The sequence below is a fragment of the Rhipicephalus sanguineus genome, chromosome 2 (genome assembly GCF_013339695.2).
Source record: "Rhipicephalus sanguineus isolate Rsan-2018 chromosome 2, BIME_Rsan_1.4, whole genome shotgun sequence".
NCBI classification, from domain to species: Eukaryota; Metazoa; Arthropoda; class Arachnida; order Ixodida; family Ixodidae; genus Rhipicephalus; species Rhipicephalus sanguineus.
In genome coordinates this window covers 92,615,481-92,759,659 of record NC_051177.1, presented here as the reverse complement: position 1 = coordinate 92,759,659, position 144,179 = coordinate 92,615,481, and the positions used below count along the sequence as shown (strand labels likewise).

General features: G+C 47.5%; 4 protein-coding genes across 4 annotated transcripts; 2 read left to right on the top strand and 2 right to left on the bottom strand.

The window, feature by feature from the left end:
• Positions 1-6,019: 6,019 nt before the first annotated feature.
• On the top strand, positions 6,020-13,934 carry LOC119383392 (uncharacterized). Its single transcript, XM_037651492.2, has 7 exons — positions 6,020-6,060; positions 7,653-7,738; positions 9,402-9,461; positions 10,229-10,357; positions 12,314-12,373; positions 13,531-13,584; positions 13,773-13,934. Exons 2-7 carry the CDS (start codon positions 7,658-7,660, stop codon positions 13,932-13,934), a joined length of 546 nt encoding a protein of 181 aa, XP_037507420.1. The 5' UTR covers positions 6,020-6,060; positions 7,653-7,657.
• Positions 13,935-29,418: 15,484 nt separating this feature from the next.
• Positions 29,419-31,332, top strand: LOC119381747 (proteoglycan 4-like). The gene has a single exon (XM_037649513.1). The coding sequence runs from the start codon at positions 29,419-29,421 to the stop codon at positions 31,330-31,332; it is 1,914 nt and encodes a 637-aa protein (XP_037505441.1).
• A 2,093-nt stretch (positions 31,333-33,425) lies between these two features.
• LOC119381223 (solute carrier organic anion transporter family member 4A1) lies at positions 33,426-51,246 on the bottom strand. Its single transcript, XM_049412885.1, has 11 exons — positions 51,005-51,246; positions 48,151-48,435; positions 46,566-46,774; positions 43,514-43,613; positions 42,809-42,930; positions 41,971-42,132; positions 41,255-41,348; positions 38,491-38,842; positions 36,151-36,347; positions 35,128-35,192; positions 33,426-33,881 (listed from the first exon to the last, which is right to left on the bottom strand). Exons 1-11 carry the CDS (start codon positions 51,244-51,246, stop codon positions 33,547-33,549), a joined length of 2,163 nt encoding a protein of 720 aa, XP_049268842.1. The 3' UTR covers positions 33,426-33,546.
• Positions 51,247-55,129: 3,883 nt separating this feature from the next.
• Positions 55,130-141,302, bottom strand: LOC119383388 (solute carrier organic anion transporter family member 4A1-like). Its single transcript, XM_037651488.2, is given in 12 exon segments — positions 55,130-57,856; positions 57,858-58,066; positions 58,335-58,399; positions 59,312-59,505; positions 60,894-61,050; positions 61,487-61,679; positions 65,057-65,146; positions 65,661-65,831; positions 68,161-68,282; positions 68,923-69,022; positions 69,151-70,145; positions 140,595-141,302. Coding segments are annotated over 11 exon segments (2,256 nt in total). The 5' UTR covers positions 69,926-70,145; positions 140,595-141,302; the 3' UTR covers positions 55,130-57,676.
• Positions 141,303-144,179: the final 2,877 nt, after the last annotated feature.

Genomic DNA, 144,179 nt, shown 5'->3' with positions numbered 1-144,179 from the left:
ATTTAATAGAGCGATCGTGACAGTGGATTAAAAGATAACGACGACGCACGAGTATTTAAGCAATATTATTGAGATTTCAAAGAAACACAATAGAACGACTTTAATGCCGTTGCTATTTATCCGCGATTGGAATAAGAATAATTGTCAGATTATAGCGGCAGTCTCCGTTCGATTTACGTGCCGATAAGAGAAAGAAGAAGAAGACGTTGAGGTAAGATGTAGGCGTTTGCCAGTCTGTCGTTTTGAAGCGTCAGGACCAGGGCTGGGCAAAGATACTTTGAAATTGTATCGCGATACGATACAAGATACTCAGGCAAAACGTATTGGAGATACAGATACAAGATACTGCCGCACTAATTGTATCCGATACGATACTTGGCAATTGTATCTTAAGATACTTCGATACATTTTCAAATTTGTTATTATAGATCCATACAATGTAGCAGCAAACGCCTATACACAAAGATGTCTCCTTGAAAATTTCTGAACTGTGACCTATTTAGTTTCACTTGCATGAAATGTCTGTTAGTATCTCAAAAGTTTTGCCCTTCTTGCTCAAAGTACATTAGTTTCCTTCCAAAACAACTTATTGGGGCTTGTTTTAGCTCGTTCACAAGACAATTCTTTATACACTTCGCTGACAGCGGTTCTTGCTTGTCATTTTTGTAATTGATGGGAGTCGCTGCTCAGCTTGCCGACCAGCTAGCGGGTTGCTATGTAATCACAATAACGTCAATATAAGAAGCCTTCGCACGACGGCGCAAATACCGGTGTGGACTTTTACCTTGTCCGTAAAAGACAGTTTGCACAATACCGTATATCCGGACAGGTGTACAGCAGCAACAACGCTAATAGCGACTTTTTTTCTTCCTGGGGCGGGGGGGGGGGGGGCAGGGGGGAGTGGCGCGGGGAACGCATGGTGTATACGGGGCTTGAGACCGTTCGCTAGCGGCCCGGCCGGCACACATGACCGTCTCCGTTCCAAGTGCTTTTGTTTTCTAAATAAGTATGTTAGTGAGCTACACAGACATGACTGCTCTCAAGCGTTTCTTTCGTGAGGAACACGTGGTCACCATGTGCTGAAACATAACCGTGGAACAAAAACTCAATATTTCGATCCGCGTCCAGATTTCAGTCGTTATGTACATCCGTATCGTTGTTTCTGGAATCCGGACTCAAAATCCTCTTCAGAAATGACCCATATATGAGATATGTCAAAGGCCTCCTTTCAAATGGCAACGTCATTTTGTTCAAGCTCTCTCCGACCCCACCATCTTCACTGTTCCCGGGCCTTTGGAGCTAAATTTCGTGACTGCGGCCCGCCGGCTAGCTGAGTTTGAGACCCCTGTTGTATATGTAGATGACGTAAACCTGCAATGAATTTCCATGTTCTACTTAGCTGCTGGCGTAAGGGATTCTTTGTTGATATACTCACTAACGTGCAATCTTTTAGCAATTTTTCTTGAACGACAGAACATGTGCAACACAGAAATGTCTCAGACGTATTACGTAGCTACACGAAGCATCGCAGGACACCGCCGCTATTCGCGCTATTGCCGCTTATAGCTCCCTTTACGTAGCGATTAGTAATAAGAAAAATATTTAAGAAGGCCTAAAACCGGAAAACAAATATAAGTAAAATAGAGAGGTGGTTGTTTATCACACATTCACATTGAATGAGTACAGAAACACGATACAGACGGCGCCCTTAACAGCTATGATCACGAAGTATCGTCAACTAACCTGTTGAGACCAGGCCCGTAGCCAAAAATTTTTTCGGGGGGGGGGGGGCACTTGCTGAAAACCTTGACTATTTAAGAAAAACACCTATTTTCATTATTTATTTTTGGTATAACCACCTACTTCGCCAAAATTTCGGGGGGGGGGGGGGGGGGAAGTGGCCCGAGCCACTCCCCCCCGCAGGCAGCCAAGCCGCTAGCCGCCCAGCCCCCCCGGCTAAGGGCTTGGTTGAGACAATGTGAAATTCAGTGCCTATGGAAAATTGCCTGAAACCGCTCGTTGGGACGCTCATGAGTAAAACGGAGCATTCATTAAAACAACGTTTCTCTAATACCCTTCCTAACATCTTTAAGATGGCTCTTCCATTTTTATAATGCAAACTCACTTTCGCTATTTTCTTAAGCGGTAAGTAGAATATTTTGTACTGTATACTAAAGGCACGCCCGCATAATAATATATTTGTTTTCAAAATCGCCTTGGCAACGTGTAAATGTGTAAACAGTAGTAGAACTAAAGCAGACAGTTAGAAGAATAAAGCAGCAATCTTTTTCTGGGAGCGCGTTACAAAAGACATACTGCAGTGACCAGACCGTAAAAAACAGTGCAGAGACCTAGGTAATGTATGTGACGCAAAATTACAGCTAAGAAAGCACTTGTGCCTTGTGCTAATAATCAAATTATGATTTCATAAATTCTTTGAATAAATGCAGATGGAAGTGAAAAATACCGTACGCCAAGATATTTTCTGTTAGGTAAACGCTTGCTCTATTAGATCTAGCATCAGTACCTGTGGTGCTAAAGTTGTTAGAATCTTATTTGCATATAAGTTAATTCATTGCATGCAAGTCAAACTTATATCCTCGAGATCTTTTAAATCGCTAATATGTAAAATCCACGCGACGCAAAGCAACCCCATTCTTGCACGCATCACATTTCGTTACGGATCAAGACGCAAAAGAATCTGCAATAACGACACTGTAACAACGTCAGAATTTGCGCGAGACGCCGCACGCAGTGTAGTACGCGGCGTAGGACAGTGGCTATGAGCAAGTGTAGCGGCATTGGAGCAACTAAAAAGAAAAGAAATCGAGAAAACAAAAGGTACGTGGGCTGGGCGTAGACGTCCGCGTGCTTGTCTTCCTGACCTACCCTCACTGGACGACTCTGGCGTAAAAATAACGTCTCTGCCCTTAGACTTATTCAGATCGCTTAGTGGCACCACCAGCTTGAGAAGCGGAGTTTGGCCAGCGATTAATGTTTCGCACGGCTGTGTTGCGATAGAAGTATCTTGTATCTTAAAATACACGATACATTATCGAATGTATCGGAAATACAGATACAGATACTCGTCTTTCGAGACGTATCGCGATACAGATACAAGATACCCTAAGTGTATCTAAGATAGTATCTAAGATACATGTATCTTCGATACTGCCCAGCACTGGTCAGGACCTATATCGTGAATTGTGTTTCTCACGACTAGACTTCATCTACTCCGGCATCGAAGGAAGCAGAGCCCAGACCATGTCCGGTAAGGAGGCAGAGACTTTCACTTTTAATGTTATGATCTTGGCATTGCGGATCGGTCACTTTCGGCAGGAAAATCGCTCCTTGCAGACGAGAAATGGCAGTCTTAACAAAAAACAAAGAAGATATACGTAGGTGTGTCTAGAAAAAGTTCAAGGCAGTTAAACGCTCGTAAAGCTGTAGCACCGGGAAAGGTATAACTTCATAGTCTTTTAGCACGATTTCTTTCACTCATACCCTCAATCTTGGTATTTGCGGCATTAGTACGGTAAATTATATGAAATATTGATCTGATTGTTTGTTAGAACACCGTTGATATTGTGTATACGGCTTCTTTCTTCTCTCCAAGGGCCGCATTCAGAAAGTAACGTGTATTTTTCGCGATGCACAATTCGTATACCTGACAGCAGTATCCGCGTTAAACTGGTTAACAGGCGCTTGTTACAGAAATAGTGTACTTGCATTTTTCAGCGAGTCGGGACATTAACTCTTTCATAATGTTCGAAGTTCTCGATACATATTCAAAGAATCTCGCGTAATATGCAAAGCGGTACCAAATAAAAGTGTTTCTTCGCATAACATGCGCATATTTTTGCAGATAAGTAAGAAACGATTCGTTGCTAAAGTCTCACTTTGATCGTCATGCCGATACATGCATAATATCACGTTTCGTTTCAGAATACACCGCCAGGGTAGTTGTGGGTGCGGCATCGATGATCTTCATTTTTCTCGTAAGAGTTTTTTTTTTCTTTTTCTCATTGGATTACACATCGGCAGCATTTGCCGAACAAGCTATATGCTCCAGCTCTTCTCTCTCTCTCTCTCTCTCTCTCTCCCTGTGTTTATAGCTTATCCACTGCTTCACATTGCACTACACTTTTCGTAGCGTTCTAATCTGCTTCGACAAGTACGGTAAGCATCTCAACCATCTCAGCATCGCTTGTAAATAACAGTCAAAGCTCGCCATTCCCAGGATTTGGGGACATCTGTACATGGCGCCATCTCTCGGCGGCAGCAACGGCGTTCTGCCATAACTGAATGGGAAATAGGAGGAAGAAAAAACATATCTCTTCAAGAAAGCTAGTTATCAAAAACCACGCCAGGTTCTATACAGCAGAAACCTACCGGAACATTTTGGTAAAATTGCAGTATCGCACTACAAAGCGTGTGGCTTCCCAAGACAATGGAACAAAGCCCATTAGAAACGCATGGGGCCCCATTGTAAAATATTAAGCACTCTGGGAAGCCACGCGGTTTGCAGTGCGACAGTGCAATTGTAACAATGGTTAAAGAAGTCTCTGCTGTATAGAACCAGGAGTCGTTTTTGATAACTAGCTTTTTTTTGTCAGATATGATTTTTTTTTTCGCCTATTTCCCATTCAGTTACGGCATGCCATCGCTTTCACCGACGAGAGGTGGCGCTAAGTGCACATGTCCCCAAGTCCTGGTCATTTATAACGAAGTAGCAGAGGGACCATCAATTAGTTCGTTATAGCCGATATTCGTTGTAACAGTATAGATAACAATCGGCTCTAACTAATCGGCAATCTGGTTCGCGCAAAATTCATTTCACTAATCCTTTCACCTTACCTAAATTATTTCACTTTAAATCCTTTCTATTTTAATCCTTTCACTTTAAATCATTTCACTTTACTTCCGTTTCAAACAAAAAGCAATGTTTTCAAGTACTCTTTTTATCCTCGCTCGGTAGTCGAGTGGAACGAGCTTGATAGTACACGTGTTGAAGTGGACGACGTAGATCAATTTCAGGCGTTCACTGAAAATAGTATGTGACGTATTTTTATTGCTATGTTTATTTCTTTGAACTTTGTACATTGTTTTTTTGTTCGTGCTGCAATTATTATTTCACGAATCATGTCTTTGTCAAACTTTGTTTCCTTTTACTGCACTGTTATTTTGGTGTGTACGGGTGTCAATACCACCCTGTCATGATCCCTAACTCGGGGTTAGCAGTACTGTAAATAAAATAAAATAAAATAAAATAAAATAAAATAAAATAAAATAAAATAAAATAAAATAAAATAAATGCAAAACGCATTATTTTAGGCTTGAAACGCACTACAAACGAGGTAATCCCTATCTCTCTCTGCGTGGCATTTCGCACTAAGGAGACCGGTACATGACAAGGTAAGATTACAACTGAAAAAAGTCAGTTCGACAAAACAAGCCTGCGTTCACATTTATTTGAAGAAGGATGTGATCTTCGACTTCATCTGGTGGCTTTTAACACAAATCCACATAAAAAAAGAATGTTCTGAATTGTCTTTCAAGGTTTATTTTGCTTTTTATGCTACCTACCGGCTTTCGAGCTTCACGCGAATCAAATATTTATTGGTTACAGCCGATACCACGGGTGATCTCTCGTTTTAGATTTCGTTATATGAAGAATAAACATCACTGTAATGAAGCGTGTCCATGAAACACTCGTACTTAGTTCGCTATAACCGATAATTCGTTATACCAGTGTTCGTTATAACGAGGCTCAACTTCTTACCTCTTATAAACATATATTAACAGTTACTTACACCGTCGAACATATGTGACAAGCATTCATCAGTCAGTAGTTAGTAACTACGACGACCTTTCTTTGAAAGTGCCTTCGTCAGAGAAAAAGTGATGAATTCGCTGTTCAATTCTTGGGCGTAGAACAAAATGAGTTTAGAAAACTTTCGAAACAACCTGGCGAGGCGTCTCTCTCCTTAACGGACTGTCCGGTATTCCATGCAGGTTTGAACAGACACAGCAACACGCAAGCAGCAGACGTCTACCGCGGTAAGTACGTGGGTCAGAAGTCATGCCTGGAGGAATATAACGAGGCGGATTACTTCGAGCCACTCCGCTATACAGCCTACACTGAATACTTGTGGGACAAGAGAGGGTTATATATATATATATATATATATATATATATATATATATATATATATATATATATTCTATTGCCGCAGGTATGCACGCGGGAATGTGAATTTACGAAGGAAAAAAGGTCCCGAAGTCAGTGAGTGTTATGAGACCTCCTCTAGAAGTGCATACATATGTAAGAGTGTAAATAGCAGTTGTGATGCAAGGAAGGTAAAATATAACCAAACGGTTTTATTACTTGAAGATTTGATGCAATGGGAAAAATGTCTGCGAGCTAAAAACATCTTAAGCAGGAACCTCGAGCACGTATAAATATACAAAACGAAAGAGAAAATACAACATCATACCGGAAACACGCAAGCACACAAAAGTAGAATTACACAAACTATGTACAAGCAGTTATACTAGCGGCAATTCAAGGGGCTTACGCATGTTTACAGGTGTACCAACATGCATATGAACAAATTTGAAGCCACCGCTGTGGCGCAGTGGTTACGGAGCTCAGCTGCCGACTCGAAACACTTGGGTTCAATCCCGGCCGTGGCAGTCGCATGTCGACGGAAGCGAGTGCTAGATGCCTATGTACTTATGTTTAGGTGCACGTTAAAAAACCTCAGGTGGCCGAAATTTCCGGAGCTTTACTCTACGGCGTCCCTCACAATAGGCAGTTTTAGAATAGGGTACGCAAAGATAGCGTTCTTTGGGCGCGTATGCTATTTCCGCCACTTAACGTGAGTACGCAAGATGATGGTGTACGATGCATGCGCAGTAGCCAGTTTTACAATAGGATACGCAAAGATAGCGTTTGTTGCATACGTAGCGTACAACACATGCGCAGTGGCGACGAACGTTAACGCAAGGCTTTGCGCACCCACTTCTAAAACTGCATAATAATATCGCGTTGTTGGCACTAAGAACTCAGAAATTACTATTAATAAAGTTTAGAAAAGCCCGTACGAGTGGGTATAAGTGGACTAAAGGGCACATTAATCCGGTAAAATATTAATTTGATTCTCCTCCTTTTCTTGAATGACACCATAAAGAATTGTCAGCTAAACAGCACTAAAAATGTTCATGTTTACCATATTTACACGATTGTAACGCGCGGGTGACTTTTCATTGCGTCCAGGAAGATAATAGTTATATTTCGGTATTCGATTGTAACGCGAAGGTAGACTTTAGGTAGTAAAAATATGGAAAAAAAAACTCACGTTACATTCGAGTAAATACGGTACTTGATCCAATATATGCAAACCATAACTTGGAATGATGATTAAGGTGATGATGATCTGTGAACGAAGAATGTTGGAACACTAGCGTTTCTTGCATTTGTCACACATTAAGAGGTCCCAGCCAGATGGTCACGATTAAGTCCCAAACTCTGGCGTGCCTCAAACAAATCGTGGTTTTGGCACGTAAAACCTCGTAAATAATTTAATCAACTTAAGCACTTCCTTCGTTACGACATCCGTCACAGAAGCTGCGCTTTTTGCCCTGTACAGCCAGCATGACCTTCTATACCATTCGATGCCTGCTCAACGTTCTGGACGTGTTTGCCGATGTCAACGCCCTCACCGCCCTCCTAATGGTGAGTTCACTTAATTACCTTCGCAAAAGTGAACAAAGAAAGAAACAACCATGCTAAGCAGGATACAGTTTTATATATTCGAGCTCGTGGTAGCTGCAATCGTAACGCTTGCAAGAGCAGATTATTTTTACTGCTACGCAAGCTTGCTAGGCTGTTTGCTGATAATATTACGACGATTTATGCCATAAGGAGAATAGCATAGCCACATTCGTCCATTTTCTCCTGAGGTAATCGTGATCGAAGCTGATCAGCAGAGGATGTCTTGTGTCTCGTGGTTGCATGCAGGAGAGCAGCATTCCTACAGAAGCCTGTTAGAAATCACTACTGTCGATAACCTTTTACAAGTACAATATTATGCACTTTTATTTGCTCACTTGTATACAATGCATTAATGAATATCTTGCGCCGTAAAAGTAGTACCCGCTGCTGATGTTAATGCGTGCTGGACTTGTGTTGGTGTACACTACTTTGCGTGGACTGCAAGTAAAATTTTTTTTGTTCGCTCTATGCGAGCAGACTTCATCACTTGCACTTCGACGAAAATATGGACCGAAACACTGAAGATATATAGAAAGCATGACCGCCTACGCCACATTAGGACGTCTGCTTTCTCTGCTGGTACAGTGCTGGTTTAGCAATTCAAATCAAATTGTGCTGGTACATCAATGCAGTGAAAAAATAAAGAACAGTGCCACCGACTCGCGGTTTCACTTTCGCACACATAATATTGCACAGTGTGGAGGCGAGTCAAGAGAAACGTTGGAAGCCTGGCAATTTTGCACAATGTGTTTCTCATTGTTGCCGCCCTCACTAAGAATTAAACAGCTCTGTCACTTATTACTAAATTTCGATTGTTACGACCTTTCACCTACGTAGTTACTATGACACACTAGCTTCGCAGTTTGTAAGTACGAATGGTAAGCTAGAGTTAAGGCGACTACACTTCGTCTCGGCCGGCAGGCTATTCAAGTGAAGCTCGTTACGACTCACAGATTGAGGTTGCGGCGCTGGCGGCGCACTACGCGAAAAACCTGGCGCCGACGAGCGCACAGAAATGCGGCCCTCGAAGGTGTGCCGGTCATGTGCGTATCTGTATGCGCCGTTTTCCAATTATTGATGCTCTCTCGATCGTGGGTTTGTCGGGGACAAGCCGTTTCTGATACGGCAATCTGATCTTTTATCGAGGTGACTTGTGATTTCACGTTGCCACATTTCATTGCTGCCTGGATACGAACGCGTGACCGTCGTTGTTGCCTGTAGCAACTAAAGTGTCGCGCTGCTAAGCAGGCGGATAAAGGCCGCATTCCCGGCATGGAGGAAGGAAACCGTTAGAAGGGAGCATTGCGCAATGCGAAAGAAGAAAGAAAGAAAGAAAGAAAGAAAGAAAGAAGAAAGAAAGAAAGAAAGAAAGAAAGAAAGAAAGAAAGAAAGAAGTCAGGCTCGCACACGCCAAGCTTCACTTGCCCCCCTTTTCCCGATAGGGTTAGGACTCCTGATTATTTTATGTTTACACTAAGGCTATCGTCGCACATTAAAGGTGAAGTGATGTTTGTCTCAATATGTCGCAATTATATGTTCCGTGTCGCTCTGTGGAGCGCACACGAGTAAACAGTGGGCTTCAGCCGCATGTCTCTGATTACGACTTTTGTTTATCTCTGCTCAGACATTCGTCAACGGTGTCATAAGATCCCGGAGCCGGTGCCTCCTTGTTAGGTGCTGTTGCGTAAGTATGAAACACCTGCTCCAACACAAGAATGCCCATTCAGAGAAAACATTTGGTTACAGTTAGGCTTACGCATTGTTGCTGTCCTCTTGTATAGGCTCGTAGAGAACAAATGCAGAAACTATTTGATGGAAAGAGCTTAGTACACACTACAGCAAGCACGACGCAGTGAGCCATGGAAATAAATATGATAGGTGTAACCTTAAGGGACAAAAATGGAGTAGAGTAGGTCAGGGGCCAAACCCGCGTTATGGACGTGTTAGTCGAGATCAAGGAGAAGAAATGGGCATGGGCAGAACGTGCAGCGAGAAGACAATGTAACCGCTGGTCATTAATAATAACAGACTGCATTCCAAGAGGAGGCATGCGCCCGAGGAGGAGGCAGAGAGTTAGGTGGACAGATGAGATTAAAAACGTTTGCAGGGATAACGTTAACAGAATTAAAGTGTATCTTCAAATAGAGTTATATACGTGACAAGTCAGGACTCACCAATAAGAGTAACAGGTACTCCTTTCTTGCCTCACAGGTGAATCTGTATGTAAATGGTGTTTCAACGTTTTACACCCCTGATGAGATACTTATAGCGCTGCTTTTTCCCGGTACAGGATGCTGAATCAAAAAGAGTTACGTTCCCAACAACCGTGATAGGTGTAAAAAAAGGTGTAAATAAGTGAATAGGGCTGTGGAAAACGTAAAATGTGACGTGAGTAGCGAGAATATTGTGCTGGAACAGTGTCTTTCAGAAACTCGTGCACCCCACTCGCAGGACGTGCGCGACTCGATGGCCATGTACCTAGGCGGCTCGGTCGTGCTGACGATCCTCTCCTGCATCTGCCGCAAGGTGGAGATATTCGTGCTCACCATGACTCCCTACGACACGATCGAGTGCTGCGGGGTGAGTGGAGGTCTGCACTGCGTGCCGTTGCAATATACCAGCAATGCGTAGGTTGAGGGTTCGACTCCCACCAGCGCAGAACAGTTTCTTCACCCGCTTTAGTTTCCTTTCACCTCTTAATTTTTCACACCCAAATAAAAAATTCATGAGCCATTCCACTCCGAAGGGGGGTGACCAGCGACGCTGTTTAGCATGCCACACAAAGACGACACAGAATTTCGAACCATAGCCGATCACACACCCTGAAACTAAATCCTATGTGTCTGTCAAGAAAGCCCCTTTAGAATTTGGCTTATGCTCCTTTGAAGTTTTCCATTTGATCTGCATGCGTCCTCTAGCCACGTTCTCCGTTTCGTGACTTGCCTCGTCTTACCTGGTTTGCCGCATGTCATAGACGTGCGCAAAAGGGGGCAGGGGGGAGGGGGGCGCTGCCGCTCCCCCTAATCACCTTTAAAGAGGGGGCGCAAAATCTGTCCCGTACATTGACCCTTCTAGTCACCTAAGAGGGGGGGGGGCGCAAAATTGGCATTTTCCGCCCGTGGGTTCCCTTCGTTTTTAGTGGACGAGTGGTGAATATAGCGTTTCGGCCAGTTTGTGTGGCACGCACGTTTTTGCTCGCGGACTACACATTTGCCCTAGCCATTTGTAGCTTCGCTGTAAAATCTATAAATAACGCTCTCAGTATGTTCCTTTTGGCTTCTTTATCTGTCGCTTTCATGTTGCAGTGACTGATATGCAGGGTGTCCCAGTTAACTTTAGCCAGAGTTTAAAAATATGCCGACGCACTCTGGGACGACGCGACCAAACGCACGTTGCTGACTACTGCAAGAAGTATGTCACACTACGTTGCGTTCTTCCTCAATTTCTTAATTAGGAAAGACTAACGAACTAACTTTTGAAGCAACGAGGGTGGGCAAAAAATCTCAATTAGAAAGTAGTAGATCGGTTTGCGAAACGTCCGATCAGACAGTTTATAACTTTCTATCCATTAAGTGTTAGCGTTTTTCTGCTTACTGCACATGCCCGCGAAATACAAAAAGATACCTCGTGACATCCCCGCTAGCGCGCCGTGGATGCAGTGCTCTCCAAGGAAAAAAAAAATCAATTTGTATTCGAAATTTCGAATATTTGCACACCCCTCGTATTGTTTGTTCTATTTAAAACGGGATACACTGTTGAATATGGTCGAGCAGCAAGATCAGAGAGCCGTAGTCTCAAGTTGTAGAATGAGGAAATCTAGCCAAATCAATGCATTACCCACAATTCCCGACTTTTGGCTGAACGGTCGCGTGTGGCTAGGTCCTGGCGGATGGCGTCCTCGGACAAAACGACTGATTGATTTATTAATTTATTGATTGATGATTTATTGATTGATTGATTGATTGATTGATTGATTGATTGATTGAAATAACTTTAACGAGGTCCTGCGGGACGCGCCCTAGCGCGCAGTGGGCGCGCCTCCCACGTCCGGACCGTCAGGCCAAGCCTGTCGGCCGCTTCGCGGGCCTGCTGGACAGCCGTCGGACAAAACGACGCGTAGAACAATAATTTTCGGCGCCCCTCGCCACCGCCGACGCCTCTTACGCAAGTGTCGCGATACTCGGCGGCGGCACTTCCCACCAGTGGTTGCGCCCCTTTTTCTCGTGACGTACAGATCGCGCTAGCGCTGTTATCAGAAATTGCCTTTTGGACTCGCTATGCGACGTACGCTTGTCGCTCGCTCGAAGGAAGAACAGCGGGAATTGAAAGAACGCCGCCGCGCACACGAGGGCGGATAAGCGCGAAAACGACGTGAAGCCGCTGCCGCAGAACGTGCAGTCGCAGCTGCTGGCTTCAATCTTCACAGTAGCGGAAATGCTCTGAATCTTTTTATTCGGAATCTATACGTGGCGTGCAAAACACCTGTATCGTTTTTATGTGGCATCTCGTATAACAGTTTCCACCTTTTCGTCTCAGATAAAAGGGGTGCTTTACCTCAGAGGACGCCTGGACAACCCAGAATACAGCGCGAACGCGGTAAGCCCAGTGCGGACCTGCACGGTTATTTCTTCGTCTTATTTTCTCTTGTGTAACGCTTTTCTTAACCGCCCTTTTCGTGTCGTTTCACCACGGGGGCGTGGAATGCGATACATGAGCAGGTCAGAAAGAAAGAAGGAAAGAATGAATGAAAGAAGAGTGTTCTCTACTATTTTTTAACGAATGCCATCGTGGAACCATAAAGCGATCTTGGCCGACGCCATTTATGAATGTCGTTTATTGGTTCAGCAGAGGCGAGATATATACGTCGCTTTTTCAGCTCGAAGGCAGAGAGTATATAGGCTGCCGTTTATTGACTATTAAAAATGCAGACACAGTTTCGGCGCAAGGGCGAAAGAATGAATGCGATAGCAACAAATTGAAATGCTATACGAAGTAAGGCTAGCAGCAAAACTCCTTTAGGATCCGATCACGCGTAACTCTACAAAACGCTGGTGCCAGGAAATAAGGCTTCTCGGGGAAGCGAAGCGGTTTTCGTGCTGGCTGTCGCTTCAAGGCGAAGTAAGCGGTGGGAGCGCGTCACGGGTATTAGCCGTCTACTGATCTCAGTCGAGATAGACCACGCCATTTTGATCAAGGTTCGTAGTTTCTGTGTGAGCGACGCAGCGCCCCCCCCCCCCCACTGGCACCCCTTCGTGATCTTTACCCCGGCGGAACCGGCCAATGCGTTTCGCTTGAACCGCTCCCGTCTGCAGCCTCCGCAAGCTTTCGCTCGCACATAGAACATACAACGCGCGGGGCGTTCTTATCAATTTGGGCTTTATAAAGAACATGACGGCGACGGCAAAAATGTCTCAATTGTCCATATAAGTGCTATCGCAATAAAAGAAAACGGCGTTCGCGTGATTTGACCTACAGTCACATGACCACCCGCGCGACTTGAGGCTCGAGGCGCATGAGCTATGCTTTCACTTGGTCCTTGCGGCGTCTGCATGACGAGTAAAAGAAGCAGCGTGCGCATGATTTAAAATGCGTGGTAAGATAGCCACACCGAATGGCTTTCGCCTTCGAGTCGTCTTGGGCGAATGCATAATGAACCCTGTGCGTTTTTATTTGCATGCGTGGTCGATTATATCCTGCCAATACACCAATTTGCACACCAAGATGGCCCAATGAAACAGTGTGTCTTTTTTCAGGTATCTCGATACGTCGGTTTCTCCATCATCGACTGCCTAATGTCTGGATTCAAGGTTCGTGTCGCTTTTGTTGCACGCGTTGCATTGTTTTTTCATTGTTCACGATCGCTATCGCAGATCATGAATGCATACATGCTTGCATGCATGCATGCACGCACGCACGCACGCACGCACACACGCACGCATGCACGAATGAATTTGCTAAAACGGCACTCAATAATCTGTGCATATCTTCATTACAGGGTGTATTAATGATGCGCCTCTTCGAATATTACGACGACCTGTGCCAGTTAATTGACATCGTGGCGCTGATGTACAAGCGCCAACAGCAAGCTATTGCCATGGCCGCCATCAAGAGGGACGCCAGCTTCGAGACGCCAAAGTATACGTCCACGACTGCCTGACCGGTTGCGGCCCGTGCCCCGTGGGAGCTCGTCTTCAAGCGATACACGTTTTCCTGCCCCATCACGTTTGCGCGTTGACAGACCGGTTTCACCTTTATTTTTTGTAATAAACCGCCGTTCGTGTTTTTATTGACTCCATCGGTGTGGTTACAGATGTTTCTTGTGTTTAATTACAGGCTTGATATTTGCGAACTAACGAGCGTGGCGTTCTAGATCATGCATTAGACAAAGTCGTGGCCAGGGGTGCGGGGGTGTTTCGGTGTAAGAGCACCCCCCGAAATTTTCTGAGCGCTGCATACACCCCTCTTCCCCTTCTTTCCGCTCATATATATTTGGATATTACAGTGAACGAAACAAGTAACCCTTCGGCTTTAATAAAGCAGAAAAATGACTAAGATATTGTTTGGGCGCAGGCTGTTTTATATTTTTTACCGGCGGCGTTTAACGCCCCTCGAAAAATGTTTCTGTATACGCTACTGGCAATGGAGATCGTGTCTGCAAAGCGTAGAACTGCTCCGTGGTGCGGTGACGGTCGAGATTTCTAACAGGGAAGCGGTTGTTAAATCATCTTGAGAAAGCCGCGCTTCGGGTGAGAGCCAAAGTCGCACACACTTCTCGGAACGTCACTGACTATATGGCAACGAGGCTCCGGTTCATCATCCAATGCACAGCACGCTATCCCGCCACTGAAAATGCGTCGCGATGAGATAGATAGATAGATAGATAGATAGATAGATAGATAGATAGATAGATAGATAGATAGATAGATAGATAGATAGATAGATAGATAGATAGATAGATAGATAGATAGATAGATAGATAGATAGATAGATAGATAGATAGATAGATAGATAGATAGATAGATAGATAGATAGATAGATCCATCTACGAGCCTGCAAGGCAATACGCGCACTTATACGTAGCCGCACACTTTGTGATGTCATGGCTGCTTCTGATGATGATAATGTATCTCTCAGTAATGGGTGAGACGCTTTACACTGCTCTCGCGTTACGCAATTCACATGGTGTGACGCCTGGTGCAATGCTACGTGTCTGCCACGCTTCTGACAATATTAATTCCTACATTTGTAAATACCCTTATAATATTTGCACGATGAATTCTAGAATCGCTATCAATAACCTGTTCCGTCAAGGTTTACCGTTCATCTATGACCTCCAAACTATGATATTCTTATAACTTCCCCCTTAATGAGCTTTTGCTTTTATTTTCAATTTCTAAACACTACGTACCGTTACGAGACAATAACTTGAAGTTCAGCTGCCCGATTCCTTCAGCCGTTCCACCGTTCACTGTAGATTTCATACGTGAAACAAATTTACTTGTGCATACTTGATACCGCGAATTACTATGCCTAAGGACAGAGTTTTTTAAAAAAGAAAAATATTGCTGCAGCTTATTCCGTCCTTCTTTATTGCGCAATATATTCATTCTTTATATTACCCTATTACGTATTAAATTCCCCACAAAGTCATAAAACCGCACAATTTTTGCCCAATCGCCCATAGCGTGTGTGAGCCCCAGAGACTATAGAACAACAACAATAACATATATTACCAATCACGGGCACGTGAGCGCGTTGTAGGGTCATCATAGGGGTCATCATCAGATGCAGAAGCCACCTGCAGCCATTTCCTCGAAGGTTGAGCGACCGCTCGGACGTGCATGCAACTTTTGGTTACGGTGGCAACACACCCGTAGGAGCCCAGCAGAATGAAGCGTGCGCGCAAGTTTCCGCCCCTTGACGAGATCGCCATGATGCGAGCCCTAATGGGCGCGGACAGATCCTCGAGACCAGCATCAAGACAGTTGTCGATGTCCGAGAGCGGAAGTCTCGTGCCTTCCGCGTCTCCCACGTCTCCCGCATCTCCTGCGTCAACCGTGCCAACATTGTCAACCGTCTCAAATGCGTCTACCCCGTCGGCATCTTCGCGATCATCGCTGACACCGTCCGGTAGCCAGAGGTCTGGCGATACGACGCTGGTGGACGCCGCCACCGCGTCGACGTTCACGGAAAGACTCACGGGGACAAGGACCGGGATGACCGAGGAGTCTTCCGCGTACCCAACGAGTGAATCATCATCGTATGAGGAGGAAGACGACGGCATAGGCTACTATCTACGGAAGTGTCGTGGTGCATGGATGCACCTAGTAAGTTAAGACGACGAACCAATCGACCCGCCACGGTGTTCTAGCAGTTATGGTGCTCGACTGTGTGGGAAGCAGCGGGACGCCGGCACAGAAATCGCCTTTCAGGCCAGTGCTCGTTTGTGCGTGTAGGGTGTTATCGGATGTGTGTTCTCCGGAATGAAGCAACGGAACTGTAAGCGCTACCTAAATATGTCATATGAGATACGGCAGCGCAAATCGAAACAGGCACGACACTTCTAAATTTAACGAAACACGGTGCTTGTGTGTGTCTATTTTTTAGTCTCATCCATGTTCTGACGGGTGCTGTCACATTCCATGGTGACCAACCGACTTTCCCGCCAGTACTTCTTAACAAGCATCTTAGCCTAAATACCCTCGTTGCAACAAATAGCGGCCCTTCAAGCACATCATTCCATTAATTAAAGATAACAGGTTCCTTAAAGCGTTCGACTGTTCGCTTACATTGAGAGTCATCGTATTTTTTTTTCTTAAGAAAGGAGCTTTTCAGAAGATACGCCCTGACAGGGCTGAGCATTGCTGTGAACGGAGGACGATTTAATGCACTATGTACACTAAATGGGAGAACGGTAAGGTGTCCCGGATTCTGCTGAATTTGATTTAAAAAATTATTGGTTTGTTTAAAGAAATGGAAATGATTTAGAGCTCTATGTATTCCGTTAAGGCATGGCCGGACTATAGAGGGGAGTTGTTATGGGGACTCTGGCCATGTTACATACGCCAGCTGTCTATATATGCTGCCACCTGGCCGTATTCATTTGCTTTATGGACACGCAAGTTCGGACGCAATGCTACATGGCATAGCAGTGAACTGTCCTTTTAATCACACTTAGCTGCCGGGAACGTACACGAAGTAGATATGCTGTGAAACGCGCTACATATATTATTTGATATTGCAAATCAGTTTTGCGGAAACCCGCAAGGTGGCGGAAGGGTTAAGGAAGAGACGACTTAGAGGCTTTATTTCTGAGAAATCCGTATGGATTTCCTTGTGGCTTTGTGCTACAAACGGGTGGTTGTCTGCTTTCCCTTTCATATATTATTTCATTATCCTCTTGACGTAAGCTTCGGCTCAAATATAGATTTCGAAATGTGCGTTGTATATGCCTATTTTCTTTTTCTTCTCCTCGCAGCCATTGCAAACAAGGTCACCAGAATCATGCTCATTCTCATGATCTTCTTGTACGTAAGTATACATATGGACGCTATGCGTGACCTTGAGAGGCAGCGCGTAATCGTAGGTATAATTATGCTTATTGAAAAAAAAAGACGCGTGTATATATATATATATATATATATATATATATATATATATATATATATATATATATATATATATATATATATATATATATATATATAGATTTCTGCTATCTAGTGAGCTCACGCTGTCAGTAAACTGTGCTGTGTACACGCGTATACGCACATTACATATTCCCCTGAAGATGCCATTAATTGTGCATCGTTTTGCGTTTCAGGTCATGTACATTGGATACGTAGGGTATTTCTTGGCGTCAGTCCACTACACATTAGTGGAAGTAGGTGAGTACTAGCCGTGCTAAGTATGCTTCTTAATTATATTCCTAATGCGATGCTTTGAATAACACGTGCAGTTTGTGTACGTATAATTTGCAACGGACAAACGCAGCAGAATAAGTGCAGCAAACAGCGCTGTATGGATATTTGCCTTTCGTTTCCTGTCAATGAATATATGGGCATTAGAGAAGCAGGCTCTCGAATATTGTCACGTGGTTGGGACGGTGAAGAAGGCTGCAGCAAGATTTGGAAATACGGAACTCTTTAGTTGGGGGAGCTCGTTTCCGGAAAATGAAAACTCAACATACCAGCGATACACGCTGCTGTGCACTGAGAGCGACGAGAACAGTCGTCGGCCGTTTGGTAATCTGATCAGCGGTAAGGCGCGCCGGCATTTATACATATGACATCGAAGATCCCTGACTTATCGTTGGTGACCGCGTCAGTCCCGGAAGAGACTCTATATACTGTTCGCGTCGCGCGCTCAAGCTTACCAGAACAATCCAAAACCATCGAGAAGGTTCGACATTCCGGCCCGGCACGCGAAAGACGGTGGTTATACGTACAAAGGGCCGGTTACATGAAAATAGAAGAAGCGCACGTGGTATAATATGACCGTCGGTTGTTTAATACTTGCCCAATGCTTACTGATAAGAACAGTGCCTAGACTAGCACTCTCCTAAGTGTTGTTGTTTGAGGATTATACTGATGTTGCCTGAAGCCGACTGGTAAATAAATAAAAAAAAAGTCTGAGCAAAGCCTGAAATATGGGGTGCAATAGCAGTTCCCTTATAGGGTTAGCTATCTCTGACGTTCGTAACCTTTTTAACTTGATCTCTTGTCGTAATCTCGCGTATAACCGATATCTCTTTCCCGCCCGTATGAGTTTTGTGTTTCGTACAGTCTAAGAAGAAAAATGAGTCACTTGACTCTGTTCTTGCAAATCCTGACGAGCCACGTATATGACGTGAAATCTCTTTTTAGATATCACAATACTATCGCCGGAGAGTCGTGGGAACCAAGAGAGAGTCAACGCGTCTTTTTAAAGAGTCGTATACGCAGGCAAGCCAGGACTCACCGAAAATAGTAACGCATCCTCCTTTTTGTTTTTTTTTCTTAGAGCGTACGGAGTTATTACTTCTTTAAGAAACTTCGAAGTCCATGTGTAACTCTATGTTCTCTTTATTCACCCATGTATATCATTTTCCTTTTTTTTTCCTTTTTTTGTTCACATAGGTTTCTGAAGATAAAGACGCGCAGTCGCTCTCTCAAACAATCACAAATAAAACGCTGTTCGCTCTAAAATTACAGACGGAAGTGAATTACAGACGCGCCACTGACAGGAGTACTGCGAAGAAAGGAGCTAATCCGCATTTTTCACGACGCCCCCGCGCATGCGCTCTCTCTTTGCAAAAAAATCGTTAGCGTCTCATTATCTCGGAGGCTTTGCTTCTGGCAATACCGGTTGTCGCGGCCCCTACCGAAACCCTACCAAAACGGCAGAGGGCAGCACAGGAAAATAAAAAAAAAATGGCATATTGGTTCAGGTTGGCTTGACGATGTGCTTACGGTAGGGAGACGCTACGAAGGGCAGACTACAAAGAACACAGGACACAGTTTAACAGAACAAGCGTTCTGTTAAACTATGTCCTGTAAACAGAACGAGTGCAGTTGCGCTCCTTCTGTGAAATTGTGTCCCGTGTTCTTTGTAGTCTGTCCTTCGTAGCGTCTCCCTGCCGTAAGCACATCGCTTCTGTTAAACTGTGTCCTGTAAACAGAACGAGTGCAGTTGCACTCCTTCTGTGAAATTGTGTCCTGTGTTCTTTGTAGTCTGTCCTTCGTAGCGTCTCCCTACCCTAAGCACATCGCTTCTGTTAAACTGTGTCCTGTAAACAGAACGAGTGCAGTTGCACTCCTTCTGTGAAATTGTGTCCTGTGTTCTTTGTAGTCTGTCCTTCGTAGCGTCTCCCTACCGTAAGCACATCGCTTCTGTTAAACTGTGTCCTGTAAACAGAACGAGTGCAGTTGCATTCCTTCTGTGTAATTGTGTCCTGTGTTCTTTGTAGTCTGTCCTTCGTAGCGTCTCCCTACCGTAAGCACATCGCTTCTGTTAAACTGTGTCCTGTAAACAGAACGAGTGCAGTTGCACTCCTTCTGTGAAATTGTGTCCTGTGTTCTTTGTAGTCTGTCCTTCGTAGCGTCTCCCTACCGTAAGCACATCGCTTCTGTTAAACTGTGTCCTGTAAACAGAACGAGTGCAGTTGCACTCCTTCTGTGAAATTGTGTCCTGTGTTCTTTGTAGTCTGTCCTTCGTAGCGTCTCCCTACCGTAAGCACATCGCTTCTGTTAAACTGTGTCCTGTAAACAGAACGAGTGCAGTTGCACTCCTTCTGTGAAATTGTGTCCTGTGTTCTTTGTAGTCTGTCCTTCGTAGCGTCTCCCTACCGTAAGCACATCGCTTCTGTTAAACTGTGTCCTGTAAACAGAACGAGTGCAGTTGCACTCCTTCTGTGAAATTGTGTGCTGTGCTCTTTGTAGTCTGTCCTTCGTAGCGTCTCCCCACCGTAAGCACATCGCTTCTGTTAAACTGTGTCCTGTAAACAGAACGAGTGCAGTTGCACTCCTTCGGTGAAATTGTGTCCTGTGTTCTTTGTAGTCTGTCCTTCGTAGCGTCTCCCTACCGTAAGCACATCGCTTCTGTTAAACTGTGTCCTGTAAACAGAACGAGTGCAGTTGCACTCCTTCCGTGAAATTGTGTCCTGTGTTCTTTGTAGTCTGTCCTTCGTAGCGTTTCCCTACCGTAAGCACATCGCTTCTGTTAAACTGTGTCCTGTAAACAGAACGAGTGCAGTTGCACTCCTTCTGTGAAATTGTGTCCTGTGTTCTTTGTAGTCTGTCCTTCGTAGCGTCTCCCTACCGTAAGCACATCGCCAAGCCTGACAGGAGTACGTCTAACTCGTGAACGTTGTCTCTACTCCTTTCAGTTGACAGTCCAACCCGCAGGGAGTGGAGCAAGTGAACGTTGTCCTGCCTGCAGTATCTAAGGCGTTGGGCAAAGTCAGCGCCTATTTTATATTTAGGTTTCTTTGTATAGAGCTACCGGGAACGTCCACAACGTTATTGCGTGTTTTCATATCCTAAGGAGCGCAATAACGGAACTTCCGGTAGTATAGTCACATGCGGGAGAGTCAGTTGGCCTGGGCAGAATTGTCACGGATGACGTCATACCGCCGCCGTCAAACTTCAATGGAAGGGCAAGGTTCTGCCTGGCGTTGCGTGAGCATCGCTATTTTGCCAGTATCAGTGGTTGGCACGTGTTACCGGGTGGCAGTATCCTACGCCGTGCCGCTTCGCGGCTCTCATTGTTCTGCCAGCATCACTACTGCCAGAACCAGAGTCGACAGCCACGTGCCACTCGACCAGTTACTTCATACGTGACGTTTCTTCTAAGGTCACGTGACTGTCGCATTTAACGGCCACGGGGAGGGGGGGGCGGAGGAATTGACAATAGATGCACGTCTAAACAAAACTATTTTTTACATCGCTGTAATATGCTTCGATATAAAACACCATTAAAGGGACACTAAAGAGAAACAATGAATTGGTTTAGATTGCTAAAGTGTGCTCGGAGAACTCTTGTGTAGTTTATTTCACCACCATAGGTTTATTATTAGAGGAGAAAACCAAGTTCAAAGTTTCATTTTTAAATATCGCGCCGAACTTTGTAATTCGTGACGTAAAAGACTTCAAAGAGCATTTAACGTATTTTGGCGCCACTGGCTCGACGAAATTTCCGCAAACTCGTTATCTCAAGTCTCTGGCCCCGTCAGAGGACAATGTACTTCGATTTAACCGCTTAGGAACTACGTAGGCCCAAGCAGGCGCCGTCAAAAATATGTGACGTCACGGCAAATGGTGCGGGAATTCCAAGGTGGCGTCGCCACCTGTATTTTCTTTTTGCGCGTTTTCTCGCTTATTAAGCGTCTTCGCGCAGAAAGCGTGGTGTTTTTGGTATCGTGGATGACTACTTCACTAATGCGAGAAAAATCGTTTTGCTCTTTAGTGTCCATTTAGTAATATCAATAACATAGAAACTTCGCAACTAAAAAAAAAAGGTCACCGACATAACAGCCGTGGTTTAGTTTCCACACTTTACGGATTCAGAGCCCGGGAAGTATTCGACACCACTTGTTTTACTTTCTTGAATTCATGTAAGCTCGGAGTGCTTGCAGCTAACGCATCCTCAAAACATTCTGGACATGTGCAGCTGAAGTCAAGGCGCTGCCGAACAATAATATAATGGCTGAAATGAGGGCCATTTTTCAAGATTTTCGCATCTCCTGCGGGACGCGGGACAACAGCCCTCAATGCGTGACACTTCCGCGAGTCGCGGGACGGGTGGTCACCCTTCTTGCTGTAGCAGCTGAAATATAGATTACCACGTAACCTGTTGTCATGATCAGTTACAGCCTGTTAAGCAAAATACTACTGCGCAGAACGTTTGAAGAAAAGAAGGGTATAGAGCAGAGCGCACTAATGGGGTTTTTCCTTGTCAAAGATGCATTACCATGGAAAACGAGAAACAGCGCGAACCACGGGACAACAAAACATAGACGGACCAAGCGTCAACCGGCCCGAGCAGCCACCTTGTTGCAGTGTATAATAACACGAGCGCCCACGAGTACAATATTACAGTAGATCAAAAGCTCACCTTGTCGAATAAAGGGGAAACCTATTGAGCGAGGTACCAGCCGTGATGTGGTTGCTTTTTTAGCCGTACACTGCGCAGCGTTTGTGCGCCTAGCGTTCCGCATTCAGCATCACGACGGGCTGCAGCACGTCGGCCATGTGACAACCAAAACAGTCTACAGTCACAGGAACGATTCTCGACATCTGCTGCGAGCTAGTTTGGTTTCAGGGAAGTGTCACGCCAGGTTAACAACGCACACGCAAAGAAACAGCGTACGGACGACACGCGCGAACCCGTTTCGCAAAAGTGGGTGCTGCCATGGTGACTCGACAACGAGCAATGCCAGACAATACTATCACCGCTATTATAGACACATGCCGAGGTTAGCAGACTGCCTTGCACACGCCCGATATTTTTGGCAATATAAAAAAAAATCAGGCAGTCATCTATTCAGCAAAAAGAGAAGATTGCCGTAAATTAGGTTGCTAATTTATGTAGTACAATTTAAAAATAAAAAGAAAATGAAGTTTTTATTGAGTTTTTTTGTTTTCATTATTTGTTCCCAGCTCAACTTGTCACGCTAAGGCTTTGGTATCGGTGACAATAGCTTTTTCGCCAGTTTTTGTTCAAACTTCCGCAACAGATAAGAATTGACTTTGTTCCATCATTCTGTCACGTTTTTTTGTATGATCTGTAGTTGTCTGTAGTTGGCATTGCCTTTGCGCTTTGTGGAGCAGAGAACATCAGCTTCAACTTTTTTTACGAAAAGATAATCTCTTTCAGTATGTATGCTGATATAGTGAGACATCGCTTTTCTTACACGTAAGATCAAAGCTTCAAGCAACGCTTAAGACAGTAATAAATGATAAATGGCATGAGAAGTAGAAATGAGGAAACTGTGATGTGGTTTTTTCATTTAATGTCTCCTTTAGGTTCACATATGGATTCGGACATACCCGCATTACACTGAGCACTCGTACGGAATCAAAGTGGTAGGTAATGGCCTTTGCCTTCAAATGTCTATGTTGCTTCGTGTCGTGGACGACACAGTCATCCGAAATACAGACAATACAAGGCACAGAGCGACGAGGACGGGGCAGGGCTTTACGGTGGCAAGCGGGTAGGATAGGGTAGAAATTAGCAGACCAGATAGGCCAGGGTGGTTTAGAGCAGGGTAGAGCAGGACAGGGTAGTCCAGGGTGGTTTAGGGTATTGTAGGGCGAGGCAGCACAGGGCAAAGAAGGGCGAACCTGAGTAGGCCAGGACAGTTTGGCGTAGGGCAGGGCAGGACAGAGTAGAGAACAGACCAGGGTGGGTCATGGCAGTTTAGGGTAGGGCAGGGCAGGGCAGGACAGGGTTGAGAAGGACAGGCCAGGGTAGGTCAGGGCAGTTTAGGGTAGAATAGGGCAGGACAGGGTTGAGAAGGACAGATCAGGGTAGGTCAGGGCAGGACAGGGTTCAGAAGGACAAACCACGGTAGGTCAGGGCAGATTAGGGTAGGGTAGGGAAGGACAGGTTTGAGAAGGACAGACCAGGGTAAGTCACGGCAGGTTAGGGTAGGGTACGGCAGGACGAAGGTAGGTGGGAAGAAGAAATAAAAGAGAACGCAAATGAAAGGAAAAACGACCCGATATCTGGGCGTAAAATTTACATTTACGATGATGGTGGTATGTGAAAAATTGCTGTCATGACAATTATCATGCAGTCTAGTCATCAATAGATTGAGGCAGTTGGCTCTTTAAGGTGCGCACAACAACACGGTACACGAATGCTTATTATCTCATTTTTTATATTCTGCGTCATCTATTTCACGACCGAGATTGAAATTATACTTGTTACGCGTAGGGTGCATGCAAACACACCCGAGAAGAATCAGACGACCTCTGCAGATCAGACTAAGGCCCGTATCCACAAACCAACCTTTTCCTTATCGGTTAAGTGCGTTTGATAAGCAAAGTGGGCTGGTATTCACAAACCAATCTTGTGGGTATTTTTACCCTGTTACCGTTTTTGTGCCGTTATAACGCATGTAGAGTGTGCAGAAACTTAAGGAAAACATGAGATAAGGAGATTGTTGGTTTGTGAATACCGGGCCGTAAGTTTTATGGCGCCTGTTCTTTGCGCGCCCATCTCTGTCTCGTCTGTGCATATACGATAAATTTTTAGACCAATCACACGTTCGATAACAGGTGGCTGTTTTATCTCGAAATTACAGATTCCGCTACTCCTCGCGGATGTGATACTCAACGCTGCCGTCACGGGAATCGAGGTGACGATGCATTTTGATTTCCACGTGTCGTTCTCCGTCTTTGGGGGTGTTAGCTCTCAAAGACAAGTCCTTAATTTTTGTTGTTTGGGTTTAACGTCTCAAAACCACGATATGATTATGAGAGACAACGTAGTGTAGGGCTCCGGAAATTTTGACCACCTGGGATTCTTTAACGTGCACCTAAATCTACGAACACGGGCCTCAATCATTTTCGCTTCCATCAAAAATGTGGCCGCCGCAGCCGGAATTCGATCCCGCGAAAGGCGAAAGCCTTACATTGCTCATAATAAAAAAGATTCGGCGTTCAACGTCGGCGGCGTGAACACGAATCAGAGACGAAGGCAGAATTTTTTTTTTTTTTGGGGGGGGGGGGGGGGCGCACCTCCTTGATTTGAAGCCGGGCAGGCATATGTGGTCGAGTGTCATTTCGTGCTTTCTATGCCATGGCAAAAAAATATTTCGAATGATGTCTCAAGGTTCAGATCGGCCGATCCTAGAGGTAGCGCAACGCCAAGTGGAGCGGAGAAAGTTTCCAAGGGGGATGGAGAAACCATAACAATCAGTATATTAAGACGAAAGTCATATACGAACCGTATGTAGAAAAAAAAATCCGGCATCTGGCGTTGGCGGCATGAACAAGAATGGTACCAGGCATTCCTACGAAAACCTTAAGAAGTTTTTAAAAGCAAAAAAAAAAAGTCGTATTTCGGACGTCTTTCTGTCGCCCACCAAAAATCGTCATCCGCCTCACGTGTCTTGGGCGCGCCGGTACTTACAAGTCGCGAACGGAGTGTGCGCTATCAGCGTGACAGCGTTCTCGATAGGAAAGTAGCGAGCGCACAGTTTTCCAGAAAGAAAAAAAAAGGAAGAAAAAGCGAGTACTTAGGGTCTTTCTGCAACACCAGAAAATTCTTGAAACCGCAACATTCACATGGGGAAGGATTACCAGCGAAGGTGTATTCACGTTTCTGCTGTAGATGCCTGTCCGCTCCTCTCTCCGGAATGAGCGAATGCAGACGGTGGGCGTTCTTCATCGGATTCATGGTCTTTGTACGCACTCTCCGCTTTTGCACGGTCGCGCTTTCGCTGTCTACTTCAGAAAGCAGCTCTTGAGCGCCCGTTCCCGCGCTGAGCGGCGTCGCCGTTGTCGTCGGCGTAACCGATAGAGCGAACGAGAACGAAAGAGAGCGAAAGAGACTGCCCCAAGGAGTTTTCCACCATGAGAGCCTGCTAGCCGCTGTGTTAGCGTCTGCAATGCCTCGTGACTGCTCACGATTCTTGTGACAGCGCAACGCATGCCTCTCGCGCATGGGCACGACAAAGTGGGTTGACCTGCGAGGCTTGGGAGAAGAAGACGTGCGTTGGTCGAAGGGACACTGTGTGTGTGGAACGCTCTAGGGGACTCTTAGGGGCCCTTTATACGGCGCAGCGTTCGTGTCAGCCAGCGGCGGCGGAAGTTGGCGACGCCAGGTTCACCACGTTACGTTAACGCGGAACCCGAGCCTCCCACTCGCGCCGTGCGGCGTCGCCTTGACGCGTGCGCATTTGCTCAACTTATCGTAAAATCAAAACACCTAAACAGTTGCACTCAGAATTCGCATTAGGCAGTATCGTAATCGTCGGTGAATTTTTTTTTGTGCTCCGGCGTGAGCGCGCTGCACCGTCTCGGCGTCTCGCCTTCTCCGGTCTCGCTCTACGTCATGCTACAACAGTGTCACCACACAACGCCGAGACAAGCGTCGCCGCGTCAGCGCGCTCCGACAGCTGCGCCATTTCCATTCTTTCTGTCTCCATTTTAGAGCGACAGCTCTACTACCATGTCTGCTACAGCGCCTAGAATATATTCTAGGCAATGTAGCTCTACTCCTCTAGGTACAAACCCAGAAAATGGCTGGTTCCGTGAAACTGACCTTCAAGCTCAACCAAGGTCGTGCAAGCGTCTCTGTGGCAGCGTCAAAGCCGCAGAAGATCGTTTACACATTGCCCGCGAGATGGTGGAAAGTTCTTGCCAATGAGTTCACGCCGACGTTTTTTCAGCGTATGAGCGCGTTGATCACGTCCTACGTTCCATAGAGTTTCCCAATATTTACTAGAGGGAACTCTGGCGCTGCGATCGTTCACCCAATATGGGAATGATGGGTAGTACACGGATTTGCCTAATCTTCGTGCTTACGGCCATAGGCGTGCGCAGGGTTCCCCATTAGGGGGGGCGAAGGTTCATCGCAGCGCTCCCCACCCTACTAAGGCAATGATGGGGCAGATTTTGCGCCCCCCCCCCCTCTTAGGTGACTAGAAGGGTCAATGTACGGGACAGACTTTGCGCCCCCCCCTCTTAGGTGATTAGAGGGGGCGGCCGCCCCCCCTGCCCCCCCCCCCCTTGTGCGCACGCCTACAGTGTACTATACGCACGCCTATGCTTACGGCTTCGAACGCTCCTGCGGCTTTGTCTATTGCTGTGTTTTGGCTTTCGTTTTGGATAAAAGAATGCCCCGTTGTGAACTTCGTGACCCGATTTGAATTGGTGAGCCTAAAACGTAAAGACGGTGAAGTGTAACTGCTGCACGTTTGCTAAACTTCGCCTTGCGACAAAGCGGCTGCAGGTGACACGGAGCCAAACTGAGCCAAAAGAACGAAGATTAAACAAATCCGTGTACTACGCATCATTCCCATGCTGGCTGAAGCGCCATGCATTGCAGCTGCCATAGACACTAGCGCCAAAATTCCCTCTAGTAAATATTGTAGTAAACTCTATGATTCGTTCCACGCACCTTGCGTGTACTCCACGCCGGAGCGCCGACGCCGCCGTGTAGCGTATGTGTTCTGTCGTATGGTGCAATTGTAGATGTAGTAGTTGCTGCTACAAAAGCGGCTGTCTAGTGCTGCTTCGCCCAAACCAGGTGTGGAGGTAGAAGGAGGAGGAGCGGATCCGTTGAGCCGTGAGGCTCGCAATGAGCATCGCCAAGAACATCGGAAACGACAAGCCAAATCATATCATCCTGTCGATAGAGCTTGAAAGCTCCGAGTATCTCGCTCTTTCTAAAAACAAACAAAACCGAGATATCGCTAGACAAAATTGCTTTAACCACGCTCAACCTCAATTTTCTGGATGCGAGTCTCCCAGAACACCCCCACCCCCTTTCCCACCTGCAAGTAAGCCAAGTGACGATTACTGCTGTGTGACGGGAAACACTTACACCCTTTTAAATGTGTACATGGATGATCCAATTATTGGCCGATAGGGCAACTACGTGTCGCATGCTTCCGGTCGTGCTGTCTCGACTGCTCCATGGAGCGATCTTAGCTCTATGGAGCACTCGAGACCGTTGTCTGGACCTATGCTAATCTTTCATAGCGGCAATCGTCTTAGCATTACTTCGTTCGTTAAAACAGCGGGAAGCGTGGGTTGGCAGCCGGTAGGCATTTCAAAGAGTACTCTTATGAAAATAAAGAGGGAAAGTGGGAATGCCCGCCTTGATTTGCTTATTCTTCTTGTCGCAGCTGATGATCTTATTCGCACTTTATGGCTACGGAACGTCAATGGTATCCTGCATCCAGATATGCATGGCAGTCTTAACCAAAAAGGCGCCGATTCGTACGCGGGAGCTGCAAGATATGCCTATAATTCCACTGGCGCACTTTGTGCCTGCCACAATGCCACTGGAAGAGCCATCAAAATCACAGCCACCACAGCCCTTGCAGGCGCCAAATGTAGAAGTTGCACAATCGGAACCAGAGCCATTGCCTCAACCACAACGTCAGCCTTCATTACCGTCAAGACCAGCCGCACCGACACCTAAGCCTGTTTTACCGACACCTCCACCACGTCTTGCGAAACCTGCACTGTTAGCATCGCCTATACCAATACAGAAGCCTCTGCCAACACCTGCGCCGCCGGCACCAGTACCGAAGCCTCTGCCACCACCCCCACCGCCAGCACCAGTACCGAAGCCCTTGCCGCCACCCCCACAGCCGTCACCAGTTTCGAAGCCCTTGCCGCCACCCCCCAGCATGCACCATTTCCAAAGCCTTTACAGCCGCCCTCACCGCCTGCACCAGTCCCGAGGCCTCTGCCGCCACGCCCACCGCCTGCACCAGTTCTAAAGCCTTTACCTCCACCCGCACCACCTGCACCACCAACGAAGCTTTTGCCGCCACCCCCACAGCCTGCATCTGTTTCGAAGCCTTTACCACCACCCGCACCGCCTGCACCAGCAACGAAGCCTTTGACGCCACCCCCACAGCCTGCACCAGTTTTGAAGCCTTTGCCGCCACTCCCACCGCCTGCACCAGTCCCAAAGCCTTTACCTCCACCCGCACCGCCTGCACCAGCAACGAAGCCTTTGCCGCCATCCCCACAGCCTGCACCAGTTTTGAAGCCTTTGCCGCCACTTCCACCGCCTGCACCAGTTCCAAAGCTTTTACCTCCACCTCCACCGCCTGCACCAACAACGAAACCTTTGCCGCCACCTCGACCACCTGCACCTGTTCTGAAGCCTTTAGCGCCACCCCCATCGCCTGCAAGAGCACCGAAGCCTTTGCCGCCACCCCGAGCACCTGCACTTGTTCCGAAGCCTTCACCGGCACCTCCACCGCCTGCATCAGCACTGAAGCCTTTGCCGCCACCCCGACCACCTGCACCTGTTCCAAAGCCTTCACCGCCACCCCCATCGCCTGCACCAGCACCGAAGCCTTTGCCGCCACCCCGACCACCTGCACTTTTCCGAAGCCTTCACCGCCACCTCCACCGCCGGCACCAGCACCGAAGCCTTTGCCGCCACCCCCACCACCCGCACCAGTTGCGATGCCTTTACTACCACCTCCACCGCCTGCACCAGTACTGAAGCCTTTGCCGCCACACCCACCGCCTGCACCTCAACCGAAGCCTCTGCTGCCATCCCCACCGCCTCCTGAGAAACCAGCACCGGTACCATCACCTAAACGAGTCCCAGAGCCTTTGCCCGCGTTCCGAACCCCTCCAGAGGAACCTGCACATCCGTCCGAAGCGAAACACGAGGCGAAACTTCCTGTGCCGGAGCCTGAACCTGAACCTTTACCCGTACAAGAGCTGCCACCCGTACCTCCACCAAAACCAGAACCTGAGGCTGAACCAGTCCCAAAGGATGTGCCAGACCTCGTGTTGAAACCAACGCCGGCTCCAGAACCTGCGTCAGAAGTGGCACCGACTGTCCCCTCGCCGCCGCCGTCTCCATCACCGCCGATAAAGCGCGAGGAACGCCAGACTTCACTACCATCTCAAAAGCAGGGAGAGATACGAGAATTTTTTAGGACGCGGCTGATGAAACTTCGAGGCATGTTCGCCAACTTTGGCAGAGTTATAATAGCACGCGAGGACACATCGAGACCAGCCTCAGCAGCAGCTCCACAGTCTGATCAGAGCCCCTGCAGTCCGCACAAGAGGCCGATCTTCTTCAAGACGCCGGAGCTAAATCTTAACGCTGCTTTCGAAACAACGATTGCCGATGTCCCATGCAATGCTAAGGCGGACGTCAAACAGTCCTCGGAAATTGAGGTGGACAAAATGGAGGCCAGACCAGCCTCAGCAGCAGCTCCACAGTCGGATCAGAGCCCCCGCAGACCGCACAAGAGGCCGATCTTCAAGACGCCGGAGCTAAATCTTAGCGCTGCTTTCGAAACAACGCTTGCCGATGTCCCATGCGATGCTAAGGCGGACGTCAAACAGTCCTCGGAAATTGAGGTGGACAAAATGGAGGCGCGAATGCCACACCATTCACTCGAACCAAGATCCCACAGCACGAAGCTCGGAGGAGAACGGCCGCTTGCGCCAGCGAGGTTGAATATAGTTGCCGACTTCAAACCGCTTCCTGCCGAAGGGGCACTACCCGACATCCGTCGTACAGTGTACACGGCCCCACCAACAAAGCTAGAGCCAGCAGTATCACCAGCAACTGCGCGCATTGTCTTACCTTCTTCACCATCGGCATTATCGAAGACGACAATGCTGTTGACCGCCCAGTTCGTGCCACCTTTAGATGCCTCGAAAGACAGGATAGAAGCTGAAGCTGGCGTGATCGCGCGTCCCACGGTCTCACGGATCGGGTCCCGGAGGCAACGAAACACAGCACGGCCGCGAAAGTCGCGGAGACTAACGCGCACGCAGATTAGAGCCGTCTTCGAGCCAGTGACCACCGTTGAAAGATCTCGCTATGCCGAGGCTTCGCAGGCCGGAGCATGCGGTTCTGAAACCCGCGTAAGAGAGCCCTTCTCCCCCTGGTTGCTTGGCATTGAGGACGAGTTTGAATGGGAGCAGCAGCAACAGACGGCTAGTGTACCCCCGTCTGGGTTTGTTAATGTACCGGCAACAATTCGCACGATCGGCAAGCGAGACCTAGCCCAAGAAGCCCTGATCGATTATCGAACTGTGGCTAGCGCTTCAGGGCTGAGACATGCCAGCTTACCGCAGGCGCCAAGGCCTTTCTCCGGATTCGCACCTGGACCGGCAAGCGTCGGCTCACTGAAAGCCACGATAAGAACTACGCCCGCAGAACCTTCGCCGCTGGCGGTACCAGAACAGGCTGCTCTTCAAGTGCTGCCACCTTCATCGCAGTTGCCAACACCCTCTGCAGTACCTTGGCGGCTACAGCCACCGCCACGTTCGGCGCGACGACAAGATTTGATGTTATTTCCCGACACAACTTTGTCGACCGCAGAGTCCGTCGCCGAAGAACCTCAGTGAGCGCAGGCGAATTACCGCCGCCACTTGATGTAGGTGCGCTGCCGCATTCTACTTCGGCGACTGGACCACAGTCGCCTGTCCAGCCACTGTGGACGTCTGAGGCGCGACAGCCTGTAGAATGAATGAACTTTATTATGAGATTGAGGAGAACAGCTGTGCCTCGCAGGTGGAGCTCTTGCATAGTCCTGGGCAGGTAGTAACCATCGCCCCTGCACGGTCGACCATGGCTGTCGCGTTGGTCAGCTGCTCCTCCAAGATGGCAGCCTGTTCTGCCTTTGGAGCGTTCTCTATTCGAGAGAAGTGTACGCTCTTTTTTTTTTGCCTTTATCGTTATTTTCTTTCTTTTGCCTGAATAGAATGACGACTTTCATGTGGCTTTTGGTCACTTATTCACTGTCAAGCAAGTATAGAAGCAACTTTCCACCAAATACTTACTACTTTGTTGTAGCGCGTGGCAAAGACACGGACACGCAGAATAAATGGACATAAGACGACACAATATATGGGCACTTTTCTTGCGAAAGAACCAATTTATTTCCGCTGTGAACATGCCGGAATATGTCCATCCATAAATTCACATCCTAAAGTAACCAGTTACACCGTACAATTAACAGACTTAAATCTTAATACTTTTACTTTGAAATCACAAAATGCAATTACATTTGAAGCCGCGCAGTTTCCTTTCCGCTACAGATGTACAGTTCATCTTAATTATCATGTGTCAGCCAAGCATCCTGGAGAAGGACTACAATCATGTCAACTTTCTTGCCCTTTAGCCTGCCCCTCCTGCTTCACCGTGAACAATACACTCTCCGGGTAGGAAAGGGGGCTGTTTACGATGCAACGAGTACACGCGGTTATTTTTACACTATCGATCGTACAATGGCTAGCGCTATCGATAGTTTCTTTTTTTTAATTCGTTAGTCCTTTATCACTAATGGACAGACAACAAATGGATGTAGACGTATTGCCACTGTTCTTGTGCTCGATATCAATGAGAAGCGATTCCGTTCACTAGCGTTGCACCACTGCTTCGTAAAAGGTTAGTCAGCAGTGTGTTCACTAGAAAATACTCCGAAAAACAAATCGATGCGCTGTGGCCAAGGTGGTCACAAATGGTACTAAACAAGGGTACTCAGAGCGTCAGCAATCGCCTTGGGTTGATATTCGACGTTATAGCTAGCCAAGGCATTTTCCCAAAGCTCGCAAGGTGCGACGATTTAAGCACACTTTCGTCAGAGGCGCCGAAAATACATACGAAAAATGTTTACTGACGTAACACCATGTGTTCCAACCCTGCAGACTCCGAATATTTTCTCATTGAGAGCAATAAAGGTTCTTCGATCAACCAGTCAGTATTGCATCCTGATATGTGCATACAGCTCTGCTCAGTGCTACCATCACCACTCGCAAGACGTCGCTGCATCCACTTCGAGTTTACACTGGTGAGAAAATCGTCCCAAAAGGGTTCGTCCAGAACGATTAGGGCGTTGGCTATGCCGTAATTTATCGTGTGGTGACACGCGGTATTTATTTTCACACCCATAACACTGATTCGTCTAAGAGAAGAACTAGGTATACAAGCTGGCGTATTATAAGCAAAGCCGGCGAGCGGACAGAAATGTGGAGCGCTTTCCATCAATGCGGATCTTTTGTAACGTCGACTGAATCGCATCGAGCGTAGCCACACAAACCGTACGTAAACACAGCATCCGCATGCGACTCTCGCTCACTTGTATGTAAGCAATGGTTTCCATTCTATACCCGTCTGTGTAGTGGGACAGCCTGAAAATAAAAGCCTTCCCTCGCAGAAAGTTTTGATTCTGCTAATAACTTCGCCCTGGCAAGATGCCCTCTAACATTATATCGCATTTCTAGTTCTTTTGCATCCTTTATCTAGAGCTGTTGCACATATTGCGGTACAGAGCGTTATGAAGACGACTTTCGGCATAGGAAAGCCGGTCGTTTATAAACATGCCATACGATGCGACTATATCTGCGCGTATATAATCGTTCTTACGCATGTAATCGTAACGCGCCAGTGCGGTGGCTTCCGCACCCTGCGTAAAAAGGTTCCTCGAAACTAGGTCGGATTTATAAAAACGTACACAATAACGCTATATGAACTAAATGAGTCGTTAAACGAGGACGTGGCACTCGCGAGTGCGTATGCGCGGAGCAGCGCAGACGATGGACGCGTCGTGCCGGCCGCAGTCAGTACAGGGACCCTGAAGAGGCTCGCCGCTGGATCAGGCGGGCCAACTTGTGCGCCGATTGCATGACGGTCGCGGTCGCATTGGAGCTCGTCTCGCACTCGGGCGTGCCGTCGCGGCTGACCCGGTCGCTACCAGAGCCGCGCAGGAATATGAGCGTGTTGACTAAGAACAGCATGGAGAGCGTCTTGAGCACGATGACGGCCGTGAACAGGTTGCGCGACATGACCTCGTTGTCGTGCACGGCACATGCGCCCAGATGCTCGCACACCGTGTTCCACAGGACGCAGCTGTTGTCGATCACGAAGCCGAACAGGGCAGCCGCTGGGATGGCACCTGTGCAGCACAAGCTATCAATGCGTAAGAGGCACTCTCTGGACTCTCCGAGGAAAGTCGTGCGTCCGTCAGTAACGTCGCGCTTTACAAGAGGACCGATTTTTGTGGCGTAGCCAAAAGGGGGGGGGGGAGGGGGTTCAACCCCTCCCTCCCCACTATTTTTCAATTTTGCACGTGTATATTATACGCACACATTAAAGACAGACACACGAGTGAACCTCCTCCCCCCCCCCCCCCCCCCCACACACACACACACACCACCCGACCGAGAAAAAAGTTCTGGCTACGCCCCTGAAAGATAACAGACCGCATAGGTCCCACAGATGGCTATCTATGAACAGTATAGTCACTGCAGCAAGTGGCCGTATCACTCAGTTGTCGCAAAAAAGAAAGCAGGACAGTAGTTGCCACAACATGTAGCTATACCGCGTACAAGAGCATATCTTTGCGTGACGGGTCGCTTCGATGTGACACAAGTTATAGTCCCTCACGTGTCGATGATTGAATAATGGAAGATGTGTAAAGCTACAGCGGCGCACAATTGGCCTAAAACACGCTGCGTGTTCTCTCGCCGATTAACCAATACAGAGAATAACGAGAATGGTCCATTAACTTTCGAACCACAGTAGGTAAGTGCTGTGGATTCAGGAAGTTGCGATACATGACCTCTCGATTGCAAATACTTAGATAATACCGCTTATATGGATGAAACTCCGGCAAGCTGGATGTCTGCGGTGGACGTTCGCAGGGACGTCACTCCGTTCCTGGTTGAGCCATCATATATAAGCACAGAAAAAAAAAACAAGCGAAAAATAAAAAAACGGACGGTCATTACAAAATGCTCTCCCTCTTTTTTTTCTTCCTGTTCCATAACACAACTGATCATCCTGTGCCACGTATATGACTACCTTTAAAAAGAGACCATCTCCAAAGGGTGGTAACGCGTCTCTTTAAAGAGAGTTTAAAGGACTCCCATGAAAGAGTAAAATGACTTTTTTTTAGAGCGATAGTGTCAGTGGCCCGAGATTTCGTACCTTCATGTTTTGAGCGCGCCTACCTGAGCCTGCAAATGACAGAAGCAATATACAATGCTTTCGCATGCTAAGAAGTCGCTCTAGTTGGGGAGCGTTGTTTCTGTTCGCATCGCGTGTTTAATGAGCAAACGCGTCCACATAAATGTATGACAAGCACTCAGTTATGTCATCTCGAAAAAACCCAGAGGTTCCTTGGTGAGCTGCTTTCTTACCTAATAAGGTCACCACCATCCACTGAAACCCCAATGAGAAGGCCTTCAAGTGTTCATCGACGCACCTGCGAGAGGGCAAGGACACGACGTGAGTCAGGGCCAACCGTGCTACTAAATCGGCGCACAGCGTCGATTTAGTAGCCGAACAGTGATGTCTGCATAGATGTCTAGAAAACATCGTTTTCCGACGTAACAGGGCGTGTACATCTTGCGAGTGGCTTGTCGGGGACAGCGGAGACGTTGAGACGCGTAATGTTTCGCGGAAGTAACATTGGTGTTGCTTGGATACAGATGTTTAGATAGATAGATAGATAGATAGATAGATAGATAGATAGATAGATAGATAGATAGATAGATAGATAGATAGATAGATAGATAGATAGATAGATAGATAGATAGATAGATAGATAGATAGATAGATAGATAGATAGATAGATAGATAGATAGATAGATAGATAGATAGATAGATAGATAGATAGATAGATAGATAGATAGATAGATAGATAGATAGATAAATAGATAGATAGTGCTCGTTTTGGGGGAGTAAACCAAAAGCAATGCATCGATTAAAGTGTGGTTCGACTATGACATGCCTATTCTTACGCCTGTAAAACACTTCGTGCGTCAATGGCTCGCCGAAGGCGACATACTGCTTGGCTAGCATCACAGTTGTTCGGTCAGCTCCGCTCCGCAACGCTACACATGCCAAGCGAACAATTCCATTCCTGAACGTAGCGTGTATCAGCGCGGTACATAAAAGAAAGGAATACGACACAGCCAGACGTAGATATAGGTATACGTTTACCTATCTAGCTACCTATCTCTACGTCTGTGTCGCGCTCTTTTCTTTTATGTGCCGCGTTAATACACGCTACGTTCATGGATGACCACTCGCCCGATCCAGCAACCCTTCTGAATTCCATTCCGCTGCTCTGCGTGTGCCAGCGGCGCCCGCCTCCTCTCATTTCGCTCTCGCGTGCGAGAGCAACGGTGGATTTCAAGATACCCTGCCGGGCCGCTTACCGCATCGTGGCCGACACGCCCGGCGTGTAGAGCAAGAAGGTGAAGAAAGTGTAGATGAATATGCCGCTCATGTAGGCGAACAGGGCGTTGCACTCGTGCACGCACTTTCTCCGGTCCGCCTGCACCTTATGCGGCAATCCCCACAGCACCATCGTCTCCACGCCCGGGTGCGAGATGCACTGGCAGTCCGTGTATACCTGTGCATGCACGGGGAGCGTCGTTGTACGCCGACCGGCAGCACGTGGCCGCCGACCGCGCTTCCCTTCCCGAAATAATGTCACTTGTAAAAAAACCCACGGCATGCATGGCAGCGCCAATCTAATTTATGAGAGTGTAACGTTGGGCGTGTTGGTGCATAGCCTTAAAGGGACACTAAAGGCAAATGACAATTTATGTCAGAGTGAAAGGTGAATGTTTGAGAACACCTGAAACGTCAGTATTATCAACAGCAGTGCTCTTCTAATCGAGAAATTAAGGTAAATGTAGAACACGATATGCGCCACCAGTGGGACATTTTGGAATGAGTCCGATGACGTCGAGAGTCCCGAGTACAATTAATCACTAGTACTCAAACTACTTAAAATAAAATATTAATATTTCGTACATTACAAGACGTAATAAAATGCTGCTTGCGCGTTTCTTGATTCATGGGAAAAAACTTGGCGTTACCAAGGAGAACGGCGCGGGTGGTTTAAAAGTACCGTTTTCGCCGGGCTGCTCTCCGCTCGCGCGGCGTCTCAGAGGTAGTTTCGTTATCGCGTACTGTTGCGTGTACTTTGCACGCCCATGAAAGTCGGTCTAACGGAAAGTACGACAAAATGCCGCGTCCCTGTTATGTTGCCGGGTGCCTGAATGGTGTGCGCCGCTTGAGCAACAGCAGCTGCGGCAAAGAAACCGACATGACTTTCCAATGGGTGCCGCAAATAAGCGCCTAAGTGGCCGAGTGCCGTGCCTCTGCGACAGTGTGCTAACAACCAAGAAATCTGCGTGCGTCTTCGTTGCGCTTGCGTGCAGAGGATTATGAGATCAACCGCAACTTGGGCAAGGCTTGTAATGTGCCCTTCAGAGCAGAAACCGCAGCTTCGGCTGCTGGGCAGTAAAGGCGGGCAACGTTGGGCAAGGCAAGCGCTACGTCAGGATGCCCTTGCTAGGCGGGTGACTTGAAGTGCGCTAACGCTGTGCGGACCACTAAAATGTGGTTTTCTTTCAAAATAAGCATTTCCTTGGCACGAAACAAGCACTACGAGGTTTCTGGAACGCTATTTCAGCAATAAACGTCGGCTTAACATTTGCCTTTAGTGTCCCTTTAACGAAGTATTAGTGGTGCATACTGAGAACGATGAAAAAACGACAGAAGACAGGATATAGGGCGCCAGACAATTGTTTCGTTAAGCTATTCACCTAACTGGCCCAACGCTACACTCTTCTAAAGCATATTTCTTCAACTGCTGGGCTTTTCCTATTCTTTCTTTAAATCAACCTAGAAAGATGGCGTCCCATCTGGTCTTCTCTCGTTTTTTCTTCGTTCTCACTTTGCGGCGCCACAATTCCTTTTCGTTGAGCGGCAATCTCAACCTAGTTCCCTGCGCGCTCCATTATATACAGTGAGCGTGGGGTTGAATTTTCCGGTACTAAAGTGGAGAACCACATAACTTTTGAAGTAGAGCTCGCAAACAATTCTGTATTTTTTCTTTGCGTGCCAAAATCATGATATAATTACTAAGCACGCTGTAGTGGGTAGACTCCGGACCAATTTTGACCACCTGGGGTTCTTAAAATGGGGTTAAATGTGAAGCTGGGGCAAACACCTTGGTCTATATACCCAGAGGTAAACTCCTGCCGCCTAAACATTATTATGTTTATTCAGAGTACATATGCGCTTCGATGACGTCATTCGTGTATGTGTATGAGTGCAGCGCTAGCGACGTCACTGTAAAGAAATGCTATTCACGCAATAATAATAATACTAGTGGTGAAAACATTGGTGGACGCTGACCAAGGTGACAAATATTTACTGACGTTTCGGCTCCCACACGGCCTTGGTCACAATGAAAAAAGTTTCGTAATAGTATGGAGAGCTGGGCGAGTTGGTTTGAGGACATTCTTGGAAACATTTTCGTCTTTTGTGTGCGCGCCGAAATGTTTCCAAGAAAAAAAGTTTCATTGTGACCAAGGCTCCCGTGTAGGGGCCGAAACGTCAGTAAATATTTTTCACCTTGGTCGGCGTCCATCAGTGTTTTCACCAACGTTTCATCCCGACCAGACGAAATTTCGTCAGACCCTCGACTGCCATAATACTGCAACTACTAATGATAGATCGGTACAGTTATCGTCAAACACCTTGACGTGTTCGTAGATGTAGTCCCGCTTGCAGCCGGCGAAGCAGGGCGAATAGTAGGTGAGCAAGTCCTTGCCGCACACCGGGTCGTAGTTCTCGATGGGGCAGTTGCAGTTGGCGTTGCACGGCTGGTCGAACTGGTTGGACACGTTGGAGACGTAAAACCGGCTCGACGTGTGGTTCATGCCGAAGAAGGCGGGCACCGGGCAGCTGTAGAGAAGCACGAAGCTGCTCAGCCACGGCACCACCGAGCACACCAGGCACATGCGCACGATGCCGTCAACGTCCAGGTTCAGCTTGTGCACGCAGTAGCCGCCCAGAAGGATGCCGCCGCACGCGCCCGGGACTGCCACGCTGGCTGCACGTAGCAACACGCAGCAGCAGCAGCCTCGAATAGAGTGCATGATTATGTTTCACCGATATATGTTCGTTTATTCGTGCATATAGTAAGAGCATGCAAGACTATGTACAGGTCGGTCCACTGTTAAAGGGAACACTCGAATGAGCCCCCTTCATTTTGCTGGCCCCCTCATTCCAAGTGGATGTGGAAACGTTGTTTGTTTAAGGTACTGGTCTGTCAAAGGGAGTCGGAACTGTCAACCACCAGTAGTCTTATGTAAATCTAAGCCACTGTACTGTTGCAAGAGAGCGATATCCTGACATGCCCTGAACGCAATTGTTCCCTTTAACAGTGGACCGACCTGTACATGTGGCCACAAGGCTCGCAGAGGGTCATGAAAATAAAGGCATGACACATCAACGACAGGACGGAGATACACGGAAGTCACACATTTAGGCAACCTGTAGCCATTAAAAACACCAACTCACCCTTCTCATATCTGAACTGAAATATCAGAAACGTTCGCCAAATAACGTATCAGAGTCCTAATTTGTATTCTTGTCGAGCATGTGAACTATATATGTTAAATAACGCTTATATGATCGCCCGAAATCCTAACTCAACTTGATATTACTGGAAATTTTGATTCCATACGTAAGTGCCACTAAGCTTCAAGCAAGGCAGCAGCTTCTAAAGATGGAGGCTTGGATAGATGAAAAAGAAAAAAAAAATTCTTAGACAGGGGGTGTCGCTAGAGCCAGCGTTTCTACAAGTGGTCTTGTCTTTTGTTCATGGCAGCATCTGCCTATACCTTATAGCGCGTGTATGCGCATGCTTCGTACATTCTTCCCCAACCAAAAAAGAAGGAGGAGGAGAGGTCAAGGGCGAAAGCTTTAAGCAGTCTTTCACCGCAAGTATTTAGACAATATAGATGGACTAAACGTATATGCCCTGACAGTCCTTGTGATCCTTTTGGGTATTAAGAAGACATTGTTCGATATACGGCTATTAAACTTCTAATTATGCGAGCTTCCATCGAGAATAACGAGTGCACTAAGTTCCTCAATGCAGTTTTCACGGGCGTATCGCTGAAAATATCCTGCTGGTAGACATTAAGAGTAACAGAACGCTGCTTTCACACAAGAAACAAAGAAAATAATTGTGCAGATTTCATCAATTTCTCCGGTTATGAACTCGTTCCCTGCTACGAACGCAGTGTTTTCACAGTACACGCGGCCGTTTCATTAAGAACGACTTCTTTTTGCTGCGTTATCCGCTATGACACTGTCGTTCGTTGCCTCCGAAACGCGAGCACGCACAGATACCACTACTGTCAGAGTCCGTGCGTTGCGCAAACCCCGTTTAGAAGTAATTAAACATTTGCTTCGGAACATACACTCTTAGAAAAAAACTTCGGCATATTCACAAACTAGATACTGACCATTTACTTCTAACAAAAAGAACTAACCTCTTAGTAAGTGAAGGTAGAAACATGCAGGTCAGTGAAATTCGCTACTTGGTTAGTAAGCGGATAATACTAACTCGAATGTTGAGTCCGTTAATAAATTGTCAACAACCGCACTAGCAACTTAATGACCGTACTAACTCTAGTGGACTACAGTTGGGCAACTAGAGGTTTACACCTATCTTGTTTATATGTGCGTGTGCATTGCCATATCAAGTTGATTCCATTACAAAAGCAGATATAAGATGAAAAAAAAAAAGAACTAGACGGCATTGTCCATGTACGCTAAGTAATGACCGCTAATTGTTTCAAATAATTACCACGGTAAGTACACATCACAACAACGAACATACAGACATGAACGTACCAACAAACGAGAACACACACATAAACGCGCACACAGAATATCAAGACTTCTACGTAGCCGATATCTACTCTAGAAGCAGCTTGAAGGCTATTTATGCTCCTACTTTGGTATAGCACACCGTGTACTGGTTAGAAGCCATAGAATTGAGAAGAATAATTGATGTTTTCTACCCATTATCTTGCGCCCTTCTATTTGCCTAGTGTGCCGTCACGTAGCACGAAACTGTTATTCCAACGTAATCAAGAAAATTGAAGTTTGTCTAAATATTGAATAGCTGTCACGATTACGGCATAATATACTGCGGCATCTACGAAGCATCTGGCAACATAGGTAGCTCAGTAGTTAGCTAGTTAAAAACACTAAGAAAGACTCCCTTGTTAGTAGCAATAACATTTACTAGCTTTACTAGCTGCTGGCTAGTAAAGGGATGCCGTGACGATAGTAAAACACGCTCGAAACTAGTAAATACATGGGTTTACTAATTGTTCACTAACTGTTTTTTTTAATAGTGCGGAGTATACCTCGATCGCAAGTGAATGTATCTGTGCAGAACGAATTATAGCGGCGTTGTATACCGTACAGCTTGATCCTTACGTACCCAGTAGGGGAGCCATGCTGGAGGAGCTCAAGCCCAGCTGCGACTCGAAGAGCTTCGTCATGAAGGTCGCCAGGCCGGTCATTATCATGGCTATAAAGCAGGGAGCAAAAAAAATTAGCTTGTCATTTACGAGAATGAATGTGGAGAAAGAGCACGCGATCTGCGCCGATATAGGATATTATTAAAAACGTGCATTATAGAAAGTAGTGGCACGTTAAATAAGAAATTCCACCAAGGCCGCCAACAGATAATCACGCGGTCTCGAAGGGCATGGTGCTGCAACTCTACGATGTCAAGGAACGGAGATTGTTCTAAATATACGAGCAGCGTATATATGTGGTAATCCTGGCATGTCACATATATATGACTCTCTTTAAAAAGGACACGTGCACTCCATATCGAGATCATTATACTCCCTTAGGAGAGTCGTGGGACGCACGACTCTCCATGAGAGAGTTAACGTGTCTCTTTAAAGAGAGTTATGTAGGGAGAAAATCAGGACTCACAGGAAAGACAAGCGATTTTTTTCTTTAGAGAGTTATTCGGTAATATAGATAGTCACGTTCACTATAACCACTATGTTAGGAAACTGTATCGCGTCGTCACACGTAGGCGATATACGAAAGTATGTCTCCATATGGAGGCACCGTTACTGAAAGGGCCTATCGTAGCTTTTTCAGAGTCAAGCGCTTAGCGAAGGCTTAAAGCTTACTCTCCGCTGTGCCAGCTAGGCACAGAAACATGTACGTTGCGTTGTGAAGCAAGGCATTCACGTTGACCGGGATGCTCTTGAAGCCGGACGAATCATCCTTGGCCTTCTTGCCTTTCTTGGAGGTTGCGCCGCATTTCTTCTCCAATTTCGCCCATATCTGACCTGACGAAGAGGAAAAATAAAAAACAGGAAACCACGCGGAACGGCTGTTACCACGGTGTCGAGCTACGGAAGGAAAAATAGCTACAGAAATTTACATTGAAAAATAAGAGGACCGCAGTGAAGTGTGGTTTGATTATTTATCACACGTACACTTTATTTTTGCCAGTGTCGTATTAGCACTTAGGCGCAAGGCTAGCCTGCCGTGTGCGAAATTTATCAAATGCTGTCGCCGATATTATAACGATGGAGCTTTGTCTAATCAAACTGTGCACGGGTAGTCATTAATGCTGTGCCCTGTCGAACGCACACATGAACATGTGGTTTCTCTGGAATGGACGGTGGTACACGCACAGATAGTGGACTTCACTTAATCCGTGACGAAACACACGAGCGTGATAAGTTCGTTCACCTATTATCCAGCGCTTCTCTTTGCATGCAAGCTCTGTCAGCAGACGCCAGCGAAAAGTTCTAGGCTCCGATGTTACGGGTCCTCCTGCAACTGAGGGGCTGGGTCGCGCTTGGAATCGAGAAGCGGTGGTCACAGGCGCGTCGTCGGAGCTCTATGCTATATCGCCTTGTATGGGCAACCAGTAATTGAAGGCTTCCTCGGCGCCAAAATCTACGAATTTGTGCTGGTACTAATATGAACTAATTTGTTCGAATATGTGGGCCTTACTTGGCAGCTCCTTGGGTAGGAGGCTTGTGGGAAAAGCCACGAGTATGGAGCAAACGGAGCCAATCAGATAACCGAGCCACCAAGCGCCGGTCCAGATGTTGCTTTCAGGCGTCAGGCCCATCCTGGACAATGAGAGAACAACGAGTTCGATCATCATTGGTTACCGTGAAAGTCGTATGCATCCCCAACGCGTACTGCGCGATTACTTTCTACAGCGCCGCTTCAACAAGCACGGCGGCGACTTCTTGATCACCGGAATGAGATTGAATACAGCGCTGCCGTTAAAACAGTGGATAGCGAGCATTAGGGAACGTTATCCAACATATGCCAGTTCTGGCAGTGCAGTGGTTGAATGCTGTCGGTGAATGCGGTCAGAAACTGCACGTACCTCAATACAGAACTGAGAAGGATCTCGGTTGCATAGCCGCGGCGGCAATATAATCTGCGTCGCCGTGTGTTGTACACTTCACTATGTACAACGCATTATCATGGGGAACCCTGCGTTTGGGGACCCTGCGCACACCTATGCGCATTATAATATGCGATCCGACGAATCGCGTAGTGAAGAGTTTAAAAATCTGACGTCCAGAGAAAGTGCGAGAACGTGTGTAAATTATGCAGTGGAAAAGCTAAGCCATGTTCGTGACAGCTTAGACCTAACGACAATATGCGTGCGGCTTCACGAAAGCGCCTGTAGTTTCGTACCTCGAAGGGTCGTACGAGACCTCGGTGTAGATGTTGAGCATGTAGCCCGACAGTACAAAGCCGGTGGCCGTTCCGAGGAGGGACGTTGCCTGGTAAGTCGCTGCGGAGTTCGAAAGAAATAGCCATGGCGATTTAGCTGTTTTGTCCTTGTGCGACAACTTTTGTCCGTTAGAGAAGACAATCTTGTGTATCAACGTAATTTAGCGCTTGGCAGAGCATAAGCTCGGAAATTTGATCATTATCATTATTACATGGAGGTGTCGCTAAGTATACATATATCGTCAATGACGAGGTCATCTTGAAACAAATATAGTTCTGCTAAAGTACGGCGCACAGATTACTATATCCAGCGACATGTCACCATTTTGCGTGTGCTCGACGTATTGTGAGCATCCTAAGCTTCACACCATAGGGCAATGCCACAAGGAACAAGTTCGTGTGAGACCATAGAGGAACAAATTATCCGGAATAAGCTCTTTAGCAACCCTATGCAACCACAAAAGAAATGCTTAGCTGAAATGACGTCAGATGTTGGCGGCTGCGCCCTGAAGATATTCGGCCAACCGCACTCACACACATCTCTGTTCTCTCCGCACATCTTTTCAGCTTTAAATTTTTTTTTCCCGGTTGGGCTGGTCTATAGATTTCAGATTGCGGCATGTACATATTATATCCTATCTTCTTTGCAACTATCCTACTCCAGTAAAACCTATTTTCATCCTCTGTCACCTCTAAGCCTCGCTTGTCCACATGTACGCACAAAAACATTTTTAAATTCGTTTACCTTTTCCAATATATTTTCTTTTTCTCGTTGCACGCTCGTGGAATGGAGTGGGGTGTCGTTAATTACCATTCCAACATATTCTACTAATCACTTAGACGGTTCTCTGCAGCGCAACGTAATATATCTACGGTATCCCTATATCCATCCGCCAGGCGCACTCGACAGCTCATGCAATTGAAACGTGCCCGGTTGTGCCTCGCCATACAAATGCCGATATTTTGAAAGCTTACCGATCTGTTGGAAATGACGTTTTTCTGACGTCGTCCGTGTAGGTCATGGATGTGAAGTTGCACTGCATAGTTGTAATAAACGCATAACCATGATCAAACTCACAGGATGTGAGCGTTGTTTCTTCGTTTGTGGCGTCCTATATACAGTATACTGCATGCGGTGCAACTTCATATTCATGATCAACAACCAACTAGCAGTCACGCGACTTTTAGGGGAAGCACTAGGGGTGTGCGAATATTCTAGTTTAGAATTCGAATTGAATAGTTCCTAATCGAATAATTCGATTCGATTTTCGAATAGCTAGTATTCGAAGTTTCGAATATTCGACAGGACAAATATCTAGAGCGCGGCAAAGGCCAATTGAGCAACTTGCTTGGGATGGGGTGGCTAAAACTAACGCCAACGTCGCCGTTCGTTAAACTTTCACCGACATTCAGGTTCAAAAGCGAGCGCATGTTGATCTTAAAGGAGATTATGTCATTTCCGCACGTAGAAAAACACATGATAAAACTGTCAAGTCCTTCAAAACATCGCTCCCGCAACGAAGGCACGGAATTCTTGCGTAGTTAGGTCGAATGTGCCGCAAGCGCCGTAAAACGATCTTACTGTGGCCTGCGAAACCCTCGATGATTGGCTTTCTATGTAAGAATTTGTTCACGCTGGGTGGTCGCCACTGCCGCACCACACCACTAGTTCAGAAACTCCCATCGTTCCGGCGCGCAGTTAAAACGCTGCTGAGAACGGGCGCCCGAAGACTTTTGAGTTTGGAGTACCCATGGCGATGAAGCACAACATTACCGTTGTCAAATGAAACGTACTGCACGACCATAGGGAAAGAAAACTAGCTACCGTATTGACCGTATCCCCTCTGTTAGGAGTGGCACTGCTGATGGGAATGGCGGCTCTTCTATGAGCATGCTTGCGCGCCCGTAAAAACTGAAACAAAAGCCACTCCCGAACAAGTGCGCAATGAAGCTGCAGCACGCTGTAGCGTAACTGAGTTTTCCTTTGTCTTGCCGTATCTGGCGGTACACATTTCGTGTAAATATGCTATTCGATATTCGATTCGATATTCGATATTTTTGACCACTATTCGGCACTATTCGATTCGAATTCGATTCGAGATGAAATTTCACTATTCGCACATGTCGGCGTGCATCGTGCATCGTCGTCTGCTGTCTCTTTTCTTGAGCGCAAGAGAGGGCGACACCGCCTCAGCGCTCGCCGTGTGGCGAGAGAGAGCGAACGGCGCGCGTTGACTGTGGAAACGCTCTTTCTGCGATGAAAGCTGAACTACCAGCTCGCAAATAACGAGAACGCGCCCTCGCCAGCGAGAGACAACGCCGACGCAGGCATTGTCTTCTAGCGAGTTTCTTTAATAAAAGAAACGACTGCTCGCGCTACACAACCGTTCACCGGCCACCGCGTATATATATAAGCACTGGATCTTGACCGGCAATGTAGTGCCGGTGGGAGATTTCTCTTGTGCGTAGCTGAAGAATAAAGATTCGTAGCGTACACGTTAACTAAAAGCGGACTGCGGGTCTCTGGGTCCAATCTCTCTTCTGTCTCTCATTGCCCATTAGCAGTGATTTTGCTGAGGGAAACACCGGCGCACACTGCATGCTTCGCCCCTCCCCAAATTTTTAATTTTTTGTAGACCCTATATGTTTTACTCGATATATACAAACTATGTGCAGCGCAAAGAAACAAAGACAAAGGGAAGACACATAAACGACATAGAATGCCGCTGCTGTGTCAAAGAAATGAATGACAAAATATGCCGTTTTTGTTTGGTCACCGGTGATGCTCCTCGAGCGGTTGATAACATGTGCGCATACATAAAAGCTGGCTTCGTGCTTTTCAATAAATGTAGTTGGAAGTAAACAGCGCCAGTCTAAGTTGTTCATGTCTCACCTCTTTTTCTTTCTTTGCACTGCACATACTTAATATACATATATCAATACATGTACCAACCAACTGATTCTTTTGATGCTTTACTCGTTCGCTACGCATGCATGACATTGGGAAGCCCACCTATGTACTTGGTGGACAGGGTGGTAGGCACGTTCTCGTCGAGGTAAATGAGGGCCAGCGTGTACATGGGTGACGAGCCGGCGCCCACGATGAAGTGTCCCACCCAGAAGACGAACCGGAAGCGGCGCAAGTCGCCAGCTGGTGTGCCGCACAACGAGCCGTCTTCGCCTTTGCTCGGGCACAAGCTCATGCGGTCCTGACTCTCTTCCCTACAGTGCAAAGTTGCGGCTTTTTCAATATTTACGCCATATTCTTCGATATTAAGTGTACGTATCTATAACGCTACACTGCCTATCTGCTCTACTAAATCGGACAATCACATGACACGACTTCGTCTATATCGGGAAGAGCAGTTTCCGAAGGGAACCTTTGTGACGAGGTGCATGAATGTACATGCGTGCTGTTCATAAATATTCAGTGGGGACTAAGGTGTAAATCTGAGAGAAATGCGTCTGAATTTCGTTCGAGCACATCTAATTACATTCAACCACCTTGGCTGACAACACTATAGCCAACATTAACCAGTACTGATAGTATGCAAGTAAACACACTTGTTTTCACCCAAAATGTATACGTTTTGCAATCCTAATGCTAACGCATCAAAATAATTCGTTGAAGACATAGCCACCACCAGATGTAAAATACTTGATAACAGTCATGCTAGTTTGAGAGGCATACAAATTTCACGTAAACGCAATCGTTCAAGACAGCGTTAACATGTCTCGGCCAGCCCGTTGTCACGGTACCACAAAAGATGTTCTGGACGTAGTCTAATTCCGCCGTACCGTCAAATTCTGTAACAGCGGCATATTGAAGTAGCAAGATAGGCGGTAGCATCCCTCCGGGACAATGAGAGCTGACACGAGAGCAAATTTGATAACGTGGCGGTATTTGACAATGTCCAGGTTAGTATACTCTGGCGGACAGTCCATAGATACGCCTACCAACGGCAGACAAGATACTGTTTTCATGGAACTGCCTTTCTTGCATGTAACAATCATAATCATGATCAACCTGACTACGACAACTGCAGGGCAAATTGTTCTCCCATGCTTCGCCCCCACAACGCGGTCCTGTGCTTGCTGCGTCCACGTTATTCGCGCAAAGTTCTTAATCTCATCTGCCCACCTACCTGTCCTTCGCGCTCTTGCCTTCTCTTGGAATCCAGTCTGTTACTCTTAATGACCGGCGGATATCTCGCCTACGTGCTACATGCCCTGCCCATGCCCATTTCTTCTTCTTGATTTCGACTAAGATGTTCTTAACACCCGTCTGTTCCCTGACCTACTCTGCTCTCTTCTTGTCCCTAAGATTACACTTATCATTTTTCATTCCATGGCTCGCTAAGTCGGCCTCAATTTAAATTCAACCCTTTTCGTAAGCCTCCAGGTTTCTGCCCCATAGGTAAGTGCCGGCAGGATGCAGTTGTTACATGCCTTTCTCTTGAGGGATACTGGTAAACTACCATTCACAATCTGAGAATGCCTGCCGAATGCGTTTCGCCCCATTCTTCTTTTCGTATATCGTTACTTTAGTCTCATGGCTCGAATCTGCGGTCACAGCCTGGTATTCCTTTACTACTTACATGTAGTGGGGCGCCATAAAGTGCGGCAGAACGATGACCATGGTGCCGATGCCGATGATGATTGCCGACATGGCCAGGTAGAAAGGCTTGCTGCGCCTTGCCGCTACCAATGTGACGAGCGGCGCGGAGATGCACGAAGCCAGGTGGTACATGGCCACGATGGTGCCGGCCTCGAGGCTCTTGAGCTGGAACCGCCGCTCCAGAGTCGGCAGCACCATGTACACCAGCCCGTTGGCGACGAAACCCTGCAGGAACACCATGCAGCACAGGGCCAGCAGCACGTACCTGCGAGGGCGTCACCATTTCCGTTTCACGATGAAGTGACGGCTAGGTAAACGGCGCCCAGTATCGCGCGAGTAGATACGGCAGCCACTTACCTTCAGTGCAGTGTTTTGTACCACGTTTTGTGTTTACAGTAAAAGTAAGGCTCGCTCGTAGACCGCAGACGCTGTTATGTCTAACCGGATGTTCAAGGCCTGTTACGTTTTTAACGCGATAGCGTTAAAGAGCTCGTATCGCAGAAATTCCGCCGTCGGCGTCGGCACCGTTGGTTGTGAGCGAAAAATCATCATCTTGTCCGTGACCGAAAAATCGAAAAAACGCCAGGCCTGCGCTGAAATCGCAGCACAGTCACAGCGAAAGCTGGAAGAGCGGCGTTTCTAGAGCCCGTTGTAAGCTCTCTTGGGGCTACAATAGAAGTACACTAGAATGGTACCCACTACGCCATAAATCACAATTTTTGTGAAGTTGGGAAGCACCTACTGAGACATTATTCGTCATTCTGCGGAGAAGCGAGGCACCAGCTACACGTCTGTAAGGAATTATGTGTACTTTGTTGACGCGACGACGGATGACGATGAAGAATTATGGCTCAGCCCTTTGTAATGGGTTGGAAGCTTTAAACGGACCACCAGTTATGCAGTTTGCATTGGGTGACGCCCGATCGCTATTTCCCTCTCCCGTCATCCCGTCATGCTGTATAACACACGTTGACGTGGGAGAGAGACGGGGGGGGGGGGGCGAAGACCTTTACTGAGACCCCGAGGAAATGGATCATTCGCTTATGGGCTCCCTTGGCAACCAATACAAGTGCACTTGCGAGGAACCCACTACACTATAAATCATTGTAATTTTACTGAGACCCCGAGGAAATGGATCATGCGCTTATGGGCTTCCTTGGCAACCAATACAAGTGCACTTGCGAGGAAACCACTACGCTCTAAATCATGGTAATTTTACTGAGACCCCGAGGAAATGGATTATGCGCTTATGGGCTTCCTTGGCAACCAATACAAGTGCACTTGCGAGGAACCCACTTCGCTATAAATCATTGTAGTTTTTGAGAAGTAGGGAAGCAGGCACTGTGCTATTTTTCGTCATTCTACCGAGAGCCATGGTACCTGCTAAACACATGTGAGGCATGATGCGCACTTTGTTGATGCCGTGCCTGATGACGACGAAGACTTATGGCAGAACCCTTTGTAATGGGTTGGAAGCATTCAACAACCTACTCGTTGCGCGATTCGCATTGTGCGACGTCTGCTTAGAGAATTCGCGTTGTGCGACGCTTGGTGCTTATTTTACTCTTCTACCACGCTATATTGCATATGCTAATGTGGTTCCTTCCCGAAATGAAGCCTGTATAGGACCTTTTTGCAAAGCAGTGTCAAGCACCGGCATGGCTCAGAGGTTGAATACTGGGCTCCCACGCAGACGGCCCAGGTTCGAACCTCGTTCCATCCTGGAATTTTTTTCTTATTTAGTTCTTTTTCTTATTTCGAGCGATACTGGTTACGGACACCGGCGGCGGCGGCGGACAACTACGGCGCCAAAAACGGCCGGTGAAATGATCTCATAACAGCTTTCGCTGTAAAAGCTGCAAATAAAATAAATAATAAAAATGTTGGGTCCGAGTGAGAATCGAATCCGGGATGTCTGCGTGGCAAGCAGGTGTTCTACCACACAGCCACGCCTCTGCTTGGAGCGGCACTGAAAGTAACTTTGATGCTTCCCAAAAATACGCGTCCTGTACACAGGTGTCACAGTACGAGATGTAATATCGCAGTAATATTGCGTGGTAAAATCGTACATTGCCATTGGGCGTCCCACCATGTCAATATGCTAACGACTTGGTGGTTTAAAGACAGCCACCCATTACAAAAGGCACACACATTACTGCGCGTATTCCCTTAAGGCCACGTAGTGGGTGCATCGCAACTTTGAAAAAGTTTCTGGTTTAAAGCATGCTACCCATTACATAAGACACACACCTTAGTGCGCGCATTCTATTAAATACTCGTAGTGTTCGGAGTGCGCAATAGGGGCAGGATATCGCTATCGCGTTCAGCTCTTAAAGGCGAAGCTTAAGCGGCCCCAATTTTTGTTATTCATATGCCTTGAAAATCAAAATAAGGCAGAAGTTCAGGGCAAGATGGAAGCTTGAAGACTTGAAAAATTCTTGAACAAGGGTTGTCGCTGGAGCCAACCTTTCTAGAAGTGGTGTTGTCGTCTTCAAGGAAGTTGCTGCCTTGAGAAAGACAAGAACACTTGTCAAAACGTTGGCTCCATGCGACAACCCTTGTTCAAGGATTTTCCATACGCCTTGAAGGCCAGTTGACATAAGAGAGGCGAGCAGACTTGTTTCGGATCATTTTGGTCCTTTCCAGACTATATATATATATATATATATATATTCAAGTACATCACGGGTTCCAAAGGTGATCGTCCTTTACTGGTCGAATGCGTGTAAAGCGTAAAATCTCATATTACGCGTAATGCACAAAGGTTTTCTAATGGTCTATCGGCCTGTGTATAACAATCTAATGCTCTGACGGCGCCAAGTAGCAGCGAGTACCGGGGGTGCCGAAGGTTGAGCAGGAAATCCGGCCGGAACCAGCACCAGCCGCAGCGCTCGTCCTGCTCTCGAGCGTGCTTGATGTAGGGCAGCTGGGTGAGCGATATCTTGCGCATGGGCTCCGGCAGCGGCGCCGCGTCGGCAGGCGGCACGCACGCGTCCTGGTAGTCGCCTTGCGTCGACAAGCTGCTCGAGGACTGGCTCATATCGGCCGCGAATTTCGGCGCCGGCCACGAGGACATGACGGTGCCGCTGCCGAAGAACAATGGGATGCGCACAAAGGTTCCGTAAGGACGGCATGGCGACAATTCGGCAAATCCCACGCCTTGTGGGAATCGGTTTAATGCGAAGAAGACAGCGAGTACTTCCATGCTGCATATTATGGCTTTGAGCCAAGCGTTACGAGGTGGAGCGACGCGTTTTCGCAAGTGCGGTAGTTGTGTGCACATCGTGGGCTCTGTACCAATGTTAGCCTAAGCCCTTCGCCAATTGTCAGATATTTTCGGACCGTGCCACCATCGACTGTTTGTCGCACAGCTTCACAAAACTGTGAAAGCGCATCACGTCGAGGTGATGCGCACCACTGGCGTAGCCAGGGGAAGGGGGGGGGGATGTTGGGCAGGTAATCGTAAGTGAATCCCCCACACCCGAAAACAATTGGTACTGCTACTGATGCGCACTGATGCTACTGCTACTGCTGCGCACGCACTAAAAACGCATCAAGTCAAATACTTTTTAAGGAATAACCACGAACAGTGGCACCATTTTCGAAAAAATAGACTGCTGCCCGCCGATCGTTCTGGCGCTTGCTACTCGCGGCTGCCGGTGAGAATGTATTAACTTCAGTATAATATTTTGCACGGTACCACATAACGCAGTCGATGCGTTTCGACATGTATACGACATCGCTCTGCCAACGCTTCTTCGTTGAGAATGCATTATATGTATGTCCCTTCGCAAGCAGCCGCGACCGTCGGCTAGCTACCATAAGATAAGTAAGGCGAAGCGGACCATTTGGAAACGCAGGCGTATACACTGGTATGCACTTTTCCTCTGCGAAATAGGTAATACTAAAACACTATTCACTTTTGCTTCACTATTGGCTATTCACATTTGCGTGCTTCTTGACTAATGTTAGCCTGGAGAGATAAGCAAAACGAGCCAGGCAGAATGCTATTCGTTGTCCAACTCAAGAACAAAAGAGAAACGGAAGCAGGAAGAGCGTTTTATCGGGCTGTTCAGAAAAAGTTTGTAGGTTCTCATGCCCGCTAGAGTCGCGTTTAGGCAAATTTGACGTCCGGCAGATTAAAATCGAATAAGAATGGAATAGATTTACGCTATAGCACCCCAGGCATTGCTCAGCGAAGCAGCTGTAATGAAGCTTTGGTCACCTGGTCCACAATACATAGCCGTTAGGTCTAAATTCATTGCTGCTAAGCCGGCTTTTCGGTGAAATAAAGGAACATATGTCTTACACGTAAACAATCCGAAGGCGCCGTGCCCTCATCTAAGCGCGCTATGCGGTTCTAGATCCAGCGCTGGAAATTTCGATAGTCTCGCCAGCGGAGTCATAGCCCATGTGCCATCGTGTCACCGCGAAGCAAGGATATGCTACATGACTGCGGCTCAAGAACACTTACCCTGAGTAAGCTTCAAAGTGGCTTCCAAAGGTGCGCTCTTCGACTGCCTGAACAGCGCGGTCTCCCAGGCGTTAGCGCAAAGCAGAGCACGTGCGGCACGCGTAACAGCTGCTACTTCTTCCTTCTCAATATCCACTCAGTGTAGCGCACGTGAACTAGCAAAAAGTCACAGTTTCGCTGCAAGAGGAAAGCAATGAACGGTAGCAACAAAATGGAATGTTATACGAATTAGGGCTAGCGGCCAACTTTTTTAGGGTCCGATCTTGCGTAACTCTACAATGCACTGGCGTAAGGAAATACGGCCGTTCCAGGGAGCCAAGCGGTTTTTGTGCTGTTTGTCGCCTCAACGCGAAGCAGTGAGAGCACAGCACATGCAAAGGTAGCAGCCGTGGACTGATGCATGTCTACATCACGCGCGCGCTGGCGCGTGCGCGACCAAGCTCTTTGGATCAGTGTTCCCAGTTGTTGCCCGAGCGACGAAGCCCTTCATGCTGCTTCGCCCGACGGAGCCGGCCGGCGCGTTTTATTTCTGCTTGAGCTGCGCCCGTATGGAGCCTCCGCAAAGTTTCGCTAGTACATAGAACATATGGCGCGCGGAGCGATGTCATCGATTTGGACTTTATACGAAACATGACGGCGACGGCGAAAGTGCGCCTCGAGTGTCCATATAATTTCTATCGCAGTTAAAGCTGATATGACCGCCGTTCTTAAAGACGCCTCTATTGCGCTTCTGTGCTTGCGTGTTTAAAATATAAACTTCGGCTCTGAACTCTCTATCATCTGCAAGGAAGGAGTGAAAGGCGTCATTTCCGGATCCAAAGGGCTGTGGAAGGTATGTTTTTTTCTGTCACTTGAACGCATTGTGGTTGTGTGAAGTTGCCACTTCAGCTTCAAAGGCAGTGGCGAAAATCCAGAAAGATCTCAAGGGGGGACACACACCTTGATGCCATGGCGGCCATTTTGTTTTTCATAAATATGCCGTTTATTGTTAAGTATATAAAAATTAAAATAATGTTTTCAAATAAATTAAAAACAAAAAGAGCACGGGCCTGAGCAGCCAGTTGTTGGCAAAGTCAGTAGCTAATATGCCTTTTGAGTTAAACAGCGAAATGAAAAGGCTGGATCTGTTTTGTTGTTATAATGCGCAAAGGAACAGCTTTTCTTTAACTTCATCTCTAATCGTGTATACTGCTAGCCTTCCAAGATTTACCCCGGAATATTTCTTGTGAAGCGTGTTTATATTCACCAGTGTTTTTTTTTTTTCAATGACACAATTATACTCGAGCAATCGCATTCATACTTCATTGTCAATGCCTTCCATAAATCGTCGACATGAATAAATAACGGTAGATGGTTGGAGATTCTTTATTTTGCGCTTCAAAGGTTGGAATAATAAACCTCTGCCTCACGCCAGAAGCCACCCGTAGCATTTCAGAAAGCACGACCTCTACAGTGCGTATTGAAACTAAGGACAGCGTTCACTCTCGTGCTTCGTTTCTACTTATTGGAAAGACTTCAGATTTCATAGTTGATTTTTAGGAGAGTGCGCTATGCTTAACTGTCAAGCATTTGAAATATGCTCTTTGAAAGGTAAACCTCAAGGGGGGACACTTGCAAGGGGTGTCCTCCCCAGCCTGAATACAAGGGGCGTCAGACCCCCCCCCCCCCGAACCCACTCCCCCCATGATTCACGTTACTGTTCGAAGGCCTTGCTGGTTTGCTTACACATGTTGAAACTGCTGAATGACCTTGGACATTTATACGTGCGCCTTGCTCTCCCCCTCCCCTTCAATAATCAGTTCAAAACGCTCACAACCCACAGTGTGGTTTCTTACTCGACAAAAACACTAAGCCTGCGCGGAAAGCGCACCACAGCCACAGCGAAAGCTGGAAGAGCGGCATTTCTAGAGGCCGTTGTAAGCTCTCTTGGGGCTACCAATACAAGTTCACTTGCAAGGTAACCACTACGACATGAAACATAATTTGAAGAAGTTGGGAAGCACCGACTACGCCACTATTCGTCGTTCTGCGGAGAAGCGAGGTACCCGCTACACATCTGTAAGGCATTACGTGCACTTCGTTGATGTGGCAGCTGATGACGATGGAGAATTATGGCTGAGCCCTTTGCAATGGGTTGGAAGCTTTAAACGACCCACTAGCCCCACTAGACACGCCGGCTTTTCGCCCAAGGTCACGCTCGCATAAGGCGTACAAGCCTTCCGCCTTGAGGAATTTTACTCGCCAAAACCACGATATGATTATGAGGCACGCCGTAGTGCGGGACTCCGGATTAATTTTGACACTCTGAGGTTCCTCAACGTTCACCTAAATATAAGTACACGGCTGTTCTTGCATTTCGCCACCATCTAAAAGCGGTCACCGTGGCAGGAAATCGAACCCGTGACAAGTTTTGCGGTTGGTCTAAAGAAAAAAAAAGGAAAACTGCGTAAGGTTTTAAGGATACCAGTGGACACACACGGCATGTACCTTTAGGAAGAATAGCAGCACACAGTACACATTGTTTGGTTTGCAATTTTTATAGAAAATTTGCAACTCGTCTGTACAGTGGCATAGAAACCAAGTGGTCCTTCTCATTGTTGTAGAAGGCTTGACGACTATACAAATTTGATGTCATGCTGTGTCGGCACTAGTGCCCAGTCGGTTATATTAGATTAGAATTTGCTGCAGTTTAATGTACGCTTTGAACAAAAGTTCCGTTTTGTCTTTTTGTATGAAGGGTCATGGTAGAAACACATAAATATGATTACAACACCGTGTGACAATATTTGTCTTCCACAGGTCACTGATTCTTGCGCTTCTAGCACAGAACACCAAATAAGAGCAGCAAGTTACTTGTAAAACAACTGCAACATGTCACTGATGCACTAAGAATACCGTTTGTGTTTGAGCCACATGCACGAAGCCAGTCATTGCACTCGACAGCAATCATTAACAGGAAAGGAGGGGTCATGCCTAGGAAGTTAAAGTGCTGTGCTGTATACAGCCGTTTCCATATGGTCTCTCACATACCACTGAAAAGATATTAGCAGCATTAATCTGAGAGAAGCAAAATATTTGATCTGAGGGAAGCATTAAGGAATGTCATAAAAAGTAAAATTATGTGAGAACCAATGGACACAGCATACTATAATCGAAATAAACGTTGGGAGCATTTAAAAAATGAGCGGAACAGTGGCAGTGTTCATTACAACTACATTAAGTTTGCTAACAAACATGTCAGCATTGGCTCCCATCATTCTGTGTGAAATAAAAGTCACCGGATTCACTATCACAGAAGTAGCAAACGAACACTAGGCCATGAAGTTCCTTATGCTCCGTACTCTCAATGCACTGATGCTCTGATATAAGGCTGCCATCATGTCACACCTAGAAAAGAGTCTATGGAATGCCAACAAACCCTTCAGCAAGGTTTTGCAATATGTAACTTTAAAAGCACTTGGCCTGATGCGCTTGTGATAAATGGTTCCCTATTTTAGCAATAACAGTATACTGTTGTAATATTTGCTTTAGTATAAGACTGCCCCAAAACATATAGCATTTTACATTTTCAAGCTGCATTTGGGCTATAAAAGATTCCATGAGCTTTGAGTATCTATGAAACTTTCTTTAACAGGCACGAACGCAACTTACCAAGATGTTCTTGTATTCTGCTGCTGGAGTGGCCCTAACTTAAGTTTGGTTTTACCGACATTAAATAACACTTAAACGAAGTGTTGCCAGCATCACTGCACCATGAGTAAGTCTGCTAGTATCAATAAAATAGCAATTTAGGGCACCGTCCTCTCAGCGGTGATTGTAGAAGCAAATATAGATTAACTTTCTGTTATAGCACAAATAACAGCAATTTCAAAACAGCTTCAGACTGTATACTTCTGAAGTAAAATGATGAGTACGAGTTTCATTGCATGTTTTGCTCTCACATTAATTTGTGTGCACAGTACATAAGAGCATACGCTCTTGGGTATTACAAATCTACAGATATGTTGCCCCACTAATTTGTAAGGACATTATAATACAAAGACCACATGAAATCTTCCAGGAACAGGCACTAAGAATAGTTCATAGTATTCATGCCAAAGTTCTGATGCTCATTTCACTGGAGCAGCATTGTCTACCGTTCCACAAAAACAGGTCCCTTTGTTTCACCACTTCAACACGAAACAAGACATTCAGCAGCAACCAGTTCACATGCTAAACACCACTCATCTCCAGTTTCGCACACACTAACATGAAATCACTTGCTTGAGGACTTGCACAACATACTCTGAGAATCACATGTCAATGCTGCTGAAGTTATGCTACACTCACAGACGAAAAATTGCACAAAGGCTCAGGCATCCAAGAAGTGTGCAAAGTTTTCAGATGCTGAAATTCTGTAGGCAGTCAATACAATGCAGGTACTTCATCCTGAACTTGAAACATCATACTGAAGCGCACAATTTAGAATACGTTCTTCATATTTTTCTGCCAGCTGAGGTGTGCTGAAGGCTGTAGACACGGGGGCTTAGTGCTTTTATGGACATGTGGTGAGCAGGACAGCATAGTTGATGTCTTGGGTACAATGTCATCTTGAGGTGCCAGTTACAAGGTTTGGTTGCCAAATCCATAGGCTTGCGTATGGTGAAGTTTGTGAAGGCCCTTCAGGCACACATAGCAGTTAGTAAGTGTAACAAATATATGTTGCTTCCCAGTTTGGCTTTCAGGCAGAGAGTATTGCTCTAGTGCCACAAAAAGTTTGCGGGCCTGCATCTAGTTGAATCTTTATAGGGAAGTTGTGTGTCGAATATGCACTGAATGCAAGCTCACTACTAGAGAAATTTTGCCAAGAATCGGTACTTGAAGCCGACGCTTAAAGCTTTCTCCTCATGCTGGTGTTCCTTCCGAAATTTGGTAGTTGCGGACACACAGTGTTGACAGCCCATACTTGCAATCCCACGTGCACATCACCTAGATGAATTTGAATAGGCTACATACAGCCAGGCTACTTGTAGCCTTTGTCGCTTGGCAGTGTTCAAAACCACGTACTGCTGTCACTGTTGTGATGGTTCTGTTGCTGCTGTTGCTGCTGCTCCGTTGATACTGATCCATTTGTGGCAGATTTGTACGGTGCTGTCATTACGTTTTCCTGCTTGATGGTGGCAATGCCGCACTTTTCTTTCTCAGTAGCTTCAACGTCACCGTCTTCCTCAGTCGCCACCTTCAGGTGCCTTGTATAGGAGCCACGAGAGGAAGAAGAATAGGCACGAGAGGAACTTTACGGTGGCCAGCAGTGCAAGCAGATTGCGTGCCATCTGGCCATTTTCGTAGACAGCACATGCACCAGAGTCATCGCACGAGTTAGGCCACAGCACACAGCTCTGGTCGATGAGGAAGCCGAACAGAATGGGTGCTGGAATGGTTCCTGCAATAGATAAATGAAACGTATTTATGAATATTTAATGGGTACATTGTGAAACAAATTTGAAAACAGCTCATTATGAGCAAACGCAGAGACTTCATGTCTTAGCGATAACCACAGAAGCGGTGGGACTCGATGCTCCTAATTGTTTCCACTGGAAACAGTGAATTTCAAGCTGACTACCTTGAATAACTTGTTGAGTGCCAGATTATAGTGTATTTGAGTTGATAATGAAGAGCAAATGACTCGCTGAAAATAGATGGGGACTTACCTAATAACCTCACTGCAATCCATTGTATACCGAGTCCGAAAGACTTCTGACTAGCTGCAACACACCTGCAGGTGGAAAGGAGAAAAGCAGCATTGGGAGAAAGTACAAAAAACTTGTGGGATACTTAAACTTTGCCTTTCAGAGTGGAACACTATAGCGTTTTCGGGGCGCTGTTCACATCGCCTTCTCATTTACTTGCTGCGCTTCGCTTCTCCCTGGAGACCTCAACCATGCCGTGAGGAAAGCAACGTCTGTGCGTGTGGCACTGGCCTTTTGTAAACATAGCTGCAAAGTTCCCTCTATGCCATAATGCACCATTGTAAAAAGCAGCGAAGTAACCACTATGCGTACGCAAGGCAATACATGCATAGGCGTGTGCACAGGGGGGGGGGGGGCAGGGGGGGGCGGCCGCCATCCTAATCACCTAAGGGGGGGGGGCGCCAAGTCAGCCCCACACATTGACATAATAGGGAGGGGGGGGGTTGCGACGAACATTGGCCCCCGCTGAAGGAGAACCTTGAGCACGCCTATGAATACATGCACCTATATAGCTGACGCATTGTTGATGATGCGATGATGATCGTAGGCAAGCGCAGGGTTCTCCTTTAGTGGGGTGGGCGAAGTCGGTGAGCTTTCACCACAGTGCCCCCCCCCCCTCTCATCTTTCCGCAACACCCTTTAACTGAGGCCCTTACGTTCAGAACACAGTGCAAAGACGAGGTATTAGGGAGAGCTTTGTTTCTGTTTGATGCATTTGCGTAAAAGTAAGAAGAAAGTGTTGTTGAGAACGAATAAATAAGAAAATTGGCCAGATTTCTTTGGTACTTGTGCCTCACAGCACTGAACGCCAGTGGGCAGAAAGCACCTCCCAATATTTATAGCTAATAGTGCGCGACTCCAACCCATATCATGCCCTGCTGATATGACCATATTATCCATCTTTCACTTCCCCCACTCCCTCTTTATACAGAACTTGCCTGAGTGTGGCAGCCAGTGATGGCATGCTGACCAGGAACGTGAAGACCATGCAGACGAACATTGCAATCAAGAAGAACACGAGGAAGTTGCACTCGCTGGGGCATTTATCCCGTTCTGCCTGGATGGTCACCTGCCTTCCTTCTAGAGTTATGTTCCGGCCTGGATGATCAATGCAGTGGCAGTCCTCGTACACCTGCGTGCAGTCCAAGAAGACGGCGCCAATTTTACATAAAGAGAAAGAAGAACAGGTCGATCTGGAGAAGTGTCTCTTTGGCCTGCTACTCTTCACCGGTGTAAGTGTAAGGTAAAATGGGAGAGACAGCGAGAGGTGCATGACTGCTGCGGTATACAATGAGTTGCTGTACACACGTCTTATTGTCCAATGCGTCGATGTGCGCTACACACTACGGGCAGGAGTCTTCACATAGCGCATAGCAAGCTCTAGAGATGAAAATCTTAGCCTGTATCATTTAAAATGTTCAAGAGTGACTGTAAAAGCACAAGTGTAATCTGTAGTCTAAATGAGCATAAGAATGCATCAGAAAAGAATGACTGCCTCAATTTCTGCTAGGAAAGTTCCCCGTCATACTATACTGTACTGAACAAAAAAGCTCTTTATTTATTTATTCATTCGTCGATTGATGAATTGATTGGTTGATTGGTAGGTTATTAATTTACTGGTTGATAGATTGATTGGTCTGAATATCCTGAATCCCCAGAGGGATGAATAACAGAGGCCAGCTAATTAATTTCGACAACCTGACATTAGAACAAAAGCATAGTACACAAGCATTTTTGCTTGTTGCCAAATTAGAACGTGGCTCCCATCACTAGGCACCAATGCCGCAAACTTGTGCCATCAAGATGCCATCATCACTCGGCCACCACGGTAGATGAAACAAATATGGCGCAGTTGGCCAAAGATGGAAGAAACATGATCACGATGCCACGCATTTAATTGCAAGGCAGGCATTACTATGTGCATTCACGGTAGGAAATTGGATGCTTAAGGATTTCACCAAGTGCTGCAAAAACGGCTGTTTTCAACAAAATGAGATATCAACAGTTCAAAAGGTGTGCTGAAGTTCTGAATACTTGGAGCACATTATAACTGCTTAGTATGAGCTAGTGATCTTGGCGCCAAAAACACGACCATGCAGGAACACGAAGGAACAGGACGGGCGCTCGTCCTGTGTGTTTTCCTCGTGTTCCTGCGTGGTCGTGTTTTTGGTACCAAGTTTACTATTCATGCTGATCATGCACCAACTAGCCCAACAGCGAGTGCTACTAGAGAAGAACTGTTTAGCCTGCCTGCCCTTGCTGATGCACTCTTGATAACTAGCATGTAAGGAAAATGATACCGTACCACCATAACAGAACCTTACAAATTACAATCACACCATTTACTTTCCTTATGTGCCTACTGTCTAAATCAACAACAAAAGAATTTCAACATCACTAGAACAATCCAGTCAATGTTTTCTAAATTTAATACCCCTTACTAGATATGTTAATTCCCCTTATTTGGCTCAGGGGTTGAGCGATTCCACTTGAATATCAGGATACCGTGCATCGACTCACCTTCGTTGATCCGTAGTGATGAACTTTTTGACAGCCAGCAAAGCAGGCTGAATAGTACATGACGTGGTCTGTTCCACAGATGGGATCGAAGTCTTCGATTTGGCAGTGGCACTGGTTGTTGCACTCACTGAGGAAACGATCGACTCCCACACTGATGCTGCATAAAGATCATACATGTAAGATGTAGCAACAGCTAAACACATTTAGGTCATGCTTAACACTCAGATAAAGCACTTATATCAGGTACCTGCTGCAAGCACGTCAAGAAAGGCAACACAAGAAAGTGCCCTTTCAGCAAAACGTAACGAGTAGCCACAGCTAAGTTCACAATATCAATACTGTGCGCTATAAAGCTGATGTCATCATCAATAATGAAGCTGTCTCTGTAATGGCCAGAGGCAGTATGTTAGAACTAATGTTTCCCATCAATTTCTTCTCGTGTCACTTCACAACTAATGCGACTATTGTTCATACATTTCTACCTCTCAATACAGAAAGTGAAGATATTTTATTTAACGGCACAGTGAAAAATATTTGTGATGTTATATATCCCACATTCACATCAACTGTTAAACAGGTCTGGCACAACTTACTTGTTGGTTTTGTAATTGACACCAGCGAATCTGACATTTGGGCAGCTGAAGAAGAAGGCAAAGATGGTGACCAATGGCACAAGGGAGCAAAGGATGCACATCTTGATAATGCCAGCGCAGCGTAGGTTGAACTTCTTGACGAAGTAGCCACCTAGAAACGTGCCTCCACCGGCACCCGGAACAGTCACTGCTCCTGAAAGACAAAAAGTCACAAAGGACACAGTCAACCTTCTAGCTGGGATTTCTGCTACAACAAGGCCATGCAGACATACAGAGAATGATTACTATCCAGTGAAAAATACTCAGATTATAAAGATTGTAACTCTGTGGCAGATTTTACCAGGGTACTGCAAATCAGAGGCACACGCATGTGGTGACATTATTTCAATGACCTAAGACATAGGTGTGCACACGAGGGGGCAGGGGGCGCCCCCTCCCCTCCTATTCATGTGAAGGGGGAGCCAACAACAACAACAACAACAACAACAACAACAACAACAACAACAACAACAACAACAATAATAATAATAATAATAATAATAATAATAATAATAATAATAATAATAATAATAATAATAATAATAATAATAATAGCTTTATTTCTATTAAGTACAGCACAGAGCTACAACCTGCCCTCATATGGCGCAAGAATTGTACGCGAGGTTGGACAGTCTAAAGAGGAAAATGCTAATTCTTAGAAGTGAATCAAGTAATACAACGTCCGCATGCAAGCAGCTTCGCCGAGATGAATGCAGTGAGATTGGCCCAGCAATTAACGCCATCGGTACTTCATGGTGAAACTTTTGAGTTCAGTTGCGAATGGAAGCTTTGAGGGAGCTACGACAAACGGGGCACCCCAGGGCTATACATTTGCTTACCGATAGTCTATAGAACACGTTCGCGCGCGCGCTTGTTGCACGTGAAGCAAGGGCAATACCAACAGAAATGAACGAAGCTAAGGTCCTCGTAACAGATCAAACGAGGAATTAAAAATATTGCCACGTGGCAATGTTTCCATACAAACGTTCACCATGCCGCTTTTGCGACTGTCTGTGTAGTGCAATATCAGAGCGATCACCTTTGCAACGCTACCACGTGCACAGTGATCACGTGATAGTGACGCAGCGAATTATCAACTATGTGCGTTCTGGCATTATCCGTAACTAACGCTACTATACATAGGCGTGCGCAGGGTTCCTCACCAAGGGGGGAGGGGGGAGGTTCAACTCGATGGAAAAGTTTTCTTGAAAGCTGGCTTTTCCGCACAAAGAGTATATGTGCGGAGAAACTAACTTCCCCGATTGCTTTCCTTTGTTAGTCGATCGATTGCCTCGAGTAGCAGTGAGAAACGCGCCCACCACGACGAGCTCAAGCGCTAAATGCCGATAATTGTTTTAAGCGTTCATTATTGCGGGGCATACTGAACAAAGTGTCAATGCAAGTGGAGCGAACACATGTACCGTAAAGGCGAAATCAGTCTGACAGTTGCGAGGAGCAGCACGGTCAAAGAACTAGTGAAGGTAAAGATAAGAGATAGATAGGCCGAACTCGGTCAGATGCGATAAAGATCACCAAGGAAATACGGAGAGAGCCATATGGTAGGGGGCTATCGAACTTTCAAAGGCTGGTCGGTGAATATCATGCTTCAGCTGCTAAAACGGTAGCGCGAATTTTGATCACCTTAATGTGCATCGGGATAGTACAAGAAAATATGCACTGAATCCGTGTGAAAATATGAAAGACAGCGCGTAAAAGTTCGCAGATATAACAGTTCGGTAACGGAGATTAGCTCGATTCAATTTGCCGCGGAAGCTCATATTGTCACGTAGCCGTGACGGCAGCCCGAAGACAGGAGACTGGGAGGCTCGTGATGTAGAGGAGAATCCGTTTATTAGGCGGACTTGCGCCCATAAGAGCAAAATGCACACCTTGGCTTCAGCGGCGGCGAACAAAGTCCTCGGCAGCCGTCGGAAACAGAATACCCGCTGTAATCACCCGGGCTCTATTTTAAGGCTGTCTCGAACGCTCGGGATACGCCCCCAAAATCAGCTAGTACATTCGCCAGCGCGCGAGGCCACGGTCATCCCAGATAATCGCGACGCGTCTCGCATCACGATCCGAGATGATAAGGCCGCATGCAGGCGGCTATCGGCATGCCCAAAACTGACGCTTCGCGGCATTACTCCCCCTTCAAAGAAGCATCGACCCGATGCTAAAAAAACAACGAAACAGCAGGTACAAAGGCAAATAGGGAAATAAGCACAGACCATACACACTAAAAAGAAACTAGAAATGCAAACAGAAAGCGTCCTTTAGCGCGCATGGTGAGGCTTTAGGCGGGCGACATGCACCACTTCTGGTCGGGAGCGGCGTCGCTGGGATGTGCTAGCCCCATCAGGGACTACCTCGTAGTCGAGTTCGCCAAGTTGGCGGATGAACTTGTACGGGCCGAAATAACGGCGCAGGAGTTTTTCACTTAACCCGCGGCGTCGAACGGGAGTCCAAACCCAAACTCTGTCGCCTGGCTTGTATTTTACTTCGCGCCTTCGGAGGTTGCAGCGGCGGGCGTCGGTGCGCTGCTGGTCTTTTATGCGTAGCCGCGCAAGCTGCCGGGCTTCTTCCGCGCGCTGAAGGTATGCGGCTACATCTAGGTTGTTTTCGTCGGTGACATTAGGCAGCATGGCGTCCAGAGTAGTAGTGGCGTCCCTTCCATGGACAAGCTTAAAGGGTGTCATTTTGGTGGTCTCCTGCACCGCGGTGTTGTAGGCGAAGACCACGTACGGTAGTATTAAGTCCCAGGTCTTGTGCTCTGTGTCCACGTACATCGCGAGCATGTCTGCAATGGTCTTGTTCAGGCGTTCTGTGAGGCCGTTTGTCTGCGGATGGTACGCCGTAGTCCTTCGATGATCTGTATGACTGTAATGTAGGATGGCCTGCGTGAGGTCCGCCGTAAACGCCGTTCCCCTGTCTGTTATTAGTACTTCAGGTGCGCCGTGCCGGAGGAGAATTGATTCGACAAAAAATTTGGCGACTTCTACTGCTGTGCCGTTCGGTAGAGGCTTTGCTTCAGCGTATCGGGTGAGGTAATCGGTAGCCACTATAATCCACTTGTTACCGGAGGTTGACGTGGGGAAGGGTCCAAGCAGGTCCATACCAATCTGCTGGAATGGTCTCGATGGTGGTTGAATTGGCTGTAGAAGTCCAGCTGGTCTTGTTGGAGGTCTTTTCCGGCGCTGACATTCACGGCAAGTCTTGACGTATCGCGCAACATCTGCTGAAAGACGGGGCCAGTAATACCTGTCCTGGATTCTGCGGAGTGTACGTGTAAAACCGAGGTGACCAGCAGTGGGTTCATCATGTAACGCTTGCAGAATTTCTTCTCGGAGGCTGCTTGGAACGACAAGGAGGTAAGCTACCTTATTCGGTGCGAAGTTCTTTTTGACGACCATCCCGTTGTTCATAAAGAACTCGCATCACGATCCGAGATGATAAGGCCGCATGCAGGCGGCTATCGGCATGCCCAAAACTGACGCTTCGCGGCAATATAATTAGCATTCATGTTGTACTCACCCATTATTAGAGCTGCTAAGCTGGCAGCGATGCTGAACTGAAACTCGATCACTTTCGGAAGGAATGTCGCCAGGCCAGACACCAGCATACCTAAACGGAGTGAAATGGGAGAATTAGTCTAAATAGATTCATTACGAAACCTTTTTTTGATATGTCATATGCGCCAGGGCAGGGCACTACAAGCATAATTGATGCTCGGGCGCATGAGCAATACTTGACAAAGCTAACAAAGGTTTTGCTGCCAGGAGTTGTAAGTTGCACCTGTATGGCTACTTCAGAGCATGTACACTTCGGTCTTTTAAAGCAATACGTTACAGGCAGACAAATCTTTGAAGTACATATATATGTGCGCCACGAAGATTAACTGAATTTCTCAGAAAATCTAACGTGAACAGTTCGGAACTTTCGTCGAAAATGGGCGAAATATAATCCAAGCTTTTCAGGTGACACTCATGTGCAAATAAAAGAGAAGCAATCTCGTTAAATAAAAAAAAACACTGTTTAGCACTAGACGTCATGTGAAATGTGTGCGCAGACCAACAGCGCCAAGCTCTGCTTGCATTTGTCAAGCAAGCAGAGGCGCAGTAGTGAGCTCGTTACCGACCTTCTGTCGCTCCAGCCAGGCTTAGGAACACGAACGTCGGATTGGTGATGAGTATCTTGAAAGAGGCCGGGAGGTCCTTGGCCCGGGCGCCGAAGCCACTTTGCACGGCTTCGCTCTTTTGCAGTTTCTGGTGCATTTCAGACTTCTTCTGGGCCTGCAGCTTCAACGAACCTGAGCGTGTGAAAGAAAGCAGTGTATACAGTATCACCGGAAATGTTCGTTTAGGCGCGAGAAGCTCGTTTTAAATAAACATGACAGAATATAAGAAGAAAATTCACCAGCACTCAATAATGTAATAATCTAATACACTAAATAATGCAATCTGTACTCGGCTAGCAGTGATTGTTTCACGAGCTCCTTTAACTTAACCAAGCTCTTCTTTTGCATTTATTATGTAATTGCCAGACAACCAGATCAACCCAACAGGCAACTAATGTAAAGGAAAGCATAGGGGGATATTAATTGCTGTCTTTAAGAGAGAGAGAGAGAGAGATAATAAAACGAGAGAAAGGCAGGGAGGTTAACCAGAATTGTAGCATCCGGTTTGCTACCCTACACTAAGGGGAGGGGGAAAGGGAAAGAAAGATGGAAAGGACAGCGGAGAGAAGAGCAGGCGCGCGATAAAAAAAAAGATATAAACAAAAGGAAGCTGTAGATCGGCAGTACTAAAGCCTATTCAATAGGCCACTGGCACGCAAAAAGTTCAGTAAGGCCTTAAACGATTTTCGCTGTGCAGACAGTTCAGGTCGGCATTCCAGTACTGACTGTTCCGACAGGGGTCTGTCGTCAAGGCGGGCCAACACAGCAGCTAGCGACAGTCTGTGCGAGCTGTAGCGAGGGCAGCGACAAAGAACGTGTTCTATCGTTTCTTCGCTGTCACACTGGCTGCAAGTAGCACTCTCTGCCATGCCGATCGGAAGGCAAAAGATTTGGTGAAAGCAACACCAAGCCACAGTCGACAAAGCACCGTTGCCTCGAGTCGAGAGAGTCCGGACGGAGGCCGAAGTCGACGACACGGGTCCAGTCTATGCAGTCGTGTGTGCTGTAAACTTGGTGTGTTCCACAAGGATTTTATGTCTTCATTGGCAATCTCTCGAATTTTCATCGCAGCATCCGTTCTTGATAACGGGATGGATTCTTGTACGCCGTCTTCGTGTGCAGTTCGAGCAGCAGCGTCGGCATGTTCGTTGCCCAATATGCCGCAGTGACTTGGAAGCCACTGAAAGGTGATGTCATGCCCTTGAACGAAGAGGTGATGGAGCAGCTCTCTAATTTCCAACACGAGTTGCTCGTGAGGTCCACGGCGTAAGGCGTATATCAGGCACTGTAAAGCTGCCTTGGAGTCCGTGAACACGCTCCATTTCTTGGGTGGTTGGTCATAAATTACTCTAAGTGCGCTACGCAGAGCAGCAAGTTCCGCAGCTGTCGATGTAGTCTGGTGGGATAGCCTAATCTTCACGGTGGTTGTTCTTGCAGGAAAAATCACCGACCCTGCAGACCCATCCACGGTAGTTGAGGCGTCAGTATAGAGATGACTATGCTCGCTGTACGTCTCGTACAACAAAAGAAGAGAAAGCTGCTTGAGCGCTGGTGACGAAAGCTGTGCTTTTGACCTTATACCTGGAACCGTGAGGCGAACTTGTGGATGAGTCATACACCATGGGGGAGTTGGAACTCTTGCTGGAGCTGTATATCCTGTTGGTAGGCGTGTACGGTAGGACAGGACTGTCTGACAAAATGAGGCACGAGGTCGGTCTTCAGGCAGAGAGGCTAAATGATGGGTAGGGGCGCGAGCAAGATGCCTCACGTGTGCTCTGAGCGCTTCCATTATAATATGCGTCTTGGCCGGGTAGTCGTTTGCAATCGCAATGGTCTCAGCTGTTGACGAACATCGCGGTAGCCCCAGACAAACTCTAAGAGCCATAGCCTGAACGCTTTCGAGTGTGCGAATATTGGTTCTGCAGGTATTGGTCAGCACAGGCAGGCTGTATCGCAAATAGCCGAGAAAAAGCTGTCTTTAACTGTAATGTAGTAATCGTAGTGTTGTAACTCAATTGGTAGAGCATCGGACGCGAAATTCGAAGGTTGTGGGGTTCGGACCCCACCGACAGAAAGGGTGATTTTGCGTCCTTTTTAATTCACTTACATTTATGTCGTAACCTAAATGGTATGACTAACCTAAACACTACAGTTAAAGATAACAATTAATGCCCCCTATGTTTCCTTGGCCTTAATTGTTTGCTGGCTTGATTTAATTGTGTCGCTCGAAAAGTTCCCCTTTCTTTTGCTCTGTAATTGCCGCAGTTCGGCAAACCGGCCGGAACTTGCCGCAAGATAACTGTCATCGTTCTACGACAAATTAGTATTCCCAGGCGGAGTCAAAGTTTGATTTCCACAGTCTGCTTTAGGGCTTTAGCAAGATTCGACGAAGCCCGTTGCTGAGTCGGCAACACGCTGAATGCGAGACAGGCAGTGACTGCAGCTGGTATATAAGGTGTACCTGGCAAGACCTTCGGAAAGGCACTGATGGGGATCGCGGCCAAGAAGGCCGTCACGGAGGACACGACGAATCCGATCCACCAGGCTCCAACCCACACCCCGCTGGAGGGCGTCAAGCCGAGACTGTTGGGCAAAAAAGCGACTGTTACATTTTCAGCTATTTTACCGCAGAAGCTGATACCCTAGGCTGTGCTCGGCGTCAGGCTCATTCTATGACCTCGACGTACTCTATCATTCGGCACTCTACTTAGGTCATGCGTGTACATGGACGTACAAAGACAATGAGAGCACATGTGTGCCCGTGTGTCCGTATGTACTTTCATTCATTCATTCATTCATTCATTCATTCATTCATTCATTCATTCATGAGTGAGTGAGTGAGTGAGTGAGTGAGTGAGTGAGTGAGTGAGTGAGTGAGTGAGTGAGTGAGTGAGTGAGTGAGTGAGTGAGTGAGTGAGTGAGTGAGTGAGTGAGTGAGTGAGTGAGTGAGTGAGTGAGTGAGTGAGTGAGTGAGTGGAGTGAGTGTGAACTAACTTGATTTATTTGTTTCGTATGATTGGCACTAACGTCTTTAGGTTTTCTATATGTTACGAATAGTGCCAGAGAACCATACAGCGACGCAACGTGTGTCCTTGCGGTTATAGCGTGAGTTTATTTGACGCGTGCATGCAGGTATGCACCCATTCACCATTCGCCGCACCTTTCCTCACAAACAACCATCCACAGCAAAGTACAGTACATCATAATTATCGTAGTGACATACGCTGAAGCGTCTACGGAGAGGTCAGTGTAGATCTTAAGGAACTGGCCACCTAGGATGTAGCCCAGTGCGGGACCGATGATCGCCATAGTGTAAAAAATGCCTGCAGTGAAAAGAAAAAGATACACAGCAAATGGCTTAGATCTATCTGTCACGAATTGCTTTTCTGTGAAATTGTCAAAAGTGCTAGGCTCTGAAGTGGGTTGTGCAGCATAATGCAAAAATACGCACCGATGTACACGGAGGACATCTTAGTGGACACGATCTCATCTAGGTACGTGCAGCCGAGCGTGAAGAAGGGTGTCGCTCCGGCGCCGTGCAACATCTGACCGGCGAGGAACATGTACTTGTACTGGTTCAGGGAGCCACCGCCGTTACCACCCAACGCTTCCCTGTGGGCGCAGAAGCCCCGCGTGGCGTTGGCCACCGCCACGCAGAGGCTCTCGCTGTCGTCCTCGGTGCTGAAGGCGTACGTGCCGGCCAGGAAGTGCGGCATGGAGAAGACGAGCGCGCCGAGGCCGAGCACGAGGCAGCCCACGCCGACGAAGAGCGGCTTGCTGCGGGTGCCGCCGAAGTAGCTGATGGGCGCCAGGAGTACGAAGGACGCGATGTCGTAGCCGCTGGCCACCAGGCCGCTCTCGGAACTGCGCAACTGGAAGCGCCGCTCGATGGTCGTGATGACGACGTTGACGAAGCCATTCACTATGAGTCCCTGAAGGAATCCCGCCCAGCACAGGAAGAAGAGCACCCACGGCGGCGTGCGGAACCGCTGTAGCCAGCGGGGTCGGAGGCAACCCCAGCCACAGGTCCCTCCCGCGTCCTCGGAGACCTCGGCGTCGGTCGAGTGAGGTCGCACGGAGGTGTCGGGGACACCGAGCGCGTCCGGGACGACGGGAGCCTTGCCGACCACGAGCGGCTCGTTGCTCTGAGAGTTGGTCATGGTGCCCAGACTGGAGACGCTGTCGTCGCGGGCGAACCGCTGTCTTTCACCGCTGATGAGAGTCATCGTCGAGGTTATAGATTTGAGTCGATTTTATATAAATACCGCACAAAGTATACCACAATCAATTCTGCGAAGGTGACAGTGGTTTGAAAGTTCGGAGCTTCAGTGCCGCAGCGTTGATCTGCGTTCTTCTCGCGAAAGGTTCAGTGGTCCCATCTCTGCCCGGGTCATCCGTGGTCTTGTGGGGACGTTCGATGCCACCACCGCGTTAGGAATGATCCTCCTGCGAAAAAACAAACATATTTTTTTTAACATTTACGTTAGCGTACGTTTCCTTCTTTTCTATATTTCTGTGCTTAACAACACACACAAGGAAACGGCATACGCATGTACTCATTTAATGTGAGAGGACCGCCAGCGGGTTTTACAAACTACATATATTGTTACGCCTCGTCAGCGCACTTTTCGCCCTGGAGCGATTTACGCTCGCTCTTATTAAATTGCCACCGGCAACTCCCTTAGCCACCACATAGCCACCTAAAATGCAATAATAGTCACCGCAATAACATGTAACGGGTGAAGCACGATGAGGGTGTACCTTAAGCGCCGAATCAAATGGTACGTTGGTCCGCTAAATTATGCGCACAATTATACGACGCGGAAGATTTATGGATACGCCGGAGACATAAGCAGCCACCCCCACATCCTGAAGCTCGATCGCCTGCTTGGTAAATAAATTTTGTTTATTTTTCTTCTGCATCTCACCCTGCTGCCATAATGATGAAAAAAAAAGAATACAAGGTGGTAGAAATTTGCATGCAAAGCGACGTCCACGCAGCACGCGTTCCATTAAGGAACGGCCCCGAGGATAACAAGTAATCACAGCGTTAAGCCACTATAAATCAAAGTCAACGACGTCACAGCATCTGTGTCAACGTACACTCACACGCGAAAGAACAAAAAAAAGAAGAGAAAAGAACACAAAGACGAGAGCGTTCGTATTTAAATACAGAGATCAAAAGACGTTCCCTGCCCGGAGAACAATGGAGGGAACGCAGATTGCCGCTCGTTGCGCGGGCTAAGCCGCAGAGTAAACGATGTAATCAAAGCTGGAGGCTCGGTACGACAGTAATCCCCTGGATTTATCTCCGCGATATCAATAGGACGAGGCAGCCGATGAGCGAAAAGAAAACGCAAACGACAAGACATAAAGAAGATACGGGAGTGAAGCACTTTTCAACGAGCGGGGAGGAGCCGCGTTCAACGTAATTACCTCAGCAACCCGCGTACGGATGCAAGGAGAGAGATTAGTATCTCGGACTAAAGAGAAAAGAAAACGGTAGCACTGATATCCAAAGAATGCGGTGACATTAGAAAAAGTAAATGCCATGCAGACGTATACTCTTACGTGGTCTCGCCCCTTCGAGAACATCGCTGTCCGACACCAATGTGACATGCAGAAAGCTCGCACGTGAACTTAAAGCAGCACTCTGCGGCTCGGAGTGCGTGTGTTATACGTGACGAAGCCGCAGCTTTGAGGCTTAGCTGAAGCTTACGCTTGCCGGCCTTAATGGATGTGCCGCGGATAACTTAAGATAAAAACGGTGGCAGATGAAGGATGCCTCTCTACGGTCGGCTTACTGTCAAACAGCAGAAATGTATACATCTTGTGTCACTCTCCTGAGTGTTTGCAGTGGTCTCTAGCGGCGAAGAATTCGGGTCGGCGGAGGAGAAGTATGTACTAAGTTGCGTGCAGCGTGCGACCGAACAGGCGAGTGCATGTAACAGCGGACGTCTCGCACGAATAAGAAGCAAGGTCACGCTAAAGAGGCTCTACGCGTGTATTTTAATATTATGCCCCTAATTTGGCCCCACTTTGCTTCAGCAATTACATCCGGCTCAATGTACCGAGGCGATCGCTACCTTTCGCAACTTGAATGGCAGAACTTTTAGCTTATTAATGACCATAGGCGTGCGCAGGGTTCCCCATCAGGGGGGGGGGGGGCGAAGGTTCATCGCAGCGCCCCCCCCCCACCCTACTAAGTCAATGTATGGGGCAGATTTTGCACCCCCCCCCCCTCTTAGGTGACTAGAAGGGTCAATGTACGGGGCAGATTTTGCGCCCCCCCCCCTCTTAGGTGATTAGGGGGGCGCCCTCCTGCCACCCCCCCCCCCCCCTGTGCGCACGCCTATGTTAATGAGAACTTGTTGGGCGAGTTGGTGAATACTAGACATATTCACTTTAACATTAAATATGACGAACGTATGAGCGACGACAGGGCCAGTGCTTGTCCTGTCGTCTCACATGTGTTCGTTTTAGCTAAGCGTGTTAAGAGTACGCATTGAACTGGTCCTTAACAATATGACTGCGCTTCCACGGCCACTGGAACTGCATATATTCAGCGAATTAGGCACGTGTCACATTTGCTGCAACAACACTCTATAGCAGAATGGCATTGGGCATGTCACGTGGCTAATATATGTCAGTTGTGCAAGCTGGCGTCGTAGCAAAGGTCGGCCAATGTCACACGCAAACGCTGAGACAGAGCGAATGAATCTACCAACGTTAGCGCTTTCACATCGTCATATTCTCGACATGATATGTGTTTCTTTTCCCGTCTCATTGTGAGCACATTTTTCTTTGAAAAGTTACAGCGCACACAGACGGAGACAAAGTGAAGAAAAAAACAAGACACAGCTCTGAGTTCTTGACTTCGTCCCTGCCTGTGTGCGCTATCACCTTTCCAAGGTGCAATACCAACTATCCCGCCAGGCATACTATGTAACAGCAAGCTACTAACGGCGAGCATACTAACGGCGAGCTATTAAGCGTTGGTGGTACGCACATTTTGGGGGTTCTTCAGCGGCTTGACTATCACCAGCGACATGGCGCAAAGGGCCCACGGGCACACTTTTAAACGGCATCGTCCCGCCGTGTGGCCGTGTTTCATCGCGCCGCATGCATGGATATTGGAGCCGGAGGGCGTCCGCACTTTGGTTTTCCTTGCGGCACGGTTCAGGTCTCCACCAAGAAGCGGAGCCAGGCTAGTGATTGGGAAGGCGATACGAACACGGTCAGATTACGTTATTGCGTTCTACTCTTGAAAGCGAAGCTCAAGCGTCCTCCAAGCTTTTTCTTCTTGAAGGAAAAGTCATTGCTCTAATCGTCGAAAGCGAGGGTGTTCGTTGCCGATGATGACTCGTGGTTGATCGGCGACAAATGGAACAAACGGACCCCGGAAACCCAACTCGAAACGACCCGGCCGTCTCATCGACGTTCCTTCACGGACCGTCGCCTCGAGCGCGCGCCACGTTGCGTCGAACATCTGCGACCTTGCGCACCGATGAACACACGTACGCAAGCGGTAGACATTTCTACTCGGCGCCCTCTTCTCTTTATATCGTTCATACCACGTACCACTTCACTTGGCTTTCACACGGGACTCTTGTGTTGGCGGCGCGTGTGTGTGTTGTGCGCGCGTGTGAGTATAGAAGGAAGGGCCACCGTTTTCAATCGATTCCGATGTCAGCGGGGAAAGTCTCTCTTTCGGGTAACAGTGAAGATGGGATATTGCGTCCATTTATCAGCGCCACTGACTTCAGCAGTAAGCAGTCACTGTGGAGGAAAAATAAGAGAAAGAAAGAAAGATTAAAAAGAAAGGACAGTTCGGGGGTCGATAGCTTCCCATCTGTTGCCGTCGCCACGTTTGTCTTAGGGCTTCTATGCGGGAAATTGGGACGTCGTCAACCACCCGCTCTCTTCCGCGCTACCACGTGCTTCTGGTTGGAAACATTTGCGAGTGAAGGGCACTCGGCAGAAGAAAAAGAAAAGAAAAAAAAAAGTTGCGCCGTTGTACAGGGAAGCCGATGGATGGTTCGATTCCAACGTTTCCTGTTCGAGGATACTATAGCAAGGCTTCGTGCAGAAAGGAGGCGTGCGCAAAGTGTTTTCACGAGGATAGGCAACAGCCACGCAAGTGTAAATGAATACGACGATAACTTATTCTTATTTTTGGGTCCTTCCTGCGTAAACAGTGTCGGTTTTCGCCCGAGAAGCCTCAGTCGATAAGGCGAAGCAACTTGCGAAAAGCGAGAAGGGTTGAAAAGCAGAAAAGGGGTCTGGTCGAAATTCAGCGGTGTAAGCACAGAGGCATGACGACTTCGACATGTGGAAAGAGGATAACTGTAATCACAGAACATTGCTGGACTTCCTGTACATCACTGGACTTCCTGTACACTGCATGACTGCGTGCATGCAGAGAGCGATAGGGGCAGGAAGGGGGATGGGGGAAGGTGTTACCAGAACGCGATGGCGTGTGGACGAGTGCTTCTCTGCAAGAAGTGAGGGGGGAGGAGGTGCGGAATATTTTTTGGGGGTGTGTAGGGATCCTCCTATGGGAAGGGGGGAGGGGTGTTATGGAGAGGGTGTATAAATCAAAGCGGTAATGTGGGCTACTTGGATGCTAGAACGGCAATTATTTCTGCAGCGCAAATTACAAAAACACATACACAAGAGAAGACACGATGACAGGACGAGCGCTAACGTACTGTCCTCGTGCTTGACTTGTGTATGTGTCTTTACAATCTGCGCTGCAAAAATGATGGCCAATATATCTGAACAGAGGAAAAAGCGCTATTTTTGCTCCCTGTACACGCATCACGAGAACTGACAGCCGAAGCATTGTTCGTCAAGTAATCATAGAGTGTTTATAGCTAGCAACCGGAAATTCCAGACCTTCGCGGTCACAGAAGAAAGTGCCAATGCTCTATACACCGATGTTAGAGTTTACTCGCGCTCAATGCCACCGTACACAGACGGTCTCAAGAACCGAGAAAGAGTGTTCGTCTGACGTTTGACAGCAGTTTCCGCTCGCCGTGCCCTTAAAGGAACACCCATGGATTGGCCAAGCACGCCCGTCTCCGTGAGGGCGTTCAAGACCGAATATAGCACGAACTGGGAACGACAAACAGCTTTCGCAGACTGCGAACGTGTGGACGGACAGACCCTTTTTTTTTCTTGACTGACGCCTTCCCGCAGGCCAGAGGCCGCGGGGTCACAAGAAAACAGTCGTATCAGCTTGGAAGGAAAAAGAAACGGAATCAGTCAGCCTCTCGCGCCTCTTCTACGCAAGTACTCGAGAGGGCAGGGTACGCGTAGTTATCCTTCTTTGCACGTGTGCCCATAAAACACGCTTGGCTTTGGCGCCGAAATGTGCTCGCTGGGAGCACTTTCCGCCAGGAGTGGTGTCAAGAGTTGAACCACACGTTCCGGAGCTCGATAGGAACGAGGTGCAGCGATACAGCTGAAGAACAATAAAAAAAAAAAACGTGCAAGTGCTCCGCATCAATCAGAGGGAGAGGGATTATACGAACATGCGCAAACCTATACGGGCACGAGAGTGGAGCGATGAATGAAGCGAGCTCTCCTTTTAGACATGCCCAGGACGTTTACCTCAGGAACGCGTCTTGAGGAGACAGCGAACGGATACCGAGAATCGCGAGCTATACAGAGCACTATATTTCGGGTGACTTACTTGAGCTTTTAAACATGGCCCCACAGATTTCCAGGATCGAAAGATGCAACTTCATCGACGTTCGTACGGCACTGAACGGTGAAGGCAAACATATCCTCATCCTTTTGATCTTATAAAACGGGAGTTAAGGGAATACAGTGTAAAGTGGATACAGATGGGCGATTACAGCTGCCCGTTGTAATAACGCGCCACCGTTAGAGAGCCCATGTCGCGGGAAATGTGGCGTCGGTGTCGGCGTCGGCGGCGCTGTCCAGTGAGCAAAAAATCGCCGTGGACACAAATAATAAAAATCGGGTTTTGATCCGGAATGGAACCCAGGCATTCTGTGTGGCTGTTACCACAGATGATAATAATATATTGTAGTTAATGGCACAAGGGCCAGTCATGGTCAAAGAGCGCCGAGACACGATTTACTGTGTGTAAATCACGTAAGGTGGCTGTAAAAGGGCCTAAATCCAGCTCACTAAAATCCTGACCCCAAATCCAGTGCACTATAAGTGTATAAGTTTTACAAACATCAATGAGCGAAGCTGGTGGACAAGCACGCATGAAACAACCTAAGCGGGGCAAACCCAGCTGAATGCTAAGAGTGTTTTCGTCGATCGGGCTTTCAAAAAGCGGACGCTGCTTCAGATTATCGCAATAGTAAGCGTCCACACGACTAACTCTTCCTCGTGCATCGAAATAGGGCGGAATTATTCATTCCTCATCGTTCTTGCAATCAGCTATGCAGAGGCGACGCAAAGGCGACACAAACGTCACGACCGTTTTTCCCGCGTGTCTGCAGACGCCAATCGTCCCGATATTGCTGTTCTTTTTCGCCTAGCCATTTCGTTTCTCCAACTTCCTCATCACGGGCAAAGGGACGCTTCTGTTTGCTCTGTTCACCGTCGTTGTCGGTCACCCCCCCCCCCCTCCCTCCTCCTCGTTCTTGTTTTAAAGGACAACTCGGCTAGATAAGGTATTTACGCAGCATGGCAGTCCTATATACGCTCAAAGGAAAAAAAAAAAAAAGAAACCTGAAACGCACTCGAGACACCAACACGCGGTCGGATAAGTGCTGTGTGCATACGCGCGTGCGCCGTGCAAGCGTTTTCGCGCAGTTTTGCTCGGATGACTGAGTGCCGTGTGTACTCCGTCTGACGAGCATCATATAGCAGCGCACAAGGCCACTCAGCTTCGTACAGCTTTTCAGTGTTCGTTAGGTTCAAGCAAAAACAAACAAACAAAAACAACACGCTGATTTGAACGGAGGCAATAATAAAAACAAAGTGCAGTGTAAGCAGCCTGATTTACTCTGCTGCACGAAGGTTTAGAGCATGTGAAGATACAACCTTAATCAGGTCTTGGTTAAATGCTGGATATATCCAGGAAACCAGACGAAAAATGTCCGGTTTCATGGCTATATCTAGCACTTTAAACGAAACCTGATTAGGAGTGTAGTGAAGGTTACGGACGCTCTTATTGTTTTTTTTTGTATTATTCTTGTTAGTTTGATCTAAATTTTATCCCGCCATAGAGAAGCCGCACCGCGTACGCTGCTGAGCGCATAATGAAGGCCCTTCGCTTATATGATATAGGTTTTTACTGTACGTTCACCGCACACCACGTGATACTGAGGCATACAAAGCCGTGCTCGAGCGCTGTGCGATGCATGCGGAACTGATGAAGGAAGGCTTTCTTGCCGAATGCGGTAAGCAAAGTAGAATGGCGGGAAGGGAAAAGAGTGGGCGACTGCGTGAGGGAGGAGAGGGAGGGAGATTGAGGTGAGTGCTCCCAGAACGAGAATAGTATACCCCGTCCAATCAACCTAAGCAATCTACGCGGGGTCTCTGGTCTTCGGGAATCTCATTACTGCAAAATTGAAGGCTCGGCTGAAAGCAAAAATTGCACCGTAATAGAATGATAGTGCGCCTCACGTACGCATGGAGCCGACGCATGTCCATTTACACAAGTGGTGTGCTCCTGATGGTATATCTGCATGCTTCAACCGCACATTTTTCTTCGTGAAAGTTATCCAGCGCTAAATTTTGTGACGAGCACACATAAAGAGATGACAGGGCGGGCGCCGTGTACTCGTCGCAAAATTTAGCGCTAGATACCTGTCATGAAGAAGAAGGACTTGCATCACCAACTATTCCCGCAACGTGTTTTGTTGTTTTAACCGCAGTTGCTTGTGTTTTAAGCGCTAAGGTGTACAACGAATTGTAATGTTTCAATGCTTGATAAACATTTAATAAGAAAGGATGGCTTGAATACATTACGGGGACCGGTATTACACGGTATTTAGAATAATTGCCGCGATGCGAGGCTTCTTGCTCCGGCGGCATTTCGCATTCTACAGCTGGACAGACAACTTCAAAGGAAATATCACAACGTGGTATTCTTATTAGGGGAGTGAAGCAGTTCTTGGTACTTCAAAATTCTGCTGCACGTACAATGCGTTGCTCTAGCTATTCGCGTTAGTGCGCAGCTCACCTAATGCTCACCTTCCTAAGCATTTTTTTTCTCCTTTTTACACTGGAGAAAATACATGGGCCGCCGGCGCAATGCTCTTCCCACAGAAGCATCTATAGTACAGAATGTCATGTGTTACTGAATGTTCATTGTTGGACTTAATTTCCTAAATATTTGTTACTCACGCGAAAATGAAGATGTTGGTCTCGTTTCCATTTCTCTTCCTCATTCACAGCGTCGTCTGATTTGAGCAAACACACTTAAAAAATAAATCAAGAGTGCTGTCATCGCAGCATAATGGTCTGCCTTAACAAGAAACAGTGCACTGTTGAGAAACTTCAACTTTGGACCTGACGTAGCGCTATCATATACTAACACAATATCACACGCTTCAACGCCTATGGTGGCGGAGCTGCTTCGTCATCAGAACGAGAAAAAACCTCAGCCATCATCGATAATGTTATCGAGGAGGAACAATGGCAAAGGTTTCGAGCAGATATAGGTTCTCACTGTAGAGCATCGTTCATTGTCTTGAAATATACTGAGTATGTGCAGCGCAATGGTACGAAGACAAGAGAAGACACACAAACGACATAGACTGGCGCTGTTTTTCTTCCAACTGATTTATTGAAAAGCACGAAGCCCGCTTTTATGCATGCGCACCTGTTAGCAACAACTCAAACGCTTCATCAGGGACCATACAAAACCTGCATCTCTTTGTCACTTAGATAAACACTTGGCGTACTTACACACCTGATACCAGATTTCTTAATGTGAGCTGCCTCGATTATTTCTCTTTCTGTTTTCGTTTTTGCATGCTTTATAAACGTCGCGCGATCAAAGTGCGGGGTGCATTTACACTTGTTGCAGTGATCTGCCAGATGTCCGCCTGATTCGTTTTTTACATTCAAAAAATGCTCACGTGCTCTGATGTTGAAACATCGGCCCGTCTGCCCAATGTACTCTTTTCCACAGCTGAGTGGTATTTTATATACCACGTGAGTCACACAATCGGTGTAACGGTGAACATGCTTCTTCGTGCAGGATTTTTGCTTTTCTTTGGTGAGCATAGGACAAATCTGGCCTAACTTACATGGCGCAGCGCCAGTCTATGTCGTTTGTGTGTCTTCTCTTGTCTTCGTACCATTGCGCTGCACATACTCAGTATATTTCAAGACATGTACCAACTCGCCCATCAACGGATCCTTCTTGAACATCGTTCATTGTTGTTCCTGTTTACATCCTGCTGTCTGAGGGCAAGGTCGCAGGTACTTTGATACGCGCGTGCACGCGACGCGGCCGGCACCCCCGCCGAGACAAAGTCATCAATCCTTTCCACTTGTTGCAGCGGCTTGCCGCCGCGTCAACCTCATCGATCCACGCCACCTTCGAGCGTTCCCTGCCTATCCGTGACGCAACAGCTCTTTCGCTGAGGCAGGCCGTATACCGCGGTGTAAGATATACACTCTTACACCGTGCCCCGTAGACATCACCACACCCCAAGCGAGCCTCAAGGAAAGCTCGCGAACTCGACGCACGCACCACGCTAAGGTCCCCAGGTGAAGGCGCATGCATAGAGCACGGGCGCGTGACAACACTTCGTAGATTGCATATATCTTCTGCGAGCCTTCCCCCCCTTAGATCCGCTTCCGAAGCCCCACGTCGTGATGAATGGAACAGACGGGACGCGTCAGCCTCGAATAGCGAAGCAATCTAATTTCGCGGTTTGACTAGACATCAATTCGAGAGCGCAGAAGCCATGGACGCTGCTCTGCAAAGCTCCCTCAAGTCGGCTTCGCTGCAGGTTGGGTCTGTGCACTTTCCCTTTCATAGCTGTGACATCCCATGGGAGAGGCGTTCGACCATGCAGAAACTAACAGGGTTTACCTCCCGCTCCGAAGCGACCCGACCGTGATGCGCCGTACGAAGCGCTCGAATCTCTGAAAGAAAGAAAGAAAGAAAGAAAGAAAGAAAGAAAGAAAGAAAGAAAGAAAGAAAGAAAGAAAGAAAGAAAGAAAGAAAGAAAGAAAGAGAGAAAGAAAGAAAGAAAGAGAGAAGAAAGAAAGAAAGAAAGAAAGAAAGAAAGAAAGAAAGAAAGAAAGAAAGAAAGAAAGAAAGAAAGAAAGAAAGAAAGAAAGAAAGAAAGAAAGAAAGAAAGTCGCTCAACGGCAGTTATACACGCTTAGTCCGGAATGCCGAGCAGCAACTCCCGATGTTTACGATTCACCTCACGCAGTCACGTATAGGAGGCCGCACTGACATACGATTTCTTTCTCTCCTCCTCGTTCGTTTAACTCCGTACAGCGGAAACCGTTATTCCTTCCATCGCACTGGTCTGCCTGGCGAGAGATAACGGACTCATTACGAGATAAAAGTTGGCTCCGCTTATACCGACCAAGTGAAGAAACAAGGTCTTTCCGCATCGTTCGGTAGAGAAACTGTAACGAGAAAAATTGGCCGCGTATCTGCGTGCTTCGCTGCAAATGTCGTGTAAAGACGATAGAAGAGGCGCTATGTGAGATATGGACGCCATCTGGCAATACGTCGGGAAACATGAGTGCTGTGTTGCGTGCTGGTAGTCCCGTCGCAGCAGCAGGCGAAGACCTTTGCAGAGAAACGTCCGCACTCAACGAGTACTCTCCACACACTCTTTTATTTACACGTCGCCTGGGTAAAACAGGAACGCCAGAGCGGCGCCCACAACCGGCAGCCTGAAGGCCGCCCACAACGCTGCTTTTTCATTTTTTAAATATTTTTTTTCACCTTCTTGGCCTTCTCAAAACTAAAGTTTTTCAACACCAACCCATGGCATTCGTACAGTGCAATACAGAACCGAAACCGAAACACAACAATGAGCTCGTGCGAAGGGCACGGAGGAAGGCAAATTTCAGCGCAGTCGCATTTTCATCTTTGTTGAAACAGCGCTCACTAGACGACGAGGAAGTAAAAGAAGGCACAGGACAGGCAGCGCCTGTCCTGTGCCTTCTTTTACTTCGTCGTCGTCTAGTGAGCGCTGTTTCAAGAAAGATGAACGCATACCAACTCGCTCAAGCTTCCATTCTTATGCATTTTCAGCGCAGCTTAAGAAACTAGGGTCCTTAAAATTACGTATATATGCATTTTCTATTAAAGGAACACGCCACCTAACACTTACCTAGTGATGTTGCACCTCAGATATGCATGATATTTACTTTTTGATCGACAACGTTCACAAGTATGAACAGCCGTACAAGTTCAAGACGGTTGGCCCTTGGGCAAGTGGTTCAACTTTGGCCGAGTGGCTGAATCGAGGGACGTGCCGACAAACAGAAAGACAGAAAGACAGACAGACCAAAATTTCTGCGTTTAAGTTCCCCAAGAAAGACTATCGTCTTTAATAATCACATAGTCTGGCGTCACCTTCGTACACAACTGAATGGTGACGCGCGAAAGCGCCTGGTTGACGCGGCGGTTATCGCGCCCCGGCGAGACGATGCGTCGCGACCCGCTATCTGTTTACCGCTATCGCCTATATCACACCAGCAATACCCTTTGGAAACTTTCTCGAACTCTGCCGCGCGACGGCAATATTCGTAATGACGTTTTTCGATAGCAGTCTCCATACGCATATATATTACGAAGAACGTGAAAGGCGGAGAGCACCGCTATCTTTAGAGCCGTGCACGCCGCGGGCTTTACTCAGCGTGAGAGCTCACAGGGGTTGTTCGTTTACCTGGACTCGTATGGTATACACCGACCGAAGGTCGTGAACTTCCGTAAGCGATAAACCGGATTCGCTATAAACCGGAATCACCGCACCACTGATGCGTATACTCGCTTTAGCAGGTTCACCGCCTAGAGAGCGGGTCGGGATCGCTTTGTTCGGGAATAGAAAAGGCCGCGCGGAGGAATTCCTCCGGGACAACCAAGTGCGGGGTCTGTCTCTCTTCCTGACAGCGTTTAGCGAACCGCTTCCTAAGGGAAGTTGTATACGTCGCCAAACTATCGCGCAAGAAGACATAAAAGAACAACACACAAAGAAGGCAGACAGGGTCGCTGAAACGCTTGCGATCAGCCCGCATTGCGTCAGGTCGACTTTGAAGCTTCACCATTGGACTACACGGATTTCCGATGATGAATGACCTTGTGGTTCTCTTTTTTTTTTTTTTTTCTGGTAAGGAAAAGACCGCGAGCTATAGCATACGAGGAATCCAACAAAGGTAACGATGAACTCGCGAGCTCCCCTTTAAACCGAGTGATAGAAAATTGAGAACGAAGTAACCAGGTCTCTTACGGCAACGTATAGGCCCTATTCCTCTTTACATTCTACGCATCGCTCACCATCCTCTCTCTCCCTCTTCTACCTTTGAGCGAAAGGGAGAAGTTAGTGTGTATATCTGTGCTGCAGCGCGATACTCAAGGAGAATTGAAACCCAGACAGGTGGCAGTATTTCCCCGAGGAAGAAACTGACGGTTCAAGCAATGAACGCAACGTATACTTCGTGCTGCGCCGGGGGAGCTATAAGCACAAAGACAAGGAACGCCATGGCACGAATGTTACACGGGTCTGTTCGTCAATAACCACACTAAGCGCGTTTTAAACGTACTCCAAAACAGTGAACGTTAAGTAAAGCAGCATTGGTAAATTGCATTTGCGGGAAAGCTAGGGAAAGCGCAAAATATGTTCATTTGTTTCCAACATACCACAGTGCCTCGATCTCCTTTATTACATACGCATGTAGAGTAGGACGTAAGCATCAACATATACCCCGGAATTCTCTACATTTCAATAACGAACATTCTCTTCTGAAGAATTAAACTCATAGTTATTGCTGTGGGAAGAATGTGTAAGTCCAATAGCAACTGAGTAACATATCAAAAACGGGACGGCGTATTGCGAACTCACGGTCCGCTCATATCCGCCACGATATATCCTTTCCCGTGCTGACCGGGGCTGTACCTGTTTCTGTAGTCAGTGTTGCCGTCGGGCCGTTAAGCCCCGCATAACATTATCCTCCGACTGCCCTCTTCCTACTGCGTTATATATACGGGCACATTCTTTAGCGCAAGTCCATGACAGCGGGTCCGACTTCGCGAGTACAGCATACGCTATGCGACCATTCCTACGCAGGGCACGTAGCAGTACGTATAAGTCTCTGAAGGAAGTCTGCAGCGCGTTCGAAGCAATGAAGTAGAGAAGAAAGGATTGAAGTCGTTTATAAAGAGACGGAAGATGCTGCGAATTCTTTTCGTCTTTGCTGTGACGAAGCTAGACAGACGCGGCTCGGCCTGTGACAGGGGTTGTACATCTATATTGATGCATATATGGCCGTCGGGTAATCTTGCTTCCGGCGTCGAAGAAAGGGATTGCGGTTGCATTATCTGCGAAAGCAGCTATCTCCTGGATAAACGGGAAGCCTTGCCGCATGATTATGAGTCGGCGTATACAGTGGCGGCGGCGTGCACGAAGAACACGTTTGAAAGGAAGGACTTGCACTGCCAAAATCTTTTCTAAAATTACGTACACGGTTAATTGAGCGCGTATACAAATGCGTGCATCAGAAACAAAGCTTGAACACTTTAGATCACTAAAAAGCAACCCTATTGCCGCTAAGCCCAACGTCCCAGGTTCAGTATTCCGCCTCGGCTGCCGCATTCCATGGGTGAGAAAATTTGCGTGCACTAAGATAGGCTTTATAGAAGCACCATACGCAGCTGAAAAGTTTGACTTCCATCATGTAGGAAATCGCTCACAACCCCTTTGTTCACTGAATGCTTTAAATCAATCAATCAATCAATCAATCAATCAATCAATCAATCAATCAATCAATCAATCAATCAATCAATCAATCAATGTAAAACGCATTCATTGTCCCGAACAAAACACCAAACTTCAAAGCTGCGCAGATTCGGTGTTGCTCCTTTGTATCCCTATCAAAATGTAAGCGTATAGGACATTGTTTTAACGAAGTGGGCAGCGATGTTGGGCGGTACGCAAAACGTAAGCGCATTGTTTGATAAACGAAACGTATATAGGCTACGCGCCAGTAACACTACCGTCAATTAAGATGTATTTAAATAAGAGGTACACCATGTTCCGTTCACTGGTCAAATAACAAGGCCTGTGACCTCCGAATGACTTGATATGAAACTTAGAGCCATTTTAATATCGGCTCGGGAGCCCCGATGCCGCTTGCTTAAGAAACAAAAATGAAGGGCCGCTATTTGATTTCCGTGCCAACGAGATAACACACACCAATTACATTGCTACATTCTATGTACGTTGCTTCGTCACGGTCAAATATGGGCCAGAACTGCGGTAAACTCCTGTAGTTGGAAAGCATTTGCGAAATACATAGGCGTTTCTATTATTTCGTTCCTACTTCAAGATGAAAAGGTAACAAAGATATTTTCAAAAGTAACTGGAGTTTACTATGTACGAATAGATGAACACGCGTGCGCATAGACAAATAAGTTTTGGGTACATGCAGGAATCAACCACTCAAGCGTAATGAGTGCCACGCAGCGCCCTGTTCCGCTTACTCGGCCTATTTAATACATATAATATTAAAGGCCGCCCTTCCCGTATTCTCGACCAAGCTCATGCAACCCCACATTCCCCGATGAAACCAAGAATTCGCTCTAATTTTCTATAAGCATTAATCACAAGCTGCCTCTTTTCAATTACATTAAAGCGCTTTCCGAACAACGCGGTCTCCGATATTGAGACCCACCTCGCGTGCCTCATAGTTACGGTAAAATGTATTAACGAACTTTTCCCCGTCGCGATCACATTGTTTTCAATTTATTTCCTTCGCTCCTATTCGACAGCCTGTGCCGAAGACCACCCTCATACCTGATACTCCATACCCTGTTACCGCCTCCGAGCTCCGCACCCCGGCACGCGATCGCTGACAGACGCAAAGTGGCTTGGCGGGAGCGAGCAATAAAAATAATTTCTCTCCGGTCCCGTCGACGGAAACTTCCTCCTCTTCCTCCTGCTTATAAAACAAATAAGCGAGGGCCAAGAAGAAGAAGAAGAGAGAGCGCTTTCATTCGGAGCACGCCGCCCCAAAAGCCGCGTGCCAGACAACGCGGAGGGTTCCCCTCCTTTTACGAAGCCATCGGTCTAATGGACCGACTGTATACCGCGCCACCATCACCCTGTGTGGCAACGCGGTTGACTCAAGCGCCGACCAAGCGTGCGGGATTCGGTGAGAAGAAGGGGGGGGGGGTGCACCAATAGGGCGCTGTGGGAGGTGCGGGCTTTTACAAGTGCTTCCCATAAAACCATGCAGCCCTGTGGAGGCTACAGAGTCAAACACCACCTATCAGTTGGTGCTGGATAGCAGTGCTCGACTATCCTGGCAATGCAGCCCGTGCATGGTTTATACACGACTGTGTTTATTCTTATCGTTTTGACCCTTAGTTTTCTTTTTCCCCTTTTTTTTCATTACTTGTGTTTTTTACCCTGCTTGGACTTATCATATACTGACGGGCCGGTGACGGCTTTGTTGTAGCCGATCATTCGGAGAAGCACCCGCATGCTCAGATATTGGTACAACAGAATACAGCCGTTCACAAAGATGAATTATTGTGCAACCGCGTTCATTTACGAAAGAGGTCACCTGTGAGTAACATGATGTGACACGCTTACACACGGACAAGTCTTTGCAAGAATCGAACTGATGTTTAAACTACGAAGCACAGTTAAGGGATGTGTGAATTTAGGAAAAAAAAAAAACGAAAGAAAATACCAAAACAAACGAAGTATCTTATTGGTGCGACCCGAATTGTGTTCTGCGGTATACTGCCAGGGTTGCCAATGGTGGCTACTTTTCGCCAAATTGGCGAATTTGAGAGGCCCGTGGCGACCTAAAATTATGAATGGCGACATGGCGAATTTTTGGCGATTTTCAGCTTAGGTCTCCACTGAGTTATGCATCCTAAGCTCAGTGCCTTCCCAACGAATGAGCGGCACTATTCTCTGTATTTTTCTGGGTTTTGAGGTGCACATTGCGCGCCGTTCTGTATGTCCGTCCTGTAACTCGTGTGTATCTCCTCAATTCATCTATATGCTTCTAACTCAATTCATCTAGATTCATCTAGATCGATGCTTCAGAGCTTCGCTAAAGTTTCGCTTCTGAAGGGGCTAGATGACGGGTTGGTCGTGTGTTCCGGCCATTTGTTCCGCCAAAGTTCCAACTGTTCTGAATAGTTTGGCGACTTATTCACTGCTGCAGTATCCCCTAATCGAGCTCGTCTAGCGAAGATTGGCGGATACGCGGGTGTTCGTGCAATAAAAAAATTATTTATTCAGGCATTTTCTACTGTTCTCGGTGAGCGTGTGCAATGAAAACAATTGCTATATAACATTTTACAACGTCTACCTGTTCAATTATAACGCACTGGATTGACGCGGGTAGATATAAGTGATTATATATGAAAGGGACAGTGGCGTCCGGTATCATATTAGTTCACACTGAAAGGCATAAGACTCACTAATGAACGATACCTGTAAGGATTCTGTCTTGCTACTTTCAATAAACCTGTTAATCCTTTTTTTTCATATGAGGGGATGTAAATCTGTCTACAAACAACGCCTTCGCGGCTTTCGCCTAAGGTTTACCACACTTTTACCTTTGAAACGAGCGGACAGGGATGGAAGGATATCATGAGCGTTTTATCCTTTCATACTTGCGCCGCCGCGCACATCTTGCGGCTAGTCGGAGAACCAGGTGCACCAAGCACTCCCATGGTGAAGGGGCGATGCGCCTGGCATTGAGAAGTGTCAATATACTTTAAGGGCTTTGAATGGCACTGTATTCTACGGGGCTATACATCAGTGGAAATTCTTATTACTAGGATATGCCGTACATATCTAGAATGGCGACTTTTTTGGCGAAATTCGTAAAAAAATGGCGACTTTTGGCGACTTTCTGCTCGTCGTTTGGCGACATTTACTCGAAAGTCAGTGGCAACCCTGTATACTGCAGAACAGCTCAGGATACTTAACATACACGAAACTCTTACAACTTAGTGACGGTTCAAACACTGCGCTGAACTGGGCAATCGGGTTTTAAGGTACCTGGCTTGATAGCACAGCGATCCTGTTGATACCTAGGTTGAATGTGAACCGCACCGACGCATTTCACATAGCCTTCTTCAATGGCTATAGACAGCAGTACTTTTCAGTGGTTCTCAAATGGGGTTCCGCCCCCCCCCCCCCTGGGTTCCGCGGAGACCTATTTAAATAAAAGCCACGTAATAAATTAAAAGTGCGTCCACGAAGTTGCATGGCGGAATGCAACGACCTATTTGACGCACCCACCATAGTGCACTTAAAGTTGGTTGCGATAATATTAACAAAATTACAAGTCTACGGTTCGGTGCATCGTTTTTATGCCGGGTAATTCTTTTTTTTCTATTTCGAAAGCCTACCATTAGGCATAATACAACGGGGTGTCGCAAGTACACTTACTAATTTATGCCGCATAATTCACGCGCGCAAAGTGAAATCGCTTTACAAAGTATAGCGCACAGGCTTAAAACCAACACTTACGCCTTCTTTTTTTCTTCGGCAACTTCGGCCACCGACTCTGTTAAAACGCTGAACGGATCTCTCCCGGTATATACAGAGCAGGGGGTGCCGACCCTTCTCCGATACAAGATCCCCACCCCATTTCCTTCCACAGGTCTCGAGACCGGAAGAAAAATAGTGCCGCGGTGACAATCCGGGTCATTTCGCTCTACGGCGACGTTCATACAACTCGACGGAAGGCCTTACACGGATGCATCGAAGCGGTATGCCCCACGCCTGTATATATGCCACCTCGCAGGACTTCCCGCGCGGCCCATTTGTCAAGAGAGCTGCAGTGTGTTGTCCGGTTCCCAGTGAGGATGAAGAAAAGCTGGTGAAACGATCCGTGCAGCGTCAGGTGCCCGTTGAGAAGCACGAGTGAGTATACACATTGGCAACAGAGCGAAAGACGGGGCAGAAAGGAAAAAAAAAATGGGTGGGGGGGGTGGGGGGCTTTACTTGCAGCAGCAGTACGTATGAAAGGTTACATGATAGAGAACGCGATGATATGCTTAACGCGAGCGTGTCTAACTTGAATAGCGTGCAACACTGGGCTAGTTTGTTGACCTTCGTGGTAAAAGCAGCGCAAAAAGACGGTAACTCGAGAATAAGAACAACACAAGAGAGCGCCTGTCTTGTTTCGTTATTAGCCTCGTGTTGCCGTCTTTTTGCGCTGCTTTTATCATGAGGTATCGCACTTATTTTTAATTTCGCCCGCGGCAAAGCAAGAACGACACACAGGCTTGAACCCCCCTCCCCCTCCATCCAAAAAAAAAAAATTAAAAGAGGAATTGAGACTAAAATGAACATAGCTGTAGAGTAATAGCAATATAAATGGCGGGAATTTATGTCTCATGAGAGAAGCCTCAGTCAGAGGAAAAAGGGGGGGGGGGAGGGCAACCAAGGTTGACTCCACGTGTGTACGTGGAGCTTTTCATGTTGCACTGCAGTCCGTATTGTCTGTAAGACTCCATAATTCACGTTGCCACCACTGGAGCGCAAGACACCAGTGCAGGTTCTCTCGACTGTTTCAGCATTTACTTACATTTTGAAATAGTTATTTTTGCAAAGAGAATATGCAAGCTTAGCCTTAAATGACTGCGCACAAGGAATTATAGTCGACTATAAAATGCGAAACCCCGTGCGAGTGGTTCCAACGGGTCTCTTCTCACGCGTTTTAAATAATCAATATAATGTACACCTTCACATCCTGCACTCGCGTGCGCTACGGCTCCGTAGTAATAAACGCTTACCAACGGAGTCGCGCGCAAACCTTTATATCCGAGCGCGATTCCTTCAGCGAGAATAATGAGTTAACGCGCAGTACACTGCAGTGCAGACACGAAACGGATATCGCAACTGAACGTGAACGCTTGTCAGTCGAGCGGGGCGGGGCGCATTTGAGTCGAAAATTCTGAACACTTGCTTTAGGTGCGCGGTGTCACAATAAAAGAAAAAAAAAAGAGCACAATGCCACGAAGTGTAATATTACTTAACAAAACCTTTACTATTTGTCAATCGGTTTGCAAGCCAACATACACAAATCGCAAATAACTGAGTAAGTCGAAATAGTTGGATCACCAATTTCACATACCAGAACCCCGCTGGTCCTGTGTGTTGTAGAGTAGAAGGAAATAAATTTTCGAAAACCGAAATGAAAGAAACAGCGACTCGGTGAGCATGATAGCGTAATGCGGATGAATACCCCACTAATAATGATAGCGGTGATTGTCAGCATCGCTCAGGACTACTGCTTAATGAGCCAAATAAAAGACAGCATCGAGTATGACGTACAATTCGGTACAACCTCCCCATCGATCTCTCATCCTGTCGGCACCCTTACCAAAACTTCACGATAAACATTTCTCACTTCTCATCGCCCACTAGATCACCCGGCACCAAACACTTCTGGCCGGAATTCGCGCCACTTTTCGGAGCCAAATGTCTGCCGTCACAAATGATGGGCAGCGAAAGGAAAAGCGCCTCACGCGGCCTCGCAGTGCCACTCACTTTGATGACCGAAATGGAAGCGAAAGTGAAATGCTGAGCGCGCGGCAAACCTCACTCTCCACGTTGGAGGGGTCGAAAGAATTCTACCCACCGAATATATATACCTGCAGCACTGGAGACCCTTTCGTGTGTTCGGTTGGCCTCTCGGTTTCGATATATATAAGAAAATTGAAACACCGAAAACTAAAAGAAACATATAGATCTCAGCGGGGGAAAAAAAATGCAGACCCAACAAAGGAACACCGTGGGGAACTCAGAGAGAGAGAGAGAGAGAGAATGAAGAGGAAGCGCGACAGTGATGGATCAGCCGAAGCGCCAACCGCGCAACCGAGTCATCCCGCCGAGAACGGTCCCTCGGGAATTCAGGGCGCGTATATCGGCGCGTAGCGAAACAAACGCCAACCAAAGGGAGGGGAGATACCAGGAGTGGGCACAGAAGACAGCGGGACTGCAGGGGGCGAGGAAGCAGCGAAGGTGCCACCGACGCCGCTGGCTACCAGGCGTGCAAATATCGGTTTCAGTGCTCGGCTATGTGTATTCGGCTTCCGCTATAGTATAGTGTATACTGGGCGAGGCTGTTGCGGGCATAACGTACATACATGCCAGGGAAGCAAGATGTACGCTGTTATCAAAACATAAAAAAAATAAAGGAAGAAAGAAAGGTCAGGACACGTACGTCCAGTAGCGGATGCCCAGGATACGACCGCGAAAGATTGAAAGATAAGCTGGCGAAGTAGGCATTCGCCGCAAGGAAAGAATGAGAGAGGGCGAGAGATGTTCGGAGTATATAGAGAAGGCCCTCATTGTACCGCATCCTCCGGTGTACAACCTTTACAGTTGTACACCGAAAGATACAGATGGAGCGCGTGGATCACACATCACACAAGCCAGCGGATCACAGAGGCTCGACGTGGAGTCTCTTGCATCGCCTTAATGTGATTGCGTATTGAATCCTCGTAATTCCGATGAATCTTCCTCGCTCTCATTTCTGGGACTGACGTCCACGTTTCGCGTGCAAAAGCGTAAGCTTTTTAATTGCCTTCAGTTCCAACATGGGAGGGGATTCACTGAAACTTTACATTAAATCCCTTGCATATTAGATATATTGTCTTACTTCTCAAGCTTTTAAGCCCAACGATAAGGACTTCAGCGATGCATGAAGAGGAAGAAAGAGCAACGGAGGCGTTAGAAAACTGCCAGAAGGTATGTTTTCCTTACAGCTCGCGCTACAGCCTGAACTGGGCGCCCAGTTACGCGAGGGAAACTGCGGTGCTGACTACAGCGGTCGGCATTGCTTTCCCGCCGCGGTAGGTCGTCGGCGTGGAGCCGCGTGCCGCTAGGAGACGCGTATTGACTTCGGCATTTATCTGCGCGGGCGTACAGTACGCGCAACAGGGCCTCCAAGGGAAAACGACTAAGGCTGGCCGCGGGAAGATATATTTGGCATGGCGCCTCTTACGACGTGACGCACAGAAAGTATAAGAAAAATATTGCTTGGAAAAACAGAGAGACAGCTTGACAAACGGATCGCGGCGCGGTCACGTGAGAAACGTAGCGAACATACTCGGACGATTTAGCGTCGGCCTCTGCGAGACGGCTCTAACACGAGGCCATGGGCTCGATCAGGCTGAGTGCCCCTCCATGGGTGCTCCCGCGCGCACTTCGAGGTGCACTTCCCCCAGCCTTGAACATCGCTACCGTAAGCCTTCGCCTTCGTCCATTTTGCCGCAGGAAGTTGCAAAGGCAACGTAAATGTTTTGGGAAATTTCGCTAAACAACCAGAACGGCAGGCAATCGGCGACACCGCATGGAACGCACAACTTGGCTCCGTCACAGACATGCCTACGTAACACTGCACTAGGGCAGCGTCGCGGGCCGCTCCTCCACTATACGGCATGCGTCCTAATCATACTGTGGTCTTGGCACATAAAAACACCGAAATTTAATTTTAATTTTTTTAACATATACTGCGGGAAACCAAATGTCGTTAGTGGTGTGTCACTCGCTAAGCTCTCATTTCTCAACTCTACGAAAAAATGTTTCTCAGGCTTCTCAGTCCTCCTCTGTTTCTCCCTCACTTAACCATCACTCTTCCTCTTCTATAAGCTTAAGGCAGTCAAGCTGTGTGCAAATTGATGGAGCAGCCGTCTGCACTATCGAAGACGGGCCGCATGACGGTTGACGGACGGTTCGCGCAGCAGCCGCACCGTATATACGCTGTATATAGGCGTATAGGAGAAACGGTAGTATATATATAAACGCTGGGGTGCGCGGTTTCTCAATTTCAACAGCAGCAGCGAAGGACAGAAAGCGAGCTTCGTGAGCACAGCACTTTGCACGCGTGGCGGGTATTTGCAATGCAAAGTAGCCACTGAAAAATCGCCGGGATCAGATGAGGCAGCGCTAGATATATTTGCACCCTGAAAAAAAAAAAAAATGGCCGAGTGTAAACAAAAGGAGGCGCTTTGCGTATAGGAAGCACTCAGCTCTGAATACATAAGCCCAGATGGGAGAGCGCAATTTGCGCCGAAATTGAAGCGCCATGCGTGAAAGCGATACACGCGGTTTATTCCAGCCACATAAAATGGCACACTGAAGCGACTACGAGGCTTAAATAAAGTAAAAGTTACGAAACTTCACCCGTTTCGGCTGCAAATAAGAACTGATTGACCACGAAAAAAAAAGTGTGTGAGTGAGCGAGTGATTGAGCGAGCGAGTGAAGTTATTATGGATACCTCCGCTATATACAAGGCATCTTTCATAGCACGTGTGTTACTGACAGACGTTAATCACCATAATTTGATTCCATTAAAAACGCACATATATCAGAGTGGAGTAGTAACAATGAACAGAAATAAACAAACTTGAGGCATGGCAACGATGCAAAGCGACTGAGCAGGAGAAGACATAAGAAAAAAACACGAGACAAACGCTGTTGTAGAAGATAACTACCTGGGGTTTTACGTCCCAAAACCACGATATGATTATGAAAGACTCCGTAGTGGGGGCTCCGGAAACTAGCGGAGGGTACCTGAGGTTCTTTAACGAGCTCCTAAACGTAAGTACACGGGCCTCCAGCATTCTGCCTCCATCGAAGTGCGGCCGCCGCGGCCGGTATTCGCTCCCGCGACCTTCGAGATCAGTAGTCAAGCACCATAATTCCTAGATCACAACGGCGGGTGCTGTTGTAGAAGAAAACACAAAACAAGCGCTGTTGTGTTCTCTTCTTATGTCTTCGCCTGCTCAAGCGATTTACATCGTTACTACGTCACACCAACAAGGCAGAACCTCTGAATTGGTGAAACTCGGTCCTCAATAAACAATAAACCATGGTCTCTAATACACGGCATGGTCGCTGATGAACGGCAGCCACGGCTCTCTGGTGCAGTACCTCTACAGTATACAAAGAAACGCTTAAACGAGCGCGAATATAAATGAACAATGCACGTACCATGCCGCTGCGAAAGAGGTTGAAAGCGAGATGTCACAGTGAGCTGCTGTCCTTGTTTTTTTGTTTTTTTCGTAGATCGATTCTTCGTCAGACACCATGTCACACAAGCTCGCGTGTGTCAGTCGTGCCTCGGCAGCTGCGCGAACATACCGCTGGTGAGTTACGAGGCTGCCACATTGTATACCTATGAGGAAAAAAAACGGCGGAGCTCCGTGCACGCCGGAGGCAGGTACGAGTGTAGGTGTACACGCGTTGTATATGTGTGTACTCGTATATGTGTACACGCGTTGGGGCTCTTCAGTATACGAGCGCACCAGCGAAGCTATGTATGTCCCCGAACCGACTATGTGGCCCGGCCGGTTATGTGGCCCGGCCGGTTATTTGGACCGGTCGCACAGAACATGTCGAATGGTTTCTCCATCGTCGCAGAGTTCGCAGGCTGCGAATCATACAAATACGGTATATTCCCCTGACATCACCCGTGCAGCTCCGGTAGGTGACCTATAATGTTGCATAATCATAATCGTCATCGTTATCAGCGTTATTACTTTTAAGACTGATAAGATTATTATTATTATCATCATCATCATTATTATTATTATTATTATTATTATTATTATTATTATTATTATTATTATTATTATTATTATTATTACAAGAATGTAGCATCACGTCTGAAACAGAAAAGCAGCGTCATATCACCAAACTTTTTGTAAAACTTTCTCACACATTTAGGTAACTATCTTCGTACTATAAGCTTTATCATGTAGTATAGTCAGCATTGTGCTTTGCTATGGTCCTGCCTGTCAGATGGACGAGGCAGATTTTACCCTCGAGGAGCTGCGACACGCGCTTTGCATATCATGTCGCCGCACTGCCCCAGGTGAAGACGGTATTACGTATCAAGCCTTACGAAACATCGATGAGAGCTTCCATCACTACATCTTGGACGAATATAACAAAGTGTGGCGAACGTCTGTGATCCCCGTTGAATGGAAATCATCTATCGTGAAACCAATCTTAAAGCCTGGCGCCCTGCAAAACACCTCAAGTCATACCGGCCCATATCACTAACTTCTAATGTTATGAAGCTGATGGAGCGCATGGTGCTGTTTCGTCTAGATGGCAGACTACAGGAGCTCAATTTCTTTCCTGAAGTTATGAGCGGCTTTCGTCGACATCGTTCAACCATCGATAGCATCGCAGATCTCGTATCAACACTTGAATCTGCTCGAGAAAACAGGCACTCTGCATATATGCTTTTCCTGGACGTTCAACAAGCTTTTGATTCGGTGCCACATAAGGAGATTGTCTTTGCACTTATGGCTGCCGGAATTTCGGGTCGACTGCTTAATTTGTGCGTAACTTTCTATCGGAGCGCAAAATGAAAGTACTCATCGGAGGAGTGACAAGTGAATCGCGCACTGTTAAATGCGGTGTCCCCCAAGGTAGCGTTCTGTCGCCGCTTCTCTTTAACAGTGTACTTGCTGGGCTGCCAAGCCGATTACCTCAAGAATATGAGTTCCCAATAGGCATAGCAATCTATGCTGACGATATTGCACTGTGGATAAGCGGTCCTTCGCAGCAGGGTCCGCGTCTTCGCGGAATTTTGCAGAGAGCGCTGAATACTACTACAGAGTACCTCGAAGAAGTTGGTCTACAAATTTCGCCTGCTAAGTCAGCCGCCATTGCTTACCATCCCAGACAACGTGCTCGACGAAGCATGAGCCGGCTTTACATCGGAGATACACCAATAGAGTGGGTACGACAACATCGTTACCTGGGCGTAATTATCGATGATCGCCTGTCTTGGCGGCCTGCCGTTACCTCTGCGAGGCGCAAATCACAGACGCTCTTCAAGTATGTGGCTGCTCTGACTGCTAGGGGCACTGGCTGCGATCAGACGACAGCCCTACAGGTGTATCAGTCAGCTGTGCTCTCTGGCTTGATGTACGCTTTGCCAGTCTTGAACGTGCCACCTACTTTGATGTCTCAATTGGAACGGGACCACCGTGTTGCCCTCCGAATCATACTTGGTTTACCTCGCGAGGCGCAATCTGTTCCTCTACTCACCGAAGCGCACCAGTTGCCCCTGAGGCTACAGGCAGACCAGAGAGCGCTGCACCATATCGAGCGTTTGCACCGAGCAACAGACGGTAAAGCACTTATTAATCGCCTCACTCACACATTTAGGTAACTATCTTCGTACTATAAGCTTTATCATGTAGTATAGTCAGCATTGTGCTTTGCTATGGTCCTGCCTGTCAGATGGACGAGGCAGATTTTACCCTCGAGGAGCTGCGACACGCGCTTTGCATATCATGTCGCCGCACTGCCCCAGGTGAAGACGGTATTACGTATCAAGCCTTACGAAACATCGATGAGAGCTTCCATCACTACATCTTGGACGAATATAACAAAGTGTGGCGAACGTCTGTGATCCCCGTTGAATGGAAATCATCTATCGTGAAACCAATCTTAAAGCCTGGGCGCCCTGCAAAACACCTCAAGTCATACCGGCCCATATCACTAACTTCTAATGTTATGAAGCTGATGGAGCGCATGGTGCTGTTTCGTCTAGATGGCAGACTACAGGAGCTCAATTTCTTTCCTGAAGTTATGAGCGGCTTTCGTCGACATCGTTCAACCATCGATAGCATCGCAGATCTCGTATCAACACTTGAATCTGCTCGAGAAAACAGGCACTCTGCATATATGCTTTTCCTGGACGTTCAACAAGCTTTTGATTCGGTGCCACATAAGGAGATTGTCTTTGCACTTATGGCTGCCGGAATTTCGGGTCGACTGCTTAATTTTGTGCGTAACTTTCTATCGGAGCGCAAAATGAAAGTACTCATCGGAGGAGTGACAAGTGAATCGCGCACTGTTAAATGCGGTGTCCCCCAAGGTAGCGTTCTGTCGCCGCTTCTCTTTAACAGTGTACTTGCTGGGCTGCCAAGCCGATTACCTCAAGAATATGAGTTCCCAATAGGCATAGCAATCTATGCTGACGATATTGCACTGTGGATAAGCGGTCCTTCGCAGCAGGGTCCGCGTCTTCGCGGAATTTTGCAGAGAGCGCTGAATACTACTACAGAGTACCTCGAAGAAGTTGGTCTACAAATTTCGCCTGCTAAGTCAGCCGCCATTGCTTACCATCCCAGACAACGTGCTCGACGAAGCATGAGCCGGCTTTACATCGGAGATACACCAATAGAGTGGGTACGACAACATCGTTACCTGGGCGTAATTATCGATGATCGCCTGTCTTGGCGGCCTGCCGTTACCTCTGCGAGGCGCAAATCACAGACGCTCTTCAAGTATGTGGCTGCTCTGACTGCTAGGGGCACTGGCTGCGATCAGACGACAGCCCTACAGGTGTATCAGTCAGCTGTGCTCTCTGGCTTGATGTACGCTTTGCCAGTCTTGAACGTGCCACCTACTTTGATGTCTCAATTGGAACGGGACCACCGTGTTGCCCTCCGAATCATACTTGGTTTACCTCGCGAGGCGCAATCTGTTCCTCTACTCACCGAAGCGCACCAGTTGCCCCTGAGGCTACAGGCAGACCAGAGAGCGCTGCACCATATCGAGCGTTTGCACCGAGCAACAGACGGTAAAGCACTTATTAATCGCCTCACTCAACGCCCGGGATCTCGCATGGGGAAAATGGCGGCATTGTTTACTACGATTGCCGGCAATTCAGAAGATTCCACTACCTTCACAACCCCGAAAGAGTACAACCAGTGCACCTTCCCCATTTATCTATCCATTCCCGGAATACATAAAAGTCTGACCAGCCTGTTTCGGCACTATTTCAGTTGGCCCAGTCGCACCTATTTGAAAAGTTTGATGACTATCTCCATGTATTTACAGACGCATCTGTACGCAGCGACGGCCAAGGTGGCTCTGCAGCTTTCTATTGCCCTTCGACTAACATCAGACGGTTGTTTCGCATACCGCATCCATCTTCATCAACAACTGCGGAACTATCAGCGATTGATGTTGCTCTGAAATACGTTCAAGAAGAATTAGGAGCACCAAAGGTTGTCATACTCACAGACTCTCGTGCTGCCCTTAGCAGACTGTTGAGAAAAGACTGCGACGGTCCAATTACATGCAGCATTGTAAAATCTGCCACAAACATTATATCTAGTGGGGTGTCCCTCATTTGCCAATGGATACCTTCGCATGTGGGTATTGCTGGGAATGAAGAGGCCGATCACGTTGCTTCAAGTTGTGCCCACAACGAGTGCGACTGCCAAGAAATTTCATGCCTGATAGACAACGCTCGTCTGTTGATCCGCCGACACCTTTTAAAGCAGCACCCTGACCAACGTGTCGCAAGCCGCGGGTTGTTCCCTCCCCGTATTCGTGGTCGTGGATTGCCTCGTTGTGACAGAGCCCTCTTATATAAGCTAAGAGTTGGCTCTGTATTAGTGCGTGAGCGCTTATACCGACAAGGTCGTGTAGACAGTCCATCATGTACGTCGTGTGACTCCTGTGAGACACTAGAACACATAATTTTTGAGTGTCCCGCATTTGTTATGCAGCGAGCACTGCTCATCAAGGAATATGGACTTATTGGTCTCAAGTGTACGAACCTTGATGATTGCCTGTTCCCGAGGGGTTGTGCTGCTCGGCGTGACCAGGCCCATCGAGCCCTACTTACTTTCTTAAAAAACACCGATTTGGCCTCGCGCGTATAGACAATTTTCCCTGTGACCACTTATTCGTGTTTACGTCTGTGTTATTTGTTTTTTTTCTTACCTATTTTCGTTCCTTTTTCTTTCCCCCCTATCTTCCTTTCCCCAATGTTTCCCCTTTCCCAAATGAGCAGGCAGGCGTTGTGCCCCTTTAGGTGGCAGTTGTCAGCCTGTTCCCTCCCTATTTCCTCTGTGTCTTCGTGTTTTCTATGTATTCAAACCAAATAAATAAATAAATAATAGTCAGTAAACTTCACAGTACTCAAGCCTATACAATGAAGCGTTTTTCGGCCCTCTTCCTTCCATTACCGGGTCCGATGCATCAATGTGATGGAAAACAAAGGAAACCCCCAAACTTAAACTATGAGTGTATAACTCATATGAGAAAAGTTCAGTCAGAGTGAAAAAATAAGCCTTTAGTTATAAGCACGAAGAAGGCCAAGCTCTAACAAGAAAAATGTAAAGGCCGCGCAGCTTTTAGACTCACACCAGTTTTAACAGGTTGTACCTCGGGTTTCTCAGCGAAACGTGGAGCTGGAGAGAGGGAGAGAGTGAGAAAAGAAAAAAAAAACGACACGCAAATGTCTAGTGAAACAAGAAATCAACTGTGCATTCGTGAAAAAACGCAAACAAACTTTACGATATGAATGTGTCGACGATAGAACGAAGAAGTCAAAGCTCGCGCCGGCTGCGAGCAAGGTACGGAGTAATTGCTCCCACTTCACACGCGCAGGGCCCGGCGATATGAATATCAAAACGATACCATATTTCGGAGCACGAAGAGAATAAAGCAAAAGAGAGAGAGAGTCAATAAAGAAACGCGCTCTGTAATCTCTCTCGGGCGCTTTACTCTCTCACGATTTTGTTGCGCGTGCGCGCGCTCTCTCAAGCGAGTATAAAAGGAAGCGGGGTGGGTGGGTGCCGTTTTATAAATATTAGACGTTCCGGCGCAGCTGTTGCAAAGAAGTGCCGCACGCACGCAAAACGCGAAAAAAAGCAAGAGGACAGTTGCGCAAGGTTTAAGAAAAGCGACGAGCGTACTTCAAAAACGCGGTAGCTGTTGAGGGGGGAAGAGGACGCGAGCGTTCCGAAGACAGACCTCGCACCTCTTTAAAGAAAGAGGTGCCAGCGGGTAACGACGGCTCCCGGCTGCAGTGATTCTTTTTTGACGCTCCGCGTGTTCTTTCGCTTTCCTACAGCACCGCGGAAGTCGCGTCTGACGGGGTAGTCGCTGAAACCATCGCATGCTGAGGAGGCTGTATGCGTGCATGCTGAAAGCTGAAACCGGCGAGGAATATTACGCGCAAGCACAGTCGACACTTATCAAAACTGTATGTGCAGTGAATATTGAACAGTATGGTGATAAGCTCGTAATTGTGAATATAACTCCAACTCAACCCCCCCCCCCCTTGTTGTCGTGATAGTCGAATTGTTGGTTTTCCCCTCGTGGTTGGCTTATGCCCTCTGCATGGGTGATTAACAAGGAATTGCAATGAACTAGTTATTTACATCATTATATCATGACAGAAAAAAAAACGCTAATAAATGGTTAGATCAAGAAAAAGTAATTTAACACAAATGTTTAAGAATAGAGAGAGGAAATTATCACCATATTCGGTTTGAAACGTCTTAAATCTGCGTGTTCATTGGCGGCGAGTTGGTCCGATGCAGACACTCCCCTGGAGACGCTGCTGAATGATACCACACCCGGCAGCATACTCTGATTCTGTCTGTCGCAGCAGCTATAGGATACTTTCAGGGATCAGTGATCTTAGAATCATAGGAATAGAGCTCTGATGTTCCTTCTCGACAGATAGCGCTACAGTACTTTTGTATCACATAGCAATTTCAAGAACAAGCTGCAGAGGTATGTAAGGGTGCATGGTTTCACAGCACCCTTCTGTGCTTTCACAGCACTCGCTCCGACGAGTTGCCAGAAAGGATGCACACTCTGCTGTAAAAACATACGGTTACACGAGTTACATATTTCGTTTGACACTGACGCTTCCTCGATGTGCAGCAAGTACCATATAATGAAACTTTTCAAACTTAGGATATGTGCCCGCGCCTTCGCGAGAATTAGTTTTTTTTTTCAATCACGAATTCCCGTGGCCTGTACAAGCAGAATGTTGAACCCCGGGCGTTGGTATTGGGTTCTATCTCCGCACCAGGACAATTTTTTTACGTGATTTAACAAATTCTTTTTATGAGTAATGTGTATGAATTTCCTTGTAGCTTCGTGCTACAAACGGATGGCTGAAAATTTTCCCTTTCTTAGCCCTTCCGCCCCCTTGCGGAATTCCGCAGAACTTATTTCCAATACGCAGAACCTTGGTTTGAGTTAGTTGGCAGTGCGTAATAACTGAAGCTGGCGACCCTGTTTCTCTGCCATCGTCTATATATTTTGCGCCGCCCAATTTTCTGCAATTGCCCGGCGTACCGCTAAACATTGCGGCCGACTGTATATCGAACAAGGTATAGTCACAAAGCACGCGTTTGCGCGATGATATTACGAAGCTCACAACCGCGGCACAGAACTTCGAGATAGTCATAACTATATACTTCACACGGGAAAGAATTGCCGCACTTGAACCACCGCGCAGCTCGACAGAAACGCGCACCACTCGACGTAGAAAAAAAGAAAAGGAAGAAAACCGTGGTCCGTTTTTCTTCTATACGGCAGTACCGAAGTTTAAAGAGCTCCAGTGTCTCAAGAAAAAAGAATCGAGGACCGGCCCGCGGCATTGTGCGAAGATACGGGAGTTCCCTTCCCCGTTTTGCCAGCTCCTGCAGACAGTGCCGCCACGGTGCGTTTACCTTGTTTGATTTCTTTTACATCCAAAATTGCCGCACCGCTTCAAGGTTATATTTCTTAAACACCCCTCAATTTCCCGGAGTCTGAAGAGCTCTGTTGTACTGTTGCGTTGAATGAACTGAACGACGGGTCCCACGGCTTTAAGAGCACCGCAAATAGAGGTGCTCTGAAGGAGTGTTTAGATTTTCCTCCTCACCTTCATATTAACAAAGAGCCCGCACGAGCACTTATTTTTCATCTCTTCCGAGAATATTGAAAAGAAAAAAAATAGAACCTTAAGGGCGGTTGAAGGACCAGAAGCATCCACGCTTTCCTCTATGCATGCTTAAGCTTCGGGCGAAAATATGAAGCACTTTGAAGGGGTTACAATAAGATATAGAAAATACGCCTTACAACGCAGAAGGAATACAACGCCGTCGCGAGTGTTTGCGCTCAGCTTGGCGCGATAAAAGTTTTTTTTCACTCACATCGGCGGTGCTAAAGCAGGCAGCGAGCAGGAAGCTGTATTGTCGGGAAGGCAATCTATACTCTTAGGGAAGTATATTTTAAAGCAGTTATATCCTAAAACACGGCTATATTTTAAAACAAGGTGGCGTATATTCTAGACAAAGCGCGTAGCAGGGACAGAACTTGAATTGGATTCTGGAGTCTAAACGTGCCAAATTCCGGGTTAATTTTGACTCCCTAGTTTTCTTCAACTTGCACAAAAATCTAGGTACACGGGTGCCTTTTGTATCTAGCCCCATAAAGTGCGACCGCCTGGCTGGGAATCGAACCCACGCCATTGAGATTAGCAGCACAATCTGCTCCTTGGCTTCTAAGCTACAGATACTACGGCGAGTGCCTCGTTCAAGGCACCCCGGACAAATATCGCCGGCACTATCCCCAAGAGAAGTATGCTCGGGTTTAATTATCACGGCGACTACACAGATGCGGCGCATAACGTTTTTGTTATTGTCTTTTCCTGTTTGTACGTCATTTTGACTATTTTACGCTAGTTCGCGCAAACTGAGGCCACGACCGAGTAACGCGTAGAGGCGTGCTTACGCGGATGAACACAAGGGAAAGCATAACACAAGAGAGAGGATGAGAGTACACGCCTCTTCCGGGTGCATGAGCATAACGGTTCGCTGCTAAAGAAAATTCATTTGACCGTTCTCCTACTCTCAGGTAATTCGCACACTCGTTCTCTCCTACTTGGCAAGGTCGCGTCCCGTCGTCACGGTCCACGATTGCGAAACATGTGTATTAAGTGTCTGTTGACGTGGGTAGCTTGCTTTAAGGCGAGCCACTTAGATGCCTCATCAAACGCGAAAAGTGACCGTTGGCATCAACACGCGTCGAATCGTGAAAAAAGTCATCACCGAATGATGACGTCCCCTTACGACGTCACTGCAGGTAGCCAAAATTTGTGACGTTACCAAAACGTCACTATGACGTCATCCGGTTACATGGTCAAGAGTGGGCCGACCTCAAACCACGTGAGGTGCAGACAGCTCTCGGGGGGGGGGGGGGGGGATAAGTAGAATCGACTGTGGAGAAAATGAAGAAGATGGCTTTCGCCTTCGAGTCATCGGGACCTTTCAATACTGAAGTATGGGTATATATAAGATACATATATGATCCGATATTTGAGAATCTCACGTCCTTGTACATGTTGTTTGGTTCGTGCTCCACCTCGATGTATTGAACGAAATCACAGTACACACAGAAGCTTTAGGGAGAGCGCATTCGAAGGAGCTACAAAAGGGTAAAGCCTCGGAATACTTCTGCGTTGTGCAATGTCTTCCCTGTAGTGGTGCGAATCGGTATGCGCATATAGTTACAATCTTTTATGCGGTTAAAGTTTGTCGTTTCTTCCGAATGACCTGCACCAAGAAGTACAAAGGCGTTGTTGCCCGCAGCGTGAAAATGCAGTTTTATAAAGGTGCATATAAGATGTATATAAGAGAATGCATACAGATGATGTTACCAGGAACATCCTTAATATTGGGTTTGAGGCGTTAAAACGGTGTAATGTGGAGTGCAAACGCCACAGTGCCCTTTCTGAAACTTCGTTTTAAGATGCCTACATTGTACGCAATTACACACGCTTAAGACGTGCAGTACGAGCTAGTACACAGCCGGCGTCTTACGCGCGCACTCATTCAAGGAATTACAGATGGGCAACGAGCAGTTCTTTTTGTCTGAAGCACTATGTATACGTGGCATAATCTCAGTTTTCCTTTTCTGTCTTATCTTTCTCTCAAGTGCAAACGCACTCCAATTAACGCAAGCAAGCGACGCTGATAAAGGGGGACAGCTGTACTCGCGGCTTGCAACCGAGGGGACAGAGCAATGACCGGATGCAAAGATTAACCACTCGGAGGCTCGGCCAGAGGGAAGAGATTAGATGCCGCGGAGCCCCGTACAGAGTAACGTATAGACACGCGGTCACGTTACGCAAGCAAAGCGAGACCTCGTGTACGCATGCGCGCCGCGCCAATACATCCGGGTCTGCGAGGTCGGTAGGAGACAGTGTCACCTCCACCGGCGACAAAAAAAAAAAAAAAAAATTCAAAGGAGCAGATTTTTTCTTCGCCGCGCCACTTTCGTAATCGGGGTACACTCGCGCCCCGTCTGTCGGCACTATGTATATACGGAACGAGTGAAGTGGGAACGAATCTTTAGAGCTCCCTCCGCTGCACTTTGCCAGTCCTTACACAGCTTCTTTATTTCTTTCTTTGTTAACACGAGCGCGCTTTGTCGGTGTTGGAAATAGACGGGACTCTGAAAGTGTTGAGGACATTGAGAAATGACGGCCGGGCGACGTCGCTACACTCTGCTCTCAATGTCTGCTCTGTTACACGGAGCCGAGGTTTTAACGCCTTTGAGACGGAAGAGGGCGTTACTCGTCGACGTCCCGATCTCACCCTCACGACGCCGCAAACGTGCAGTTACAAAGCCTTCTCAGTGCGTTCACAATAAGGTCGCTTTCACGAAGCAGTCTCTATCCCGAGCACTCGACATAGACAGCGTGATTGTTCAACGAGCCGCAAATGGCGTAGAGCCTTTTTTCTTTAATTTTTTACATGAAGCACTCAGAAACTGATGTAGTAAAACGCAAAGAAAAATCATAGACCAACAAATAAAATCCAAATGACAAGGTAATTAAACAGTTCAGTCCTACTTCGGTATACAGCAAGACAATTCTGACTCTGATTGTAATCGCTTTTCTTCCCAAGGGCCTAGAAAGCTACTGGAAAATGCAAACAGTTACAGACAGCACCGTGGTCACAGCCGTTACTGCATGTGTCGGCTATAACGGCACTGAAACACGTAAGAATGTTTCGGCAGTAGACGAAAAATAACTTAGTCTCTACAGGCCCCTCCAGCCGTTCGTTTCTGCAAATGATCTTCCAAGAACTGCAGCGGGTTAGTATGTCCATATGGTCAACATGGCGGAATGCGCGAACAAAGCGACGGTTAAGACAAACAGGGCGTAGCGCGTGCGTCTCGTTTGTGTCTCAGTATTCAGTAGGTTGCAGATTCGAATCCAGCTTATTGAAGTTGTAGCGCGATAACGTGATTGTCAGTCTCTGCACACGCGGGCTGATCGAAATAAGCCTTTCTCTACGTGGACTGGGGTGGCGCGGCACCGGTCGTATTATAGACCTTTGTTAAAGACGGAATGAGAGTCATACCGGTCGGGGTCAAGAATCGCCCGCGCTGGTGGCCCTTGGAGACGAGAAAGTAACGTTGCTTAAGATAACTTCACTGTTATCGTATTTCGCGTTGCTTACGAGGTTTTCCGAACATGACGATCACGATTCGGAGCCACTGAAATGTGCGCGTCTTCAGTGCACACGAATGATGCTATAGTTTCGATATCACGCTGTATAGCACACTATGGATGTAGTACAGACGAACAAAGCATACAAGTCTTAAACTGGCCGGTGATTTTAGGAAGAGATTCCCTTCTCTGCCGTACCAATCAGTCGATGGCTCTTGATGACGCTTCAGAGCGTCAACACACTTCAAGGACCCATGATCGCGCTATGGGACCGCGAAGCCAGAAGGAAAAGAAAAAGAAAATAATACTAAAGCACAGGCCTAACAAGAGCCAACACTGGAACCTCACAACATCTATTCGCTCCTTCTCGGTTGATCTTCTTCTTCTGTAATCTCTCACAGTCGCATACGCATGCGAGAAGACACACGCCGCTACTGCTCCGCTGCGCGAGGTAGTTAATGACGTGTTGAGCACCAGAGAGAACGCGAGAACAAGACCCTCCTTTGCAGTAGATATAAGGGTGCACTGCGTTCCGCTACACAATCACTGTATTTCGCTGCACGCCCAAGCGAGCTTTCTCGCCAGCTCATCGTCCTCCGAGACGGTACTACGGCTTCTCGTTTTCCACCGGACCAACCACCAGACACGCACACACACGCGTGAGCCCAGCGTGGCACGGCGGCGCTTTCCAGGCCGTCGACGAGGCCATTCATTAGCGCGGCCCTGCTTTCTTCTTCTTCGCCTAAAGCCACGCTTACGCCGCACGCGCTTGGCGGGGCCATCTCGCACGCTGAAAGTGAGCGAGCGGCCCCACGGAGGGACCGTGCCAGAGACAGAGGTGAACGAACTCGGCACGAGCAGCGCCTGCTTGCGAGCAACTCTCTATCTCTCAACCCGGTGGGCAGTTCAGAAAAGCAGGCGGTGTCTTGATGGGACTTTGTAAAGGCGACGCGGTATGCGCGCGATCCTTCCGCATGCGTACTATAAAGAAGAGAACGACGGAGGAGCAATTCCCCGCCGTGATCCTTATTCTCTCGGAATCCTCGGGACTATACGCGCTCGGCCACCGGATAATCCCGAGCGAAAATGAATGGCTCTATATCGGAGGGCTTTTGTTCCACGGCAGGGCCGGGATCATGCTATACGACAGCGAGCCGACAGAAGTGACAGGGGCGAAATAAAGATGAAAACGGAAGCGCCGGGGCTGTCGCGTGTTCGTTGTGATTGGTGCGTATATAAGACCCCGCGTTCGCCACAGTTGACGGCGGTGGATTTGGAAGGAACGGACGTCCCTTAGTCTTTCCATCCCTGCGTCCCGCATCGTCTCTTTCCACAGTACACGCGTGCGTATACACGTTTTCTTGCCGGGTTGCTGCTCCTGCTCCAGCTTAAGCCTTCTCTCGGTTCTGCCAAGTGTAACGAGCTCGCGCGGGAGGGCAAAGGGCGAAAACGAGGCGAAGGAATCGAGGAAAGACATAGGAGGAGATGACGCGCGAGACTTCCGGAATTCGGCTCTTGATCCGAGCCGTTATAAACGACTTTTTTTTTTCTCCTTCCTTTCGCCTTCGAAAGACAGGCTGGCTCGCATAAGTGTAATCCCTTTCGGCTACATCTTCTATCGACGAGAGCTGAGACGGCTGTTATTGCTGCTGTTCCCACAAAAACTCTTAATTAGTCGAGATGTGTTTTCATTTAAAGGGGTTGACTATATATATACAACGGTAAGGCGTGTACTTTTGAAGTTCCGATTTATTCATCTTTAGTGGACCAATGCTGGATAGCGTGGTTTGCCCAATTCCTGTGGCACATACCTGCTATAGAGATGAATGAAAGAAGATTACTTTTAAGGGCCCGTTTTTGTTTGTTAGACACAATATTAATGAGAACTAACAGCCAATAACGCCGATTTATACTCTTCAGCGATGGCGGTTTTCTACTGTTGCAAAGGGAGGCAGGTATCGACGGACACTAGAGAAGAGAACCGGAGAGTACAAATGCCTTACCTTCCTATGACAAGTCTCTACCAACTGGCTCGATTTTCTCTCCTTCCAAGCCGTAATGTTCATTCCATCGCCACTACTTTTTGACATTTCTGAGCTGTTTTTATGCGTTCCGTTTATGTATCCCCCACGGCAGTGTTCACGCAAAGCGCTGCCGAGAAATATGAAAAAAAAAAAGACTATTAACTTTTTTCGATGCACCTGCAGCTATTTGCGAGAGCAGCGTATATAACATATAGTAAGCGCTCTTGCACCGACAGCGCATCTGCGGCGGTTCCATGGTAATAACTGCCGAGAGTTAGGGGGGAAGGGCGTAGGCGTACTTTTGTTACAGTACTTTTGTTGCAAAATTGATACAGGCGGAGAAGAGCAAGTGGAGGGTGATAGTGCTGATGTCTTGCGGGGAGGAGGTGCGTTTTTGTCGAGCCACCGAAACGCCTCTCCGTGTCCACTAGTGGCGCAGCCAGAAGCGCCAGCATTTCACGCGGATAGCACGCCGAAAAGCCGGGCACTCAGAAGTATATACATACGCCAAGCAGGTGGGCACTCCGCCAGCGCTACAATACTGCAGTGGCTGCCGCTGAGATCCGCCATCTGCCGAGGTCAACGAACCTCTGCAGACTTGCACTGCAAAAGACACCGCGTGCGCACGAACCTTGTATAGCAGCGATGAGTGTCTGACGTTTCTTTTTTTCTTTCTTTTTTTTAACATTTTCATTCCCGCAAATGTCGCTAAAGAAGGAAATAAAGTAGAAAGGTCAGTGATCAATTAAATGACGCAGGAACATCGTGTGAGGCCCGCTAAACGTCGTCGTTTCAGAAACGAGCGAAGCATCCTGCAAGCTGGCAGAATGATCATCTTTAATGTACACTCTTCGTTTTCCTTATATATTTAGCTTCTGGTCTTTCTCGCTTGAAGATAACACACGTGTAAGAATACTGAAAGTTCATTTTTGACACAGGCGTTCGCATACGAAATTGTATGATAGCGCCAGCGTCGTACAAAGGGGCCGGATTACCGAGGTACACTATATGCTGCGGCGAGACTCAGTGTTGCGTATAGACCAGAATTTTCATCGCTTGCAGGGGGCATCCATCTTTGATGGGGCACTGCTGATCACATAAAACGGATGACCACGACAATGCCCGGCGTGTCCTTATCGCATGCTGGCTGCGAGTGTTGGTTCGCCATCAGTTATAACGTAACCAAGCCCAGAGCCCCTAGCGCTGGCCGTGCCGACTGATGATATAGCTGAGGTCAAGATTATGTACTACGCTTGCTCTAAACGTGGGTGCGAGAGTAGAAGTAGTCTGGCCTATAGCATTTCAGTTACGACTGCAATTAACTTTGTGTGTGTGTGTGTGTGGTGTGTGTGTGTGTGTGTGTGTGTGGTGTGTGTGTGTGGTGTGTGTGTGTGTGTGTGTGTGTGTGTGTGTGTGTGTGTGTGTGTGTGTGTGTTGTGTGTGTGTGTGTGTGTGTGTGTGTGTGTGGTGTGTGTGTGTGTGTGTGTGTGTGTGTGTGTGTGTGTGTGTGTGTGTGTGTGTGGTGTGTGTGTGTGTGTGTGTGTGTGTGTGTGTGTGTGTGTGTGTGTGTGTGTGTTGTGTGTGGGTGTGTGTGTTGTGTGTGTGTGTGCGCGCGCGCGCGCGTGTGTGTGTGTGTGTGTGTGTGTGTGTGTGTGTGTGTGTGTGTGTGTGTGGTGTGTGTGTGTGTGTGTGTGTGTGTGTGTGTGTGTGTGTGTGTGTGTGTGTGTGTGTGTGTGTGTATTAATACGTGCCTACAGGGAGGAATCATAACGATACCTGGGGTTTTACGCGCCGACACCACGATATGATATGACGCACGCCGTAGTGGAGGGCTCCGGATATTTCGACCATCTCGTGTTCTTTAAAGGGACACTAAAGAGCAAAACAATTTTTCTCGCATTAGTAAAGTAGTCTTCCACGATACCAAAAACACCACGCTTGCTGCGAGAAGACTCTTAATAAGCGAGAAAACGCGCAAAAAGAAAATACAGGTGGCGACGCAACCTTAGAATTCCTGCACCAATTGCCGTGACGTCACATATCTTTGACGGCGCCTGCTTGGGCCTACGTAGTTTCTAATCGGTTAAATCGAAGTACATTGTCCTCTGAGGGGGCCACTTGACATAACGAGTTTGTGAAAATTTCGTCGAGCCAGTGGCGCCAAAATACGTTAAATGCTCTTTGAAATCTATTACGTCACTAATTTCAAAGTTCGGCGCGAAATTTAAAAATGATACTTTAAACTTGGTTTTCTCCTCTAATAATTAACCTATGGTGGTGAAATAAAGTACACAAGAGTTATCCGAGCACACTTTATCAATCTAAACCAATTCATTGTTTCTCTTTAGTGTCCCTTTAACGTGCACCGACATCACACAGTACGCGGGCCCATCGATCTGGCACTTCGCCTCCTTCGAAATGCGACCGCCGCGGCCGGGATCGAACGCGCGACCTTCGGGCCATTAGCCGATCACGCAAACTGTATAGGGCTCTGTTTGTTGTTATCACGTCGGCTGACTTGATGTCCACGAATGAAATCAAGTTGAACCCGAAAACATTCGATTATATATGCCGTCCTTCCTGAACAGACCAGACTCGTAAGGCCAGAAGGCTATTGCCCCGTCGTGAACATAACCAGAGGCCGCAAGACTGTCTAACCTCCTCCGGTGGTGCTTCAACAACGCAGCCCTTCGCGACTATTTCGAGCAACGCGTATTCTGGTGTGTACTTATTCGCTGTATAAGGCGTCAGACGTCCCCATCGAAAGAAGAAACCGCTCCATGAAAACTTACGTGCACGAAAAACCTCTTTTCCTATCGCTGTCTCTATTTTTATCATCTGTCGCAACATTTTCGATACAGGACACTTGAGATTTCGAGTACGCTCAGGCTGTGAGGAGTTGAGAACATGAGCCGATACAGTGTGATATAACCCTTTCGCAAATCCGTTATTGGCGACGCTCCCGCCGCAAACCCTTGTCAGCGCTTCCCTGCGAATCGTCAGTCGAAGGACGCGCGGGAGCTCTCAAGCGGAATGGAATAGCAGCAGCAAAGGCGAACGCGATTTCCGGCGGTAGCAAAGAGGCAATGCCTGAGCAAGGCTGATAGCGAGCGTGTTCTTCGGATTCAGCATCGCCTCATTAGCCTTTTCGTCGTCGGTGTCGCGCGCTTTTGTGTGTTTCGGTCACGCGTTCTGCATGCTACCGCGTTAAACAGTCGCGTGAGCGCCACTTAGCTACACCCGTTTACGCGCCTCGAAATATCTGTTCACACCTTCTATACGCATATGCGTTTTTGCTCTTTTTTTTTTGCCTGTTGCGTAAATGGCTTTCCTTGAACGCGCAGCCTGAGCAGATATTAAGGAAGGGTGGCTGAAGTACACCGGTGGGCAAGGCTGATAGCTACAGAACTACTTCATGACCTTTATTGTTGTTTTCGGGAGATGCGAGACAGAATAGAAAAGAAATTCATGAGAGCGCAGTCTCGCTTATGTTCTCTATATATAGGAAAGAAAGGAGAGCGGAAAGCATTGCAGAGTGTAAAGCGAAGTCATACAGAGAGAGGGAGAATGGGATAGCAAAAAAGAAAAAAAGAAAGAAAATAATACATCGCGGTGACTTCTCGCAGCGAGTTCAAGAGTCAGTGCTGATGAGAGGGCAGCGAACTTTTTTTTTTAGGACGTCAGGCAAGTGCTTCAACGTGACTGCAAGCCAGAAACCAACGAGAGGAGGAATGAAAATTTACTAGGAGAGACAGAGAGAGAGGTGAAAAATATAATGAAAACGTTAACGGTAGGAAAGGGCTCGGTTAAAATGCACCGACACACGAGATTGAGAATAAAGGGAAGGAGAAACGAAGTAAGAAGAGAAAGAAGTACGACCTAACCGTATAATATGAACACGTCACGGCCTTTACAGCTGGTTACACAACCCGGGTGTATAAACATTCAATAAGTACAACAACGGATTACGCGTCATCCGTTAGAAATGTTTGTGAAGGAAAGACGATAGCCGTCCGGAGACACTGATCTATCTACATAGCCGCCATCTTGAGCTGCTAAACGAATGTTTTCTTATTTTGCGTGTGACGACGTGAAAGTAACAAGGTCAAGACACGTCGAATGCATCAACCCAATTTTTTTCATGCCTATGCGTCTACCGTACACAGCACTGTCGTTTAGCTGTTAATGATACAAAACGGCGAAGTTGACAACCCAATATGGCAGCACCAAAATCCATCCGTTATACAGCCTACGTGGTCGTCGGATGCGCGTGAATTACCGTGTACGTCGCGGCAAAAATATGAAAGACTGCAATGTTGTGGTTCAATGTCATTGTCTCTTACTGCAAAGCGTAGACTCACGATTTCAGCATAAAAGCGAGAAAGAGAAAACCTAAAGTATTTGACGATCATAACTAGCCTTTTATAGTGCCCCTAGCTTTGAAACGGTTAATCATATCATTGAATGCGGCGTGTTATACACAAACCCTGCGATTTACAGCGGGAGGACCACGAAATCCTTGGCATTTCGTTTCCTTATCTCTGCGTCACCAGGCAGGTACGTAGGCAAGGGGGGGCCACCCCCCCCCCCCTAAATTCGTCCAGCCTTCTATATTCCCAGGCAACGTTTTTTTCTTTTTGCCATGAAATGACTTACTTCGAACAATTAGATCTTGCCCCCCCCCCCCCCCCCCCCCCCGAAAAATAATCCTCGCTACGTGCCTGTCACCAGGTCCCAGAAGTGAGAGCATGTGTACACACCGCACACGCAAAAGCTATCTTTCCGTTTTGCAACCGGAGAACGAGTACAATTGCTGAGCGAAAACTCCGGATCATCGTTAGGCGTACAAATTACAAGGCCATTTCAGGTAAACCGCCACAAGAAGCTCTGAAGACAAATGTTTTGTGGAGACATTGGGAGATCGAAAGCACAGGTCGTTGAAAGAGGAGGACATTTTCTCTATAGAGTTGTCATTTCATTTCGCCCTTGCTGAAGCAATTCTGTAATTCTCCAATCAACTAAGAGACACGTTATCCGTGAAACAAAGGTTCCACAGCGCCGAAGTGCAACAGATTCATAATTTGTATTGCTATGTAAGAGTACTGAAGTGGTTACGAGAATTAAGAGATTGGCCTGGTTGCTTGATTACTTTTGCGCCGACATCAGGAAGCGGATTGAAACAAAAAAAGAAACGCAACACCAAGTTATTAATTTATGTGACTGCCTTCTGTTGATCCATGCTTTAAAGCGTGGAGATTTGAAGTTGATATTTTTACACTGAAGCTAAACTTTAAGTGAATCAATGATAACTGCAACCTTTTCCGGAATATATACCCTTGAGATTTGAGAAATTACAATCGTGCAAATACTTGTACACAACCAATGATCAGTAAATAAAGCAATCTTCGTTTTGATCGAATATCAATTGGCATGACTTTACGCATTAAGCTAAACTTGAGCTAAGATATACGAACGAAATTTGAATTATTTTTTACCACCCAGTATTCTTAGCGCCACCCCCGACATGCATGTACTATACACAACGGAGGTAGTTGTGTATAGTACACATGTCGTTAAACGTCGCAACTTTCCCTTGGCTATGTCCAACCTCAAAATGTCGTTGTTTCACGGTTTAACAAAGAACTTCCCGTTGTATGTGTATGCGCAGGATCGGGAAGGACTGCCCCAATCCCGCCATCAATGATCTCTCGCCTCTATTTCGAAATGGGATGATTTCATGTACGGCGCCTGCGAGATATTAAGAGGGCGCAGTATACAGACAAGTGAAGTAGTAGTGGTAGCAGTAGTTAGTAGTTAGTAGTAGTAGTAGTAGTAGTAGTTAGTAGTAGTAGTAGTAGTAGTAGTAGTAGTAGTAGTAGTAGTAGTAGTAGTAGTAGTAGTAGTAGTAGTAGTAGTAGAAAAACTTTATTATGTACAGAAACCAGACAGGCTATAGACCCCCAGTGTCCCGCAGGGAATATGGGGGTGAAAAGCGTAGCCTGTCCGGCAGGGTGGTGCCCCTATTCCAAGGCCCCACTGGCACGAGCCATCCGTTCTAGCTGATCTTTCAGGGCCGGGCTAGACAGCAGCGCCTCCCATTCGTTCCATGTGCCATTTGTGTCGTGTTCTTCTCCGTGCTCCGCACACTCACACGTGATGTGAAGAAGTGTTGGTGTTGCTCCACACCACGGACATATATGTCTCTACACGCCGTGGGGTAGATCAGGTCAAAGAAAACTATTGCGTCTTTCTCGTTCGTCATAGGCTGTTGCCTGGAAAAACAACGCATAACCACCCTGTCGATAACACCGTCGCCATCAGCTAGCTGCATGTCTGCTTTGGCTGCTGCTACGCGTCCCCATGCAGTAGAAACACCTCAACTCATAGATATACGTGCTATAAAGACCTCGCACACGTCAGCATCAGAGCCCATGTAACGCCCCACTGGACCAAGTCGCTTTAGTTTTTCTTTTCTCATTACTTTTTTTTTGTCTTTTTGCCAACCTACGACGTCCGCGCTGTTCCCTGGCTTCGCAGGCCAGGGGATCCAGAGTGTCGCCGCATCTGAAGCCTTACACTAACAGTGCCGTGGCTGTGATCTCAAAGAAAAATACTCCCCAGATGGCTCTCCTTCAACCGCTGTGACGTCGCCAAGACGGGCGCCCGGCAGACGCGACAAACGTCTGCCGTGCATTCGCAGATATATATATAAGACAAAGAAAGAAACGAAGGGCGGCCCGTTGCGGCTTAAACGCAAGGAGACCGCCGGAAACACGATCACTCAAGGGGTTTTCCTTTAGGCAGCCCCTACACAGAAGGCCTCTCGAAAGGACGCCCCTCATCTTTGCGTGCATGGACTACACGCACGGGACATATACACTCCGCTGTTAAGATCTGGGCTAAGATTAGGAACTGGGGTCCTCTGCATGCGCTCGAGTATATGGCAGCTTTCACGTGCGCTACGCCAGGGGGAAGAACCGCTACTCAGTCGTCAGACATGTCATCGCTGCATGCACTGCAGATGCGTTGCAACTATGTTGTCAATCACTGCCACTCATTTGCCATCTGAGCTCGTGGCTCCCTACAATGCACCAAGAATAGAAACAAGAGAAAAGATCTGTGATCAGGCGTTCGCCAGGTGCAACGAGGCCTACGAGGACTTACATTCGCCCTTTAATATTTTACTTACTTCGTTTATGAAACGCATGCAATCTAAATTCTAGATATGATCGTGCCCGAGACTCCGCCTCTTCAGACCCCAGGTAGTGCGCAGGATTGTTTCATAACTTGTTGGTTGTGGTATTGCTTATAAAATTGCTCTTTGGATGGCGCGACTTCTAGACGATCGTCCGTTTATCGTCGCGAATTCGTCTGGCCGCTTTTCGGCCTGCACAATTTCATTATCTCGTAATTATGGAAGAAATCGCAGCCTCACTTTATAAACAAAAGTTTGTTATGGAGGAACTCCGGGAGGAAAGCGCGGCATACATGTCCTCGAAGTGAAGAAAAAGTTCGTCAAGAGCTGACGTTCAGAACTGTAGTGTCCTAAGTGATCTCTCTCTCGCGCTATCTCAAATTTTAAGTCAAGCACAGGAGGCATTTCAGGTCAGTCTATACCCCAACCAGAGCAAGCGCACAGACCGCTTGTAAGAAGAGATCTGACGTTGGAGCAAGAGGCTCCGCTGCCTTCGCCACTGTGCTGTGAGCGTTAACGACTCCCCAAATAAATAGCACGTGTCGAAAGAGGGGCGTGCAAAGCTGTCGACGAGATTTGAAACGGGGATACAAAGGGCGCGACTTCTATGCATGCTGCGCCGCCGTAGATGTCATCTGTGGGGTCACAGGACGGCGCAGCTCCCCCAGGACTCCGGCGTGGTGAAACATGACCAGATGGTGCCCTATCGAGTTACGCTTCTCAAAACAAATCTGGACGCCTGCCATGTTCCTTGCTTCTCGTAACTCGTTCGGTCTCTTTCGCCCAGCCGGAACGGATCAAAATAAGCGTTTCCGCTGCTTAATTTCTCCTGTGCCTACTGTAGTCCACCCACGAAGCAGCTTTCAATGGCTCCAGAGGCAACCATCAAGAAACAAATGAAAGTTACATTTTATTGTGAAATACGCCTGCTTTTAGCGAATGGTAGAGGAGAACCATACTAAGTGGCCACATTTGTTTCTTCAATGTGCACGGCAATGTCATTGCGTTCGCGTATAATTACTTTGATGTACGGTTTTTCTCAATATTCCACAATGGCATGTCTGCAGCAACGGCATACAGCCAAGCCTAGAATAGTGTGCTCAGTAGTGTTAGAACGTCATGGAACTTCGATCCGACAGAATTGCAGGTCAGGAAATCATAACGTGTGTAAGGCTAAAAAAGAAAAAAAAACAGAACAAAACAAAACGAATATAAAGGAGACTGCCATTCGAAAAGCACACACAACATAAGAAAAACAAAAGCAAGACCCGTGCTGTCATTGCTGAACAGTGCACTTGTGTTGCGATAAGACAGCGCTTTCACCGGACTGGAAGGACAATCATGTCTGAACTAAATACCAAGACTTCTTTTTCCTGGTATATCGCCAATCGCTCGCCATTAGAATGTCGCATTCTGCGATGGCAGCATGTGCCCTCACACGAAACCGCACATGACCCCCCCCCTCCTCCCCATTTCTGCAAACGGAGCAGACACGTGCAGCGTAAGCATATCGGCCAAAAGCCGTTGTGTACACAGTGCCGTTTTCTTTGTGTACACGTGCACGCGTTGGCCGTTTAGTCTTCATTCGTCGCGTACACCCGGGCATTCCGACAAAGTGCGGCAGAGAGATTTACGGCTCACCGAGGGCGTCGCACAGCAAAGCAAACACAGCGGTCGACCACCCAGGAAACGCAAGCTAGCTGGAGCAGGGATGCAAAAGAGAAAGAGGGGAGTGTCACGGCAGAGGGCGCGGTCATTTGCGTTTCCTTCGCACTTTCAGGGCCCCATGCACGAAAAAAGCACGTGCGAGCCTATTTCCATAGGCGGGGACCGCACCAGGAGTGAGGTCCCCCCCCCCCCCCTACGACGCCCCCACCAGGGATTCAGAAGAGAGGAGAGCGAGGGAGAGCTGGGGGAAGGTAAACAGTGAGGCCGTGCTATCGACACCTGTCTCCGCAGGCGCCTCACAATGTGCCGCGTCTGCAGCATAGAAAGCGAGCCCCACGGGTAACCGCCCGTCCATAGACGGTGGCATGCCGACCGGAAGGCCGAGAAGCGCCTGAGGGGCTCGCGAAGGAACGCCACCTTTCACACACCAGAATCTTTAGCGCCGTACTGCAGGTTACAATGTGAAAACGGTCCGTTAAATGTAGATCGTTCGCCCTTTGCCCACGCGCGCGACAATAGTGTAGGAGTCGGTACAGAGCTGACCCGTGCGAACAAGCGCCACTTTCTTTTGTCTCTTCTTTTGGTATCGGTCCTTGTTCGAAGTTGCGCAGTTACATTTCAAATCATGCCCAAACCAGCTGTCGTAGTCATTCTGTCGTTGCTGAGCTGAATTTTTGTACCACAGATTGCACTGATTATCGATCGACAGTAAAATTATCAGGGAAAGGCAGAGAAGTAGACGGACAGACGGGAAGGTTGGCCTCTTCGTCCACTGTCACTGATGGAAAGGCAGGTACAGTTCATAAGACCATATGACACTAGGGACACTGTTAGTGCCACACACAAGCGCAAGGTCATCTAAGAATGTTAGAGCTACTTCGTCCCAAATATGGGAGTAACAGTGAGAGAGAGAGAGAGAGAGAGAGAGAAAGAAAGTAGAAGGATAGAACCGCTTACGCTTCAAAATAGCAACTGTCACCATTTCCACAGTTCTGGAACGGCGACGATGGCTACTATTGTTTGCGCCGAACAACATGACGAACCTAACATACCGCGTCGGCCGGCTGTAGACGATCGTTAGCACGGCGGCCCGCCCTGCTCGCGCGGGGCTTAGCGAATTCTCAACCCAGGAGTGCGGGACCGGAACCACGCCGGGCTGCTTCTCGCCATGCCGATTCTCCTATACTCAGCGTAACCGTCCAGCCGAAAGTCACGTCTTCGTGAACAACGTCGGTCAAGCGTTCATCCGTGCATGCTGGGAGAGGGTGTGCCCGAACGTTCAGATACATGGGCAAAACTTCTTTCAACGATTGTCCTGCGGTCATTGCCGAGGCTGAACCGCAAGTTGCCGTGAACGCAACCACCAGGTACGTAGCCTTGTGGAAGCGCGGATGCTACGCGGCAGCAGATGAAATAACGCCCGATTATAACAAACAGGTGGCTACTTGTCGCGGCCCCGCTTCAAAGGAAATGCCAACAATGATCCCCGCCATAATCACTGCAGTCGTTAAGTCTGCAGCAATGCTGGAAAAACGGGCCGGACTACTCGGTTCTCTTTTCTTTCCTGATATGATAAACACGTAAGCGTAATCGTACGTATTCCCGATAATATCGTTAACGAGAGATCATAGAGCGAAGCAGAGCATGTGACGCTCGAATATTGACGTCACAGTTCTACAAGGCTGTTAACAGAATTTACAACGCGCAAAGACGGCTATAAGTGATTAATGCTTTCTCTTCATAATTGCATGTTCAGTAGCACATGTTCAGTGTCATTTTATACGCTCAACGGACGTCGCCAAGCTCTCATTTAAGCTCTGTGAAGCTTCCGCAAGGCTCACATAGCAGCACGCTTCCTGTATGCTGGAGCAAATTGTCAGTTGAAGAGTTGATAAATGATTCTTAATTTAAGGCAACGCTAATTAAACAATATGCTAAACAATGATATACTAAAGCAGCATTTCATTGTTGCTTTCTTGCACAAATGCATTCTCTACTGACAGAAACAAATGTGAACTTGTCCTAATTTTTGTCTTCGTGAAGGATGGTGTTCGGATTCTCTATTTTGTTATTGATGCGATAGGAGATGTTGGCGCGGATATGGCACCGGCTGCTCCCACGGTTCTCGAATAGCTGGGCATTTAACATGCATTACTAGCACACAGAAGGCGATATTACACCTTGAAGATCGTGCTGTGGTCTATTACGACATACTGTAAACGTTTTATGGCTGGTCATTTTATGTCCGGACATGCAGATCACACATTAACACGACCGCTCATTTGCTTCGGCATTCTGCATTGGCTGTCAGCCCCGGACAGTTCACTACCCGATGTGAACATGAACATAAGCACTGTGCTTTGAATAGTCTCACTTCGTGCCAGCAAACACGACCAGGTGCTCTAGGAAGACGTCCAGTACACGGAAGTTCTTCATCGATTGATTTTTTTTTCTTCCTTTTCAAACACACGCAGCATTACACTTTACACTAGACGTGACCAGAGAGAAAGAGAAGAAAACGACTAACGGAGAATGCTGAAACTCTTAACAGTTGTGCAGACGGTCGACACAGTCGAGGCTGCGTATGAGGTGCGCCTAATGTAAGCAAAAAAAGGAAAAAAGCGGCGACATTCGCGCCTAACGGCGGAAAGCTGCGCCGAGCATGTCGCTACCGTTAACGACCTGAGACGCGTTACACAGGCGTGCAACCATTCGTGAATGTAACGCCTGCAGACTTAGTGCACGATACACCCGTTTTTTTTTTTCTTCCTAGAAAATGCATCGGTACACGTACATGCGGAGGACAGATACGTTTAAGACTGGGAGCCTAACGACTCGCCTCTGGAGAGTCGATCGAAAAAGGCTGAAAATAGATTCCAAGGTTTGGCCGTCGCCTTCGAAGAAAGGACGCTTTGCAAACACACACACCGCGTGCACCCCTATGACAGCCCGGTCAATGTATAGCCTTTGTCAGTTACTTCGTCGCGTCGAACAAGACTTTTCAAAATACAATGAGCACGGCGCGAGCTGCGTGACGTTTTCTCGGTGTATGCAGACTGACTTGGAAGCCGCGTACGAAAGACATATGGGTTTGTCAGTGGTTTGTCATATGGGTTTGTCATTACTACACTACGGCTAAAAACAACAAATGTCCTCTATGCTTTGCTCGGCTTAATTGTCCGCTGGATTCATGTGGTTGCGTCCCCTCATTGGTTTTTTTTTAGCAAGCAACAAGCAAGCAACAGTCCTATTAGAGCCGAGTGCTTGATTTCAGTTCATGTAGGCTGACACCGAGGACGAAGGAACAGCTTTGCAATCTGCAGTTTCCGGGAGCCGATCAACGCATCGCCGGTCTTGAGAGGTCAAGGCCGGGCCGACGGAAGCACAAGGTGGCGTTGCCAGTAGTGGGAGAGGGGGGGGGGGTGATTGCAGAGATGGCGTTGCGTATTTCTCGGTACGCGCTAAAAAGAGAAATACGCAACGCCATCTCTGCAATCTCGGTACGCGCTAATAGGCACTGCGCCGTGCTCCCTATTGGGCTGCAGAAATTAGGTGCCTTTTTCCTTTTCCTTTCGAATCACTACACACACACGCGCTAAAATAAGCGCCGCGCCTCGTTGCGCAAGCAAAGCGCGTTACATTTCTCCTTCCGGTCGACCTTTTGTTACACGCAATTTTTGTCTTAGCAAATACGCAGATAGCATATTTTCTTCCACTGTAGATAGATAGATAGATAGATAGATAGATAGATAGATAGATAGATAGATAGATAGATAGATAGATAGATAGATAGATAGATAGATAGATAGATAGATAGATAGATAGATAGATAGATAGATAGATAGATAGATAGATAGATAGATAGATAGATAGATAGATAGATAGATAGATAGATAGATAGATAGATAGATAGATAGATAGATAGATAGATAGATAGATAGATAGATAGATAGATAGATAGATAGATAGATAGATAGATAGATAGATAGATAGATAGATAGATAGATAGATAGATAGATAGATAGATAGATAGATAGATAGATAGATAGATAGATAGATAGATAGATAGATAGATAGATAGATAGATAGATAGATAGATAGATAGATAGAATGAAGGTGGCGGTGAAGCAAAAACTTGAATTCTCAAAGACTCTTCACAGTCTCTTATCCAGTTCGCTCTCGCGCAAAAGTTTGTTGAGAGCTTCAGGAATATCAGGCTGATGACGATGATCGGAGCTGGCGAAGGTCCGAACAGGACTTTTTCCCGATAATTGTCAGTTGACAAATTTCGACAACAGGGCTGTTAACCATTGTCATTTTTCCAGCATATCCCAGGAAGATGCACAGGATCTTTCACTGTTATACCTAACCTAGCCTTCTCTCCGATATTAAGACATTGCCACCGGAGAGGGGGAGCCCGTCCTCTCTGAAGTGTTGCACGGGAGTACAAAGGCCGACGCCGCTGCCTCCGCAGTGCATCTTGAAGGATTCACGCATATTTTCAAGAGTCCAGTGGGTAACATGGCGGCATCCAAGGAGCCCTGGTTGGGTAGGTATCTGAACATGGACACGGGAAATCACAAATGCAGACACGGGAAGATAACATTTGCATCGTTATCGGTATCCACTGCCGGGTATATACATTTATAATGCGCCTTACAACAACCCTCCAGTGTTAACCACAGTGTTGGTACGTAATGCAATATGATTGCTTTCATTACACATCTATTGCCCTTAGACTTCCTGGAGATGGAACATGAATATTGGATTTCTCCGATTAATATGCTTCCGCAACTATTCGCTTTGGGCTTGCTCTGGTTGGGTTCGCTTTCTTTCCATCGCCCCTGTACAGCTCAACGCTGCTCGGTTTGTGTTTCACTCATCACTTCACTAAATGCGTCAAGAAATTAAAAGCAGCAACGCTTCTGAAAACGAGTCCCACGGCTAAAGGGCGTGAGCAGTAGTTCGTTTAAGGCATCGACGCTTCAATTAACACTGGCCAAATTAGTCAAGCGCGAGACCTCACGGGAAATCGATATAGATGCGGTGACTATAGAAAAAACGAATATGTACGGGAACATCTTCAGTGAGGCAGATACCAAATACAAGGGAAAAAGAAGCTAAAGGAACGCGTGTAATGACCTTAAAAACGTGCGGACTACATAACGCCGCAAGACGTAAGCAGGTCGCTAGATAATTGTGGCTTCTTCGAAGAAGCTGTTTTTGAGCATCACGACTCACCGGCCCAGAGAAACATACGCACAGAAAAATATAAAAAGCGAGCAAAAACACAAGACTGCCACGGCACTTCGGTTGCTCCGAGCACGACCCAGCGGGCAGAAGCAAGAAGAATGCAGAGAGAGAGAGAGAGAGAGAGAGAGATAGCGCTGCTTGGCCCCGTGATTGGCGACGAAAGAAAGTAACAAGCAAAAAAAGTACACACTAACTAAAAAAAGACAAAGAAAAATCAAAGCAGTTGCTGAGTTGCGGAGCTTGCGACAACTGAAGGCCAAGAAATAAGAGCTGCATTTCCATAGGACCAAAAAAGAACAAAAAAGAAAAAGGAAGACGCCGGCGGTTCTGCGGTGCAACAGTTAGGCTCACACAAGTTCGCGAAGGCTGTGCATAAACTTGGATTCGTACAGGTATACGGAGTGTATAAGCTTCACGCTGTATACATGCACGCATTCGGGGAGCATCGCGCGCGTGAAGCAGAGGAGCGCTGCTACACAACAGGAAACGGAACGTCGCCCCCTCTAGCTCCACTAATAACCTACCTGGCCAGCCAGGGATGGCAGTGAAAGCATAATCGAAACCGGTTTCTTTCCTTTGTGAACACAACAAGGGGAAAAAAAAAACAAGAGCGGTATAGAAGCGTCGCGACGTGTTGCGTAAAGTTGCACGCAAGCGATGAGGTATACACTCCCACCAACAATGGCGGCAAAAAAATAATAATAATAACAACGCTGTTATGTAACAACTTGTATAGAGGGGGGTGTATATACTATACCGTGCCTGGACTCCTACGTTCTTCTTGCATGGCTTCGTAATAGCCAAATGCCTCGGATGCGTGCAGAAACGAGATTAATAAGCGCAAGTGGCCGAGCCTGCACAGCAGAATGCGCGATGACAGCGTGTTTGCTCCGGGAATAAACGAGGGAAGAAATATGGCTGCTACGCGGTCGTTTGTTTATTGCCGTCTTCGTTACACTGTGTTCTTTCAGTAGTGCGTGCGTGAAGGAACTGCCTGTACGTCCTACGCATTCACGAAGGGGAGAAAAGAAAGAAATACGTTTATTTACGAGAAGGGGCTTTCTTAAAACAAGTTACGCGGAAAACACAAAGTTAGTGCTTGTTTGCCAGATGCCTTATCCCAAACACGCGTCCCACACACGTGACCCTGGCGGTTGAAAAGACGTTACACGTCCACCGCCAAGGCCGCGAGCCGTGCTTGCTAATTTTGCGCACACATAGAGCATACAATGTGCACAAAGGTGGACTAGGGGATGGACGCTGCGGTAGCTACATGTGCATGAGGAGGACGTGGGTGCGACTCATCATCTATACGGCTAATTGTCTCTTCATATACCGTCAGTTACCGCATGGTTATATTATACTCATGTTAGAAGTAGTGAATTTACCCTGTGCTTCCTTCGTATTCATTGTCAGTGTTCTTCGTAGTGTTGTAAATGATAAAAAAAAAAAATATCGAGCACACAAAGTCTCCTCATTCTTTTTTTTTTATAATTATATGTTGTGTAGGAGATGTTGGCACTCCTTTTCACAGGTAACAGAGTTCGTGAAAGTCACAGCAATAACAAAAAAATACATATAATAGCACCTATAGAGGCAGTTCACTTAAGTTAGTTAGTCAAGCCATAAAAAATGACATAAGCACGAAGTCCATTCACACAGGGGCACGTAAAACAACACAAAATACAGTCCAGTCACACAGCGCTACAGTTTTATACCTTTCAGTTAAGTGCGGAGTGCACGGAATATATGTGAAAATCCTTGAATACACATCCTATACGCTTACGCAGATTGTAACAGAGCGCAGACCGCGGAAATCTTAGAAACGGACATGGATTGCGGCACAATGCTGCGACCAAGTGGATGATAAACGTTCCGCTCATACATCGCAGCAAGAACACCGCTGCTTAGCCGCCGTGCTATAGCTAAGCAGGATAAGGTGTCGCACTGATAAGCTTGACGACGCGGTTTCGATTTCCAGCGAACGCGCGGCCACATTTCGATGGGGGAGCAATGCAATTATAACGGTGTCACACGGGCACTTCTGATCACGATCAGGGCCGATCCGGATCGCACTTCTTGATCGCGATAACAAGTTGGTCGCTGCTACACGGTACAGCTTATTCCGGATCAAGTTTGGTGCAGACATCAGCCAAATCGCGATGCCCAGATAGCGATCGTCTTGATCGCGATTAAATGTGACCGTGTAGTGGCACCTTATCCGGATCGAGCCTAATCCTGATCGGCCCTGATCGCGATCAAAAGTGCCCGTGTGACAGCGGTATAACACACGTTTAGACTTAGGTGCATGTCAGAAAACTTCCAGTGGTCAAAATTAATTCGAGGCCCCCGTCACGGCGGGCCTCATAATTATATCGTTGAGCTGGAAAGGAATACCCCAGAAATTAACACTACTGCTCTTCTTTGTCTTTCCTTATCTTTTTTTTCTTTTTGCATGTGGCATATATGCATGGTATTTCTTGATGGACTTCTACTTCCTTTGACGCTATATCCGGCCATTCGCTCACTCGCATTGCACGGAAACTAGGAATGCGAAAACTGTAATGTGTAAAACACAGCGCGCGATGCGACAGTTCATCATTACTTTGTCAAGGTGTCTTGCGTTGAGCCACGACCTTTCGGTCCTGGAACTGGTCTACTGGGCACAGACTATAGGCTCCACACTTTAAAAATCGTTTTCAATCCTAACTGCACTATTTTCAATACTAACAAGCTACATACGCGTACAATCAACGCAGCATACCCCAAACGCAAAGGATATACACGCACGCAGTTTTCCTTATCTGCTTCCTTCTAAGCGAACAGAGACATCAGGCGAACGCTGATAATGCCGGACTGAATGAACGCGCGTCGGACCGCGTGATAACACGCGGCGCGACACACTTTCAAAGATTCGAACAAGTGGAGCGGCAAAGGAAAGCTATAGGTGATAAATGCTGCGACGCCTTTCTTGATCCTCCTGATACAACGCCGCACCACCACTTCAATGCTCCTCTTGAACATTAAAGTATATATACTCACTTTATCGCAACACAGAAGAAAGAAAAGCATGATAAGCTCGGCCAATGAACGTGGCGCCTGGAGTTCCCTTCTTGACCAATCAAGGTTCCGAACTCATTCCAGCACGTTCTTATGCTTATATCTGCCATCTGCATCGCGAGCTGTATGCGACGGCTCGGATCACTCAATCGACGCAATGCCTGCGTATATACGATGCCTTCGTTTGTGAGCTAAGCCGCCGTTGTCATGTGACCATGGCAGATCAGGCGTGGCGTGGTGAACACGTGGCTCCGCGCGATGTCCTTAGGTCTCCTTCTCGGTTCATATCGCGCTATACCGTGTGCACTCGCGTAAAAGCAGCGCGCGCATAAATTACTCCTCCTCCCCCTTTTCGCCTCTCACCGCTTTGCTCCTTGTAACACACAGTGCAGGGTAGCCTACCGGGCTCAGCCCTGGTTAACCTCCCCGCCTTTCTTTTATTCTTATTCTCTCTCTCTCTCTCATAGCTATAAATATAGGAATATCTCGAGCTGTTGCAAGAATCTAAAGCAGAATCGCTAATGAAAATAGCGGACAGCCGTTTTGTGAGACAACGATAAACACAGTCTGGAAATTTCGATCGGATATGAGCCATTAAGGAACATCAATTCGCTGCGTACTTTTCAGAATCGTTCATTACAAAGCTACAAGAGTTTGTACAGAACATTATACCTTCGTGCTGAAAAACGCATGAGAACCAAAAATAGAGAAAGCTTTATAATAAAAACTGCACAGAGTAATTCCAAAAGTTGTAGTCTTGGCATTGAAATACCAATTTAAGCATAGGCGTGCACAAGGAGATGACAAGGAGGAGGGGGAGCCCCCCCCCCCTTATCGTCTAAAGGGGGCGCCAAAGTCTGCTCCATACCTTTACTGGACCTGCCCCGTGATTGGGTAATGTTGTGAGAAACCCGTCATCACTTCATTTTCACTTTTGCATTCATTCCCAAGCTCGTTTTCTTTCAGACGCGACCAACGGGTGTGTGAAATGTCACCAGCACCCCCCCCCCCCCCCCGCCCTGATGGACAACCCTGCGCATGCCTATGGATTTGAATAATAGAGTGAAAAACTAAAAAGTGACAAAAAACAGTAAATGATAAGGCGCATAAACAAGCGCTTCCACACACGCAGGATCATAAAGTCAAAATTTATGAAATCTTTTCATGAACTCTTGTGGGCTTAAAGCGGGGAAACGCATCGCCTCCGTTACGAACACGTTTCGCTGGCTGAGGGCATAATCTATTTACACTTAACTTGTGGCAAACTTTCCTAATACGCCAATGATTTCAGAATTCAAGCGCGGCATTTGTACGAGTGCATGCGGCACACCCCGTCACAGAAGAGCCTCACGCGACACGTCGCGATCGCGTCATGCAAACGAAGAGGCGAATGCGAGAAGGACGGTCGTCCTCGAACGTACGCGGCAGTTCCAAAAGAAGACGCCGAGGGCTTCTCCTCCACGCTGGATCAAATTGCGCGGATCTGGCGTTACGGAAGCTGCTCGGATATATAGAGCCTGCCCAGTAGAACAAGGGAGAGGCGAACAGGGTGTGATTTATTGCGGCCCAGCACCGCTGTTGCCGAGGTCGCTCGCTGCCTTCTGATTGATCGCGGCTGTCGCGCTACCCGACCCACAGCTGGTTCCACTGAGCCGTCCTATCTATATGCAGGACCTGCACAGCAGGGAATTGCGCGGCCGGTACACTAGCGAAGTTGGACGGACGTTGACAAGGGTTAAACTAGACGAACTATGGGTGTGGGATAGCATAGTAGGATCAGTAGTATAGTTGTAGCGGTAGTTATAATAATAATAATAATAATAATAATAATAATAATAATAATAATAATAATAATAATAATAATAATAATAATAATAATAATAATAATTGCTGGTGTTTTACGCGCCAAAACTGATTGGTTATGAGGCACGCCGTAGTCGAGCGCTTCGGAAACTTGAAATTTCGACCACCTGGGGTACTCCAACGTGCAGCTAAACCTGAGTACATGGTCCTCCAACATTTCCGCCTCCATCGACAATGCGACCACCGCGGCCGGAATTGAACCCGCGGCCTTCGGTTCAGCAGGCGAGCACCGTAACCATAACAGTAGTAGTAGTAGCAGCAGTAGAAGTAGCAGTAGTAGTGATTTGTGGGGCTTTACGCGCCAAAATTACGATATGATGATGAGGCACGCCGTAGTGGCGGGCTTCAGAAATTTCAAGCACCCTATACGTGGGACTGAGCTGGGTGCGTGACCCAGTTGCGTTCCCCAGGACCTCATGAAGTTGTTTTCAATTCAATTCAATTGATCTTGTGTTCTTTAACGTGCACTAACATGGGCCTCCATAGCATTTCGCCTCCACCGAAATGCGACCGCCGCGGCCGGGGTCGAACCCGCGACCTTCGGTGCAGCAGCCGAGCACCGTAACCCATGTACCACCGCGGCGGGCGTAGTGGTAGTAATAACAAGTGCAAATTGTGATGCATAAGATAAGTGCAACGGTCGATGACGGGATGAATAGGTGTAAGGAGCTCTGGTCATAGTGTATTATAAGGTAGTGATGACACTCCAGATGCACATTCCTATCGTTGGTATAGTGCACGTCACTTCGGGCGATGAATTCATGGGTGCGTTTCTGTCATTATATAGAGTTGGATCGCTTTCTGATTGTCCTATCTACGCACGCGAAAATATCAACAATACTGTACCGGACCACAAAGCGCCTTCATCGTGCACGCTTCCGTTTCGAGGTTTGACCAATCGGCGCTTGCTGGGAGATTCCATATTACCGGTCTTCCGCGCTTTCATCAAGCTCTTCTCGAAAAGCGTCGGAACATGAATCAGTCTGTCCATAAAAAGCGAACGGCGCAACCCGAGAACATATGTGTACTGATAAAGCAAGACAAAAAAGAGAGAGAGAGAGAGAGAGAGAGAGAGAGATGGAACTCTTTCAGCCAAGCGGTACAATGTTTTGCACCACGATATGGAAAAGAAGGAGGAGCGAACAGAGGCGTGATTCATAGATCCGTAGATAGCAATACCGCGCGTTTACCATGAAGGACCTAATGGCACTCGAATGTGCTACGATGCGTCATGTTGGTCACCACTCATTAACCCGCGGAGCACAGCATTCTACGCGGCGCACGTTCGCAAAAGCGAACGGGCCCGCCGACAAGAACATTAGGACGACAAACGTAGCGCAGTGATTACGTCATGCAATCGAAATTAGAGAGCCGTGCGGTCCGTCATTCGGCGGAAAAACCGTCGCTGCGTTATATAACCCCACCGGCCGGGCAGGAGCCCACGTGGCGTACGAAACGCAACACGCGCCGCGGTACAGTGTGTACAGGTCTCCGTCGGAGAGAAGGATAATCAATGCCGCTGTCGACGTGAGGTCGTTCCTTCTACGGCCACACCCGCTTACGCCGGCACCGCGTACGGCATGGGCCTCTTTGAGCGTCCCGCGCCACAGGCACGCATACTTGAAAGCCGCGTTTGTTTCTGGCTGCTCGAGCGTGTAGCTTCACCGCTTGTCTCGCATGCAGACTGGCAGTGCGCAGAAGCAGCTTTGTCCCGTCAGACTTTTCATAGGGACTGGTTAACGAAACACGGTGACGTATTGTTTGCGCCGCGATGCATGACGGTCTGGTTGTGATACCCTATAAACAGGGCGATAAAGAGTCGGTAGATTAAACTGGGCATTACGTAAATAACTGTGGTCACTCGTACGAATACTTCTTTTCACGTAGTTATAACACTACGCGACAATAATAGTTGGCGTCTCACGTCCCAAAACCACGATATGATGAGAGACGCAATAGTGGAAGGCTCCGGAAATTTCGACCACCTGGGGTGCTCTTAACGAGCACCTAGATCTAAGCAAACGGGCCTCTAGCATTTTGCCTCCGTCGAAATGCGGCCGCCGCCACAGGGATTCGATCCCGCGACCTTCTGGTCAGCAGTCCAGCACCATAACCACTAGAACGCCGCGGCGGGTTACGAAGTTGCACTGAAACAGCCGTACCGACTCCTGGACGCTGCTGATTACTCATAGGGGAATGTTGCTTAGAAGGAATAACTTTATTGGTCCAATCTTTGCTCACTATAGTATGCTAAAACGTTGGTCTTAAGAAGTCCGTGAACACTTATAGAACATATGAATATAACATAGGTAAGTTTTTGTGAAGGGCGAGCGCTGTGCAAGGTGAGCTCGTAATGTGAGGTGCTGCTCGGAACTGTAACAAAATGCAGTGATATCAAAGCACAACCATTTGTGCCTTACCTTTGACGGATAAGTGAGCCCCGTAAAGTCACGCGATGAGCGTTGACACTATACGGCGACGAGCCTGTGCTGTACTTCACAGCAAACAGCGGTGACGCACAAGGATGATGCGTAAACAGGGCTACGGCTTCATAAAGCGTTTGCATAAACGTAAACACGACGTGTTTCTGAATACCAACTCTGTTTGCGTGCACATGCGACACACGAACGTTCTTTGCCCCTCGACCCCCAAGGCGGTCGAACACACGCGTACTTTGCATATGGTGTGCGCGTATAACATCGTAAAGGACGGTATACTTTATGAAATAAACTTCTGCCACATCAGTCGTATATTGGTGTTATAATACCAACTTATTAAACCCATGGCTATCGGAACTACCAAGTACCAGCTGCTTTTCACACCTAGCAGGTCGAGTCTCTTCCCGTTTGTTTTATTAAACTCTACATCGACGGTAGAGATGTGCCTCGATATGCAAGTAAACGAAGAAGAAAGAATGAGTCTGTAGATCGACCTAATTATGTCCAGACCCATTCTGAGGTTCAAATTACAAGGAGAAGCAAGGGAGCAAGCGGGGGCTGGTACTGTCGAAGCGGGCAAGCTTAGAGCCAGCAATACATCAGGGCCAAAACAAGAAAGCCCTATCCGTTCACTTGCCGTCGTCGAAATTGCGATAATTTATTATTATTTTTGTTTATTGCGCTCCGCAAACGCACGACCCCCCGAGAGGATCATCTATTCAGACGAGGAAAGAGCACCAAGAGGTCCGGTTCGTTCCCCTTGTGGCATCCTATGGAGGCCCCTTAAATGAATGGCGATGCTTCGCGCCCGCACCAGCGAAAGGCGGTTTCGCGTTGTGCGCCATGTTGCCGTGCAACGTTTTTCTATACGAGGGAAGAAGAAACGTGATTATCCGGTTTGTTAACACCACAACGCCCATCGTATGCTTTACACGCTAAAAACAGTCGTACCCTGTCGGGAGTCTTTCTGTCGCTCAATCGTCACCTGGCTTGCTTGCGTTTCGTTTCTTGAAAACGCTGCACTTGCTATATAGATTCCCGCCAAGAATACCACGTCACGCTGAGAGCGCGCGGGTCGTTTGTGACCTGAAAGTACCAGGCGCGAGGAAAGGCACACGAGCTAGGTGACGATTAGAGCTGTGTGACAGAAATACGATCCGGAGGGTGTAATTGAGGATGAAGATGCTGTCACTGACGAATAATAATAATAATAATAATAATAATAATAATAATAATAATAAATAATAATAATAATAATAATAATATGTGGGGTTTAACGTCCCAAAACCACGATATGATTATGAGAGACGCCGTAGTGGAGGGCTCCGGAAATTTAGACCACCTGGGGTTCTTTAACGTGCACCTAAATGTAAGTACACGGGCCTCAAACATTCTCGCCTCCATCGAAAATGCGGCCGCCGCGGCCGGGATTCGATCCCGCGACCTGCAGGTCAACACTCGAGCGCCATAACCGCTAGACCACCATGGTGGGTAAAGACAATCAACGTTTCCTTGTTTGACAAATGCCCTACTGCTCGACAAGTCACCGGTATGCTTTGACTGGCGCCCTGTGTTATCTGTAAGAATCCTTTTCTCTTTGATCTATTCGCTTTCTTATCATCTTACAAGGGAATGCGTCGCTCAAGCCAACGGTTCGACAAGTCGTCGTGTCCTCTAGATACAGCAACTGAAGTTGCTGTCTTTAAGAAGACAAGACCACTTTAAGAAGAAAAGACAACCCCTGTTCAAGAATATTCATCCCTTCAAGCTTCCGCCTTTTGCTCAACTTTTGGTTTTTTTTTTTGGACTTTCTATCATCCACTGTTCATGAACAGTCGATGCCGATCACAAGGTATAGGCCGAGCGTCGCTCGAAAATCTGGCTAAGCGCGCAACAGAACAACATTGGAACATGAGTGTTACGTTATCCTGTCTCTGGATTTGCTTGCACGCGCCCATGCGTGCCTATCCACCGTTCATAATCTCGGACTGAGAGGAAAACACATAACCTGTGGCGCCGGAATGTGCGACAGATAAGGAATGACCTCGGATTGCATACGCCAGATACGATCGAGAGGGCCACTGACAGACCTTTCGACCTGCATGCTATCGCAACAGCACGACGCGTCTCGATCGACGTCGAATCGGCCTGCGACGCCGAGCGAGACGCGGGTCCGTTTCAGTTTCTACGCCTTAAGATGCTCATGAGTAAGTCGCTATCCTCCACTAGCGATAAGAGTATGCGCGGCCGTCTGTAACTCTCGAGATCAAAGGGCACATCGTTCTCGGTTCTACTTCATGGTTCCGGATGCTGAGAAACTGAGGGCCGTAGTGCAGATACCCATTTGTGCAATGGAGGAGGAGGAGAGGGGGGGGGGGAGGGGTTGTCTTCTTGCAGCGCTCGTGGACAGACGACGTGGGCGATCTCGAGTTACGCTATATATATTATAGCTGTAGGAGCCCTCCACGCGTAAGGAATTAAAACACGATGAGCGCCAGTTCTCGAAACGAGCACTTCCACCTTATCACTTATCGCAGCGCCAGCAAAATGACGAGCTTTTACAAACATGTTTTATATCGACAGCAGTAAAGTAACTGGGACAGCAATGGAAGTAAAAAAAAAAATGCGCCTTACGTAACATGGCTTTTATGTACACTACCTCCTTGCGGCAGGTCTGGACACCTGAAGTATCTGCTGCGTTCCTACACAGTCTTTTCGTTGACGAGTGCTCAAAGTATAGCCTGACGAGTGCTCGCGGAGGCCACGCTCTGAGCATAAGGTATTTAGCACTAACATCGCTAGAAGGAACCCTGGCGCTGCGATGGTTAGGACGCCACGGAACACGCGAATTTGTCAGATTTGTGCGATTGTGACTTAGACGTACATTCCTGTGACTTTATTTACTACGTTTAATCTACCTTTGTTCTCTTAAATTAAGAAGCTATTGTTTCCTTTTTTTAACGCAGTAGACAGCAGGGCTCCGCGCACATATGCGAAGTTATTGCGTATTCTTTCAGCTATAACGCAATGCTTAGTTAGACCTGATCCCTTTTCAAGGTCACAAAGTCATTTAAAACAAAAGGACCACATTTCAGGCAAAATAATGCGCTATCCATTATTCCCATACTAAATGAACAGTCATGCTATGCAGTCTCCACAGACACTAGCCCCGGATTTCCTTAGATATGGCAATATTTCTTGTATGAAATTCTCCATGACCCCAAGCTCATCGCCACGTTTCAACGTCATGCCATTCCGGTTGACGCGCAAGTAATGCTGCAGCTAAACATTGGTCCACATATGTTACAGCGTAGGCATGCGCACAGGTGGCGCGGGTGGGCAGGGTCTTCCTAACACGCCCCCCTCCCCCCCCCCCCCACTCCCAATGCCTCTTTTTTCACTGCGTTCTGGTCGTAAGGGTTGTGAACGTAAGAGGGGGGGGGGGGCGCTCCGGTGAAACGTCGCCCCGCTCCTAATGAAGATCCCTGCGTTTGAAGAACTGTGCGCAGTACTCACCCTGTGAAGTCGGGCTAACCGTGAAGTGATAAGTGTTCTTACGCAACACAGATCTGTCATTGTTGTGATCAAAATTTGAAATTCGTTTGTGCAAGGTTACTTGCAGCACTAACCACAAAATGCAGGTCTAATTAGGACTTCTAAGGTATGCGGCCCAAGGCGTGGGGGGGGTGCGTGCCCCCCCCCCCTCCCGCTTTCCCATCCCCTTGGACAAGCAGAGCAAGGGGAGGGGAGAGAGTGCCTCCCCTGCCTTCCCGTAACTGAAGCCTATGGTTCCGTTTCCTTCTCGCACTTTGCACACAGACGAAAGCAACTCTTCTCACCAGTTTTCAGGCAAGCAACGGTTCTCTTTCTGTACGTGGCATGCAGCGATCATGCTTACAGAGGCGCACAATAGGCTACTAGAACAATAATCAATGGGGTATATACAATGATGGAAACATAAGCGCTGAGAATGCGGCGGTGAAATACAATACTATATAGGACATGTTGACATTCACCGTAACACGTGAGCTTGGTTCGTCCGAGAATATTCCAAGCTTTTGCGGCCGCCAGATATCGCGAGGCGCGTCGGCGCAGCGTATTATCTGCCTGTACCGCATGTATCGCATGGATCGCATGAGAGATGACGCCACTGTGATGGCTTTTAACGCGCCAATTTGTCCGAAGTTCTGTAAGTAATATTTCGTCTCAGTGTTCGGCTGACGAACGCACGGCTTCTTTTGCAGACTCTCTACAAGTGTAGTAGCACTACATTGGCATACTTTCGCATCGAAGTTTGAAGTTCGAGTGCACGACACGACTCATGGATTTTCGCACTCGGCAACGACTTGGCTGTTTTGCACCAAAAGCGCAACTAAGAAAGCTCCTTGTTCTTAAGAGGGCTGGTTTGCTGGGCGAGTTGGCACTGCATTCTTGCATCTTATGTTCTGCAAGCCGACTTCAGAGAAAACTGATTCAGTGCTTCTCTACCTCGTAGATGACGTAACATATAGCACGTTCTGGAACAGTAACTTTATCAGAGGGCCTATACACATACGTCGTGCTTAGTGCCTGCCGTCATTGCTTAGTGGTCACGACGTAGCGCGCAGTTCAGCTTGAGGTCGCGTCTTCGATTCAGGCGCCGCTGCCGCCTTTCGATGAAGACTAATAGCGAATTCGGTCATGCAGTTATAGGTCGATTTAGAAATTAATTATGCCAAGTCAGCAAGAGCGCTTAACTTCAACCGGAGTGACAAGTACACTATAGGCACATTGCCAATAAATTCATGACGCTAAGTGCAGTGTACTACGGAATATTCACGAGCACAGCCTTATATTGGTTAAAATCTTGCCCATATTCAAATGCCTAGGAAGTTTTTTGTTGTTGTTTTTTTTTCCTAGAAATTCTGACGTACTCTTCCTCAGAAGAAAAAAACGCAGCAAGTTTGCTGACCGTAACATTATAGCTTTTATTACTTGTCACAACTTGGACATTTAATAAAGCTAAAGTTGTGATACCACATTACTCGCGTTTTAAGAATCAATAATAATGCGATGGACGCGTCAAAGGGAGGCTCTACATCGTATCAAATACTCAACCAGTAAAGGTCTCCGCAATTCTTTTCACAACTCGGTATCTGCAAAGCGTGCCCTAAGTTGCGGCATTATTCACTTCAGCCTTCTATACTGGAGCAGAATGATTCGAATGTGTGAGAAACGATGACCTTGACGGTCAAAGGCGTTCAAGTATACATTCAACGTCATTGTTACCTTATCGTGATGTCATGCCTTATAGGCGCATCATGGCTGCGAGAGCCGGAAACATCTCACTTCCTTTTTCCGTTCTTGCTCACTCGCGGTGACGTCATCCCCCTTCTGCTCAACTTGTATACTTCCATGGGCGTAGATGTTCCGCACACTTTGACGCGGTTTATAGGAGTGATATCGCGCTAACGTTTATTTTTCCAAGGCCGCCGCGCCACGTACATTCAAGCAAGCAATCTGTCCGCTCAATGGAGCGCTCGAAAGGGCATTGCCTCCGAAGTCATTGCGCTTTGAAACTTTGTATCCGCGAAACTGCCGTGTGGATATCTATTGGAAACATACAGTGCGATGTACGGAAATAAAAGGGAGACCAGTGTTCAGGGGGGATCTTTTTTTTTTTCTTTGTCATCTTTTATCTCCCATTCAACAAGCTGGCTGTGCGATTGTGACAAGAATAGGACGTACGGCGAGAGGAAGGGGGTCAGCGTGAAGAGTATGCTTGCAGATGAATCAAAATGAATGTGTTGCATTACCTTCTTTTTGCGTGTACCCGGTAGTTTGTACTTCTTTGTGGTTTTGCTACGAGCGTGAGCGTATTCTTCACGTTTCAACGCAATGTACGCGACATCTGTACTACGGCCGCTGAATGAAAAAGCGCTGTGTCTGTACTGCCAACAGAGCTGAAATCGGGAGCGCTGACAACATACAGACGTTGCGGAGGCGTTATCATACCCTTCACTCTTACACGAGTACTCCGTTTCCGGAGGACAAAAAAAAAAAAAAAAAAAAAAAACGAAACGGACAAGTCCAAATCATGACCGATGTTTCGGCATGTGCGTTCGGAAGGTACCAAATATTAATGTGGCTGATTTTAAATTTGCCCTGTATAATGCGTCGGCCATTTATGAGAAAAAGAGCGGCGCCGCTTTTTTTTTTTTCATAACGAGTTATAGCTGACATAGAAGGAAACAGTTAAACGCAACAAGTGCACATCCGCGTCGATACCAGTAAGCTTTTTTTTTATGCAGCAGGAGAAAGGGGGAGGCGGGGGAGGAGTCGCAGAGACAGGGAGGCCAGAGGTCTGTTCTGTCTCCCGCCCACCGGACTGGGGACACGCAAGACCATCATTTAGGTATAATGTCTGCAGCTTCCTCATTACTGAAAAGCCTTCCTTCGTCCACCGTTTTCTCTCTTCCTGTCAAAGAATACCCTTTCGATGCTCGTGCCTGCTTCGTAGAAGTGTTTTGTTTTATTCGCTACTGAATGCACAGGGCACAGCCGTCACCTATCCTTCGATATCTACAAGTCTGCGAAAAGCATCACGTTGTTAAAATTTTACAAAAAGAGAGAAAACAAAGAAAAAGACTTAAGATAATATCTGGGGTTTAACGTCCCAAAACCACGATATGATTATGAGAGACGCCGTAGTGGAGGGCTCCGGAAATTTCGACCACCTGGGGTTCTTTAACGTGCACCTAAATCTAAGTACACGGGCCTCAGACATTTTCGCCTCCATCGAAAATGCAGCCGCCGCGGCCGGGATTCGATCCCGCGACCTTCGGGTCAGCAGTCGAGCGCCATAACCACTAGACCACCATGGCGGGGCAAAAAGACTTAAGAGACGCCCGTACCCATTCGAGATATTTCTATTTCTCACTCTTGCTCGAAGCCGGCGAGCTGTCCAAGAGGCGACCGCTTATCGAGAAACCCCTTGAAACAACCCTTGACGTCTACATCGAGGGCTATTCCCCGGTATTTCGATGACTCGGCTAGAGCACTCGGCCGCAACAACAGTAACGCACCATCGGCATGCGTTTGCAGCTTTTTCCCGCGGCAGCAGCTCGCATGCTTCACAGCCATTTTCTCTGACATTCTCGCTCGTAATTTTTTCTTTCTTCACAAACTCGTTCTTTGTCTTACACGTTCTCTTGGTAAAAACACTGGCAAAACGCATTCAAAGGTGACAATACGTCGCCAGTTAAGACGAGTCAACACAAAAGCTCACGATCTTGCATTTAGTCATGACAGTCGCAGTGAGAATATCAGTGCACGAGCTAAGTTCTTTGTGAAAACAAAAATGAAGAATATGAAGAGCGCCCACTACATGCCGCGACAGCTCATGCGGCGAAAGAAACGCAATGTCGCGACGGAAGGTCGTATATATTTGAACAGCTGGCGGCAAGGCCACACGCCATTATTCCAAAACGATGCTTTCAAGGAAGCACACCGTTCTATATTTTCGCCAGTCTTCAAATGCGCCACTGATGCGCAGGCAGACACCGTTGCGCTAGCCTACATAGCTAAACGACGAAATTGCCCGCGATGAAGGCTCTCTGCCATTACAATGATCCTTTCGAATGTGCCCTCGGCGGCACTGGCTCCGTATGCGTTGCGACGCTTGGACGGCATCAGTTCGAGAACGATGCCATCTCTTCGAAATCAGGTCGACGAACGCTATTGAGAGGAGGACAGGCGGCACCCTCCCACGATCCTATCACGTTATTTGAGGCGCTGAGCCGTGCTCCCAATTAGGGTTGCAGAAGTTGCGCCTTTTCCTTTCCTCAACCTCTCCTCCTCCTCCTCACGTTATTTGCGCTATAGCGGGCACGCAGAGGCCCCGTTGAGAGCTTTATCACAAAGGCGTTGCCAGTAGTGCCCGCCTGCGACATCTGGTTGCGCGATCCTCTCGCGTCACCGGTGAACTGACCGCGCGAGGGAATATCAGGAAGTTCGGCGCCCTCACTTAACGCCATTCGAGAGATTTCGATTAAGGGACGCATTATGGTTGCGTTCTGCTTGAGTACTCAAGCAACTTTGTTCTCAGCGAAGCCACAACAAACTTTGGGGTTTCGGGTGCGCATGCAGCTTTTTGTCACCTAATCATCTCTGTATTATCTGGATAAACGTTTGGGCTATCTGGCGACGCTTCAACTTCAGTCGCCGCAGATGCTGAGTGGATATACAGGGTGTCTTAGCTATCACGCAGCACGATTTAAAAAAAAGAGGAACGGCGTTACGCGAATCAAACCTACAGCATATTGTTCCTAGTACACTAGAGTAGCCACTGCTATTTTTTTCGTCAATGAGGTTTAATTAATTAGTCATAATTATATTTCTAACTCGGCAAGTACTCGCCTAATTGTCAAAATGTCAATGAGGCGTATGTAGGCATGTTCAAATGGCATTTAACTGCGCTACTTTCAACAACGTGCTAATTGCGCGCTCATTTTTTCCGCTTGATTAAGAAAGCCCGCGAAATATGAAGTGACACGTGACTAGAGTGTTGCGCGCATCGGGAACCAGCGCCCTCAAACAGGCTCCCTATGAGGTAGACAGTATCAAGGAAAAAATGCAGAAAGAAAAAAAAACGCATCGCCCTATCTGCCACTCCCCGGCCTAGAAACGCACCGCTTGGTTTTACAGAGTCAGGCCGTAATCAGAACACCTGCCGCGTTATCAATGAGAACAGTCGGCCGTGAGATATGGATGATTGCGGCGTACTATCGAACGGATTGAATCCCAGCGAAATTGCACGCATATCGCTGGCGCCCGACCTGTACCCTTGCCAAAATGCGGAACGCTGTCTTTCGCAACAGGCAACAGGCAAAGCGGTTGTTTGCAGTAAGCTTATCTGAGGGCGCTGGTTTCCTTTGCGGGTGGGAGCGTAGTCACGTGTTATTTTTCATATTTAGCGGGCTTTGTTTATCAGCCGGAAAAAATGAGCGCGCAATTAGCACGTTGTTGAAAGTAGCGCAGTTAGATGCCATTTGAACATGCCTACATACGCCTCATTGACATTTTGACAATTAGGCGAGTACTTGTCGAGTTAGAAATATAATTATGACTAATTAATTAAACCTCATTAACGAAGAAAATAACAGTGGCTACTCTAGTGTACTGTAGGTTTGATTCGCGTAACGCCGTTCCTCTTTTTTTTAAATCGTGCTGCGTGATAGCTGGGACACCCTGTATATACTTTATATGCTGTCTTGTGATGAGCCTGAGGTCGCGCACTCGATAGTTGTTAACGGCTGCTGCATTTCAGAAGGAGTGTGCAATATGACAGACCAACCGTATCTATACACGCTTCATAATACGGTGTTTCGACATGCCCAAGTATAGCGTGCGAATGTTCAATTAATCAATGAATTAGTCAAATATATTTCTTGGTTGGTTTAAGTACGCAAAAGTAACCCTCGAACACAAGTTCTACGAGCGAATCAACTACAAGTTATATGGCTGTACACCTTGGCCGGAACTGAAATCAATTTTATTGCATTTTTCTCGCTAAGCGCAGAATGGTTTTGCTTCCGGGGTGTGAACGCGGAAGCATACAGATCATATATCCTTACTGCAAATGTATAGGGTAGTGGCCAGACTGAAAGCGCTAGAATACATAGTGTACGTATACATGTCGACGCTTGTCGCTACTCCACCAAAATGTCAACTTGCTCCTGTGTCTCGAGTTGATATGACTGTGTCCATACTCCGGAACTCATTTGGCTTGCGCAAAGTGTTGAGAGTTATTAACAGGTGACGTCGCACTGCAAACATTCGGGTCTGATTGCTACAACGACGATTGTATTTTCTGCATGCAGCACTGCACCTGTCCATATGCTAATAATTCTTCGCTAGTTTCAGAATGGTCGCAAAACACTATATACACTGATACTCGAACTTAAACATGTAATATAGTGTTCACGCTAAAAGTACCCTGCGTAACTTATCGCCAATACTGTTCCTATTTAGAGTGAACTGTTGTTCTTAATATCTGTGGGCGGTAACTTTTCAACACGCTTACTGATTTCAACACTAATATATAGCACAAGGGTTCTTAGGTGGGGTAGTCGGTTCATGAACATTTGGGCAGAACAGAACAGAAAACGGGACGAACAGCACAGAGAACACATCGCTGTATCCCGTGCGCTCTTCGTCCCGTTTTCTGCGCTGTTCTGCCACTAATCATAGTGTCCCCGTTGCATATACGGTTCGCAGATCAGCGTTACCAGGGTAACGCTGCAGTGATTGTAAGGGCTTAAAATCACTGCACTACACACACTGGTATTAAAGTTCAGCGAGTATATACCGCATGTACTCTCTATATACTTGAGAAAGCGAAGGTAGCCCACTCTCACTCCACTTCGTCAACGTGGGATGTAACTTAGCTGCTGCAACATGAGCGATTTCATCTCTGCCTGCGTGGGCGGCTGCTACTGACTAAACAGCGGCGCTGCAGACGGTATAATGTCGACATCAAAGCTGCGCGTTAAGAAACTGAAGTCACCGTCGGCATAAGGAAAACCCGTTTATGCGCCACTAATGAGTCTCCTTGAATATTCTCGGAATCATCTACCCTCCCTCATTAAGGCCCACGTAGTGTGTGCAAACGGTGGTCGCGTAACTATGCAGACGTGCTCAGGCGCACGGAGTCTTCTGCTCAAGGCACTCCCAGTCTCGAACGCATCTGTCCGCGGCGTGTGCTCGGGGGGCATTCGTTGTCTATGCTTGAGCGCACACTTTCGTCTAGGGTGTTCGGGACGAATTTTGTGTTTCAGAGCGCGAACACGCCGGTACGCCGGGGTGGCGATATGCTAACGAGAAAGGTGTCAGACATAGGGCGCCCGATATCACGAATACAAAACAAGCAAATGTTTGCTGAAAGTCGCGCGTTATCGTCACCAAGCGATTGAATGTATAGTATGAACCGTGGGAACGGAAGAAAAAGCGCGAGTAGGACTCAATAATTTCGGCGAACACCTGTCGCTTACACGCGCGAAGTAACACATAGCTTCCATGCGAGAACGCCGTGTGCAAAACAATTCAGGTTTGTCGTGGTTCAAGATGCGGAGACAGCGGAAGACCAAGGCTGCTTCGTTGCATTCATCATTCAGCCTAATCAAGAAGCTTCTACAGTTCTTTCTGCGTTGTCAGATGAAACTATTTTAAACAAACAAACAAACGCGAATAACCTTCCAAAGCAATCAAGAGAAAGGCCGCAATTGAGGGACTTCGGGTTAGCACTGAGATTTTTTTTGTCAGCCAAAATATGGAGGTGAAGTCTGGAATGACGTCCCGATAGGGTGGCGTGTTGAAGCTGCATTCTAGATATTCGTGACAACACTGCAGTACTCAAAATACAGTTAACGACGCTTTTCGTCGTTTCTGACGACCAAATTGATGTTTTTCTCTTGTTTTTTTTTGTTTTTTTTTTTTGCGAACGCTGCCAATAATAAGGAGTTTAAACCACTTCCACTCGCCTGTGCATGCATCGAAATTTATATCCAGGACGATTACCTCCCATAATTGCTTCCAATTTAACTTCGAAAAGGACTAACAGCAGCGCCAGTGACGTCTTTTTTCTTTTCTCCTCCGTATTCCGTTTGCGCTGGCCGTCATGACCATGCGCAAATCACACAGTCGGGTACCGCAAGAGTGAATAGGATAGCGTACATCCTCTACTGACGGGAACGCCAGCTGTTCATTCCCCGCAGGTGCGTCTCGAACGCGAACTGCAGAGCGCATAGCAAATACCAATCGCAGCAGACAGCCGTGAATACGCGCTTTCTTTGACGGATGACGCAGCGGTCAGTGACGTGAACGAGGCACAGGTGCACTAAAGCGTAAAACGCCACGTGCGTGAACGCCTCGCTGTTCCCGCCAGGAACACAAGTATCGAGCTGGCCACGCAAGCAAATTGACGATAACCTTTAAGGAGTCATAACTATCGCATCAAAGAACAGTGCACAATATCAAAAAAAAAATAAATAAAAGTATATCACGCGGTCGATTTCGGTCTACGTGCTTTTTTATGAGTATACGAAGGTTCTGCGATTGTTCCGTCGTTCCATTACACCCCGCTGTGAAAGCAAGCCAGGCACAACCAGTTGGTAAACGTTTCTTAATTGACTTGCGAATGAAGCTCTATCGCAGTTTTTATACTTTGTTGTAATAGGCTAATTTTGTCGTTTTTCTGCCTACTCTTTAAGCTCAGCCTAGTGGTGTTACAGACGCTAGCAAGTTGCTTTATCGTTGCCTTGGAATCCTCAGTACGGCGTCATAAAGAAGAGAAGATTTCTGCATGGAAAATCGGTAGATGTAAGCAAGGAAACGGCTAATAAACTAAAGCAGACCAAAAATACGTCCTATTCTAACCTTCAAACCAGTTTTGGAATGGCCGCAGATGAACTCAGATGTGATCAGTATGTTTCGGACTTTATGCTTAAGCTCTAAAAAATGATGCACACAGCGCTCGTGACGCTCAATAAAGGGTTATCACACTTCGACCAGTTTTATATTAAAAGTACTAGATAACGTAGAAAGTACTAAAGCAGTAGTAAATCCCGAAAATGTAGAATACGTGCTTATATTTGTTCTAGAATCTGCTTAAAATTTGTGTAGTGTAAATAATTATAACAGAATCATGTTAAATTCCGAAAGAAACTGAAATCCCAGTTAAATATGGAGCAGCGGCATTGACGGCGCAGTACTAGGCGAGCGACGTCTACAAGGAAAGACCGCAAAGCGAAAGTACCACGGACAGCGACTGACCGCGAAAGCTATCCACACGCAACTTGGCGTGGTCGCCAAGGTGCAATCATATTAACCGAGAGCCAGAGTAGCAGTATGGAGGAAGAAGAGACCGAAGTTTGTCCGCTCTCCACTTACATGATCGGTCGCCGGGGGCTGGAACGTGTCCCAAATCCAGGTCAGGCCACCGCCGTTGCGCCGGTGAAGTCTAAAGCGCCGCGACGCCGGCCGGCACGCCGGCCCCAACCGCGTCGTCTCGAGCGAACACGTGGCTCGCGGCGAAGACGTCAGTCACGAGGAAAAACACAAAACTCGCCGCACCGCACGCGCGTGGGGCGGCTGTATTCACCACAATGGAGTGCGACAACGAAGAGGAAAAATAAAAAAAGTTTCTCATGCACAGTTGTAGTGTCTCGCCGCTGCGGCAGCCGGCTTCTGTCGTTTTCTTTTCTTCGTTCCCAGACGGCAAACTCGGCAGTTGTCGCGCAGCGCCGCTGCTTCTCTACGCGCTACCTGAACGCACAATCACAACCTTCCAGCACAATCGCTGCACCGCGGGGTAAGAGACGGATAACTTCGTTCGTCCATTTCACCTGTTGCAGCTGCCGGATGAAGTAGGTAGGTTGCGGAGTTCAGTTCTGGGAAGGAAGCGGTTTCTTCGGTGTTGGTCCGGCGAACGAGTTGCTGTCGTGGCGCAACAGGCCACGAGCGACGACCACTACCACCGCTGCGGCCGCAACGGCGGACCAACCCACCCGAGGAAAAAAGCGATTCTGAAAGTTGGCTCTCTCCGCCGCGTGCGTCGTCGCCGCGGCGTGCAAACGGGAGAGGGAGAAGCGCGCTACGACGACACAGCCGCCGCCTGCCCGAAAGCCCGATCGGCGTGAACCGGCGCTCGAAGCCAGGAACGGCTTGGAGAGGAGGCTGCGCCTCCTTTCCCACCCACGGAGCTCGACTTTGCTGCGGGCGCGCGTTTGTTATGTTGCCCTTTCCATCTCTGCGTTTAGGTATTTTCGCGAGTCACTCACTCTTTCTTCCTTCTCTCTCCTCCCTTTTGATAATCTCGCGCTTACGGCGGCCAGGTCGGTCCTTGCCGGAGCGCACCTAAAAAAGAAGCCGGCGCTAGTCGCGGGCGCCGAAAGACAGGGCGGGGAGCTTTGTTTGGGATAGTTCCGCCGCAGGTCCTCGGGCGAGGATGGCACGTCGCTGTGACGTCGCTTGTCACGTGACGCGAGACTATTCCGAGGAAGACGCGCGAGTTATTATTATGAGAGAGATCGCGAGGGAATGGTGTTACGTTGACAGTAGGGGCGCTCGTCGGACACTGACATAACACTGGTGGGAGCCTAATGGAGAAGGGAGAAAGAAGCAAAGGAAAATCTTCGCGACTTGGACGCTGTCCCATCATTTTCCACAGCTTGCCTGGCGCGTGATTCAGCCTAGCGGGATTTCTTTGGCTTTAAGAACTGGGAGGAAGTCTGTTCTTGCTCAGACGATGCTTATCTCGAGGGCACGCCGCTTCGTCCTTCGTGTGTCGAGTTCCTTGAACGCCGCGTGCATATAGTAATGACTTAAGTTGGGCAATGCACAAAAGTCACGTAGGCAAAGTGACAGTAACATATGTGACATCGAAAAAACTCTTTTTTATCCGATTTTGTAACATCTTTTCCATTCTCATATCTTCATGAGACTCGTATTGAGGCCAAACTTTCAATAAAGATAAATGCTACAAGAAACGAGGAAGCAAGCTTATAAACTGCATCACCACAATTTGTGGGTCAATCGTGTCATTCTAATCAGCGATTTTATTTTCCACTCGATTTTCTTATTCTCTTTTTTAAAATTCCCGTGGAAACAATTCATTTCAGGGTATATGAATAATCATCTGCATTTGTAGTACAAACGAGCGTCATTAACGAGCAAACTGCGTGACTATATATAGTATATGTTACAGATACAGATCTGTAATCCAAAAGACGATACATTTCCATATTGACCCCATTACGGAGGCCTTCAATATGGGCATACCAGTGCCACACTATTGCACGAGAAGCATAGAAAAGCGACTGTATATGCATGCAAAGAGCCTCCGATGGCCCAGCAGTGTTTCACCGAATTGCCTATTTCCTTAAAGGCGCTTATCCTTGTCGCTCTTCCACCACAATTTGTGCCTAGCAAATCAAATATGCAGGATCTTCTTTGTCCCGTGCTGTTCGTCGAAACAATCCAATAAAACGAGTCCATTACAGTCCGGCCACCAGATAACGAAGCCAGCGTGGGTTTCTCATCCACTCAATCAGACCCATGTGAAAGCGTAAGGGGAAACGGACGGAGTAATAGGTGTCGGCCTTTAAACGGGGGCGGTAAGCAAAATCGCCTTCATTGAAAGCGCCAACACACCCCCATACAGCAGTACTATACAGACGCCACGAGTCGTCGTCCTCCTGGTTCTTTGATCGTCTACGCTGCCGACAAAATAGCATCGCAAGTCGTGCACCAATGACTGGCGGGGTTGGGGTGGTTGAGACTTCCGTACTGGCGTTGACAAACGTGGCTGGAAAGAGCATTCAGAGAGTCTTTAAATGGCCGTTCGTGCTGGGAATGAAACGGAACGAGCAGGGCTTCGCGCGTCACCTATTTCGAAAGCACAGATAACAAGAAAAGGAAGAAAAGACGAGAGGAAGAGAGATAGACAGATACACGACGAAAAAAAAACAAGAAGCAAACTGATTCGACAGTGGCCTTTCATTGTGAGGACGGGAAACTCAATTCCGAGCACATCGCACCCAACAGCGCTCGGCTTCGCCTCGCCTGTCGTCCGCACGAGAATTCTCATTTATAGCCGGACTCCGGGAGAAAGGGAATGCCACACCACCCTTTCTCACTCACTTCATCCCTCCATCGGTGAAGGAGAAAAACCATTACACCTTTATTTATAAGACCACGCGCGATTGGGCAGAGAGAAAAGGGGAGGGGGGAGGAGGACACACCGGCCGTGAGAGAGGTCCGGAAACAGTGAGGAAATTCTTATCCCCCCCCTTTTTTTCTTTTTTTCCCCCACGCTTCCCTTATTCGGGCATGCCACGAGGCAAAAGCTAGGGAGAATAAAAGGAAGAGGGCTTGACAGAGCCCGTATAGCGTAGTGCGCAGTGTTGCTGTCACTCGCTGCTATACAGTATACTCACCGGTGGTGCCAGCAGGCGCGAGGGGTCACGTAATCGCTTCCGAAGTGCTGGGAAACGGGATGAACTGGAAGCCGAAATTAAATCTCGACCGAACCATTTGCGACAGGAGCTTTTTGCTCAATTGTTTCGAATCTGCGCGTAGCGTTCTAGTTCTTTTTTTTTTCTTCTTTAACGCAAGGAGTAACGGTTTTAAGGTACAGGGAGAAAAGAGAGAGACAGGAACAGGCGTCGCGGACGATCACGTTGGGGGAGGGTTAACTGAATGTTGCATGAAGAACTTACGCCTTGGGATAAACAGCGGAAATGGGCTTTGGTCACTCAGCCAAGTCAGATAAGCAAGCATTGTGTTCCTCGGAGTATTCCCGCTGGATAAATATTGATAGTGTTTTTCCCTGACACGATTCCGCTCGCGGAACCAGTGCACCTTTTGGACATGCCTTTTACTTTGTCTAAGCTCTTTGTGCAGCAATAATAATAATATCTTGGGTTTTACGTGCCAAAACCACGATATGGTAATGAGACGCGCCGTAGCGGAGGG

Coding starts and splice junctions, on each gene's coding strand:
- LOC119381747 (XM_037649513.1), top strand. CDS start 29,419: ATGCCTTTACTACCACCTCCACCGCCTGCACCAGTACTGAAGCCTTTG.
- LOC119381223 (XM_049412885.1), bottom strand. CDS start 51,246: ATGTCCTCGTGGCCGGCGCCGAAATTCGCGGCCGATATGAGCCAGTCC. Junction 46,775..48,150: donor TTTATGGCGCCCCACTACAT/GTAAGTAGTAAA, acceptor TTTGCACTGTAG/GGAAGAGAGTCAGGACCGCA. Junction 35,193..36,150: donor GGCGTGTCGGCCACGATGCG/GTAAGCGGCCCG, acceptor GCCCTCTCGCAG/GTGCGTCGATGAACACTTGA.
- LOC119383392 (XM_037651492.2), top strand. CDS start 7,658: ATGACCTTCTATACCATTCGATGCCTGCTCAACGTTCTGGACGTGTTT. Junction 7,739..9,401: donor CCCTCACCGCCCTCCTAATG/GTGAGTTCACTT, acceptor ATCTCTGCTCAG/ACATTCGTCAACGGTGTCAT. Junction 10,358..12,313: donor ACACGATCGAGTGCTGCGGG/GTGAGTGGAGGT, acceptor TTTTCGTCTCAG/ATAAAAGGGGTGCTTTACCT.